We start from the raw sequence: 128,333 nt of genomic DNA on the forward strand, positions 1-128,333 counted from the left end.
ATAGTTAACTTTATACGCATTTTAGTGCGCACATATCTGATACAGAAACTTAAAGAATACTAAATAAAGAAAATAATATAAAATAAATATAAAAAAAAAACTAAAAAGAGGTTCATATATATTTTAGTTATACGAATTCATACAAATTATTTTATGTTTAAATAAGAAATTAAGTATCTCAGTGTAACCTTCTACAAAGAGTCAAGAAACACATGGGCAGAAAAATTTCATGCCAATCTATTCATCTGTTCGTGAGTTATTATGCTAAGAGTGACAATAAATCGATGGTTTGCTGACTTCAAACATAGTTGCAGAGACACCGGTGATCCACAACGCAGTGGACGTCCACATCAGAGATCCACAAAATCGTTTTGAATGATTGAAAAGTGAAGTTGACATCGTAAAGATATCAAAAGAATGTGTTGGCTTTATATTGCATGAGCATTTAACTATGAGAAAGCTCTGTTCAAAGTGGGTGCCGCGTTTGCTCATTATTTTGTTTCACCAAGACAAGGCACCGTGCCCCAAGTCAATCAAAAACAATGGCAAAACTATTTGGATTGAACTGCAAATTGCTCCCACATCCACCGCATTCGCCGTACAGATTTGACTCCCAGCGACTACTGGCTGTTCGCAGACCTAAAAAAAATGCTTATTGGTAAGAAATTTCACTCGAATGAAGAGATTATTGCTGAAACTCAGGCCTATTTTGAGGCAAAAATGGTTTTGAATTGTTAGAGCGGCACTGCATTGATGCGTTGTTATTGATCGAAATTACGTTGATGAATAAAACTAATTTTCAACAAAAACAATTGTGTTTTCTTTGTTAGGTCCTTTGTGTGTGCAGGTAACATTTCTCTGATGTGGGTTCCAGGACATGAGACATAGAGGGACTTGAAATTTCGGATGAGCTTGCCAGGAAGGGGACTGAATTAGCCTCAGAGACCTTCTACCTGGTCATCGGTATCCCCCTGACAGTTGTTAAAGGGGAACTGCACAAATTATTTGTCAGGAAAGCGCAGAAAAGATGGAGCTCCTTTTCTTCATGCGCTATTTCGAAAACCCTTTGGCCCCAGTACAATATAAGAGGAACTCAGAAAGTCCTTTGGACTCCTTGCCATTCAATTTCCAAACTCGGAGTTGTATGTACCGGTCAATGGACGATCGGCACACACGCGGAAAAGCTAGGATTACCATTTAACCCCCATTGCAGAAGCTGTGGGGACCTTTCAGAGAAAGAGATTGTAGCGCATTTTCTCTGTGAATGTCCGGGTTTGGCAGCTAGACGTCTAAGGTCACTCGGCGCTCCTTTCTTCGACAGCCTGGAGCATTGCCCCAACCTAAGCCCCATCAATCTTCTCCATTATATCAACAGCTCTGGCTGGCTGTAGATATCTGCCTGTTGGAGGTCTCATCATGGTACCGAAAACGGCGCTTTAGTGCTACTTGAGGAGTGCCAGACCGGCACTTCAGCTATTTCACCTACCTACCCACCTAGGTCAGGGACTTTTCAGGCTATGTGTAATAGCTTTTTATGTTAAAAAGAAAACGAAAGCCGAAGTTTTCAAATTTTCAGATTTGCTAACAAGTTAAAGTCAATGTTTCTTTTGCTATAAAAGAATTTTTCTTTAGCCATTTCATAAACCTCGTAAGAAATTACAAATCGCGTGAATCCCGAGATTTTAGGCAAGTAATCACTTAAAAAATACCGAAACCTCGTGATCTCGGGATTGACATCCCTAGTTGGAATATATCATTTTATGCCGAGTATCTTTTACGCCGATTAACTTCCATATTGTGCTGGAATGCACAGAAGGCAAATGTAATGATGTCAATGACTGCAGATGGAATAAAAGCAATATTAGGTGAAGAAAAGGGTTCACAACTTGTTTGTGATTTATTTTCATATTACATTAAAATTAACATAGAACCCGCAAAAAAACTCAAAGATTACTATCTCGAAGAAATTACTACTCTAAGAAACTACTTTCCTTTGTTTTTTGGTTTACATTTTGATAAGTTTCTTCGTAAAAATTAAAGTTTCAAGCTTTGAACAAGATTTAAAATTTTTTAATAAGAATTAAAAACAAATTGAGTAAGCAGTTTTGTATCCCGCAAAATTTCAGAATAAGAGAGTGAATATACCATACTTGTATGAAGTGGCTCAAATTCTCTTTGATTTTTTGATAACTTTTCTCCTTGAAAGTGTGGGATATTTTCTTCATATAATGAATTCACGACGTAGCACTTTCGTTGCTATTCTCAGTAATTGAATTTTGTTCTGCAAATATTGTAGTAGTAGACGTACACTATCGGGTGATTATTATGAAGGCATCACAGTTGAAGATATTCCATAAAACTAATGGACGAAATTTCTTTTATGTGAAACTCCGTTCCAGGAAAAAATTATCAAAAATCAAGACAAGCTCCGTTAAAAAATTAATGAGGTAAATAGTCACAATATGTCCAAATGTGCTGCCTTTTTATATTTGTAATATCTGTGGGTGTCCTGACAGTAAAGTAGGAATAAGCAACTAGTGAAAATTAATGTAATATAATAAACCTTTTTGTATTCTAAAAATATATAAATCACAAAAAAACCAAATATAATTATTACATTATTATTTTTTGATCTTAGCATTTGATATCATTACAAAGAATGGCAACCAACAATGAGGAAAAAATAAAAAAGCAACAATTAACAAAATTTAAGACAGATATCATTAAATTTTCTATTTTCCTTGCACTAAACTCGTTTATTCTCATTTTCCTTCTTCCTTTAGCGCTCAGTAGGCCAAGAGTGCATTTAGCAAATGCATTTAAAGGGTCATCAAAAGTTGGTAGACGCTGAGAGTGGGACAAAAGCGGTACCTCGTACATACCTATTTATATAAATGGAATGGAATAGAAAAGAAATAGAAAAGGAAACTATGTAGTGCAACTAAAGTACATAGTTTAAGAACAAAGAGGTAAAGTAGAGCAAATAAGAAGAAAAAATATAATAATGTTAAAAGTTAGCAATGAAATGAATTCGAGTTATTTTATCTGTGTGTTGAGGTCAACGTAGCGTATGATTAATTAAAAAGCAATGTTTGGAAAAATATTTCAATGCTGGAAGAGAAGACTAGATGGCATTGGAGAAATTAGGAAGAATGTGGAAGAATTTTATTTCAAATATTTTAGTTTAAACAGTTGGCCATTAAAGTATTTTAACAAAACGGAAATGGTTTTTATTATTTATTCAATTTGTCCAAAAAGTATTTTTACAAGGAGGAAATCGGTTTTTTATTATTTGCACAGTTGTCATGAAAATATTTGTAATAAGAAAAAAAAAAAAAAAACTAATGCTTACAAGCAGAAAATCGGTTTTTATCATTTCTACAGTTTGTCATGAAAATATTTTCACAAGGAAAATATCAGTTTTTATTATTTATACAGTTTGTTCAAAAAGTATGCTTACAAGAAGAAGATCCGTTTTTATTATTTATACAGTTTGTCCAAAAAGTATGCTTACAAGCAGAAAATCGGTTTTTATCATTTCTGCAGTTTGTCATGAAAATATTTTCACAAGGAAAATATCAGTTTTTATTATTTATACTGTTTGTTCAAAAAGTATGCTTACAAGAAGGCAATCGGTTTTTAATATTTATACAGTTTATCCAAAAAGTATGCTCACAAGGAGGAAAACGGTCATTATTATTTATACAGTTTGTCCAAAAATTATGCTTACAAAGAGGAAATCGGTTTTTATTATTTATACAGTTTGTCCAAGGAATATGTTTATAAAAAGGAAATCGGTTTTTATTATTTATACAGTTTGTTCAAAACGTATGCTTACTAGGAGGTAATCGGTTTTTATTATTCATACAGTTTGTTCAAAAAGTATGCTTACAAGAGGGTAATCGGTTTTAATTATTCATACAGTTTGTTCAAAAAGTATGCTTACAAGAGTTTAATCGGTTTTTATTATTTATACAGTTTGTCCAAAAATTATGCTCATAAGGAGAGAAACGGTCATTATTGTTTATACAGTTTATCCAAAAATGATGCTCACAAGGAGAAAAACGGTCATTATTATTTATACAGTTTGTCCAAAAATCATGCTTACAAGAAGAAAAGCGATCTTTATTATCTATACAGTTTGTCCAAAAATTATGCTTACAAGGAGAAAAACGGTCTTTATTATTTATGTATCATAGTTTATCATCAAAGTATTTGTACAGGGGCATAATCGTTTTTATGTTTTCTTTTGTATACTTAAATTGTAACTCATTTTTAAAATTATCTATGGTGAGCAAGATTTCATTTTTACCAAAAAGGAGACCAGATATAATAAATAGAGCTATTTGAAGTACTCGTTGTCAAAATTAAAAAAAAAAATCTTAAATTAAAAAAAATTGTCTTCTCTCTACTTTTTCAAAGTAATATTTTAAGCCCAAACCGAGTTTTGGCTGAAATCGAACTAATTATTTTCACGGGTCCACGTAATAAACCTGCAATGACTGTTTTAGGTAGGTCAAGCTTTAAGTAGGTCAAGACACTCAACACAAATTTGCGGAATTAGTGCAAAAAAACTCGCCTTTTATCAAATTCACGTGGTTGTGTTACTAACTTTTAGCCTCAGTGAAAATTATTGCTATTGAATGCTATCTATGCAGTGCCATGCCGCATTCATTGCCGTTTTGTAGCAGATAATTTTTTGACCAATTTTACTAACTACATTTAAGCCTAAGTCAGAGCAGAAATGAAAGAAACAAAAATAATTTAACCCACTTAAACGCTCAATAGGTGGGCAGTTTGACAACCAACGTAATTACATAGGCTATAGAATTATTTATAATAATTTGTTTTATTCTTTCTATCCAATGCATCAATTGCCATCATAAAATAAAATTGTCTCACATCAGCGCTGGTCTATAAGATTTATGGCACTGCCATGGGAACAATAGTAACTATTAACCCAAAGCATAAATATTTACCCGTCTGGCATTTTTGGTGCAACAATTACTATTTTCTTTCTTTTTCACAATTCTTACATTTTTTTGTTTTGTTTTTTGCCCTTCCGGTATTGAGGCTTGTCGCTGGTGTACCAGGCGCATTGACCCGCCACTATGTATTGCATAGCTGGTAAGATTGCCCTAAAATACTAAAATTTATTGCCTACTTATGGGCGTTTTATTACATTTATTTCGAGATACGAGCTGCCAAGTGCTTTCGTTTCTGTGGCGTCACATGATTTTATGACAGATTTTTATTGCTGCGAGATAAGTAAGTGTTAGTTCATATATATGTACGTATGCATGTAATAAAATACATACAAAATATAAATATGTATGTGTGTGTGTGTGATTGTATGAAGTGTTAGAAGTCCTTAGGGCATATAGACATATGAATGTATGGCTTTGTGGATATGTATGTATATATTTTCTTGCATATATATTAGCAACTTATATGTATGTAGTAGAGTAAGAAACTTTGTCAAAAGAGGACTTGCTCAGTTGGCCCTCAATGAATATATTTTATTAGGTGTCAACGTCTTTATCGTTATACGCTAATCTGAAGCGAACACTTTGACCCATACGAAAGAATATTTAAATGGCTTTATATGTAATAGAGATGTCCATATTGGCGACAAATTTTGATCCCGGGATTTCGGGATATTTTTAAAGTTCTGTTCTAATTTATGGCGTTGAGATGCGAAATTGAAAATCAAGTTGTCTGAACCTAAAGTTAGTTAGCTGAAGAGGAGTCATCTCAGCTGGCAGATAATCAACTCAAAGTTAAGCTGAGTCTTACGGAATACATTCTGATGAGACAGTGCTCGGTTAGGACCCTCACATCAGATAAAGTTGCGATTGTGATAGTGTTAGAACTTGCCTCATCTCCCCTACTTCTCACTATAGCTAAACGATTTTTGCTACTTTGTATGTTGATTTTTATATCCTTGTGTCCTTGACCTGCGCTCCTTTAGCTAGCTCAAATTTCACCTATTCAAGAGCAGATCACAGGAAGCTAATGAGCAGATCTGTCTTTGCGAAAGCGCCATGTAAAGTGTGTCCTGCCTAACTAGTTCAACAGCCGTACAGTTTGCTGCAATGTGACGTGATCTGGTACCAATATAAGCCTGAGGGCAAGTGACTGAAAGTGAAGTCAGGCACTCCTCATCTAATTTGCAGGACACAATCAGTGAGCTGAGAGTGTTGATGTACGATAAAGTTAAGCTGATAGGAAAAAATATATATTTAAGAGCGTTTCTAAGATTCACGTAGAGTTTTTTCATAATTGGTCTGTGCGACAAATTGAAGGCCGAAGTGTGTGAGTGGAAAATTCCTTTGGAGAATGATGGCAACGAGTGAGTGATACTCACTCAAAGACCAAAAAGGGTTCGACCTATGAAATTCACAGATACTTACAATAAATTACACTTGTACTTGCTTATATATAAACTCAAGAAAAAAAAAATTTTAACATAGGCATTAATTTTTTTGTTTTTTAGGCATCTTTATTAAGGGGACAGATACCTGTAAGCGGCCATATTTTCCCTGATTTTCATTAAAATTATTTAAAATGAAGAAGTCAATATATTTTTTTTTAAAACGGCATACAGCTTATTTATACATTAAAAAATATAATTTTTTTTTTATTTTAATCATTGGCGGATGTACACTTAATTCTTCCAGGAAGGTCGCAGGGGGGCTTCTCAATCGGCGGGCATTGTAACATCGGCGTTAGTGACCTAAATAGAAAAAATCAAAAATATTTTTATTTATTAATGTCATAATTTCTATATAAATAAAAAAAAATCGCGGAATAAAATGCTTAAAAAATGAATTTTGGGACGAATTTTCCTACTATTTTTGCTTCGAAAAAATAATTTTTTTCGAAAAATTTTCCAAAAATTGTTAATTCACATATCATAAAAAAGATGTGTGCAAAATTTCAGGGAGATCAGTCAATAACTTTTCGAGTTATCGGGTACACCAATTCGCAAAATATAGTTCTGAGAAAAACGCGTCTTCCAGCGCTCGAACGCAAAGAATAGAGTCGTCACGGTTGACAAAATAATACAAGAAATTCTTAAATTTACGTTCTAAAAATTGTTTCACATATTCTTAAAGGATTATATTAACATTTTATGAAAAAACTATTTTTTTTCGAAATTTTACAGGTATCTGTCCGCTTAATCGTTTGTGTAAGAAAAGTTTGAGATAAGAAAAGAGAAGACCCTTAATTGTCCAAAGAACTACTTAACTAACTAACTAACTACTTATTCAAAAGGACATATGAGTTAATTGTCAAAAAGACCCACTTTGAGTGACAATAATGGGTTAAAATGTTAAGCGAAATGGTTTCTCTTGAAATAGGTATAATTTCACACATCCAAGCATTACATATAGTTTAGATGGATACTTTAAATACTATTTCTTACTTTTCGAAACAACCCTGGACATAAATATAAAAATTTAATTCGACTACAAAAAATGTTTACCTCCAAATCAAACCTTTTGGGAGTTTCAGAATTTTTTGAGATTTTTGATATACTCGCACAACGTCAACGTTCAGGATGGGAAAATATGGGGCGACATAAAACCTCATGCTTACCTCTCTATGGACTTTATATTAAAATTAAGAAGGTAGAAAAGATCTATAACTACAATGTTCCGATAGTTTCACAACATCATATTTCTTATCCCGACGATAATTGAAGCTACGTTGAATTAAAATTCAATAAAAAAATATAAATACATATACATACATATATTTTTCATTAGATCAGGCAACCTTCACAATTATTTGCCGTGAAGGCAACCAGAAAAATCCTGAAATAAAAATAAAAAAAATAAAAAAATAAAAAATAAAAAAAATAAAAATAAAAAAATGCCAAATTTCATAAAATCGTCTCTAAACATAAAAATATATGCACACAAAAACTATCAGATTCAAGGCAGCCACAAATTTATTTTTGGTGCTGCAACTAGAAACCAATTTTGTGCTTTGACGTTGGCTAAAAAGCGTTGAAAATGGGAGAAGTAGCCAAATTCAAAATAATTGGCTGCCTTAGGATGTGTTAGTCTACGAACTCGCAGAAGCATGCTTTATGCCCAAAATTTGTGTGAGTATGTGTATGTATGTGTGAAAATACTTACATGTTTACATGTGGGCGCATGTATGTAAATTCAGTTTCATGGCTATTTGCCCAGCTGCCTGAAGCAACTCCTACGCTTTGCGCTTTTTTCCACATCCCGTTTTCTGGATGCAAGTAAAACTAGGTTACTTTGATAAAATTATTTGTCTTCAACGCACAGAATTCATTTTTTATAACGCACTTGCCGACACACATACATATACGATGATATATGTTCAGCTGCTATACATATGCCCTGCAGGAAAAATCCACCACAGAACTGGTGCGCTTGTTGTCATTTTGGAAATATGGATATTTTGCATTTTTCACAAAAAATTTCTCTTGCTGCATGCCTTTTTTTTTAGTTCGAAAATAGTACTAAATTACTCAACTAGTACTAAATTAGTTATATGAGAACTAGACTGCTCTGCAGACCCTTTTCGACAGTTTAGAAGTAGTTCTAAATTAGTCAGTGAGAACTAGATTGCTGTGTAGTCCTTTTTCGACAGTTTAGAACTAGTACTAAATTAGTCACGTGAGAACTAGATGCTATGTAGTCCTTTTTCGAAAGTTTAGAACTAGTACTAAATTCGTCAGATGAGAACTAGATGGTATGTAGTCCTTTTTCGAAAGTTTAGAACTAGTACTAAAATAAACAGATGAGAACTAGACTGCTTTATAGTCCCTTTTCGACAGTTTAGAACTAGTAATAAATTAGTCAGTGAGAACTAGATTGCTCTGTAGTCCTTTTTCGACAGTTCCGAGCTAGTACTAAAATAAACAGATGAGTAGACTGCTTTATAGTCCCTTTTCGACAGTTTAGAACTAGTACTAAATTAGTCAAATGAGAACTAGATTGCTCTGACACCTCTTTTAGACAGTTCGCGACCAGTACTAAATTAGTCAGATGAGAACTGATTGCTCTGTAGTCCTTTTTCGACAGTTCCGAACTAGTACTAAAATAGTCAGATAAGAACTAGACTGCTTTATAGTCCCTTTTCGACAGTTTAGAATTAGTGCTAAATTAGTCAGATGAGAACTAGATTGCTTTGTGGTCCTTTCTCGACAGTTCAGAACTAGTACTAAAATAGTCAGATAAGAACTAGATGGTCTGTAGTCCGTTCTTGGTATGTAGTTCGGATCTAGTAGAATGGAAAAGGTATTCGGAGGCATTACTTAAATTTCGGCCACCACACAGTTTTTCTTTAGTTTTCAGGTTTTTCGATGCTAATTTTGTTGTTTGGTTAATAAAGCTGAAGTGAGAGTCTTTGGTCGGATTTAAATCTGGGTAGTATCGACTGTCAGTGGAATATCACATTTTTTTTTTAATTTTTTTAAAATTATTTCACTTCAATTAACAAATTTAGGTAAGAACATTTTATTAAACTTCAAATGCAACACAATAACTGGAATTTATTGAGCTCGAAAACAAGTCATATCATCTCCTAACCCGACTAAGCACCTTCCTCATCAGAAGCCAAACCAAAAGAGGATGCATTAAAAATGTAGGTTTCCGAATGATTTTTTAGGATATTTTCTGTAGCAAATGTCTTTAAGTTAACTTCAAGTGGGCCTAAAGAACGGCCACTCATAAACTCTCAGAAGCTTTGAGTTTTTTTCCCCTGGAACTGACTAGAATGCACGTACATACGTTGGATCCTAGAGCATTCTTCTTCAGCCACATACCTTTAAAATAAGAAGTGGAGAATTAACATGGAGTACAAAGAACAGTGAATCTATTCACAAGTGATTCGAAGGTGAATGAAAAAAGCTGTCGTGGAAGGTTGCTACAAAGTACTATCAAATTTGTGTAAAACTAGGATTTCGAATTACTGTGATGATTTCCAAGCGCAGTAAGAAGCTAACAAAGGTCCAGTCGTTTCGTTGCTCAGTACTAGTGTGCGTATGGTGAGATCGTTCCCTGCGCTGTTCTGAGGCAAAATAACACTTTCCCTTGCTCGCGGAAAGCCAAAAACTGATCGGAAAGCTACTCGATCGGAACTACTTTTGACCTGTTTGTTCACAAACCACATTCTTTCCAAAGGGTCTACAATTTTTTCTTGCTGGTTCGGAGTATTCTGCATCTAATTTGAACTCTTAAAGTACACAAGTCCTGATAATTTCATTAGATACACCAATGTGCAAGTTCAAATTTCTCTATGTTGGCCAATATGTCAAAGCATAAGTTTTTAGAAAATGATCTACGCATATACCTCCAGATGTGGAGAAAAGACGAAAAACGGCGGGGATTTTTTGTTCGTATTTATATTTTTTTTTAATACCTGACTTCCTTTTCGGATACATCTGAGTATTTCGTTAACAATCTAAATGAAGATCTTAGCCTTTCAAGAGCGGATATAACGAGGGTCGTACCTATAACCGGTCATTGTCTCTTTGACAGTCATTCCTTGAGACTAGGAGTTTTCTCCCATGAATGTTGTAGAAGTTGTAGTGATGAGGAAGAGGAAGAAATAGTTGAGCACTTCCTTTGCAATTGTCCAGCCGTGGCTAAAATCAAAACAGATTTTCTACTGAAGTACTTTTTCAATTCTCCTACGGAGCGGTCTCGTGTGGGGATGGGACCAATCCAGCGCTTCATAAAAATCAAAAAAAGGTTCCAGGAAGAAAAATAAATGCGATTCCCGTGTTGCGTTGTAGTATCGCTACGGAGCTGTAGGGTTTAAATGAGTTGGTCGTACAGACCGACTATCGCCATAGCATAACATAACCTAACAATCTAATATGGATATCACATATGGTAGCAGGAAGTTCACTAAAGATTCGATAAGATCGCTATTAGGGGCACTCTTGAAATGAACCTTCTAAGCAAAGAAAGGATGGTAATTTCGCTACCTGCGGTCTGTTTCACAAGTGGCTTAACTTTGTTGTCGGCAACATCGCTGACAAGCCAATATTGGTTACAGCCTATAAAGGCTTAAGGTTTCTCAGGAAAGCACAGGCTTGATGTGCTGATCAGACGGAGCACCTTTATAGTGCACTCTCACTACAAAGATATGACAGGAGTATTTCATATTTTGGAAGTACTCTTGAATATATGGACTTCGAGTCAACTCATTGAGCGCTGGATGAGAACATTGCCTTGCAAAGTGAAAAGACGATCCCACCACGGGTAGATCGGAAACTGTTGAGAGAGTTTTTGGGGTCAACAAAGCCGCATTTCTCGTTAGTTGTGAGACTTTTCATCGAAATTTCCATTGATGATCCATGCTCTGAGATTCAACTCATCTTCAACTAATTTCAACGTTAGCTTCTGATTGATGACAAGGTGGAATCATCTCACTATCTACCACTTTGCTCCCCCTATTCTGTGAGGCTAAGATTCAAACAATATTTATATTATTTTTTAATTCATATACAAATCGAAATTTTTTACCAGGACAAACTTTGGAAGTAATCTGAGCAGTTCTAGCAGGTATTATTCCTCTTTTAATTAATGGTATTTCCTTCTCTACGAATTCTTTACCCAATTGATGAATTTAGTCATACCCCAGTAACCTCAAAAGCCACTTTCCACACGCCTGAGATGGTTTCAAGCTAGTACATTTGTCGCCCGTATAACTTTGGAAGCAGCATACGGTTTTTTTGCCGTCCAAAATTCCCTATTCATTAGGCCCACCCCATCTTTTGTTTCTTGCTTGGGTGTGCCCTTTGGGAACAGTTGTAGTATCTGACCTAATCAGGTTTTTCCTACAGAGGGTGAGCCACATAAGATCACAAATAAATGTATATATTTACCAATGCGTATAAATACCCAGAGGTGCAAGGACATGTGACCGGATGTGTCTTTACGAATACATATCGGCGTGAAAATGTCCATATTTGCACATAACTCCGTATTGGTGTATTTTTTTACATATGAATAAACATTTATGTGCAAATACACATACAGTTATTTGCCAGTTACTCTTCGTAAACTCATCTTTTAGAGTTTAGTATAATTTGCTTGAATTATGTTCAGAAATTGGCACACAAACGGACATATGTATTTTCATCTTCAGATACTACATAAATACTTACGCATAGATATAATGGATGGTACAAGAGCTCTCTTGCTCTGCGTTCCTTTGACATTATCAGCTTTTCCTGGCTCAAAGCTTTTCTTCGCTCACTGAAAAGCCAGTATCACAAGTCCGTGAAAGAAAATGTGTCGTTTTTTTCAAGGTGAGCATTGCGTTGTCCAATTTCTATGTCTCTGTGATTTGTACGACGGATATTTTTATCTCTCACATGCTTACCGAGAAGTCATTGCATCTACAGAGATTGTAAAAATTATTGATTTGGACACTCAAAAAATGTATGCATTTTTCCAGTAATTTACCTTCCTGGTGTCGCCATGTTGCTGCTCTCTTCCGGCCAACTCCTGCAAGGAGGAGATCAAACGTCTCGTACGTGCAGGAACCATTTCTCTTATCTGGGTTCCAGGACATAGGAAAAAAGAGGGAAATAAAATTGCTGATAAACTTGCCAGGAAGAGGTCGACAAAACTGGTTTCAGTTGTCCCCATCTCAGACATCTGTGCCCCCTTCACCGTTGCTAAAGGGAAACTACACAATTTTTTGTTTTTAAAGCGCAAGACAGATGGAGTTTTAACTTATCGTGCGCCATTTTAAAAACACTTTGGCCTCAGTACGATAAAAGCAGGACGCTTAAAGTGCATAGGATCCCCCTCCACCCAAACTCATAGCGATGCTCACCGGTCACTGGGTGATCGGAACTCATGAGGAGAAGCTTGGACTTCCGTACAACCGCCATTGCAGAAGCTGAGAAAGAGACTGTTTAATACTTTCTTCGCAAATGTTCAGGTCTAGCGGCTAAACGCTTGAGATTCCTTAGTCTTCCTTTTGGGTATAGCCTGTGGCAGTTCGCCAGCCTATATCCCTTTTCTCTACTCCACTACATCAACAGCACTAGATGTCTGTAGATGATTTATCTTCCTTTAAGTAATTCATGGGGAAATTGTTTACACTCCTCCACAATTTTGCTTTGAAAATAATTTTTCCACAAGATTCTCAGAAAGAATTGAATGGAACCTTGACACAGTATCAATTAGCTTTTTTCACTTGGAAGTAGATAACATACCTAATCTACTACCTAATCACTACAGTGCCCTTTAAGCTGAGCTGATAAAATCTCTACAGCGCATAATACTTCGGACATAGTAGCAATTGAATGTAGAGCAGTTCTAAGTGAGCTAGCTGCGCAGTTTGCCAATAATATTCCCACGGGTCCTTGAACACAGACGCATTCTTGGAAATTGTCTCCAAGCTGGCGAGATTCTTAAATCAGTTAATTCTGCCCTATATATGGGCATACCTTAATCCTCAAGTAAACTCTGCATCAGTTCGGTTTACGTTGAGTAGGCCAACAGACAGGGTCAGCCTTGAATAGTTTTGGTGGATTAAGGCGGATATCGTTTGCGTAACTTGTAATATTATCTTTATTTTATTAAATTTAAAAAAGTATGTATACTTATAACATATTTACCTGATTTTGAAATGATAACGTTAAACCTTCAGGTGTCCATTAAACGCGAAGCTTAACTACAGTATTAAAGAGTATTGTGTATATTTCTAAAGGATCGTCAATTTAGAGGTATCGGATTTCAAATTGAAATAAAACAAGGAAAATTCAAATTGTGTGGGCAATTTTTATTATTTGGAATGATTCTACCACCATTTATGACATTTATTCATTTATTTTCTAACGATAATCCCTTTCAAATGTCAGCGCTACTGTACCGTAATTCGGCCATCTGTAAACATCAATTTTGAATGAGTCGCTGGAGAACTTCGGTCGGTGTCTCGTGACTAACTTTAGTGATGTTGACTTCCAATGCCTCAATCGAAGCTGGTTTATCGACAAAGTATTAAGACTTTGCATACTCCCACAAATAATAGTCCAAAGGTGTGATATCACACGGTTTTGGTGGCGAATTAATTCACTGGTCCGAAAGATTAATTGCTGACCGAAACGACGATGTAAATTCTTTCTTTCACCAGTTGTATGACAAATAACGCCGTCTTGTTGGAAGCAAACATTTTGGAGATCACGGGCTTCAATTTCCGGTTTCAAAAATTCGTTTATCATAGCGCGATAGCGTTTCCATTACCTGTTACATTGGCGACAGCTGCCAGACTCGTCTTTAAAGAAATATGAACCAATGATTCCTCCAGCCCATAGGTCGCACCAAGCGTTTGTTTCCAATGAATGGATACTTTATTGACGTAGCCATTAAGCCAAATATGGGCCTCACTTTTCACAGAGCGACGATTTTCGTAAGATAATGGACCGATATGTAAACGATGAAATGGCAATGAACACTGAACAAAAATTATGTTCTAGCTTAACCCTATTGGAAAAGAACCTCCAATCTGTTCACCCTTTATAAACAGATTACTAGCAAACGAAAATTAGCCATAAATACGATATCCTCGCAGTAGAGGGTTGAAAACGTTTAACATGGCCTAATATTTATTTAAAAATAATAAGGTCATTCTGTGAACGCTGACAACTCTTTGAACGAACCTTGTAAGGCCAGAAGAAAATTTTTGTTTTTTAGTAATAGATCAAGAAATAAAATACTGTAAACAATAATTAAAATTCTTTTCTCGATTTTAAAGAAAGACCAAAAAAACACCATTTCAAATGAAGCAAGGACCTTAAAGGATTACTGTACAGTATCGCGCGCTTGGGAAACCTTGAACGGCCAAAGTCTGTCAAAGTCCACCGCCTGTAATATCGCCTACGAAGAGTGTAAATAAATACAACTCAAACTCGTCTCTACCAAAGTATTGAAACCGTTTTAAGATTAATTTGCTTTTTGAAAAATAAACAGCAAATCAAAATTTCAAAAAATACGGTCATTAGGTACGGGTATTTGCCCTCCTAGACTTCCTCTGGGTGTTCCACATTTATTTCAACTGCAGCTGTATGTTTATTCACGCACAAATATTTATTTATGTATAGGAATATAAATTTCTGTATGAATAACTTATAAATTCTGTTTTATTTTACGTCAACCATCAATGCAATTTTACGAGCATCGTTATTCCATCTGTTTGTAGTAGTCGCATATTCATATACGCAATTGATGGTACATTGCTCAGCTATGTATAAACGAGTGCCTATGTATTTGTTAATATATTTGTATACATACATTTACTAGCAACTGCAAGCATGCAGTTTACCTATAAAATTTCTATAATAAAATTTTACGAGTTACGTTGGCGAGGGTTTTCTATATACTATTTTCCATATGTAAATTTTCAATCAGTCCACTTGTGACTATTGGCTGCCATCATCAGTGAGTTTGATTTTTAATACAATATTTCAGCTTCTCAGTTCATTAAAATACTTATATTAATTTTTTATGCTAAAATAAAATGAATAATTTACAAAGCTGGTGCAATAAATTAGAAGAGGCTGAATATCGATTAAGAAAAATTTAATAAATGAGAGTAGACCGTGGACTGGATTTTCCAGTATCTACAGATATAAGTTTTACTATCCAAAGATAATAATTTACTAAGAGGTGACCAGATAGCAAGGATGACTTTTCCAATTATTACAGGTTCCGGCACTTGAAGTGTAACCAATTAAAATGGCCGTCAATTTAGTTTGGGAAATTACTTATATTCAATTCAAAGTAAAAAATGTGTGAAAATAATATAAAATTAAGAATCTATTTACGTATGCACGATATAACCACCTTTTGCCTTGACTATGGCCTTGAGAGCCATTGTGTGGACGTTATGAAGTTCGGAACGTTGTTTTTCGGCCATTCTTGGTTTACTCGAGCTTTGTGAGATGGTACCGAATCCTGATGAAACGTCCATGGCCTGCCACCGAAATGTTTGTCTGTGCACGGCTTCAAAGCAACCTCCAGAATACTTTTCCGATAATAGTTCGCATTTACTTTGACGCCAGGCTCGATGAAAACGATTGGAGAGCGACCCAAACCATTACCTGTGGCGGTTGCTGCCTGCTGGTGGCCAATCGAATAGGGTCAAATAAACCCTATCATTTTGGGAGTTTATGATTTGCTCAATGTGAAAATTTTTCTCGATACTGCGTAGCGGACGAGCTGGCCAGACAAGGGATTTGTGAGGTGATTTCCTCGCCAAGTGAGAGCATTGAGATCCCCTTAACAACCTGCGCTCTAATCCTGGAACGATGGGCTTCGCGTCAACTCAGCAAGTACACAAACTTGTAAGGTCGCGCAATCATTCGGGCCCAGTGTGGATCGGAGGCATTCGAAGAATATTCTGAGAATGACCAAACCTCATCTCTCAAACTTCGTTGGTGTTCTCACGGGGCACTATCCGCGAGGTATGCATGCCGTGAGACTTAGTTTAACTTCGAGTCATTTTTGCGTTAGCTGTATGGAAGTGAAATTATCTTAGCACCTTCTCCTTAGCTACCCCGCTCTCGAAGAACTAAGATAATATAACCACAAATTAGTCACCGTTCCACAAATACTCAACGAAACAGAAGAAGGAGAGTTTCTAATAAATAAAAAATAATTTTCTCAAAACTGCCGTTATTAGAGCGTAGAAACTCCCCAAGTTTTCGATAAAGCATCAATGAAATGTCAATGAGTTCACAATGATGATAAACCCGCATCAGGGACCTAATTTCGTGCGAAATGATGAAGAAGATATGAATTAGCCGTCAATTGTGTCTCTTACAAACCGATGTTAACCGGCTTTCTGAGGCCTTGAAATTATCTTAGCACCTTCTCCTTAGCTACCCCGCTCTCGAAGAACTAAGATAATATAACCACAAATTAGTCACCGTTCCACAAATACTCAACGAAACAGAAGAAGGAGAGTTTCTAATAAATAAAAAATAATTTTCTCAAAACTGCCGTTATTAGAGCGTAGAAACTCCCCAAGTTTTCGATAAAGCATCAATGAAATGTCAATGAGTTCACAATGATGATAAACCCGCATCAGGGACCTAATTTCGTGCGAAATGATGAAGAAGATATGAATTAGCCGTCAATTGTGTCTCTTACAAACCGATGTTAACCGGCTTTCTGAGGCCTTCTCGTGCTGTGCTTCACTGTCCTCAATTTCTTAAGGGCAAAGAACATCGCCTTGCTGAACTGGGTGCTAAGTTGTGTCTTAGTGTCTTATGTCATGATGGGAATGATCTCGTAAAATGCCTAGCAAAATTAGGTGCGACATTCAGATTCCATGCACCAGAACTCTTTTGCGAGCTTACCAAAGCTCACATAAAGAAAATTGTCAACGACTGTTTGACAGATTTTCCAATAATTTCTTTCTAGAAGGTAGTGGGCTCTTAAAATTGGATGGAGAGACTATACGAACTCTCACTGGACATATTTGTTTTATTTTTTCCTTGTTCATTCTGCTCGGGAGCAAGGATGTGTGCTTAGGACACGGGTCTCAGTCCATTTTATTTTGCGATATACCCTCCTTTTAGGCTTATGCACTTCGTCCAACGCTCTCTTAGTTTGTTGTGCCCCACCGAATAAAAGAGTTTGTCCAAGTCTGAGACATAGAATAAAATGAAAAACATAAGAATAGAATTAAAATTGAATAAAATGAATGAATTTTTCACGCCAGCCACTTCTTCAAATTGGGAAACAAATATTACCGCTGGTGGACCGAGCTGGTGCGCTGTTGTGACGAAAAAGTGAAGTCGTGAAGGTCGATAATAAAATTTAACTCGTAACTTATTTGGTTTTGGGTTTTAAGGAATCAAATTAGCACACCTTACACATGGACTCAAAAGTCCCGGGTCTAACAAAGAAAACATGTTTTGTTTTTGTTCAAAATTCTTTATTCATCAACGTAATTTCCATCAAGAACAACGCAATCATTTCAGCGCCGCTCTAACAATTCAATACCACTTTTGTAGGAGGATTTTACTTTTGCCTCAACATAGGCCTGAGTTTCAGCGATAATCTCTTCTTTCGAGTGAAATTTCTTGCCACCAAGCATTTTTGTTTAGATCTGCGAACAGCCAGTAGTCGCTGGGAGGCAAATCTGGCAAATGGGTGGATGTGCGAGCAATTTGAGGTCCAATCCAAATAGTTTGGCCATTGTTTTGATTGAACTGTGACACGGTGCGTTGTCTTGATGAAGCAAAACTTTTTTCTTTGACATATGCGGACGTGTCTGTGTAATTTCGGCAATGTAATATTCACTGTTGATGGTACTTCCTTTGTCCATATAGACGATGTATATTACACCACGCTCATCCCAAGATACCGAGGCCATAACCTTTCCAGACGATTGTTGGGCTTTCGGGCGCTTTGAACGAGGCTCCCCAGTTGCTGTCCACTCAGATGACCGTCGTTTTGATTCCGGAGGGTAGTGATGGATCCATATTTCATCCGAAGATTCCGATTTCTTAAATTTAAACATGACTAAATACGGCTCAGAATCATCAACACCTTCTTGTTTTTGGTCACCTTGAGCAGAGCTTTCTCATAGTCAAATGCTTATGCAATATGAAGCCAACAGCCAACCCGTTCTTTTGACGTATTTACGATATCAGTAAACTCACGCAACTTAACTTTTCGATCATTCAAGACAATTTCGTGGATTTTTTTGTTGTCCTCTGGTGTTACCGCATCATTTGGACTGCCATTCCTCCTCTGCGTTGTGCATCATCGGTGTCCCTACGACCACGTTTGAAGTCAGCAAACCATCTATTTATTGTTGTTTCTGATGGAGCGCAGTCCCCATACCACTTTCCCAGCCATTGCTTCGCTTGAACGGCGTTTTCCCCATCAAGATGCAGTGCAACACGAAATTCGTTTTGAATATAACAAAAATAGCGTCACCCTTAGCACAATAACTCACGAACTAATGAATATAATATCATGAAATTTTAACAGCTGCCTTCTTAAGGTTAGTATTACATGAAAAAAAGGTGAATGCAATGAAACTAGTGCCATCAATGTGTTAGACCCGAGACTTTTCAGCTCATGTGTTATAAAGGGTTTTCCAAACAGAGGTGTTACTTTGATACTCAAAGAAAAATTCTATTTTTTAATATAAATGACCGGATGTTTATTTCATTATAAAGAGGAAGGTATGCCATTAATAGTGGAAAATAACATCAGGCAAATTACCACCACGACCACGCTCACAGGACAATCTCCTTTTCATGAAATTTTCCATAACCGAATTGCAAAGTGGCTGCCCTATGTCCTTGATAGCTTCACGAGTTCCATCTTAGAGGTCTTGAATCGATTCTGGGGTGTTGGGGTAGACCTTCACTTTCAGTCTATGTCGACGTAAAGCTCATACAGCTCATCGTTCCATCGTCTGCGATATTCACCGTTGCCAACGTGCAAAGGTCCAAAAACCTTGCGCAGAATCTTCGTCTCAAACACTCCAAGCGTCGCTTCATCGGATGTTGTCATCGTCCAAGCTTCTGCGCCGAGTCTTGTAGAGTGTTAGTTTTGTTCGTCGAGAGAGGACTTTACTGCTCAGTTGCCTACTTAGTCCAAAGTAGCACTTGTTGGCAAGAGAGATTCTACGTTGGATTTCAAGGCTGACATTGTTGAGGATACTAAATTCAGACATCGTGGCATGCAAGTGACTCCTTTCCGTACTGTCGAATGCAGTTTTGAAGTCGACGAAAATATGGTGTGTGTTGATTCCCCTTTCGTGGGTCTTTTCCAAGATTTGGCGTACTGTGAATATCTGGTCGATGGTGGACTTTCCAGGTCTGAAGCCACACTGATAAGGTCCAATCAGTTGGTTGACGGTGGGCTTCCGACTTTCACACAATACGCTCGCTAGAACCTTATAGGCGATATTTAGAAGACTAATACCGCGGTAATTGGCACAAATTGCAGGATTCCCTTTTTATGGATTGGACAGAGCACACTTAAATTCCATATTTTGCAAAGAAGCTGATGCATGCACCTTACCAGCTCCTCGCCGCCATGTTTGAATAGCCCGGCAGTCCGTCGGCGCCCGCGGCTTTATTGTTCTTTACCCACTTTATCGCTATTCTCACCTCGCCATGGTCGGGAAAGCCGTTGGAAAACCTTATACGTACCTTAATTTCGTTAGACTATTGAAAACAGGGTTTATGTGAGTAGATACTAGTGAGTGTAGTAGTATATAAAATTCGAGGCTACATTTCTTTCCGACTCTGAACAGCAAATGATATTCGTGAGAAGCTTTTTCAGGGACGAAATGGCATTCAATTTACTCCATTGCTTTTTTCAAGGCAAACGTTTTTTGAAACTTCAACATTTTCCTGTAATTTCATCTTTTATGGCCCATGAGTTGAAACCATATGCCCCACATTGCGACCAACCGCATATATATACACACACACACGCGCATGATTTCCTAAGCTGGACAATAAAGTTTTTTGTTTGTTTTTTGCTTTTGTTTAATTTATTGTATCTTTATACTTACTTATAAGTATCTATACACCATTTCCGCACGCTCACTATTTACTTTCCTTTTGAAACCAATTTTTCAATTTACGCCCCAAACATTTCTATCTCCTCCATTACTCACCTGAAAAATATATTCCCTTTCACTACTCTATAAATCACTTGCCATGCTCGTCACGTTATTACCTTCACTGATCCCACGAGTTTGCGAATAATAATGAAAAAATAAAACCATGTTTGCAATATAAATTTATAAAACAAACATATTACAAATATGTAAGCAGACACCTAGCGTCAGCACGCAAGTCATAGACATACGCACACACATACATGCATCCATGCATGCATATATTTTACAATGTACAAAAGTGTATTGGCGATACAATACAACCAATTCCGGGGCATAAGCATCTAACGGCTGAATGGATCAAGTTGGCAGTGTGTGTGTGCGAGCGAGTGTGTGATAGCTGGCAGACGTGCCGTGCTCCTTACAAGCTGCTTGGCATCAGCCAAAGCCACTTGATATCCTATCAATATTTATTCCCTTTCATGCAAAGCGAACGCACACACTGACATATGCTTGTCGTATATTCAACCATATGTGCGCCCTAACCATCTTCACTTATTCACACACGCTAAGTAGTTAGGGCGAACTTTTTTACTATTTTACCTCCACTATATAAATATATTGAAGAACATTGCATAGTTAGAGGCGCGCTCGCATTAGTTTGCATGCATAAAAAGCTCGTAATTTCATGCATTTGCGCTTGTTTTACCAGTTTGCATCCCAGCTACATCTTTGAAAAGTTATGCGCATATTTATTGTTGTGCATGCAGAGCAAAGGGTTATAAATGTGTTTTAACGGGCATATACCCATACATACATACATACATATTCGCGCTGTAAATAAATATTCTCACGCAATGTCTCAATTTATTGAAAATTCGTATGACATTTGCACCCCCTTTTGTAGGTAGCAACTCTAGCGTTCATTGACTGATGCTGCTGCAAGTAGGTCATGTGGCGTATATTTCTCTTTTCCATTTCCAATTTATATAAAAATATTGGTTTTTTTTTTTGAAGTGTGAATGCATAGTTACTCAATCCTTATTTGATACAAATACGATTTATTTGTAAAGTGTTCTATATTTCATAATATTTTGCGAAAATGCAAAACCAGAGGATGCAGATATTTTAATTATTTTATTTTATTTCATTTCTCAAAATAAAACAGAAAGCAATGTCCACTCATTTCATTGAATTGCAATGGAAAAAAAAAATCTGAGTATTCACGCCGCAGCTTAAATGATATAATTGAAATGAGCAAATATTAGGTTGGGGAATATTATTATTATTATTATTAGAAGGCCATTACGCACTGCGACCAGAGCTGATCTATTGAGAAAAGGCCTATTTTTGTAACCCTATAGTTTTAGGCTTTTTAAAAATTTTAGCACAATTTTGGGTTTGTTGCTCCAAAGATTGCATGGAGATACCACCAAGGTGATGAAGTCTCTCTCTGCCCAACGCAGGACATGCACAAAGCACATGTTCTGAGCTTTCTATGTCCATTTCGCAAAAGCGGCAGACATTGGTCTCAGATAGACCAATATTATTTAGATCATACCTCAGGATGCAGTGACCCGTAAGATATCCTGTTAAAAGACGCAGATCTACTCTGCTTAGTGAGAGTAGCTTGTCAGATATTCCTTTGTTGGGACTTAGGAATAGTTTGGTTTGACGCTGACCGGCAGGCACAGTTTAGCCAGTGTGCAGCAAATTTCTTTTCTTCCCATTTCCTAAGGAATACATTAATGTGGCCTTTTGTCAGTCCACAGAAAGGCTCAGGACCAGTAAGTTGCATATTTGCTCCTTGTTTTGCAAGGTCATCAGCCATTTCATTTCCCTCATGTCCTTCATGTCCCGGAATGCAGCCTAGTGTTACTATGTTGAGGTTTCCTAACGTGTTCAGAAGGTTTAGGCAATCATTTACTAATTTAGAGGTGATAGTTGTTGATAGAAGGGCTTTTAGTAGTCTGAAAGTATGTAGTTGTGAGTACCTCTCATTTTCCTGCTAAGGCATTCTCTCACACATATTTCAATGGCATGTATTTCTGTCTGGAATATTGTTGGGTAGAGTCCCATCGGAATCGCTTTTTTGAACTTAGGCCAATTGATTCCTGCCCCTGTTCTACCATTTTCCAGTTTGGACACAGCAGTAAACCATAGCTGAGAGCCAGGTTTGAAAGTGATAGAATTAGTTCTCCAGTCTGTGCGTTCATTAATTATAACTTGGAAGATCCTGAAGAGTATTGGTTTGGCTGTTAGTATATCATCCCTATTAAGAATGGGCCTGTGTAGGAAGTCTTCTAAGATCTTTAAATGGCCTTTCATATCCCCACTTTTAGGGGGATAGCTTTCGTCAAGTAAAGATAGCTTTTTTAAATTCTCAGAGGCTCGAAATTGTCTTTAGAGCCGTGTACTGGTGGAACTTTTCTTAAAATTGTATGTAGAATCGGAATCTGTTCGGAATCATGTCAAAAAAAAAAAAAAAATTGCTCCGCTTTAATGTGCATACGAGGTGTATTCAAAAAGTATCGCGAATTTTAAATTTTCGCAGGTTACGTATATTCGAATTTCGATTTCTTTGTGGCGATATGTTGGTACTCATGTCTCTTACTCATGCCGTCGAGTTCGGCCATTTTGAATGTTTAGTTAATTGTTGACAGCTGCTTTGCTTGCACGTGTTTCGGCTCGTCTTCGATTTTTACCTATTCAAAAAGATAGATTAAAGAACCTGTATCAAATTTTGTGTGAAAAACGAAATGAAGTGCGCGGATGCATTCCGAATGTTGACTGTGTCATACGGAAAAGCTACTTTGCTTTGGTCCAAGCCTTTATCGGTGGTACAAAATGTTCTGAGAAGGCCAAGAAGATGTGAACGACGAAAAGCGTGTCGAACGTCCGAGCACTTCAACAACAGACGAAAAAATTGATGAAGTGAAATTGAAAAGTGAAAAAATGGTATTGGCCAATCGTCGAATCACTGTTAGAGAAATTGCTGAGGACCTAGCCATATCGATTGGCTCGTGCCATTCGATTTTTTTCAATGATTTGGTTGGGCATGAGACGGGTCGCCGCAAAATTCGTACCAAAACTGCTCAATTTCGACCAAAAGCAGCATCGCATGAACATTGCTAATGCGATATTGGACTCTGTCGGTGACGACCCAAATTTGCTTCAGAGGGTTATAACTGGTGACGAATTGTGGGTTTATTATTATGACGTGGAAACTAGAGCTTAATCATCTTAATGGAACCTGCCCCACGAACCAAGACCGAAAAACGAAAAAAGCGCGCCAAGTTCGGTCTAATGTAAAAGTTTTGCTCCTGGTTTCTTCGATTGCAGGGGCGTGGTACATCATGAGTTCTTGCCACAGGGTAAAACTGTCTATAAGAAATATTACCTGCAAGTTATGTGCAGTTTGCGTGAAGCAATACGCCCGAGCGCCCGAGGCTGAAGCCCACCGTCAACCAACTAATTGGACCTTATCAGTGTGGCTTCAGACCTGGAAAGTCCACCATCGACCAGATATTCACAATATGCCAAATCTTGGAAAAGACCCATGAAAGGCGGATCAGCACACACCATCTTTTCGTCGACTTCAAAGCTGCATTCGACAGTATGCAAAGGAGTTACTTGTATGCCGCGATGTCTGAATTTGGTATCCCCACAATACTAATACGGCTGTGCAAGATGACGTTGCTCAACACCAACAGCGCCGTCAGAATTGGGAAGGACCTCTCCGAGCCGTTTGATTCCAAACGAGGTTTCAGACAGGGTGGCTCGCTGTCGTGTGACTTCTTTAACTTGATGTTGGAGAGGATCGTACGAACCGCAGAATTTAGTCGCTCAGGCACAATTTCGTATACTTAGGAACCAGCATTAACACCGATAACAATGTCAGCCTTGAAATCCAACGTAGAAAATCTCTTGCCAACAAGTACTACTTTGGACTAAGTAGACAATTGAGCAGTAAAGTCCTCTCTTGACAATCAAAACTAACACTCTACAAGACTCTCATCATGCCCGTCCTAACGTATGGCGCAGAAGCTTGGACGATGACAACATCCGATGAAGCGACGTTTGGAGTGTTTGAGAGAAAGATTCTTCGCATGATTTTCGTACCTTTGCACGTAAGAGCTTTACGACGACATAGACATGGCGCAGTGAATAAAGATCCAGCGGCTACGTTGGCTGGGTCATGTCGTCCGAATGGATACAAACGCTCCGGTTTTGAAAGTATTCGATGCGGTACCAGCTGGTGGTAGCAGAGGAAGAGGAAGGCCTCCTCTGCGTTGGAAAGATCAGATGGAGAAGGACTTAGCTTCACTTGGTGTGTCCAATTGGCGCCGGTTAGCACGAGAAAGAAACGTCTGGCGCGCTTTGTTAAACTCGGCCAGAACCGCGTAAGCGGTTATCGCGCCAATTAAGAAGAAGAAGAATCCGCCCGAAACGCCCGGATTTATGGAAGAACAAAAATTGTCTTTTGCATCACGATAACGCCCCTGCTCACACATCGCTGCTTGTGCGCGAGTTTTTGGCCAAAAACCACACTGTAATGATGCCACAGCCACCGTATTCCCCAGATCTGGCCCGCTGTGACTTTTTCTTATTCCCGAAACTGAAGAGGCCCATAAAAGGACGACGCTATGCTACGATTGACGAGATAAAGACGGCATCGAAGGAGGAGCTGAGCGAGATAAAAATAAAAATGGTTTTTTGAAGTGCTTCGATGATTGGAAAAAACGTTGGCAAATGTGCTTTGAAGGGGACAAAATAGATATTAATGAATAAATAAATCATTTATGTAAAAACACAAAATTCGCGATACTTTTTGAACAAACCTGGTATATATCAAAGGCTTGTATAATTTCGACTTATTTTCAATATTTTTTTCACCTGTGTGCGTATGTATGTATTTACCGGAAGTTTGATATCACACACTACGCATGTCATAGACATTTCAATTTTACAAATGTATTGAATTTTTTATGTCGCTGAAGAAGAGAAATGCAGAATTTCTAAATGTTGCTTAGCTGGCAATGATGAATAAAGTCAATGGAAATGTGTTCTCCACTAAAAAATGTTAAGCTTTGTAGCAAAGTGTTAATATAACTGCAAACGTAGAGCTGCACCCTCTAGTCGTTTTGCCTGCGCCGCCTCTTGCAACAAGGCTGTCAATCAACACTACTTCAATTCACCATTCGAGCATTTTGATTCATTCACCCTGTTAGTTATGAAAGAATTGTGCGTAGTTCATTGATACCCGAGCTTTGCGTTGGTGTTAGTAACTCAACCACTTTTTGGTTCTTTGAAATCTATAAGTAGATACTCCTGCCTCACATTGATTTCATTTCATTCAGTTGACATTATTATTGACTACGCATTTCCTGGGTTTCGTTTTGATGCCTTCTTCGGTGCTTTTGAAATTTTCCCTCATATTTTACGCCACAAAACTAGTTCCATTTTGGCCAACAATAGCTGTCAAGATTATCATTTCAAGCTTTGAGTCTGCTTTTTTTTTGTTGTTTTTTGCACGTTCAGCTGGTATATTTTCCTTCACTCACTTTGTGTTCAACGTTCATTTGCGGCAGCATTTTACTCATTTTTGCCACCTCAGCCTTAGATTCCTTTGTGCGCATTCTCTTCATTCGCTTCAACGCCACAAGAGCCCTAAATAGATATTTTGCATTGATGCCGTAAATCTAATGGCCCATCATTTGAACATCTCAACGGCAATGCGCTCTTTAACAATTTTTGCATGCTACTCGCCTCATAGCTAGTGATAACTTCAAACCCCATTGCTTCAACAAGCACAAACTCAAATTTCTCACACTTCAGTGGAGTTGAAGTGACAACTTTGCGGATGTGGCCATGCTGTGGGGGGTGGACATTTCCCCCGATTGGCGCATTGGGTGCTCCAAAGTATGCCAACAAGCGCATACTACTTTATTAGTTTGACACTTGGCTCACCCTTGGTTGCGTAGTTGGGTTGGTTGAGCGATGTGTGTCAATGTGGCGCCTGACTAACTGGCTGACAGATGGCCAAATACCAGCTTATGTGTGTGTGTGTCTGTATGTAGGCTCGATTGTCGGCGAATGTCATACGAATATACATACATACACACACACATACATATTTGAAATTTCAATGAAATGTCTCCCACGCAGCGCTGTTGAAGCAACAGGCTGCACGGCCTTAAAGTAGGCAATGCGGTTAGTGATTATTTTCGTTGCCTTGTCAGCTGGTGGTACGTTAGTATGGCGCAGCTGGTGACACACAACATCTTTTCATGATTTTGGAATATTCATACAAACAGTTAAACGGAAAGTCTATTTATGCATCTGTTTGTGTATGCGTATATTTGTTCCCATACTCTAAGGAAAACGGGTACCGATTTTAAAGAGGCACTTGCTCATATACATACATATGTGTGTGTTGAGGATGAAAACCCCAAAAAACACGGGAATCGGGATTTTCGGTATATTTAAATCCCGAAATTTTCCGGTTTTATAATTTCTTATGAATCATGTGAAATGAAGACAGCAGCTTTTTTATAGCACAATACTTTTTTTGCTATAAAAAAGCATTTTTTAAATTCCGATTGTAGAAAAATAGCCCCGATATTATCGGGATTTGTAATTACGTCAAATTATAGGAAATGAAGGCAGCAGCTTTTCTTTATAGCAAAAAACGTATTTTTCTAAACCCAATTGTGGGAATATATATATATATGTGGGAACGAGGAGTGCGAGAGAGAGTGAACATAACTGGCAGGCAGTTGATTTCTAGCCGTGGACGTGGACGCAACGAATTGTGTGGCTGAGCTGTTTGAAAAGGCGACTAAACGGAAAATTTATCTGTGCTGTACTCTATCCAGGGCTGCATAGTAACATTAATTTTAACAATAAACTAAATATCGTTATTGCTGAAATAATTGAAATTGTAAATGAATTATAATTAACTTTGAATTAAAAAATCAAATAAAAAACCAAAACAACAAAACCATATCGTGGGGGCTCAACCGGGATATATTCCTGTTAAAAAAAAAAAACAAAAAGCCCAGTTTTTGTTAGCGCGAAAGTAACGTAAATGAGCGGTCGCAGAAGAAGACAGTTGCAAAGCAGCAACCGCGAAGCTGACTTCGAAGTAACTATGCCGAATTCTACGCGTCTGGAAGAGGGAGCAGGAGGCAGTACAAGTACCGCAAAAATTAATTTTAACGATATCGAGGGAATAATTAAAAAATTCACCGGTGACGAAACTATGAGCGTGCAGGTATGGCTGCAAGATTTTGAGAGCTATGCCGAAACTTTCCGTTGGACAGATTTACAGCGTTACGTATTTTGTAAAAGATCGCTAAGCGGTACGGCAAAACTGTACATCGAATGTGAAGCCAAACCTCGCTCATATTCTCAGTTAAAAGCTTCGCTATATGCGGAGTTTAAGCCCAGAATTAGCGCAGCTGACGTACATAGTAAAATGGCAACAACAAGAAAGAGTCACGACGAAAGCTGCCGTGAATATTTGTACAAAATGATTGACATAGCATCACAAGCAGAAGTGGACGTTCCTTCTATTATAAGTTATGTCATACAGGGTATAAACGATTCGGCAAACGGTAAAGCGATTTTGTACGGTTCAAATTCTATACAGGAATTCAAAGAAAAACTAATAATATATGAGAAAATAAAAAAGAGTGAGAGTCAACCAAAAGAGAAAACGCAGGTTGCTTATGCGGACAAAAACAAAACAACGCAATCAAGAATTAAATCACGTTACTGTTTTAATTGCGGTTCGAGGGAACATGAGTTTCATATGTGTCCTCAAAAAGAGAAAGGTCCAAAGTGCTTCGGATGTAATGACTTCGGTCATAAGCGTAACGACTGTCCAAAAGCAACAAAGTCATCTCTGGTGAATGTCGTTTCGGTCAACAATATGTGTGTTCCAGTGAAGGTCAACAGGGTCATCATCGACAGTTTGCTGGACACTGGAAGCGACATTTGCGTGATCAAAGAGTCGGTGATGAAAATAATTAAACCGATGTCTTTTGACAGAACTAAATCAATATCCGTGGCTGGTTTGGGCTCTAAGGTGCACACTAAAGGTGTCTGCAAACTCAACATGGAAATAAATGGCGAGATCTACACTGACGTTGAAACTCACATCGTGAATGATAGGTGTATGAAATATAATCTTTTATTGGGTGCAAGCATAATTCGACAGGCGGTTGTAAAAATAGAGGCCGGTAAGTTAACGATGGTGAAAAAGGTTGGTGAATCTAAAGAATGCACTCCTGATGAAATAAGATCATGTCTATTAGCTGATATTGAACTTGAAGCGGTGGATAGCGAACTTGATTTTTCTATTGCGTGCGACAAATCTGCGGTAGACGAGATTCGCAAAATGGTTAAAGAATACTCACCAGAAGTACCTAAGCAATTACCTGTTCAAATGAAAATCATCCCATTAGACGAGGCACCGGTTTTCCAAAGACCACGGAGATTTCCACCCTACGAGCAAAATATCATTGATGAGCAAGTACGAGAATGGCTGCAGAAAGAAATCATAACGGAAAGTTCATCCGATTACGCCACTCCAGTGGTTCTCGTAAAAAAGAAGGACGGCTCGCATCGTTTATGTATAGATTTCCGCGAGCTAAATAAAAGAATCAGGCGTGACCACTATCCGCTTCCCATTATTGAAGACCAATTAGACAAGCTGCAGGGAGCATTTGTATTCAGTACGATCGATCTGGAGAATGGATTTTTTCACGTGGAGATAGAACCAGCGAGTAGAAAGTACACTGCCTTCGTTACGCAAAAGGGGCAGTACGAATTTCAGCGCGTGCCCTTTGGGTTATGTAATTCGCCCAGCGTATTCCAACGTTATATAAACTACGTTTTCAGGAAATTAATAAATGAAAATATCGTTATCGTTTACATCGACGATTTAATTATACCCGCTAAGACAAGAGATGAAGGTTTGCAGAGGTTGAAGATGGTTTTAAAATGCGCCGAGGAAAATGGTATGTCGATTAAATGGTCAAAGTGTCAGTTTTTAAAGGCTGAAGTCGAGTATTTGGGCCACCTTGTGAAGGCAGGTAAGATTTCTCCTTCACCATACAAAATCAAGGCCGTTATGAATTTCCCACAGCCGCGAACTACAAGGCAGGTGCAGAGTTTTCTGGGACTTACGGGGTATTTTCGTAAATTTATCCCAGATTACGCAGTTATAGCGAGACCATTAAGCCAACTTTTAAGAAACGGGATAAAATTTAATTTTGGGGAAAATGAAACCTACGCTTTTAATGAGCTTAAAATGAAATTAGTGAATCCTCCAATTTTGAAGATTTTTGAATACGGTCAGTACACCGAACTACACACAGATGCAAGTCAGCACGGATACGGCGCAGTGTTGATGCAGAAGAGCTGCGAGGACGAGGAGTTACATCCGGTATATTTTATGAGCAGAAAAACAAGCGACGTTGAAGCGAAGTATTCAAGCTACGAATTAGAGGTGTTAGCAGTGGTTCAAGCGGTTAAAAAATTTCGCACTTATCTACTAGGACACTTTTTCAAATTGGTAACTGACTGCAAAGCTTTTGCTCTTACATTAAAGAAAAAGGACTTGGTTACTCGCATTGCACGTTGGGCCCTTTTACTGGAAGATTATCAATACGAGGTTGAACATCGCTCCGGTACCAGAATGAGACATGCTGACGCTCTCAGCCGAAATCCAGTAGCCCTTTGCGCGCAAACAGACAGCATATCAATTCGGTTACGTCAAGCGCAATTAAAAGACGAAAAGATATGTGCTATAATTGAAGCATTGAAACATGGACCATATAAAGACTATGTAGTCCAACATGGAATTTTGTATAAAAATGTAAATAATTCTTTCTTATATGTCGTTCCAGAGCAGTTGAAAAATACCATTGTTAGGACAGCGCATGAAGATGGCCACTTTCACCACCAAAAGACCAAAGAAAAAATTGAGCGTGAGTATTTTATACCTAACGTAGCCAAAAGAATCGATTCGTGCATCGCTTCCTGTGTGAAATGCATCTTAGCAGGGAGAAAACATGGAAAAAAAGAGTCTTTTCTCAATCCCATACCGAAAGGGGAACAACCACTAGAAACTTTCCACATTGACCATTTAGGTCCTTTATCTACAACAGCGAAGGGGTATCGATATATTTTCGCAATGATAGATAGTTTTACAAAATTTTGTTGGCTTTTTCCAACCAAAACACTCAACGTCGAGGAAGTTGTCAAAAAGTTTGAAATAGTGGCAGATACGTTTGGTTACCCCAACCGAGTAATCGCAGATCGTGGCGGCGCTTTTATTTCAAACGTATTTAGATGTTACTGCGAGGATCACGGTGTAAAACTTGTGCACATTACTGCAGGAGTTCCCAGAGGTAACGGTCAGGTGGAGAGGCTGAACTCAACGATCATATCTGTACTAACGAAGCTCTGCGTAGACAAATTAGATAAATGGTTTCAACAAGTGCCTGTTCTACAAAGGGTATTAAATAACACGTTTCACCGAGCTATTCAATCAACGCCGTTCGAACTGTTGGTGGGAGTTAAGATGAGAACTAAAAACGAAGAGAAAATTATGCAATTGGTAGAGGAGGATTGGATTGATGGGTTCAACAAAGGTAGAGAAGAAGCACGTGAGAACGCAAAAAAGGCCATATGTAAAATTCAAGAAGAAAACCGAAAGCAATTCAATCGAAAACGTAAGGCGGCAACGGTTTACAAAATAAATGATCTTGTGGCGATCGAACGCACGCAGTTCGGAGTCGGCCTTAAAATCAAACCGAAGTTTTTGGGTCCGTACAGAGTAGTAGCATCGAAGGGGTTTGACCGTTATAAAGTTGAGAAGATGGGAGATGGAGAGGGACCCGTTTCAACAACAACAAGTGCGGATAAGATGAAAGCATGGGTGCAAGAAGGCGAACTATCCGACTTTAGTGAGAATGGGGAAACAGAAGACGGTAGCTCATCTGAGGCAGATGAGTAGTACAGAATGGCCGAATGTGGGAACGAGGAGTGCGAGAGAGAGTGAACATAACTGGCAGGCAGTTGATTTCTAGCCGTGGACGTGGACGCAACGAATTGTGTGGCTGAGCTGTTTGAAAAGGCGACTAAACGGAAAATTTATCTGTGCTGTACTCTATCCAGGGCTGCATAGTAACATTAATTTTAACAATAAACTAAACATCGTTATTGCTGAAATAATTGAAATTGTAAATGAATTATAATTAACTTTGAATTAAAAAATCAAATAAAAAACCAAAACAACAAAACCATATATATATATAATGGGCGGGTACACCCTTTTTGGGTGTTTGGCCGAGCTCCTCCTCCTATTTAAGGTCTGATGTTGTTCCAAAAATGGAGGGACCTCCAGTTTTACGCCGATTCCGAACGGCAGATATTTTTATGAGGAGCTTTTTCATGGCAGAAATACACTCAGAAGTTTGCCATTGCCTGCCGAGGGGCGACCGCTATTAAAAAAAATGTTTTTCTTAATTTTGGTGTTTCACCGAGATCAAATTAAGAAAAACATTTTTCTAATAGCAGTCGCCCTATATTAAATACATATATTAAATACATAGATAAAAATCGATTTTTTCGTGGATTTTTTTGGGAAGGAAAGAAATATTTTATTGAAATGAAACTTTCTGGTTTTATTGTTATGCTTATATTTTAACAGTCTTCTCAAATTTTTTCATTCAAATATTATGTCATATTATGCCTGGTACAAGCATTTTGCCGAGGCGCCTCGGGTGTGCTTGTGTCGTGCGGCGGGAAAGATGCAGGTCGCAGTTTTCATCTCAAACGAAAAATCCAAAAAAATTTGTATTTTAGTATAGTATAGCTTCTAGTTAAACCAAGAAAATTAAACAAAAAGTGAGAAATTCAACAATTTTTTGCTAATTAAAAAAAATTAATTTTTTTGGAAAAACAAATTCACTTTAGATTGTTTAAAAAGTGGGTTAATCATAACTTTCTTAAGGTTTTTTAGTTCAACTAGATGAATTCCGAATACAATCAATGTTATCACGTTTCAATAGGACGTTTAACTTTTTCCCTATCTTTTCCGCCAATTAGGAAAAATCGCAAAAATAAAAAACCGAGAAATCGCACTTCAAGCGATTCGGCCGTACGTATACCTGCTCGACGCTTTCTCACAATTTCTTCTGTAACTGCGAAAATATTTTGAATTTGCTTCTGAAATTTTGAGGACACATTCTTGGATAATTTAGGAAGACATTGATGCAAAAGAAAAAAAGAAAAAAAAAATTGTTGAAGCCTCTAAAGCAGGCTCCTCCCTTAAACTCATAATCCTCTATATAGCTATCGCGTTCCGATTCCCAATACTAACGAGAGTTGCAACATCCTTGGCATCATAAACTCTCTTGGTCACCTTAGATCCATTTCAGAACAGAAGTACTTTACAGTCTTGCATGCAGAGCTTGTTGGGCGATTCGAGAACCACTCCTTTACCAGCCATTCCATCCCACTTTGAACCGTCTTTGAACAGATATAGTGAATCATTATGCTCTCTCCATTTTCTTTCGAGTGGAGTCGCGTTGAGAACATTTCGCTTTGGTTCCACCAAAGGTGTCATTACTGCTTCTCGTGGCAATAGGAAAGAACCCGAAGTTTCTGAGAATTTTGGAGCGCCCGCAGTTTGAGCAATGGCCTCCTTACCAATTCGGTGTACGGGTAACACTGACTTCCTTTCACTTCACTAATGTGGTTGAACTCTTCTGATAGAATTTTTATGCCGGCAATTGTATATACTCGTATGTACACATTTTTTATTAAAAATATTGAAATTATCAAAATATGGAGGTATTTTATGGAATACGCCTACATTGAAACTAATCAATAAATTCTTTTTTTATTTTTCATCTTTATTAACATTTTTATTTATACGCTTACGATGTAAGTTACATTTTAAGAACAAAGAAAAGGTTAATTTGGGAATTACTATTTATTTTTTTATTTTATTTTTTGTTAAGCGCAACTATGTATTAGGTATTACTAATTATAATGAACCTTTTTTTATTTTTTTTTTTTTACATGACGTCTTATAAAAAAGTATAGATTTCTATTTCTGCTCGCCCTTGGGGATATTAGATCGAATAACTTGAATATAAATTTAGTTATCTTTATGAAGCTGTTTGTTTACAAAAGGCGAAACTGTAAATAATTGGCGCTACTTTCCATAGAGCGGAATACGATTTGGCTCTTTATATATATAACTTTTTGTTTATACTTTTATTTTTCAAGAGGTTAACAGGGTTTAGCTTAATAAGTTAAAAATCATATACTATTTCTAATTTTTTTACGTAACACTTTTCTTTTTTTTTTTTTGGAATTTTCATATTGCAGTGAAGTTTAATTGAATATACTCGTAAACTGGTTTAAATTCGATCCTAGTTACTTCTTTTGATTGAAATTTTCTTATACAAAGACGACGCAATAGCAATTAATAATAATAATAATAATAATAATATTAATACAAATCCTTACATACATATATGAAGATGTTTCTTAGAGATTTTATGAACAATTTTTGTATCATAGATAACATAAAAATTTATATTTTTAAACCTATAATTAAACTTTTTATGATTATTACTATGATAAAAATTTAGCTTATAACTTAATATCTTTATCTACCACTATTTTTTAGTGCTTTACTAAAATATGTACTTTTGAACTCAAAATGTATATAAGTGTGATACATCCGTTGGTGTTGGTGTTGATGCAAAGTTCAATTAGATGTTAACAAATTATATTCTTGTATTTGCTCGTCCCTCCTGCTTTCCGCCACGACCAAAGTTCTCTTGAATTCGCTTCTGAAAAGATTTACACACACTCTTAGTATGGAATAATCCAGTTTAAACACTTTGAATTTTTTTTTTAATATCATTTAATTTTTATTTATTTGCTTAAATTCTTGTTAACAAAATTTGTTTCTAGGATCAACAGTTTTTATATCTATTTTCTATTTTTCTATTTTTCGCCCCAAGAAGATTTTCCTGTCTATTTGGCGGGATATGGCCGGTATTGTTTATTATGAACTTCTGGAGTCAAACCAGGAGATTACTGCTGATTATTATTCCCATCAGCTATCAAACCTGAATGGGGCGCTTAAAAAAAATTGACCGTCTGTAGTGAATAGACGCAAAGTTTGGTTTCACCATGACAACGCAAGACCTCTTACGGCAAGGCAAACATTAGGCAAGCTGAACGAGCTCGGATGGGAGGTAATGCCGTATCCACCATACTCTCCGGATATTGCACCTTGAGATTATCACCTTTTCCGTGGACTTCAATCCCAAATGAGTAACAAGAACTACTCCTCAAAATATGTTATAAAAAGGGATATCGAAGCGTATTTTGGCTCCAACGATAAACAATTTTTTGAGTAGGAAATTAAAAATTTGCCTTAACGTTGGGAAGACATTGTAAATAATGAAGGAAAATATATTATAGATAAATAAATACTTTAAACATCTTTTTTATTAATTCTAAAACCACCTTTAAAAAACGCACGAACTTATGGATTGACCTGATACTTTACTTAAAAAAATACTTTTAATGATAATATAATCCAAGAATTAGGTTCATACGAATAAGAATTGAATAAAGAATACTCCGAAAAAATTTCACAACGATTGGTCTATAATTTTTTGAGCTACAGTGGCCACCAATGGAAAAAAGGTGTTTAGAGAAAAGCGTCGTTCTAACTACCGCGCGCCACGGTGCTGAACCGACGAGCGTTCACTTAAGTGCTCATAGAATAGGGAATAATGCGAATTTCGCTTAAAAAACGTGACCACATATTCTTGAGTAGTTATACTAACAATGGCCCCTATTATGAGTTACATTCGATCTTCGATATTCGCTGGTTGTCGAAGATCGAAAATCGAATGTCAATTTGGTATTATGAGCGGTGCAACCCTATCGAAATTTTCGTTGTTTACCGAATTTAGAGTCGAATGCAATTTTGCTTTCGATCGTGTAGCGTATTGTGGGAAAACTTGTTAAAGTGTAAGTTGTTTGCGATTATTTATGGTTTTATAGTAACCAAATAATAATAATAATAATTTTGTTAATTTTATGCAGGTCGAAAGTCGTGAGTACCAAACAACAATTAGAAAGGCGAATCCACAATTCGCAAAAGGGATTTGCACCAAAGTTCAAGCAGCAAAAAAATTGGAGGAATTTACAACGGAGCTGAATTGCTTGGGAGCACCAGTGAAAACGGCAACAAAATGGATTAAGCTTAATAATGGTTTTGTTTTTGTGATGTTTATAGAAATACATTTTTTCCCTTGGTAGGTATGGGCTGAAATACGTAGAGGAACTGAAATACATATTTTTTTCGAATGTCGAATAATTGAATAAAGAAAATTTATAACAAAAATAAAACAGAAACTGTGGCGTAAAGGTTTCTATTTAATACTTTTTAGATTTTTCTATTATATTCTCAAAATTTCATTTCTTATGTTTTCTACTTCTCCGTTATTTGGCTCCACTTCAATATCTTCAGCATCATCGTACACAGTGGGTTGAGCAAGTCCTAGCATACCTTCATTACCAATACTCAATTGGTACAATCCCTGAGCACAAAATCGCAGAACTGTGGCTAGCTTTAACATATTTGGAATGGATTTGGCTCGATTGCACTGCTGCAACTGGTTTTCTGTACTGGACAGTAGGTTCATAAACGCCTCTTTAGATAATCTAAAGTTCTTTTAAAATCTGTAAGGAAATTTCTGTAATATTAAGTACGTCAACACATTTTGAAAATTCTAAACTTACTCAGTGGAAGCCATTTCTAGGGAGTTGGATGCGCCCCTCAACTATTTTCTACTTCTAGCTAGTTCACTAATCTTTCATCGTCCGATGAATCGTCGAACAACAACTCCGTTGCACTCATTTTCACAAAAAATACTTTTTTTAACTTTTAAAAATGTTGTTAGCAAAGAATTTCAACACAATCGGTTTTTCTTTTATTTTGATTTGCTGTATCAGCTGAGAAAAACTATCTATTGTAAATGCGTCGAGCGATCGAAATTCACAATAGTCCTATTCTTCAACGAATGAGCACCATAATACCAAATGAAAATTCGTTCGATCAGCACTTTCGACTACAGTCGAAGATCGAATACTGCTCATAATAAGGGCCAATGTATGCAATAAAAAAGGTCGATTTTTTGATCAGTCTAAACTAGTTTCCCCATTTAAGTAACATATGACCTTAAGATAGTTGAATCAAGCTGCCAGATCAACTTAGCTATACAGCCGCATGCGAAATAAATAGAAGCACGCCATTTTTTCAAAATGTTTTAGATCTCAGTTTCATTGAGCTCGATAAAGACTTCTAACAAAACGTACTCTCCATCTCCTGTAACTCGTTGCTAACTCAAAAGCAAAAACAAATTTTTGTCTGCTGTGTGGCGAATATACCGAAAAACTTATGTAAAAACTAAAATGTTGATATATACAAATTCTACGTCAATGCTATGACCGTGAAAAAATTTAATTATGAATCACCTCACACTGGATTTGTGAATATAGGGTGGGCCATGTATAATTTGCTTTTTGAATCGGCCATAAATAAAAACTAATCAATATTTTTTCAAACTTTTTTTTTTATTTTGAAGATTGAATATTGTCATTAATGAATAAAAAATATTTAATATCGTTCAAATGACTGCCACGACTGGCTTTACAGTAGGCCATTCCATCCACCCAATTTTTAAGCACATTTTCGATTGTTTGGGCTTCAATACCATGACTGGCAACTTCGATTTCGTGTTTTAAAGCATCCATCGTCTCTGGTTTTTTTGGTCTAGGTTTTCAATATTTCCCAATTTTGTTCAAGCGTATAGCGTCCCATTTCGTAAATGTCAAACCTTTAAGTAAATTATGAACACATTTCCAAAAAAATAGGTGGTTCAAAAGCAAACGCTATATGGCCCATGTCTAGTCTTACATAACTAGTTTCAGTAAATACAAGGTGACGCAAAATTAGGCATCCAACTTTCTTTTTAAATACGAACAAATTTTTTTTAGTCATCGAAACCTTTTTTTTACTTTTTCGCGCTCCCTTTCTTCTCTATTTGTTAGCTGAAGCTGATCTATATGCTATCAGAATGTCAGGTATCATTAAATTAAAGAATTAGAAATAAAATATGACGTCGTATATTTACAAAAATTATAAATCTTCCGATAGGCTGATTAATTTTGCACCACCTTGTATGTAGCTAGTTACAAAGTCACTATTACCACTGCATATGCAATGACAATTTCAATAGCTTTCGCTACTACATTTCGCTTCTCAGCATTTTCTGGTAATCCTGCAAGCATTGGCATGCCAGTACTAGAATATTTTTCCTTTCATTAGACGATATGCAAAAAAACAAAGCAAAAACAACAAAAATTAAACTTGGTTCGTGACAGAGAAAAACTTTGAAGCCAATTAGCAATTTAATTTATTTAGAATCTAAAATCTACCAATTGATGTTTGCATGTGCCGCCGCATAAAGGGACCAACCATTGAAAATGAAGTAATTAGTTGGCATTAAATTGTAAACTAATCGACAGTGTTTACAATTTGACAACTAAGTGAGACGGTAAGAATGTCAATGGCAATGGTAGAGTCCCTTTAAGCGGCTTACATGTAAACAAATACCTGTGTCTAGCAAAATGTACCCCGCAGGGAAAAATTGTTATAGTGAAAATAATTTCTAGTTTGGAAAAAGTTAGCTTTCACTAGTTTTGAAATACCCAAAGTTAATAGTAATGGCTTCTCTCTTCAAAGATTGATAGTATTCACTCTTTGCGGTCGCATTAAATTTGGACATGGGCGTCGTACTGGTCGGAATTAATTTCCATTGAAAGGGCAGTGATATAAAGTGTGGTTAAGTTTTAAGGGCCGGTGTTGATTTTGAATAAAATACAATTTTTTTAAGTAATTAATATCACTTCTCTTCATTATGATCAAATTTGTATGACTCAATTACGTATGGAATAAAATATCGGTCAAATGGCCGCCAACTTTACTCCATTAAGGGAGTTCTGCATTGACCGAAACAAATGGTAGTCCGATGGTGCAAGGTCAGGCCTATATGGTGGATGCATCAAAACTTCCCAGCCAAGCTCCCCTAGTTTTTGCCGAGTCATCAAAGAAGTGTGGGGCCTAGCGTTGTCCTGACGGAAGACGACGCCCTTTATGCTGATCAGTTCTGGCCGTTTTTTTTTTCGATTGCTTGCTTAAATCTCATCAGTTGTTGACAGTAAAGTGTAGAATCAGTCGTTCGAGCAGGCTGGAGCAGCTCATAGTGGATGATTCCTTTCCAATACCACCAAACACACAGCATAACCTTTCGAGGCGTCAATCCTGGCTTTGCGACCATTTGTTGAGCTTCACCACCCTTGCACCATGATCTTTTTCGCAAATTATTGTCGTATTTGCTCCACTTTTCGTCTCCTGTTACCATTCCCTTCAGAAATGGTTCGATTTCATTTCGTTTCAGCAAAGAATCGCAGATGTTAATTCGGTCCATTAAATTTTTCACAGACAATTCATGTGGTACCCAAACATCGAGCTTCTTTTTGTAACCAGCCATTTTAAATGATTCAAAACTGTTTGATGATGAAGGTTTAGTACCTTGGCGATGTCATGGCAGCTTATGTGATGGTCCTGGTCAATCTTTTCCATAATTTCATCGACTCTTTCAACAATAGGTCGACCGGAGCGAGGTGCATCTTTCTCATCGAAATTTCCAGAACGGAAGCGAGCGAACCATTGTTGTCTTACACGAACTGATACAGCATCGTCTCCGTAAACTTCACAAATTTCATTGGTGGGTTGCGTGGCATTCTTCCCTTTTTTATACAAAAATTAAAAAAAAAAGCGAATTTCTTCATTATTTTCACTCATTTTTGAACAGCTATAACTTTTTTTCAAATTCTCCGAATTTAATTTTTTTTTGGGTAAAATGAAGCTTAAAATGTCACCTTTCTAACATCATATGCTATGACACAATTTGATTGGTAGCACTGGAGATAGATGACTGCAACGACATCTATTGACAAAATACGAAAAGACTTTTTCGACTACCCAATATTAGAAATGGAATCGAGGGAGAACAATTGACACTTCCTAAGCCATTGAAGTATAAAATTTAGCAGTTGTTTAAATGGAACACAAACTAGTCATCCTTCTCAATTCACTAAAAAACGCATCATTTCGGCGTCAGCGCATTTCCCTACAGGGCACTACTGTAATGCATATGTACGCATGTGGTGGTCTGGGAATTAGTTTTAAATTTCTAAGGCTTCATGGTCTCTTCACCTTCACTCACTTCTACGTTTCTTTTCAATTCAAGTAGCTTTGCTCCTTTAATGGTTAAGGATACTACAGAACATTTGGTAAAAGTGGAATATTGTTGGGTAAACTGAGTGTGGGCATAAATGAACAGCACAATACTTTTCGTAGGCTGCTATCTATAAGGCGGCGCAAAATTAATCACCCTATCGGAAGACTTCCGTAATCTTGTATAACAACTTCAAGCAAATCAGCGGAAAACTGAGGAAGTTATAGGAATTTTACTGAAAGAATTTAGTCATGGCAACTTGGTACTAGTGAGGCTTTAGGCTTATTTGACCGATTTTTGTGTTTTTCACATATTCAAAATTTTGACACAAAATTACAGAAGCGTTAACCCTTTTTAAGATATTTTAGCCGGGTTTAACAAAGCGCGACAATCGCACAAAAACAAAATCTAAACTGGCTTCGATTCGGAAAACTTCCTCAGTGAGAAAAAGTGTAATGATTTCGGAGAGTTGACATTTACCTGACATTAGGGTGGTATGAACTAAGCACTGGTGAGCAGGTACTAGAACGGGATACATGGAGCCAATAAAAATATCAGAAAAAAAAATTAATAAATAGTTCATTTAGTTAAGGTTTAGCGTGGTATAGAAAAACAGTAAAAAGTGGCAAAGTTTCATGATTCGGAAGATTTATACGTTTGGCATAACCAATATTTATTTTTAATTTAATTTAATTTGGCAAACATTTTCATTTTACATCAAAAGCTACTCCTTCACCAAGAAGAGCCATGATAACATTTGCCTACTTTTGAGGAAAATATATAAAAATCACCTAATTTTTTGAAGGTATCGAAGCTACCCAAAATAAATATTTTTCTTTTTATCATTTAAGAGAGGTAATTATTGATCTACTTAGTTTATAAGAAATAAATGTTGCTGGCATTAAATATTCTATTTAAGAAAATAAATGTATATCCCTCACTATTTTTTCACATATTTATTAAAAAAAAATAGTTCTCAAAAACCTTGCCTTCACCTCTTGGTTGGATGGTTGGTTTAAGGGTGACCCCGCATCGGAGTGCCACATAGACCGCAAGTTGGGTCCGTTGTGTTGCCCTAGAGCTCATTATTTTATATGATTTCCCCACCTAACCGAGATTTTTATTATAGATTTTGGTCCAAAATATTAATTCGTTTTGAGAATTTAATGAGAGATTCGATTTTCAGGTCCGAGATTGCTGAAAGATTGTCAATTGTTGGAGAGCCTAGAAGAGCGAGTCGACTTCTGGCTAGACCGGGACAACTGCACAGCAAATGTCTGCTCGATAGTTCCTCATATTCGTCATCGCAGTATCTGCACAGGTCGTTTTGAGGAACCCCGAGCCGACGTGCGTGAGTGCCCAAAAGGCAGTGGCCGGTGATAAGAGATATTATATGCCTTAGTTCGTGTTTCGATAGACTTATAGGGGTTTTGGTCCGTTTCAGATTGTAGGATGGCCAGATTTGTCTGGTCGTAACGCAAGTAGTTTCCACTCGCCACCTCCGATCAGCAATGCTGTGAAATTCTCGATCAATGAGCATTTTACATGTTGAGAGCGGAATGTGGATTGTGGGTAAGTTACTAACATTTGATTGCGCAGCTCCAGCTCTCGCGAGCTCATCAGCTTTGCAGTTACCTTCGAATCCACTGTGGCCCGGTATCCAGATAACTTGGACAGAATTCTGAACACTTATCTCGTTAAGAGATAAGAGACAGGATCGAACCACATCTGAGTGGGTATAAGACGAGCTGAGTGCTCGAACGGCCGCTTGACTGTCAGTGAAAAAGCGGATATCCTCTAGTGATATTCTCTTTTCTAAGATAGTTTTCGCAGCATACCAGATAGCGCATACTTCCGCTTGGAATACACTACAGTAGTCGGGTAATCTAGTAATAAAGTACGGACACTCGTAGATCAAAAGTTTGTATGAAAGAAGTATTCCTGATTTCAATCTACCTAAAAGTGTTTGTAGTGTTATTTTTCTCCAAGCCATTATTCTAAAAGCTTAACTGTTTAAACACATTTTTATACCGAAAGTACAGCGTCCGGCCATAAATTTAGTTTGGAAAATTACTTCTATTTAATTTAAAGTAAAAAATGTGAAAATAATACGAAATTAAAAATCAATTTACTGTTGCTCGATATGACCACTTTTTGCCTTGATTATGGCCTTGAGACGATCCAGAAACGAATCGCTTACTGCCCGAATTTGACTTGCAGGTATTTTAGCCCACTCGCGAACAATGGTTTTAGCCAGCGCCTCGAGACTGGTGAATTTTTTAGTTCGGACCTTCCTATCCAAAATGGCCCAAAATGAGTATTCCATCGGTTTTACATCTGGTGAATTTGAGAGCCATTGTATGGACGTTATGAAGTTCGAAACGTAATCATTTAGTCATTCTTGGTTCACTCGAGCTTTGTGAGACTGCGCCGGGTCCTATTGAATCGTCCATGGTCTGCCACCAAAATGTTTGTCTGCCCACGACTTCAAGGCAACCTCCAGAATACTTTCCCGATAATATTTCGTATTTACCTTGACGCCAGGCTCAACGAAATCGATTGGAGGGCGCCCATCTGCGGTTACAGCGGCCCAAACCATTACCTGTGGCGGCTGCTGCCTCCTGGTGGCCAATCGATGACTCAAATTCTCGTATGACCGGTCGATAAAATAAACCCAATCATTTTGGGGTTTTAGGAAATGCTCAAATTGACCGCTTTCGGCCAAGCCAAGCAACTCCTTCGATCTGACTGGTTTGGTGTGAGACCATGCGCCTTTTGGATCTTGTAAGGCTTGACTTTGAGATCATTCTTTAGTATGCGGCGGATGGCACTTCGTCGGGGATTTCGCTCAGGTGGCTTCTTCACTTTTTGAACCATTTCACGTGACCTTGCAGTCTTTCGATGACCAGATTCATTTAAACGAGTAATCGGGCGATAAACAAAAACTTGATTTAGTTTAAGGTGCCCGAGCTCAGGGACAATCGCTGGTTGTGATTTTCCAGCCAAATATAATACAATCGCACTTTTACGATTGAAATCCATTCCTGATTCTCTTTTTTCGCCTTTATTCTCGACAAAATGCTTCCGCGTCATTTAGCCACCTAATAGAAAGCTGATGCCCGTGCATCGAGCGGTCTGAAGTTGGTGACACTTCGAGTGCCGAACCCCTGTATATTTTAAGGCTCGAAGCAAATATTATATCGAATCGGAAGTCCTTCTGACATTTCATTGGCTCCAAAAAAAATTCTCCTTATTTCTAACTAATATCTTCTAATAGGTGATCAATTTAGAGGCATCGGATGCTAAATTGAAGTAAAACAACGAAAATTAAAATTGACTGGGCCAACTTTATTGTGATATTCATGACATTTATTTATTTATTTTTTAAAGATAATTTCTTTCAAATGTCATTCGACCATCCGTAAACAAAAATTTTAAATGACCTGCTGGAGGACTTCGGTCGGTATCTCGTGAATAACTTTAGTAATATTGGCTTCCAATATCTCAATCGGAGGTTGCTGATCCACAAAGCCTTTCGACTTTACATAGCCCCACAAATAAAAACCCAAAGGTATGACATCACACGATAGGCCACCAAATCCACTGGTCCGAGATGAAAGATAAGTTGCTCACCGAAACGGCGACGCAGTAAATCTATTGTTTCATAGGTTATATGGAAAGTAGCACCATCCAAATGTTGTGGACATCACGGGCTTCAATTTGCGGCATCAAAAAGTCGTTTATCACGGCGCGATAACGTTCCCATTCACTGTTAGATTGGCGCCGGCCTCGTCTTTGAAGAAATATGGGCCGATGATTCCTACAGCCCATAGGCCGCACCAAACAGTTTTTTTCAATGGATGTAATCGCTGTTCTTGAATGGCTCCGTGTTGCTCTTTAGCTCGAAAACGGCAACTTTGCTTATTGACGTAGCCATTAAGCCAAAAATGGGCCACATCGCTGAACACCATAAATTGGCCTGAGCCCGCGATGAGCACTTTTCACAGAGCGTAGATTTTCGTAAGACAATTGACCGATTTGTAAACGTTGCTAAGGCGCAAGTGTTTCCGTGGTGAAATGTCATTAAATACGTCTTAGCCTTTAGCTTGGCAGCAGTCTTATGTCTTTAGCTTGGCAGCAGTCACGCGTGATCTGTTGGAAAAAGTGCCTCCAATCTGATCACCCTTTACACACATTTTTTAGCAAAGTCCACACTGCACATTATGTAAAAGTAAATTTGATGCAACAACAACTCAACTATACCACAGAACTCATAAGTACCTACACACTTTATAATTTCTGTTTGCAAAACCGGAAATGTTGAGTACTCCCAGCTCGAAAGTTTGGCAGCTGGTTGGTTGGGAAGCAGTAATTTCAGCCCAAAACTATGTTAGGCTGCAAGCAATCAAACATAGAATGAAAATACTCAGTTCCTGAAATTACGCATACGAATATTTTCCCAAACTAAAGTTACTCACAAGTTATTTAATGAGTCCTTACAAGCTTCCTTTGTCACCCGCACCCTTTCACACTGAATTTTCCACTTTACTTATGCTTTATGCTTTGCACAAATCTGCACACACGCACTTGATATACATATGTATGTATGTTCACATGCATAAGGTTGTTTGTATTGATGCCACTGTGTGAGAGAGTAATAATTTTAATACCTCCAACTGGTGACAGCTTAGCCAAGCAGAAATGAGATGATAACTCGCATAGAAAAGCACCCATACACAATGGGCTGTACATACGTGCGTACATACATGAGCTCACACATACACTTACATATGCCGTTTTTGTATGTGTGCACAAAATTATGAGTACATGTGACGACTTCTTAGTTACACCATGGCCGCAAAGCATAAAGGACCCAGTTAAACTAAATCAACACAGCAATGAGATAACTCTGAATGCTCTGAAAATGCGTGCATGCATACAAGTACACCAAAAACAACACGAGACACTTGCACATACCCAGTAGGGAAATCCACTTGTACTGAATTGGGTTGCCTCAAGTGGATTCAGAATAGCCAAAAATGGGTCAAAACTCCGACAATGTCATTAATCAGTTTTGCTAAACGGCGAGAGAATGAAGCAAATGATGAGAGAATGACAAAATGATGCAAACAGTGTTGCCAACGTAACAGGAGCTGTTTTTTCTGCAGAGCTTTTTCATAGCAGAAATGCACTTGGAGGTTTGCCATTGCCTGCCGAAAAGTGAACGCTACTAAAAAACTTCTTTTCTTTTGCTTGGTATTTTATGCCTTCAGCGGGTTTTGAACCCGAGCCCTAGCTAATGGTAGTCAAGTGCTAACGCTTTGGCTACGGCGAAATTTTTTCGCAGAACTATTTAAATATTTCTTCTACTGCCTCCCAATCTCGATGGGTCAAAACTAGTACTGAATTTGGCAGATGGAAGCTAAATAGTTTGTCTTATCCTTTTTTCAATACTTTTTGAGCCAGCGTTGGAGTCAACAGCTTTCTTCTTCTTCTTGATTGGCGCGATAACCGCAAGGGAATGGCAATCAGGAATTTCCCTACTTGCGTGGACTTCTACACACGGAATCATCCTCCAGCCAACAGCTTTAGTTCGCTCCGTTTTCGCTGTGCCAATTGTCTATTGGTGTATTATTAGAATTTAATTTAAAAATTTGATGATATACAATTTTTTAAATTCAAGTGTGACACAATAACTTAAATATATAGTTTTTCTGAAAACTCATTCCAGTCTGAAGTCCGCCACGAACCAGCAACTTTTTCCATTAGAAGCCGTAAAAATCATACGGTGCCACTTTTCGGCCTTTGCTCGGTCGCATTCTAGGGAGACATACATGCTATTCGCTATTCATTCACTCTTCGCTATTCCTAACACGATGGTTAAAGGCTGAAGAAATGGTGCAACCTCTGAACCAGAAATCATTTGCACTTATTCAAGTTTTCCTACTGGATATTTATAACAGTTACGACGTCTTCATTTTTGGTAGTGTGTGTGTGTGCACGTATAGTGGAAGCAATTAAACTCAAATGCAAAGTTAATTGAAAAGGATTTATTGCCTAAAGGAAGCATTTTGACCAAGCCAAGGGCGCTGATTGCTAGTAACAACAAATAACGATAAAACATCTCAGCCACGCCAAATGTAGAAAGAACATTTTGTTGTAAAAAGCAGGTCTTGGTACTCGATTTTTTGGAGAACTAGAAAGAAAATTGTGAAAAAAAAGACTTTCTAACTAAACGCTGAACCTTTTTTGATAGCTTACTTGGGCCACTGAAACTGTCCGCCAGGTACACTAGTATACTAGACAAATTCTAAAGATTAGAAAAGTAGGGTCTCTGACAAAAGAAAATCTCTGCTTTTTTACACAATTGCATGGTTCATGATAGATCTCGTCATACCAAAAATATGTTTAATTTGTACTGAAGATTCGCCCGCCACTAACGACCTCTTCCCAAGTCCACTCAAATCAACTAATCTAACACCGCTCTCTTTCTCATTCGACGTCGGCAATCTGCATGTTTTCAGTATCTCCCGGTAAGCGGACTCAAAATTTATATTAAATTGGGGCCTCTGCAACAGTAATAACTCTCCATTTTGTCTCCTGAAAAAATAAAAATCAATAATTGGACATCTATTCAATGTTGAAAATTTTGGTGTACAACTTTTTAAAGTAAAAAACAAATGTTTAATGGTTTAGAAAAACACTAAAAACCAATTTTTAGAGAATTTTTTTGTCAGATGAGGTATCGCCCATTAATGGTTTAATATTATTTAAGGGGGTTTTGTGGTCTAGAAATTTGAAAAAATCGATTTTTTTACATATTTTCTAAGTTTAGACCTTCAAAAGTATGCCCTTCAACGGATTTTTTGAAACTCGAATTATTTTCGGAGATACAGCGGATTTTGTGACGTGGCGTCTAGGCCGGCCGAGTGGAGCGAATCGCACAATGAACGGCAGATGTTACCGGACGACTTGAGGACTTGTTCTTTTTCAGAAAATCTTTAGTATCCCACACAAGCTTTTTTTATTCTATACATATATATATTAGGGCGGGTCGATTTGTGGGGAGGCAAAAAAATCGCCCATTGTAAAATGTCACCATTTTTGGCCTTTGCCTGAAAAAATCAGCTAAATGGCTATGTTTTTTCTTTATTTTTATTTATTTATAATAATATTTATTATTTATTTATAGTAATATATATTTTTTCTCTAAAGAAATTTATTTAGTCAGAACATATGTAAATGAAAAAATTAATTTAACTGAGTTATAGAAAAGAAACTAAAAAGTTCGACCCAAATTGGGGGACATAAGAATTCGTTTTAGAGGTATGGTTCCTTCGGCAGAGTTTCTTATTTTGATCCCTAGAATACGATTTTCACAGAGCAATGAGCGATTTTTAAATCGACCCGCCCTAATACATATATATATACTTTACACTTCTATAATATATACCTGGAAATATATCGTCGATTAATCCAGAGTGAGTAGTAAATATTATGATCTAAGTTATTCTATGTATTGGAATTGTTGCTCAAACTTCAAACGCGATTTTCTCAAAACTACTTTTTTTGAGATGGTCGTCATGATATCTCAAGTTCTACTTTACAGATCGCTTTTTTATTATACATCTGTCTATCGCGCCTGCTTCGGATTCTGAAAAATTTAAGTTTGAAGTATTTTTAAAAAATGTGAAAAGGTAAAAAAAGAAGGTAAAAAAACTTTTTGTTTTTTTCTAGTTGACGCCATTTTGTGAATTTTTTTCTCTTCTTTAATTTGGCGTAATCCGATAGCGACATCCTAACTAAAGAAGATTTTTTTTAATTTGTTTGTTTTAGATCACTACAAGGGTTGGAATCATGTCAACCATGGAGCACCGTTTTTTATGTAGCCCCAATCCGCCACGATTTTAAAAAATTTTTTTTTTTTATTATTTTTTTTTATACTTTTCCAATATTAATAAAATCCATAAAAAATGGATAGTAAAAATGTTTTTCATTTATTTTTATCTTAGTTTTAAAAATACTTAAAATTGAGGCTTCTATACCAGAATACCCTCTTAAATGGTCAAACAAGCGAATCACTTACATATATTGCCTTTGCGACTTAGCCGCAGACTCGTCTGATTCTTGCTCGCTATCAATGAATTGCTTCTAAATTTTTAAAGACTTTAGTCCAGATGAAGTGCTGTGAGAAGTATAAAATTCAATATAGCTTAAGATGACAGTGCATACTATATACCTTTGCCAAAAGTTTGAAGTGACAGACAGAGAAAGAAGTGGTCATCCTCGCGTGGTTCGAACTATTGCAGCCACAAAGCTGTTCGAGAAAAAATTCGCAGAAATCCCCTTAGAAACCAGAAAATCATGTCCAGGGGAATAAATGTATGGACCAGATCCATGTCAAGACTAATTAGAGATGATTTGCACATGAAAGCCGACCGCCGCTCAACTGGTCATCTTTTCACAAAGCGCTTGAAAAAAATTGGACTCAACAGATGCAAGCAGCTTTTTCGGTGCCACGCAGTCAACGACCATGGAAATATTCTTCTCAAAGATGACAAAATTTTCACTGCTGAAGAAGTCTTTAATAAGCAAAACGAAAAAATCTATGTTAAAACTCCTAAAGACGCAAAAAATGCTGTTCCAAGGGCCAAATGTTGTTCAGCGTGGCCACCATCCAGCCTCTGTAATGATTTGATGCGGAGTGTCTTGTAAAGGCACTACATCTCTTCATTTGTGCGAAAAAAGGGTAAGACCGGAGCAAAAGTGTATCAGAGAGATGTCTTAGTAGGCGTGGTGAAGCAGTTCAGCAGTACTCTCTTCAGTGGAGGGCATTGGATCTTCCAAAAACCACCCAGCAGTGGCTACATTCCTGGGTTCATGGCCGCAGAAGATTGCCATCTGGAAGTCCAGATCTGAATCTATTGGACTACAGCTTGTGCTCAGAATTGGAGAACATGACCTGTCGAATACCTCACAGAAATTTGGAGAGTCTCAGACAGTCTTTGGTTTGAGAAGCAAAGTCAATATCCAGAGAAACCAATGACCTAATCATTTTAACGCTTGTGTAAAGGCAAATGGTTAGCAATTTGAAAGAAAATTCAATATATTTTCTTTGGCGTCGGGTGTGCAACTAATTAATTTCGTATTTGTTACTAACCTCATATCTATTTATGTAGTCAATATTTTGACAGTGACAGCTATTCTATGTTAAAGTACGGCAAAAAATCAAGTGAATTTGATATGTCACAGTGAATATTAGTAAACACACACATTTTTTTTATTACAGTCAAAATGTAAAATTACGTTCCAACAAGCACATCGTTTACTCTCAGAAGGTTATCCTGAATATCCTCCAGAGGTTACAAAAAGAAATCATATTTGCATCGTATTGTCATTGGCGATGAAAAGTGGATTCATTACGACAACCCAAAGCGTAAAAGATCGTATGTGAAACCAGGCCAACCAGCCAAATCGACACCAAAGATGAATATTCATGGTTTGAATGCTCTGTATTTGGTGGGATCAGAAGGGTGTGCTGTACTATGAGCTGTTAAAATTGGGTCAGACGATCACGGGAGATCTATACAGGCAACAAAATTGATACATTTGAAGCAAGCAATAGCCGAAAAACGTCCAGAATGGGCGACCAGGCACGAGAAATTGATTTTCCATCATGACAATGCTCGGCCACATGTTGCAGTACCGGTCAAAAATTATTTGGAAAATGCCGAATGGGGAATTCCACCTCACCCGCCTTATAGCCCAGACATAGCTTCTTTTGATTACCACTTGTTTCGGTTGATGCAGAATCACCTTTTTGGAATACGGTTCACCAATGTTGAACGTATGAAAAATGGCTTGATGACTTTCTCGGCACAAAAGATGAGAAGTTGTTTTGGGATGGAATCCATAAATTGCCTGAAAGATGGGGAAAAGTTGCCGCTTACGATGGACAATATTTTGAATAAAATATTTAAATAAAACTAACTTCATTAAAATAAAAGTATTATAATTTCATATCTGTAACGGACTTAACTTGTAACAGGAGGAACTTATGGCAGAAATAAGAAGATATAGTCAACGTCACTATCTGACACAAAATTTAGGCTCTTCTAAGAAAAGTTTTCTCTTGATGCAGCTGTACAATCTGCAAGATGTGATCCTCTTTTGGGTTATAAGGTCGAACTATATATTTCTTGTTACGTGTTTGGCCATGCTTTTTTCCTATCTCTTTTACTTTGTCTATTATTTGAATGTTTTTTATGTACAAAAGACATCAGAAGATGCCTCCGTAGTGTAATGAATTCAATCAACCGAAATGGATAAGGCAACAGCCTTTTCTTTCTAACTCTTCAGCAACTGGGTTGGCAATGGTTTGATTCAAAACTTTTGGTATGCTTCGGACACTAGTGAACAGTAATTTGTATTTATGTATCCAGCTTTCAATGTTCGCCGCTGTATATTCCAAGCCCATGATGGAAAAAATAATGAGATGGCACCTATCGTGGTCCCGTTACTTTTTTCTCAGCGAATTGGACAACGAGTTACGTGATTTTAGCTCCAGTATGGCCAGATTACCATTTTCGTAAGTTGATTTAGCATTTTTTTTTTGTTATTTAGTCTCGGAGTTTTAGTTCTTTCTTCATGACATTTTTCTAGGCTGTTCTAATTAAAATGTAATGTTTATAGTTTTGTAAAATATACATTTTGTAATAATTATTTAAATGATTCACTCAGTTTTATTTAGCTTTACTTTTTTTTAACATCTACTTTCGGCAGTCAAATTACTCTCTCGCTACTGCAGTGTTGCTTAGCTTTGGATATAAAAACGCACTAAAATGCCCATTTAAAGAAAATAAAACACCAAATTTTTATTAAATCACTTAAAGAACTTTGTATGCGTGACAAATTATCTTTAGATTGTGCGTTTTTTTTAAATAAATGTGTTATGCTAATGTACAATTTACTTTATGAGTTTTTTTTTTTTAAGCGAGACTATTTTGTTAAGGGAACGACTTATTTGCTATATTTGAGGTTATGTAACTAGATAAGGTAGTCTTTTTTTTAAAAACGTCGGTATGGTTTCTTTAGTATTTTCTGGTATTTTGTGGTTTATTTCTACAATGAATACACCTCTTGATGCCCTATGTCCCACTAAGGATTGGTGGCCGGGAGGAACGATTACACCTCTATGGTTTTAATCCACATTCAGTAAATTCAAACGCCTTTTAAAATGTGTAAAAATGTTTTAAATCTTAAGAAGAGTTGAGAGAGGGACATTTAATATTCTTGCATAATCTTAAAAGGAGCAAAAAATTAAATTCACACTTTCTAAATATCAAATTTTATAAGAACCAACTACTTTTCATTATCACTAAAATGTTCTCAGAGTGGCCTTTTTTAACCTTCTTTTGTATAATAATACAGTTTTCTTTTTAACTTAAAGTTTCGGTAGCTTTAAATTAAAAAAAGGAACAAACACGAAACTTGAAAATTTTCGCATTTTCGGTATAAAAAATCACTAAATTTATTGCGAAGAGCAAATAGTTGGCAATACTGCACAACTCGGAAAAACGTGACGTCATGTACTCTCTGATAGGCGCAATCTTCTTTCTATCATTCCTGTTTCAAACCTTCATCTCTCACTCGACATCTCCACTCCCTCCTTGCAAATAACTACGATATTCATGGAAGGTAATTTTTTTGAAACGAAGTCAAAAGGTGCTTTAAACAGGTCTCTAATAATTATTAGAATAATTAACTTAGCTTTTCTTATTAATGAGTGTAATTTTGTTGACTTTGACAAAAAGTGGTTCATATGTGGGTCATTTAATAGTAAATGAGAAAAATTGTTGCGTGTTAATATTCGCACTATTTACTTTCCCTTTCTTTCCATTGCTACATACTTAAAAGATTACCGCACAGCTACTGCAAGTACACACTTACATTCATAGCCCCCGGCCAATCGAATTCGAATGTTTCTCTCTTTTTCTTTAGTAGTGGAGGGCTACCTCATTAATGTCGGTGCCTTGCCCCTCTTGTATGCAGTAGGGTGAGAAACTTTCAGAGGCGGTGAAAAATGTTTGCCGATAAAATAGTTTGGCATGCGACCAAAAATATTTAGTAAAAACACGAAACTAAATAAAATTAGGCAGTTAATTTAATTGAAATGGGCTGCAATTTGTTTTGTTCACTATTTATTACAGAAAGGCAAAGGCACCTCCATTGATTAAGTTGTAGAGAAAAAGTTTTGAGGAAGAGTTTTGTGCAGGCTTGAAAAGTGTGCAATGCCGCTCAAAGAAAATACCTTTAAAGGCAGTGTTTAAAGTTTGCTGAAGTGCTTTGGCGATTTACAGCAGACTAGTGATGTCAATATTAGCAGTAATTACTAATCCCGAAATTTCGAGAGTCTTTATTGTCGTCCCGAAACTCGTCCCGAAATATAAATTTCAGTACAAATTCTTTAGCTCTAATGTTTTTATAAAAGAATTTATAAAATTTATAATTTAAATTTAAACATGACCGGTAAAGAATTTAAAGAAACTTCGCTGAAAATTAAAGATAAATTAGGTTTTGAATATTTGAAGAGATTTGAAGCAGACTAGTGATGTCAATATCAGCTTTAATTACTTAATTACCTAACCCGAAATTTCGAGACTCTTTAAAGAAATCCCGAAACTCGTCCCGAAATAAAAAATTTTTGAGTTCATTACAAATTCTATAACTCTAATATTAAAAAACAAAAAAACTAGAAGCATTTTAACATAACCTGCAATGAAATTACATAGACTTCACTAAACAATTAAAAAATTAAGCTTTGAATATTTTTTATTTAATACAAAACTACACCAGCCACAAGATTTTCACGCGAAATATGGCGATCGTTACTGAAAGGACTGAACGGATGAAAACAGCCCCCGAAATCCCCAAAAAATTAAAACAATTTGTTGTTCATGGGTGCGTATAAATTCAATATTTTTGATTTATTCATAAAGCGCTTTATACATATTTGATTAAATTATTATACAAGTCAGCTGAGAGTTGCAGATAGGTGAGTTAAATGAGTAGCTTCGATATTGTTTGTTTTCATGTTTCACTATTTTCTTCAAACCCTCTAATTAGATTGGGTTATATAGATTGGGCGAGAAATCAAGTTGGTCCCTTCTGATGCCATTGCAGTGGAAAAAGCGGAGGAAGAACTCGAAAGATATATGAATGAGGACAACGATTTGGGGTTATGAGGGCCGAACGAAGACAAAGCAGAGTTGTGTTAACCATTTCATGCTTCTGATGAAATTTGTCAGATGGTTAATGTCTAGATCAGCTATTACTGCAGGCATGGCAAAGAACTGAGGACCCATCTTAACCACGTGGGAGCAGAACAGATAAGAAAAAGGTGTTTAAATAATTCCACCGGATTCTCCAGACAGCATCACCATCAACATGTCATCACAGTTCGACATGAACCATTGCTTCTGTTAGCATTCGAGTCCACATCACTCCGTCATAAGCTTTTCGTTTGATATCAGATATACCCATAGCTCCAAAGTCACGTTCAGTGTCATCTCTCCATCGTTTTCTCTGCCGGCCTTCTTTTGTTGTCTTGTGGATTTGTTTCGATTCTTCGATCTTTTTTATAACTCTATCGTTGCTCGTTCGGAGAATTTGACCACACTGTCGAACCATCACAGCTGCTGCCGCAAAAAGGACTCGAAGTAATACCAAAACTCACAGCAAGCATACCTAGTGGGCAATGTTAGGTAAGGGCATCCGCCAAATTCAAAAGCTGAGGCTTTGTCAAGCAGCTGCCTCAAGCGCAGCCGATCTACACAAGGCCAGAATGATTTCGCGACCTTTCAAGTTAGTTTACTTGCCCAGAGCTTGCTGAGCTGACGCGAGCTTGGTTCATCTGTCTAGCAATTTTCCGCTATATCTTTGCAACCAAGTAGCCAATCGAGCCTAATACCGAAGTATTCGGATGCGTTCGAAAAGGAAGCCAAGCATTCCTCGATCAGTTTCCATCATTGAGTCTAGGGCCTAATTACAGCTTGGCAGTCGGAGTAGATGTTTACTTCCCAGACAAATCATACATAAGTAAGCATCCAATCAACTGCTTCTTTGATTACGGCTATCAAAGCTTGGAACACGCTGCTGAGGTCCTTTAGCCTGAACTTTAGTTTGATGGGGAGCTATGCGCAGAATATATCTCCCTCAACCCTTCCATTAAACTTCGAGTCATCCATGAACAAGCTCACTAAGGCCTGCTTCCAAATGCTGCACCCCTTCACCTCAGTGGATTCGTCAATAAACAGAATTGCCGCATTTGGGCGAATGTTAATCCAAGAGTAATAGCCGAAAAACCAATGCACCTACAGAGAGTGACTGTTTGGTGTGGTTTATGGACCGGCGGCACCATTGGGCCGTATTTTTCCAAAATGAGGCCGGTCAAGCAGTTACTGTGAATAGTGTTCGCTATCGTGAGATGACAACGAACTTTTTATGACCCGAATTGGAAGATATGGAAAAATTTGATGGCCGAATAATCTCACGTTGCGCCGATGTCAATTGGCCGCCAAGATCATATGATTTGGCACCGTTGGACTTCTTTCTTTGGGGTTATTTGAAAAAAAAGGTGTACGTCGCAACAATTCAAGAGCTATAGGATGAGATAATTCGAAACATAACGGCATTATGCCTCAGCGTCATCGAAAATTTGGACCATCGGATGAAGGTGTGTCGCCGAGGCCGCGGCGGCCATTTGGCCGATATTTTGTTTCATACGTAATTAAGCCATACCAATATTCTCATATAAAGAGAATTGACAATAATTTCTTAAAAAATTATATTTTATTCAAAATTAACACCGGCCCTTAAAACTTAACCACCCTTTATTTTCATAATTTTTTGAAAAATTTAATAAATATATCATTGTCTCTAGGTCCCTCTATTTGTGGAACAACGTGAAAACGAACACAATATGAGGAGAAGCTCGGCCAAACATCCACAGAAGTGTATGCGCCAATTATTTATTTATTTCTTAATTTTATACTTTTTTTAAATACGACAAAAATTAATTTCATTTCTTATCGGTTCCATGGGATGAGTTTTAATCAATCCATCAATTGTGGATCTTTAGAAATGTTCTGTCTTGTACCTTGTCTTGTCGCTCTTGAAGGCCTCTTACAACTCTTAACTCGTTTTTTCATGAACTACAGTACCACAGTAAGTATGTATTTAGGAAGAAGTGAAAATCTCCCACAAACGACGAGACTTCGGCAAAATGAACTGACTTCTTTGAGGAAGAATTAATTTATGAAGGAATATGAATGTGCAGATGAGCAGTACTCTCTTCAATGGAAAGCGTTGGATCTTCCCGCAAGATTCCGCTCCAGCGCATAGGGCAAAAACCACACAGCAATGGCTAAAAAAATTATTCCTGGGTTCATAGCCGCAAGTTTGGCCATCTGGAAGTCCACATTTGAATCCATGTTTGTATCAGAACATGGCCTGTCGAAGGCCTCTCAGAAATTTGGATAATCTCAAACAATCTTTGGTTCGAGCAGCGACGCCAATATCCATGGAAACCTTGCATGCTGCTATAGCTGAATGGCCTACTCGTTTGAAGACTTGCGCAAAAGTAAATGGCGACCATTTCGAATGAAAATTAATTTTTTTTTTATATTTACATGATTAAAGAAAACTAACTTCATTACAAAAAGTTAACTTGTATCAGAATTTATGGCAGGACTAAGTATTTAACTTCCCTTAACTCCGATTCGAGTTGTTTTAAGGAATTCCAGGTTCTATTTCACTTTGATAAGTCCGTATCCCCTATGCGTCACTAGCAGGCTTTTTGTTTTCCAGTCCACAATAGCGCAACTCTACATACTCTGCCGGCATCTTTGAGCAAAATGTTGCCTATCCAGCCAAATCGTCGGAGTTCGATGATGAACTCGATTGAGAGTTCGTTGGTCGAACTAAGCAACTACTGGTTTGAGATAACACAAAATTTTGCGCAAGCAGGCCTTAACGAGTGTTTGCAGCCTTCAGAAAAACGCGAATGTACTACTGTGGGCAAAAAGTAAGGTGAATTCATTTGTCAAACTTCGCGGGATTAAAATTTCACTCTAGTTATTTTTTTCATGAGTTGGCAGCACTATTAATAACATCTGGGCCAACTTTCATGTGAATGTCATTATCAGTAATATATTTACGCTTGTGTTTACCAAACGACCAAGAGTGCATTTTTCGATTTTTACAATGTCTGATTTGATTGAGCAGAGAAGTGCCATCAAATTTTGTTTGCGGAATGAAACTTCGGCTGCGGAAACGTTTAGCATGTTGCAGAAGGCATTTGGTGATTCGACCATGTCGCAGAAAAATGTTTATAAGTGGTATAAAGACTTCAAAGAGGGTCGACAACGTGTTGATGACTTGGAGCGCTCCGGACGACCATCGACGTCAACAGATGACCAACACGTCAATAAAGTGAAGGAGTTAGCGCTCAAAAATCGTCGGTTAACTATTAAAGACCTTACTGATATGATCGGAATATCAGAAGGATCTGTGAAAACCATTGTGAAAGACCATTTGGGCCTACGAAAAGTCAAATCTCGTTTGGTACCGAAAACTCTCAATTTCTTGGAAAAAAGTCGTCGCGTTAATGTGTGTGAAACAATGCTTTCAGACTATCAGGACAAGCTCAAATGCATCATTAAGGGAGATGAGACTTGGATTTATGCTTACGACCCTGAAACAATCGTCCAATCAAGCAAATATCGTACTAAAGGCGAGGCCAGACCGAAAAGAGCACGTCGTTCAAAAATAAAGGTCTTGATGACAGTTTTTTTCGATTTTCGTGGTGTGGTGCACTATGAATTCCTTCCACCTGGCCAATCTGTTAATAAGGAATATTATTTGAGCGTTATGCGTCGTTTACGTGAAGCAATTCGTCTAAAAAGACCAGAATTATGGGCCAACAACTCTTGGTTTTTGCATCACGATAATGCACCGTCTCACACTGCACTCGTTCTTCGTGACCATTTCGCCAAAAATTCCACGCATATCGTTTCGCACCCCCGTATTCGCCTGATTTGGCTCCGTGTGACTTCGGGTTATTCCCAAAACTCAAGAGACCACTCTGGGGAACGCGTTTCGAGTCGATTGAGGAGATAAAAGCTGAATCGAAGAAGGTGCTGATGGCTTGCGAGCTTTGGGGATACGGTGTGCGATACCTTCAACCGTTGGCATCTGCTGATGTTATTTTTCTGCCGAGGTTGCAAAATTCCGTCTTACGACTGATCTCTTTTCCACGCAGAGTGAACCGGGGACTTCGTTTTGCGTACAATTTGAAAAGAATTCTGTCCTGCTAACGTTTATTTTGAGGCCTACTTCGCTTGCGACGCCACTGAGCTGGTCCAAATTTGTTTGCAGATCTGACCTTTCGACGGACGGTTCGTTTTATTGCCTCAGAAAATTTCTGAATAATCGAATAAGTGATTTCAATTATCAAATATTGTATTTTAAATTAAATTGAGTTCAATATGAATTTAATATTTTCCCCTTTTATCGTTCAAATGAAATTTTCAAAATTTAACTTGAATCTATTCACTTAAATTTTCCTTCTCGCATTCCTATTCAAAAACATAAAAGCAGTTGGCATGCACTTAATACGTGCGCAGTAAGCTCTCCAAATAAATGCGAACATATATAATACCCATTTACAAGTAGCTTTACAAATATTTATTCGATCCAGAACACAATGGTTAACCAATCGAATAGCCAGCCACTGAATCAACTAACAGAATTACCAAACCGACTGACCAAATGACCAAACGATCAACCGGTCGAATAAATGTGTATATCCATTTATATATTTATTTATTAGATGCACATATGGGTGTATACAAATGTACATTAGTCTGCAGTTACATCCACCCAACTAACTAGTCAACCGACCAAGTAACAAACCAATTGACTATGCCAAGGAAACCGAGAATCCGCTGCACACAAAAATTTTCCCATACAAATGTGTACACATACATAGAGTATTATATATGCACAGGGTGTGCCAAATACAAGTGAATTTTTCAATAAATTTTTACTTTGAAGCTGATAGCCCTTTTCCGCTCAAAATCTGGTTGATCAGTCAGTAAGAGGATCACACCCGAGGACAGCTTAATATATTTTTTTTCTTTTTGAATAAACAATTTTTGAGAATTATGTATCCCAGAATAGAAGAAGTACCAGCCCACCTGAGTGTAGGACATCCATTGAAGCTTTCTGGTGTACCTACTAAAACTCTAAATCCGTTTAATCCACATCCGAGACCACGATAGCATCACTAAAAATGCGAAGGTGCGCTTAATGAGCTTCAGAGATGTTTTTGCTCTTAATTGAGACATTTCTTTAGCTATTTTTAATAGACACCCTCCGCTCTTTTGCGCCCAACTGCACACTTTCATCATACTTTTTTACAGCTTGCCAGTTTTCGAAGTTAGAGATAATTGCCCAGATGATATTGGAGCGCGGGAGGAAATATAACGCGGCTTCTAAAGTCCCAAAGATTACGTTGGATACGTTTTAAGAATGAGCAACGAAAGAACGACCAAAAACGTATTTGAAGCCAACCCTGAAGGAGCAAGAAGGAGAGGCCGGCCAAGGAGACGATGGTTGCAAGGCGTAGACGACGATATCCGAAAGATGAAAATCTTACAACATAGAACAAAAGCGTACTGTCGAGAAGAATGGAGGCGTATTGTAGAGGAGGCAATGATTCACCCCTGACTGTAATGCCAAGATGATACTAGGCGGGGAATGTGCCTTATTTTCTCATGCGCACTATTTTGCGGAGCCGCAAAGTATTCACATAAGTAGAATATAGGGCACGCATTCTCGTACGTAGTACAGCCAAAACAAAGATTACACTTTACGCATTCTATGGTGAGGTTGCTTTAGATAGCATCCTTGAGTGGCCTTAGGAAACAATGTACCAGTGGCAAAGTCCTTAGTTGGTTGGTTGGTTAAAGTGGTGATTCGTCCAGAATCCAACTAGCACTTCCGCACCTGGCACATCCTCGCTACTAACTTGTTTAATGGTTATTTACAGCATGACTACATATATCCAGTCTGGACAGTTTAAGAACCTTACTAGGTTGTTGACATCTATGCCAAACAGTTGTTCCAAATTATCGAACAGTGGTTTGCCAAGGGTTGACATTCTCTCCTTCCATAAGACAGGGCATTCACAGTGGAAATGGAAGATCCTTTCCTTTTTATCCGGTTGTTTACAGTGGTGGACAGTGTGTGTTGTGAAGGATGCCCATTTTGGCTACTTGTACCCAGAAGCCAGTTATTACCGCTGTGTGTCTGCAGACATCCCTTCGTTTCATGTTTATCAGTCTTGATGCTTGTCTGTTATAGGTGGGTCATAACATTCTGCTAATTTTGCATGTCGTCTGGTTTCCACATCTATATACAATCCGCGATTCGATTTCGAGAAAGTTGTATTATTGATTGCACCCAGTAGTGTGAATACCGATTCTGCAAGAATATTATTCATCGTAGCTCCCTGTCTTGCTAGTTCGTCCGCTTTTTCATTTTCTTCAACGTTCCGATGTCCCGGGACCCAGATAAAGGTAATTTATGGTTACACGCAAGGTGGTAAGGCCTTTTCTGCTTTGTTCAACCAGTTTAGAGGTTGTGCCTGGATTGCTGTTTAGCTATCCGAAAGAATAGCGATATTGCGATTAGTAGCCTACAAGCATCCCCTATCGCCAATACTTCCGCGGGGAAAACATTGCAAGTATTATATTAGGAAGCCGCACAGATTTTTCAATTCTGATTCTATGACAGTGGCGGATCCACGGGGGGGGGGGTTTCGGTGGACTTTTGGCAATTTGTGGTTAAATAGTCAAGAAATGCCGATTTTGGACATCTTTATGAATTTTTTTTGAGTAAGGTAATTTTTTTTTTTATTTTCCACAACGGAATCGCAAAGTAATACTCTGTAGCTTTAAAATCCATTTTTTAAAAGACTTCTAGGATGAATGAAAAAAAAGTTATACTATTTTGAATTTAAGACTTTTAGACATGCAAATTCATTTTCTTAACGCCCTCTTTAATGGCGCAACAGATGCTTAAAAAACTAATATATGTATGTTCGACATTGGTGTCGCTGATTACGAATCTGATGTTAGTTTTTTTAAATTAAAAATGGCTGATCCAATATGGCGGACGATCTTTCGAAAATTTAATGTAATTCGCTTGAAACTTGTTATTGGACTTGTCCTTTTTTATTTTTGGTTCTGATTCTGGATCAAGGCGCTCGAAATAAGAAAATAATGTTCTCTTCATGTTAGGAGGCGTATTAACAATCACATTAACTACTTGTCAACAAATGCTCGACACAATGTATTCTGCTCGTTGAAAGAAACAAAAGAATAGAAGCATGTTCATGCATGTTTAAAGATAGCCTAGTTATTCACCAAAAAAACTTAGGGAAAAATCACTCGGCGCCGTCATCGCGATTTCGTTGGCGCGCTATTTAAAATTTCGAGTTAACAGTACACAGGGTGTCGCCGTTACGATAAGGAAAAGCTGCAACGGCTCTTTCATGGTAACTTTCTTGCCGTTATATAGCAACAAATGTTGTTAGAGAAAAGCGCAATTAAATATATAATATTATATATAAACACGACCGTTTCGTTTGAAGAACTTTATTGGAGTGAATTGAGTCACAGTAAGCATTAATACAAGAAGAACAAGTAAAGAAGTTACAAACAGGGTTGATATTTTTTTCGTACTTAAACTATACATGGTTGAATTGCAAGTTGGCTCCAACACATGTTATAATATATTGTATCTTAAATAGGCGTAATTATTTATGAAGGTGTCCCACGATGTATAAAAACCGCCAATTATTCTTGTAATTTTGAATCAAAGTCCTTTACTATTTTTAGAATTTTTTTTACAAGATATCTAGAGCTATTAGTTTTTTCATCGGCTAGTCACGACATGCAGCGCAAATAATGCCATATTTTATTCACGAAATTGATTTTTAATAAAAACACCCTTCTAAAATACCCCGGACCCCCCCCTTTATGAAATCCTGGATCCGCCACTGTTCTATGAGAATATATATTTACTAGCTCCAAAGCCACAATCCAGTTTGGAGCCATCTGTGTAGACTGTAGTGTCAAAGTTGTGTAGTAAAAGTCCCTTACTCCGTTCCTCCCGAGACAGAAAGTGGGTGGCAGAATTCACCGCTGAATGTCACCGTTGGGATGATGTAATCAGTTCTCCTCGAGGTGAACCGAGTTTGCGCAATAATAGACTGGGATGGTCATAAGTGGTTTCCCCCCACCGGCCCTCTTCATTTAACCTACATGCACTCAAGGTAGCCATCTTCTTGATATGGCGATCAACCGGAATTACAAGTGTCAGTGCATTAAGAGCCTCCCTAGGACATCATCTAGATACACCGACCGTAATTGCACAGGCTGATCTTTGTATTCTGCTAAGTAGCTTGATATTGTAGTCTCTCCCAAGAGCTTTCGACCAAACTACCGATCCGTATGATAAAATTGGTCGTATAACCGCCTTATACAGCCATAAAGTATATTTAAGTTGAAGACCCTATCTTCTTCCAAACTACCGATCCGAATTTTCGTATAACCGTCTTATCCAACCATAAAGTACGAGTATATTTAGGTTGATTACCCTATCTTCTTCTAAGGATACAAAGCAATTTCTACTTTCCCTACCGTTCAGTTTCCAGCTAAGTTTGGAGTCCAAGACTATTCCGATTTACTTTGCGCAGGATGGAGAGTTTGTCCATTAATTAGTTGTAGAGTAAAAGTGGGTACCTTGTATCTAGAGGTAAAAAGCTTGACTTCTGTTTTACATGGGTTCAAATTTAAACAGATTGTAGCCCAAGAATTGAGCTCACCTAACGCCCCCTTGAATGATCCCACTGATTGTTTTAGGACCCAGTCTGATGCCATTGCACCACATCATCAGCATACGCCACGACTTTTACCCCACCTCTATTAAGATTAATCAATAGTTTGCACTTAACACACATAATCAGAGAAGTGGCGCTAATACCCTCCCAGTAGAGTTCCCCTATTACCCTCTTGGTTACGTTGCTATTTCCCATATTAGCTTTGATTATCCTGGCCGCCGTAGCAGAATAGGTTGGTGCGTGACTACCATTCGGAATTCAGAGAGAGAACGTAGTTTCGAATCTCGTTGAAACACCAAAATTAAGAAAAACATTTTTCTAATAGCAGTCGCTCCGCGGCGGGCAAGGGCAACATCCGAGCGTATTTCTGCCATGAAAAAGCTCCTCATAAAAATATCTGCCGTTCGGAGTCGGCTTGTTTGCTTTCTAGAGAGCCCTCTATTGTTCGAATTAGCTTGTGAAGGGCTGTCTCCGTATTGAATTTGGTCGATCTGCGGTTCCAGCAGGGTGTCACTGAACCCATCAAGCAATCGGCCATTCTTGCACTATGTTCGGAAGTCGGGTTATCAGGCATCTTAAGATTATATTAATTGGCCCCCACGGAGCTGCGATTTAGCCTCGCTAGACATTTACTAGACTGAAGTCTCTTCAGAAATCGATTTGCTGCGAATTATAATTCAGAAACAAATAAACTACAGCCTTAAGTGGAGCCATTCGGGAGATAGAGGTGGAAAGTGCTAAAAAGTAGGCAGCATGCGATCCTACGAAGTAAGCCAACGCACTCACATTAATAAAAACCTGGGAATGTTTGCTCTTTATAATAAAATAAATTATTATTTTTTTTAAATTTATTTCATTTCAAAAAGACCCTTTTATTTGGCCTACCCTGTATATGCGTATCCACTTATTAAAGCACATTCATATATGTTCTGTGCAATTGGCCATCTATATGTATATATGAATCGAATGCACACACATACATCCTCCATATAAGTATAACTAAATTAATATTTGCAATGTTCAAGACCACATTTGAGCCTCTGTTAAGTTCAGTTTCGGTGCCGATGTTAATGCTGACATTGACAAAGTAATTGATGCTGGCAATCATCTTACAAACTGTTATCTGTAAAAGTGATTAGTATCAGTTCTATTCAGAAGCAAATTTAATCATTACTAAGGTACGCAATTTGCAAATTATTTTACCCATTGAGGTGAGTTCAAAACCTATGGAGTGGTATACATTTACTTTGCATTTATTCATTGAGGCTCTTTTGCTCAAGCATAATTTTGAGCAGGTATAGCCGGGACACCACATGGGTAGCTTTTAGATCCTACTACATACATGGAAGTGGCTGTAAAACTTAACATTGATTATAAGTTCTTTGCCTGACATACTTTATGTTTCTGGAAGCAATTTTAATCAACTGGTTGGGCACTAAAAGCGAGCTATGGAATAAACTAAAAAACAAAAAAAAAAGAAACAATGTGTTTTCATGATGAAAATCGTGTATGAAACTCTCTACTGTTATATTACAATACTATTATACAAGTGAACTTTTTTAGGATGTATTTAATAGTTGTAGCCTTCTAATGAACTCATCATATAATCGGATGAGAAGTTGCTGTTGTTGTTGTTTTAGTGGTTGAGTATTCTTGCTGAAATATTCGTAATTACCGACTAGCGCCGTTTTACTACCACTGTTCTCGTGTGATGATGTGTTGCTTTTTTAAGTCAGATCTATTTCGTTCGATCTAGGTTAAACAGCAAACTTTTTATCTCTACGCCCGAGATTTCATTAATATGCTGTAAGAAGGGATTGCCGAACGAGCGTAGTCTTGCTCTAGCTAGACCTGGACATTCGCATAGATATGTAGTAGAAGAAACTTTCTTTCACCCCTTCCGCTTCACAGCTTCTACAGATGTAATTGAAAGGGAGGTTAAGTCTGGCTGCGTGATTTCCAGTGATCTGTAAGTGTTGCAGCAACCTAACAGAAAACTCGTCTTCTGGATGTTGGACGACAGCCATGTTTTTCTTGTAGAACTACACGTATTTATTTGCTTCCACCTTCTTTCGGCTAAAGCATAGTAGTGTGAAGTCTGTTAGGTTTTGTGCTGAACCTTTTCTTACTAGCTCATCTGCCATCTCATTACCCTCTATGTTTCCATGACCGGGAACCCATATCAGAGTAAGTTCCTAGTTCCTTTCTGCACTGTAAAACTAACTTGGATGAAATGGAATTGGAATCTAAGGCCTTAATAGCTGCTTGACCGTCTGAAAAGATAGCTACTAGCTTACATCAATTTCTTTGTAGTATTTTAGTGATTTTCATGCTTCTCTGATTGCTCGTAGTTCTGACTGGAACACGCTGGCATAGTCAGGAAGTCGGATTGATTTGGACATGTTCAGCGGCTCCGAACAGAGGCCAGCTCCAACACCACAGTTCATCTTAGAACCTTCTGTGTAGATTTCAATATCGCATGTACCAATCACTTTTCCTTTCCTCCATTCGTCGAAAGCGTACCGTAAAGTCTTTCTTGAAGTTAAGGTCGGGGACTGTGTGCGATTTGTTTTTTAGCATTGAGGGTCGCTGTAGGGATCTGACTGTATGATTAGTGGTCTTGTCCAGCTTCCTATATCTCTGAGTCTCACCGCGCTGCAAGTAGCAATTGTTTTTATGTGTAAGTCTAATGGTAATAGATGTGTTAGTATATTAAGCGGTTCAGTAGGACTGGTGCTAAGCGCTCCTGTGGTTAAGACAAAGCGTGCATCTTTGTATCTTGTTCAACTTGGTTTGGTTGCATTTCTTTTCTATTGCGGGCGACCAGATTAGTGCCGCATATGTTAGTATTGGCCTTACAATGGCTGTGTAGGAACAATTGGGTTGTATGCATGAATGCGATTGCCAGGTGAAGAAAGCTAAAAGGGCCAAAATTAAAACAAAACATGAAACTAACTCTCCTACATCTGATGTAAATGCGAATGCTATCTCACCTTCTCACGGAACTACTGGCTTAAATGACACTAATACTCATGCTGCTGCTGCTGTGTTAAGAGAGGCCAAGATAGCGGCAGAGCCATTAAGAGGATCATCAGCCACTGTTAGTGTATCGACGGCGACTTCTGCACCCACTGCTTCTGCACCCACTGCTTCGCTCAGTTATGCTGCTGCTGCCGCTGCTAATATCAACATTTCAACTCCGCCTACTCTCTCTGCTTCTTCAACTAATGCTGTTGCTGTTGCTGCTCACATCAACATGTCGATTGCGGGAGCCAATCAAAGCACACTTCCCGTACCTAGCGAACAAATGCGTACTCAAACTTCGTGGACAACTATTCAAGGGCAAAGGCGTAAAAATAATAAAAGCTCTCAGGATGTAGTTATTGGTCTTAACTTAAGTACTGAGCTTGATCTACCTAGTAGCTACCAATAAGTGGTTACATCTTGCGTCCTTTAAACCTTCTGTAACTGAGGATAATATAATTTCTTATGTTGCTAATAATGCAAATATTGATAAACATCAGATTCTATGTTTTAAGCTGATAAAAAGGATACTGATATCCAAAGTTAAAAAAAAAATTATTTTAAGCTAGGGGTTGCACCATCATTGTTTGACCAAGTTCTAAAACCGTCCGTTTGGCCTGCTGACGTCAAGGTCCGCTCTTTCAATTTTTTTCAAAAGGAAGATCGTCCAGGCAAAATAAATTAGCCAATTGCGATAGTACTTGTGCAACACTAAATCATTTAAACATTTATTTTCAGAATATGGGTGGCATTCGTACTAAGTCGAAGACAATTCGCACCCGTAGTTCTCATTTAGATTTTGACGTCATCATTTTTGTTGAAACGTGGCTCAATGCTAACGTTTTTGACGATAAATACTTCGACTCAAACTTATATAGTGTTTTTCGTAAAGACCGAAATGTAGAAAGTACAGGTCGCCCTTTAGGGGGTGGATTTCTCATTGCAGTTCCATGTAAGCTACAAGCATTCCATATCTCGCTTTTAAATGAGGATCCCATTCTTGATCAATTGTGTGTTTGTATAAAGGGATCATCTCGACATAGCTCTTTATACTTAATAGTACCTTAAAAATACCTAATAGTTCTAAGTAAGGTTGATGATAACCATATTAGTGTTTTAGGGGATTTTAATTTTCCGAATGTTTCTTGGTCTACTAACTTCTGTAAGCACAGTCTAATCCCAACTAATGTCACATCATCACTAGAATCATATGTAATTGTAGATTATTAAGCCTTGATTTAGTACAAATTAATTCTTTCGAAAATAAGCTTAATAGAATTTTTGATCTCATATTCGTTAGCGCTAATTTTAATAGTTCTATCTCTGAATGCTTCCATCCTTCTCACCTGCTGATAAACATCATGTCACTTTAATGCTAATGTTCTACGAGTTTGCCGACAATAGCTTGGAGACAATAGCTTTCATGACATCAATTGGGAAGATTTGCTTTCTGGATCAGATATTGTTGAGTGCTATTCTAGCTTTAAAGCGCAGTTGCTCAAAATTTTTATGAAATATGTACCACAATTTAAAAAACAACCTTTTAAACTTCCATGGTACACTTATCAACTTACAAAACTTAAAAATAAGCGGAATAAGCTTCACAAGCAATTTTTAGCTTCAAAGAATGAATCTATCTTTATAAATTACAAGCATTCATTAAAAAAATTCAACTGTTTAAATAAATTTTTATACAGTACTCGTTTTCTCCTTGTCATGATAATCCATCTTCGCCTTTGAATTTTGGCTATTTAAACCTGGTTTCTCACGGACATTGAGAATGGGGTTTTGGGTTTAAAACCTTCTTCGCAGACTGATAAGGATGGGCTGTCCGTAATTTTTCTTAAAAACTGCCCGGCTATTGTAATTCCTATCAAATTAATTTTTAATAAATCTCTATCTTCGGGAGTTTTTATCAACGATTGGAAAATCACAACTATTACCCCTACTTTCAAGAGTGGCAAAAAAAATGATGTGTGCAACTATAGGCCAATCTCGAAGCTTTCTATTATTTCCAAACTTTTCCAAGGAATTGTAAAAGAAAAAATGTTCTTTGCATCTAAGAGCTTAATCTCGCCCAATCAGCATGGATTTATCTCGGGTAGGTCTACAGTTTCCAACCTGGCTGCTTTTGGTGAATACTGCTTTGGAACTTTTGCTCAAGGTTTTCAAGTCGATTGTGCTTACACGGACTTTTCTAAAGCATTCGATAGAGTTTCTCATTCAATTATTTTACGTGAATTAGCCTCGCTTGGTTTCCATTCCGTTTTCTTTCAATGGTTGAAATCTTATTTATCCGATAGACGATGTGTGATAACGATTAAGGGTGAATGTTCGGAACTTTTCATTGCGTCTTCAGGGGTGCCACAAAGCAGTATTTTAAGGCCTCTTCTCTTCGTTCTATTTATTAATGATACCTATTTGTACCTGTTTTTCATTTGCCAACTTCCTTTTGTATGCTGGTGATTTGAAAATATTTTCTTTGACTCACATTTTTCTTTCAACAGTCACATTAACTTTATTGTGTCCACTTCTTACTCAGTCTTAGGTTTTATACGGCATAATAGCTCAATGTTCTCGGACCCTTACACTCACAAACTACTTTTCACTTTTATCTGGAGACATTGCAACCAATTTGCTATTGAAAGAATTGAATGTGTAGAAGGTGTTCCTTAAATATGCTCTCAGGTCGTTAAAATTCTCAAATCCTATCCCTTCCTATCATTCTCGTTTGATTTTAATTAACTTAAAGTCTCTAGAGAGTAGAAGGTCTATACTTTGTCTTTTTTTTAGTGTAATTAAAGGAGAAGTGGACTGTTCATTTCTATTACGTTGCATTTACTTCCATATTCCTACTAGATCGTTACGCAATACTTATCCATTTCATCTTCAATTTCTTAACACAAATTATGCGCGTAATGCTTCTATTGCCCGCGCTTTAAGAGAATTCAATGAGATCTCGAGTTCTGTTCCGCTTGACTTTTCGGTTTCAAAGAATGAATTTTATAAATTTCTAAACTCTTTTTTCTAATTTATTTAATTATTTTAGTAAAATAGTAGTAATTTAAGCTCATATTAGATCTAAGTGGTCTGTAAAAACAATAATTATGTTTTAGACTTATAATAAACGAAAACACGGATACCTGCAAAATAACTGAACAAATGTGGCCCAATTTCAACAAATCCTTAACTGGCAAGTTGTTAAGAAAGCTACGAGCCGACATATTCAGAATTACGCCAACAATAACCCGCCACTCGCCTTTGTAAGACTATGCCAGGAAGATGGAATGGCTGTATAACAATAGATGCAGAAGCTGCAATCAAGAAGAATTTAAAGAAAGTTCTACAACATAAAATGCTGGGGGAATTCTCGATGGCTAACTTAAAAGAAGTTGCAGAAAAGGAAATAGACCACAAAGGCAGATTCATAGTCAAATCAAGATGGTTCGACTAATAAAAATCAGTGGTTCTTTATATGTTTTGTGCTAATTGGGTCTGGGCTTTGCCACTCAGACAAAGCCTCCACCGCCACTACAGAGGGCGACCGCTATTAGAAATAGCTTTTTCCATAATTTGGTGTTTCATATCCGAGGTTTAGAAGCTGTGCACTAGCTATTCGGCTGCGTTGACCGTTATTTTTATTTATTTATTTCTAATAGGTAAACTAAACAAAATACTCTCACCTATTTAGACATGCATACATACACACATCTTACATATGTAGTTAGTTGTCCCTTTACTATTATTTTGTGCGCAATTGTAGCTCAACCGGCATTCATGCACTCTAAGGCCGGAGTCACACTATGCGTTTTCACCGGAGCGGTTGAAATGCATGCGTTTTCACCGCACCGGATCGACCGGTCACACTGTACGGTCAGTCAGCGTTAATCTGCGTCAGTCTGCTGCATTCTGTAAGCACAACAAGATGTCCCGGCTTTTCTTGAATGCAAGTTATAAATTTATCCGTATCGAACATGATTGCAAAACGCTGCGTTTGAACTGCACAGTGTGACGGTATTCGTAAGAATATTTGTGTCGTCGATGTCTTCCGGTCTTACGGTCAAGCCGGATCGCCGCAGCAAGTTGCGGCAACCGTCCGGTAGGTGCGGCGACAACGCATAGTGTGACAACTGTCATACAAACGCGTACGTCATTGCCATCCTTTCGCGCCGGAGCGTTTTCAACGCAGCGGTGCAAACGCATAGTGTGACTCCGGCCTAACTGCACTCTCATACATAGTACATATGCACATACTTATATATATGTATTTATATAAGAGCACATCATACATATGTACGTACACATGTCACTACTCCACCACTACATACAACACCATTGTTATTGTGCAGTTCAGATATTGCAATATTCCCAATGCTATGAAATGCTTTCCTTTGGAATGTGGGAAATAAAGGCAACAACGAAGTAAAAATGTAACGGTAGCAGAAGTGCAGAACAATAAGCATCAGAATGGAATTGAATTGCATTTGGTTTATTGCGATTCACTTGTGGTGAAATTACACTCGCATTAATATAAAGACTAGCACAAATGTGCTGCACACATCGACACTAAAGTACAGACACAATCAAATAAATTCGTTGCACTTGAATTGATGTTTTCAATGTGAAATGTTGAGTAATACAAAGCATTGGTGGTTTGTTTCTAAGTAGCCACGAATATGCGCTAAAAAGAAGTTAAACTTTGAAACTCTTAAGCGAATGCTTTCGAACGGAGTGCAGAATGGAGAAAGTACAATGGTTGTCAATGCTTTTGCGTATTGGAGTACACCTGCTTGAGGTAAATTGAAAAATTTCTCGGAATAAGATAATTAATTACTTCGATATATTTCCTATTTGTGATATTGGACTAAATAAACGAAGCAGTTCAAGTAAAAGTTTTTTTTTTGCCATTTGTGTTATTTGTGTTATTGTAAATAGAGTAAATTAACAAAAATGAAGTAAGCAGAAAATTAAGATTACAGCTAATCAATGAAACATACATAGCACATACTGCCACTGCTACAAGAAAATGCAGATAGCTCTAAACAAGATTAAGCATTGGTGCGAATTGTATGGCCTTTCGGTGAATCCTATAAAAAGTGCCTTAGTACTTTTCACTAGGAAGCGCGGAAGGCCTTTTACTACCCAATTTGAAAGGAGCAACACTGGAACTGTCTTTTGAGGTTAAATACTTAGGGGTAATCCTAAATATAGGGTGGGCCATGTAAAATTTGCTTTTTGAATCGGCTATAAAAAAAAAACTAATCAATATTTTTCCAAACTTTTTTTTTTATTTTGAAGATTGAACATTGTCATTTACATATGAATGAAAAATAATATCGCTCAAATGACTGCCACAACTGGCTTTACAGTAGGCCATTCGATCAACCCAATTTTTAAGCACATTTTCGATTGTTTGGGGTCCAATTTCATGAATGACAACTTCGATTTCGTGTTTTGAAGCATCAATCATCTCTGGATGGTTCGCATAGCATTTGTCCTTAACGGCTCCCCACAAAAAATAGTCCAGCGGGCTTAAATCACAGCTCCGAGGCGGCCAAATGATATCGGAATTCAGAAACGGTAGCCAAAAGTTCGAGTGTAACTTTGGCAGTGTGACAAGTTGTACCGTCCTGTTGAAACCAAATGTCGTCCATATCATCCTCTTAAATTTTTGGAAACAAAAACTCGTTGAGCATGTTAACGGTAACGCTCGCACATTTACTGTAACCGCGGCTCATCGCTCATTTTCGAAAAAAATGGCCCGATGATGCCGCCAGACCAAAAACCGCACCAAACAGTGACTCGTTTTAGATGCATTTGCTTCTCTACCGTGACGTGTGGATTTTCTGAGCCCCAAATCCGACAATTTTGCTTATTGACGTAGCCACCGATGTGAAAATCAGAAAAGAAGAAGAAGACTCACCACTTTAGAAATAGGTTTTCAATATTTCCCAATTTTGTTCAAGCGTAGCGTCCCATTTCGTAAATGTCAAACCTTTAAGTAAATTATGAACACATTTGACATGTCATTTGTGTTACCATTCTCAAAAAAATAGGTGGTTCAAAAAGCAAACGCTAAATGGCTTACCCTGTAGTAAGATGATCTAGAAGATGCACGCCGAGCAGAAGGTCTCTCGATCACTAAAAGTCTTTTGGCAGTCTAAGAGAAACTTTAGCAAGACCTGGTGTTGTAAGACCTGCGAAAGGACACTGGTTGTACATTACCCTGATTATTACATACGTCTCTGTAATTTGGTGGAAGGCTACTATGATTAATTCCAGAGTAAAACCCTTAACCAGACAACAGAGAAGTGTGTGCTTGGCGAACACAGGTGCTAAGAGTACAATATCTGGTGATGGCCTTAATGTCATCCTGAACTTGTTACCTCTAGATCTTCAAATTCGAAAGCCTGTGATGAAGGCGGCGTACATGCTCAAGCTAAACGGGGTTTGGGGAAACGAAGAAAATACTGGCTACTGTCAGATATGCCACTATTTGTCGGAGGGATGCACACCGTTCACGATGACACCGGACAATCGGGTGTCTTACGTTAACTTCGGTATGTAAGATGTTTTGATCCCAGATAGAGATCAATGATTAAGTCTCTCTTCGAAAGCACACTTTGTACATGGACGGATCCAAAACCAGTGATGCGACGAAGACACTAAGTACTCTTACGCTACAGAAAAAATGGATACGGTACTCTTAACGGAAGTCGGTGCCATCTTGAGTGCAGAATTCAGGCTAATTGAGAAAAAGTGGCGGGGTAGCAGTAAAAGCTTGTCTTATTTGAGTGCCTAGACATGGTTTTACGGGAACGAGGGAAGGAGTTGGCCGATAAACTGGCTAACAAAGGCTCTGCAAGCACACCACTAGGCGCTGACACCCTTTCTAGGATTCAATTCTGCATCGATTCAACTATGGATTGACGACTTTATGGAGTCTACCCATAGAAGAGGTTGGTCTGAGTTGGGCTCCTGTAGAGTAGCTAAGTGCTTTGTGAAAGAATCAAACAGGAAAAAAGCGACCTTTCTCCTAAAACTTAGAAGGAAGGACTGTGAGTGCTGATGGGTGTAATCGAAGGGTACAACGCCTGCCACCAGCATATGTCTGTCATGGAAATCATTGACGACCCAATATGCCTATCCTTCCGTAAGAATGAGGACACTGTAGAGCATTTTCTCTGTAGCTGTCCGACGTTTTCTACAATCAGGCTTAGACTATTGCGATGTACTGAGTATGGATAAAGTTCATACTCTTACTCTTCTGGACCTCTTAAGATTCATTAATGAGTCCAAAAGATTCACGAAATAGTGACTTCAAACCAATTTTTTAGTCTTATAAAATACTAGCGTACCTTCGCCCGCTTCGCTAGACGATAAATTCAATGATTTGCTGAAAGAGAATAAAATTAATACGAAACAGAGCAAATTCTTTGATACAATTTCATTCGAACTTTATTGTAACACTTTTTGGTAGACAACGTTTTTGGTTTTTTCATCTTTCGCGTGAATAATGACGATGGTTTGCCAACTCGTGAGCAAGCTACATACAATTGTCCATGAGAAAAAATTGGGTATTCTAAATTAATACCGCACATTTGTAGAGACTGTCCTTGCGCCTTATTAATTCTCATAGCGAAGGCAAGGCGAATAGGGAACTGCAAACGTTTGAAATCGAATGGTAAATCCGCCGGAATCAGTGGAATTCAGGGTATCAAAATGTCTTCTCTTTTGTCCTTCCCTTTCAAAATTGTTGCTTCGATAACGTTACCCATTAGCTTCTTCACAGCGAGTCTGGTACCGTTGCAAAGTCGGGGCACATTACTCTTGCGCAGCATAATAATCGGTGCTCCAATTTTTAATCGTAAATTATGAGGTGGTAAGCCTGGCAAATCGAGTGAGTTTAAGAATTCAGTTGGATAATTTACGACCTCATCTTGATCAGTAATAGTGTTCATTGACTTATACGCAACTATGTCACCAGGTATTTGATCTAAAATAGCTGAATTTATATCATTGACGTCCTTATTTTTCCCAGCTAAAATTGCTCTTTCGCTGAGTCAATCATGGTTTTTGTAATGTTGAACTATGTTTGGAAATACACTCTGTATCAATGCCTCTTTAGACTGTGCAAAAGTGCAAAAATTATTAGGCAATGTTATCATTCCTGTTGTTTTTGAAAAAAGGTTTATTTTTTTTGGTTAAAAAGTGTTCTTTGAAGTTTTGAAAAACACTTCGCTCTAACAAATTTCTTCTCAGTTAATTGCTGAAAATTAAATATTTTGAAAAAACTATTTTTTTTTAATTTAACGTTTTTGAGAAAATTTTGTTCTTGAAAAAATTTCATACCCTTGAAAAAGTTTTATTTTATTTTATTTGTTTAAAATTTTTGAAATTTTTTTTTTTTGTAATTTTAGGAAAATTTCTTTTTTTTATCTTTTTAAGGAAAATTTGGTTTTGAAAAAATTTCATGCTTTCGAAATTTTTTTATTTTACTTTATTTCTTCAAAATTTTTGAAAACAATTTTTTTTATAATTTTCGAAAAACACCCCTTTGAAAAAATGTTTTCTATGTGTCATAGTGGTATTCCATTAACTTTTAGGATTATAGTCAAATACTTACAAATATCTACGCTTTCACAAATAGCATATTGTTTCCTCAAAACCAAAAAATTTAATTTTTTTCTAAAAAAATTCTAAACAAACAACGTAATAAATTTAGAATTTTGTGTTCACGAAAAAACAGTATTGTTTTTATTGTATTAACTGAAAACCAAAATGTTGCAAAAAATCAAAACAAAACTAAATTATTTTTTTGTGTTCATTTGGTCCATAAGTTCCATAAAAAGTTGATATGGTAAATAATATGCAGGGTCTGATACACGCAAATTTCCATTGACCATTATAGTGACAAAATTATCGATCACCAATTCCAACAGGATTTCAAAATCAGAGTTAGAATGAGTTGTTGTGTGGTGTACTTCTGAAAAAAATGAGAAATAAACAAAATAAATCTAAAAATTCGAATTCTAACTTTATCTTGTGTATGTTCTTATTACCTTTGAATTTTTCCAATGAAGCACCATTCATTTTAAATTTTCCAAGAATTTTTTTTATCATTTCGCGTTTCTTTCCTTTTTCATTCGATTCCAACATTTGTTCATAGCCGAAAACATCGTTTGCAAACGCATTCATTTCCATATAGAATTGGTCAAAGAAAGCATTGCTCAATTGAATTGAAACATTGTTTTCATAAATACTTAGGACCTTAACTAATGCACCTTGGTACATACCTAACGCAGATATTCATCGCGACCTTGACATCGATACTATTGATGAAACAATACAAAGCGCTAGCAGAAGACACATAAATAGACTATTAACGCACACAAATCCTATGATGAGAAGACTACCAAATAAAGAAAAATCTACCCAAAGTCGGCTTAACCGTCAAATACCAACAGATCTTGCAAAATCCTTGTAATCAATTGTCAACTAATCGTATATGTCATTGTTTGTTAACCACTTGTTTTTAAATAATATGTATATATTTCTTCTAAATGAGCTTGGGGGCATTGGCCCTTCAATATCACTCTCATTCCATCTTTTTGTAAATCAAATTACTTATTGTCTAACGACAGGTGTAATATTTTATGGAAGAAATAAAAAAAAAAAAAAAAATTTTCATTCTAATCATTTGAAATTTCTGTATACAATAACGAAAAATTCAAAAAAAGTTGTATACATAAAGTACATAAATGAATGTCGAAACTTACTTTAATCTAAGAATCGAGCAAGTTTTGTTTTGTACAATATTTTGATTTTTTCTTTTTTTTTATATGAAGAAAATATTTAAAAGAAATTTTGTTTTGCTAAAAACCTTCCCCTAGTGGATCCCTATAATATGAAAAAAGAACGAATAAAATTGGCCTCGTATCGGCCCAAAAAAATGCATACAAACGAACATCATTTCATTTATATATATAGTATATAGATATAAGATATATATATATATATTATAAAACTGGCGCGTACACCGTTTTTGAGTGTTTGGCCGAGCTTCTCCTCCTATTTGTGGTGTGCGTCTTGATAATGTTCCCCAAATGGAGGGACCTACAGTTTCAAGCCGACTCCGAACGGCAGATATTTTTTATGAGGAGCTTTTTCATGGCAGAAATACACTCGGAGGTTTGCCATTGCCTGCCGAGGGGCGACCGCTATTAGAAAAATGTTTTTTTTAATTTTGGTGTTTCACCAAGATTCGAACCGACGTTCTCTCTGTGAATTGCGAATGGTAGTCACTCACCAACCCATTCGGCTATGGCCTTACCATCCATATAATATCCATTCTGTTCTCCATTCCTTCGACTGTAATCTATCCGAGTGTAGTACAATGGTCATCCTGGCTGAGTGCTAATCTAAACTAGATTCGCTAAGTAGCACTGCGGTAGAAAGTTTGCGAAAAAATCTAAGCCTTACTCTGATTTGAGTCTGATTTAGAATATTCATACTTACTTACATACTATATATAAATTATGTACATAAATAAGTTTTCTTATTTTTGTTGTATTTGCTGTTTTTTTTCTCGAGCTGTATATCTATCTATGTGTGTACATTGACTTATTCCAGCACGTCGCACCTGTAAGGGCAAATGGTACAGGTATAGCAGACACACATACATACATACACACAAACAATAGACTCACGAAGTTGAGTGAATGCCTGCGTGTGTGCATGTTTTTGTTTGTCGTAAAACTGCAATATTAAACCAGAAACAACTATGGCTGCATTTGGTGGTAAAATTATGTGTTGCGAATACTTTGTGGTGTAGCGGAAACGGAAGTTTACATTTCACGTGTAGTGGTTGCAGTATGCGAAGCTAGCGACCCAGCCGCACACTCGAATTCATAATCATATATTTATTTGTGTCCATACATATATAAAGAGGTTAATATATACATTAGGAGGGGTCGGCTTCTGAAATAAATGTTGGCGAAACCGCACAAAAAAAATAATTAAAAATCGACGATACTGAGCATGAAGAATTCAGCTCCTTTTGCTACTTGGGTAGTATTTTATCATCAAGCGGGGACTCAAAAGAAGTTATAGCAAGTACTTCGCATATTCTGGCCAAACACCATATCCAACCTAAGCCTATCGGTTAGCACAAACCAAACTCCAAAGCGAATGGAAATACTTAAAAGAAAGTTGAGCTGGCTTGGTCACATTGTAATGATAGAGCTGAACATCATCACCCGTAATTCAATCGATTGGAATTTGTAAGGAAGCCGATGCGGAGAACATCACTAACCTGGAGATGAGCCTTAGAAACGAAGATAGCAAGAACAAACAAAAGATATTTAACAAAGCACACCAGTCAATTCTTTCTCGTGCTAACCGGCGCCAGTTGGGCACACCAAAAGAAGCCAAGATCTTCTTCACCTGATCTTTCCAACGTAGAGGAGGCCTCCCTCTTCCTTTGCTACCACCAGCTGGTACCGAATACTTTTAGAGCCGGAGCGTTTGTAACCATTCGGACGATATGACCCAGCCAGCAAAGCCGCTGGATCTTTATTCGCTGCACTATTTCTATGTCGTCGTAAAGCTCATAAAGCTCATTATTCAATCGCCTGCGATATTCGTCGTTGCCAGCGTGCAAAGGTCCAAAAATCTTGCGCAGAATCTTTCTCTCAAACACTTCAAGCGTCGCTTTATCGGATGTTGTCATCGTCCACGCTTCTGCGCCATACGTTAGGACGAGCATGATGAGAGTCTTGTAGAGTGTTAGTTTTGTTTGTCAAGAGAGGACTTTACTGTTCAGTTGCCTACTTAGTCCAAAGTAGCACTTGTTGGCAAGGGAGATTCCACGTTGGATTTCAAGGCTGACATTGTTATCGGTGTTAATGTTGGTTCCTTAATATACGAAGTCCTTTACAACCTCGAAATCATAACTGCCAACAGTGACGAGGGTGTCGATACGCAAGTGCGCCAACTGTTTGTTTGAAGACAGGATGTACTCCGTTTCGTCCTCGTTCACCACCAGACCCATTCGCTTTGCTTCTTTATCCAGTTTGGAGAATGCAGAACTAACTGCCCGGTTGTTAAGGCCGATGATATCGATATCATCGGCATACGCCAACAACTGTACGCTCTTATAAAATATTGTGCTTGAGCGATTAAGTTTGGCGGCTCGTACGCTCCTCTCCAACATCAAGTTAAAGAAGTCACATGACAGCGAGCCACCCTGTCTGAAACCTCGTTTGGTATCAAACGGCTCGGAGAGGTCCTTCCCAATTCTGACGGCGCTGCTAGTGTTGAGCAACGTCATCTTGCATAGCCGAATTGTTTCAGACATCGCGGCATACAAGTAACTCCTTTCCGTACTGTCGAATGCAGCTTTAAAGTCGACGAAAAGATGGTGTGTGTCGATTCTCCTTTCATGGGTATTTTCCAAGATTTGGCTTATTGTAAATATTTGGTCGATGGTAGACTTTCCAGGTCTAAAGCCACACTGATAAGGTCCAATTAATTGGTTGGCGGTGGGCTTCAACCCTTCACACAATACGCTCGCTAGAACCTTATAGGCGATATTTAGAAGACTAATCCCGCGATAATTGGCACAAATTGCAGGGTCGCCCTTCTTATGGATTGGGCAGAGCACGGTTAAACTCCATAGGAGCTGATGCATGCACCTTACCAGCTCCTCGCCGCCATGTTTGAATAGCTCAGCCGGCAGTCCGTCGGCGCTCACGGCTTTATTGTTCTTTAGCCGCGTTATCGCTGTTCTCACCTCGTCATGGTCGGGTAGGTTAGGTTAGGTTGATATGGTTGCCCAGGGAATGGGCACACTTGGACGAAGAAGGATTCGTCCTTTGTGATGCCATTATGGAGGGGTGAGGCGGGAGAGAAAGGCCGATGGGATACAGGGAGAGGGCGGGGAGTGGTGGTGCTGGGATGGTTAGGAGCGGGCGGATTACGAACGATGACTATGTTTGCGATTTTTAATGTCAGCGCCAGCTATATCAGCAGGCGTGACAAAGAAGTAGGAGCCAAGATGCCTAGATCTTAGCCCCGCCAGATCAGGGCGAAGGTGCTGAGATGATTCCACCTCATCCTCCATACATCCAGCGCAAAAAGGACTCGAGGTGATTCCAAGTCTCACAGCATGCATTCCTTGCGCATTGTGTCCTGTGAGAAAACCCACGAGATTAGAGAGCTGATATTTTGTCAGCCTCAGAAGCTCGCCCGAGCGCATTGTCGAAAGCGCATACCGCAGATAATTTAGTCATTCAACTCTGACGTCGTCTGTTCCAACTCCGAAAGTATCCGGTGTGGCACCTGCTGGCGGCAGTAGAGGTGAGAAGTGGTGGATAGTGCAAATGAGGAAGCGCTTAGTGTTTATAATTAGCGGTGCGTTAAGAAACTGTGTTGTTGAACTCTGTTGAACTGGGTAGCCACCGAATTCCAGTCAAAAAAAATAACTAAAAACCAAAACTTGAAATCTTCACCACTGCATACACACACATACATAAATACATATTTCAATTGCAAACAAACAAAATTATAAGTAGAAGCAGAGCTCTGCATTCCGCAACCAAAATGCCAAAATATAAGAAAATTGAATAGTAATAAAGCTATCTGCTATGCCAGAGCCAAAATTAACATTGCGAACTTTCAACTTTTAGCCGCCCAAATGCCACAACGTTGGCCGCATCAATGCCTCGAGCTTTTGCTGCCACTACCGACAGCTGACCGCAGAGTGGGAAAACTAAGAGCTTCAAAGCAATGCGGCGGTGGCGTAGTGCGAAAATTCGTTTAACTATTGAAATTATACATACATTTCCTTTTTGCCCCATTAAATTCTGCTCCCGCTTCTGCTTGGGTATATTTTTATCTTTATTTTGCGTTTCTATGCTACTGGTCGCATGCCACTTAGTCCAATGAGCTTTTGCGCTTCGAGGCAAAATGAAATAGCAAACACAAAAAAAGGACTAAGACGGCTAATCCGATTCGAAAGGAAATTGGGCTTGTAAATTGATTATTTCATTGCAACAGCTGAAGTATGAGACATTTTTCTGTGTGGACCAGAAAAATTTGAAAAAATAAGAATAAGTGAAAACTGATGAAAATATATCGCAAGAATGAAGATTTTTTGCCTAAAAGTGAAAGTTTGTGGATTATGTTTAATATATCTTTTTAGCTTAAAAAGAGTTTGTGAATGCAGTTTGTACAAAGAAATGCTGAGCGTTAATTTGGGCTTACAGATTATTTGTTTCCAAGGGCGGCTCAATAAGTGCCCGTGTTTGATGACAAAGGGCGTTCCTGAGGGAAGTTGGTCTTATCATCGTGTGCTGCCATCTACCAAACGACGGCAAAACAGATTTCAGACTGATTGATGGGTTGGTTTGGATTTGGCAGCTCTTTGAGTAAGACGTGTTTCGTGATTTCCGCTAAGATGGAAAAAGGGCACCATCCTTCAGTAATTCCCTTTTTGTTTTTGGATGGAGAAAAATGCAATGAGATAAAAGCAAAGTAGGATGCTGTCTATGGGGATGCTTCGTCATCCATGACCACAGTTAGGTATTAGTTCCACGAATTTAAACGTGGGCGAACATCCGTTTTCGATGAGGAGCGACCAGGACGCCCGGCAGACGTGGTTACCGAGGAAATCATTCAAGAAGTCCACGACATGATTCTCGCGCATCGGCGAACGAAAGTGCGCGAAGTAACAGAGGTCATAGGTGTGTCGACCGGAATGGCAATTAATATTTTACATGATAAGTTGGCGATGAAACAATTTTCGGCCCTATAAGTGCCCCGATTGCTCACGGTTAACAACAAGCGCATGCGGCTATTAACTTTGAAGCAGTGTTTGGAGCAATTTAAGCGAGATCCGAAGGAATTTTTGTGTCGAATTGCCATCGAGTCGAGTCGAGTTGTCACACCAGAAACTAAGCAACAATCAAAACAATGGACTTCTTCAGGTAAATCCGCACCAAAGAAGGTGAAGATAGTCCCATCGGCCGGAAAGGTCATGGCGACGAGTTTTTGCGATGCGAACGGCTCATCTTCATGGATTTTTTAGAAAACGGAAGAATGATCACTGGACAATACTACAGTGAGTTATTGGACCACTTTCACAAAAAATTTAAGGAGACACGGCCGCATTTGACGAAAAATAGGATGCTGTTTCACCACGATAACGCACCAGCACTTTCATCCGGAGTTGTCGCCGCCAAACTACATGAATTGCGTTATGAAATGCTGCCGAGCACCCCGTATTCAACCGATCTGCCTCCCTGCGACTTTTTCTTCTTTGCTAACATGATGAAATGGCTTGTGGAAAAGTATATAGTTCAAACGAGGAAGTCATCGGCAAGACAGAGTCGTATTTTGGAGGGTTCGACAAATCCTATTTTTTGGGGAGGTTAAAAAAATGGGCGGAGCATTGGGAGAAGTGTACATTTCTAAAACAGAACTATTTTGAAAAACAAAAAAAAAAATGTGAAAAAAATGGTGCCTTCATTTCGAACACAGGTTCTTATTGAACCCCCCTTGTATACTCGAAGACATGCCACATAAATTTTAGTCAAGATTGGACTCGGTTAAGGTGCGGCGTGCAACAGTCAAAGTTCAGATTACCCCGCAAAACTCAAAAAATGGAAATAATAAATTTTGTTTCTTCATGGCATAATCTGAATTTAGACTCATCTGGGACAGGGCTTAACTTCACAATTTAAGTGTAATATCTTTCGATAGCGTATAACATCCATACGCCCATGTGAGAGGAACCTGGGAACATGTCACACATACCACTGGTATGACGGCACGAGTCTATAGCTGGCTCCGTATATGGTGGACCCAAACGTGTGTGAATAGTATTGGTCCATTTAATGGACACCGTTATGGGCCTTCCCGAAGTAATGCAAAGTAGTTCCGGGAAGGAAGTCTCCCCAGAAAAACCGGAGGGATTGTTTTAGTGGCTACACCACTCGCCACAGTTGACGACGGTCGCTGTAAAAGCGAAGGCATTTGGAACCCCACCTCACCCATTAAAACAAAAAAAAATGATTTTATATTTTACATATGTATAAAGGGTGGTTAAATTTCAAGGGCCGATGTTGAATGTAAACCACACCTAAACCTCAAGCTTGTTTCTGCATTTTATTTGACATTTTTCAATTTCAGATTAATTCAATTCGAACCATGGAAAGATACACAATCCAGCAATGCGTTAAAGTTATTCAGGCTTATTATGAAAACGGGCGTTCAAATCAAAATGCATATCGCGCACTTCATGATTTTGACGTGATAACGTCTTATAATTCGATTTAGCCGGCTGCACGCACGAAAAAATGTGTCGTTACCTTGCTCATTAGTGTTACATTGCTCATTAGTGTTACCTTGCTCATTTGTCGTTACCTTGCTCATTTGTCGTTACCTTGCTTATTTGCCGTTACCTTGCTCATTTGTCGTTACCTTGCTTATTTGCCGTTACCTTGCTCATTGTCGTTGCCTTGAATGAACTGCACGCTCGTCGTTGTGCATAAAGACGGTGTTCGCTATCGTGAGATGATAACGAACTTTTTATGGCCCGAATTGGAAGATATGAATGTGGTTTCAACAGGACGGTGTCATTTGTCACACAGCTAACGAAACAATGGCTCTTTTGCGCGAAAAAATTGATGGCCGAATAATCTCACGTCGCGGCGATGTCAATTTGCCGTCAAGATCCTGTGATTTGACACCGTTGGACTTCTTTATTTGGGGTTATTTGAAAGAAAAAGTGTACGTCGGTAGGTCAGCAACAATTCAAGAGCTAAAGGATGAGATAATTCGGCACATTAACGGTATAGAACCTCAATTATGCCTCAGCGTCATCGAAAATTTGGACCATCGGATGGAGGTGTGCCGCCGAGGCCGTGGCAGCTATTTGGCCGATATTTTGTTTCATACGTAATTGAGCCATACCAGTATTATCACAATAAAGAGAAATGACAATAATTTCCTAAAAAAATTGTATTTTATTCAAAACCAACACCGGCCCTTGAAACTTAACCACCCTTTATATATACACTAGCAAACCCGGCCCCCTTCGCTGGGCACACTAAAATAGAATAGATATGGTTTAGAACAGAAAATATATGATTTTCATATTATTTATTTCTTTATTCTTTATTCAAGCGCTTTGGCATAAACAATATTTTTTGTTTTTCTATTTGTTTTTGAGTAAATATAAAATATAAATTGAAAATCAGGAAAAAAGAAGATTGTTTTTAAATGTCAAATCAACGCATATGAATAAACAATCGTCTTTTTTCCTGATCCATTGGAGCTTTTTTAACCATTATCCATTTATATTTTTCAAAAAAAAAAAACGAAAAAAATTTTTTTTTCACGAACACATAATTTCATTCGGATTTCACATTAAATTCTCAAATTTCGTAAGAAATTATTCACTGTTCCAAAATCCACTCCAAAAAAATTCACAAACAATTTTTACATGTTGCACTTACGTTTTTTCCTTATGGCATCCAAATCAGAAAGAAATATAGACCCATTGTAACTCACACTGTCAATTTGACAGTTCAGTTCCGCCCCAAGCGTTAAAAAAGTAAGCGACATTATGGATGGTTCAAAAGAACGCTGTACCCGTTGCCAGTGCTCCGAATTACAACCAAACTTTACGAAACCCATTTTCAATACTTACTTAACAATGTGCGTAAGTTTGGTTTAATTCGGTGCAAAGACACGGCGGGTCCACGTTTTGGCATATATTTCGAGACCCTAGTCATCAATAGGTATGAAAATTACCCCGTATTAAAGCACTTATCAACAGCTTTCATTTGATACCCATATTGTACATACACAACCAAAGGTTACCCGGGTCCACGTTTTGACCTATATCTCGAGACCCCAGTCACGGAGCGGCATGAAAAATACTCTGTACTAAAGCATTCCCCAACAGCTTCAATTTGATATCCATATTGTACAAACACATTCTAGGCTCCACGTTTTGGTCTCTATCTCGAGACCCTAGTCACGGAGTGGCATGAAAAATACTCTGAACTAAAGCATTCACCAACAGCTTCCATTTGATACCCATATTGTACATACACATCCGAAGGTTACCCGGGTCCACGTTTTGACCTATATCTCGAGACCCTATCTACCAATAGGTATTCAAACTATACTGAAATCATCTTCAATATCTACTTAACAATGTGTGTAAGTTTGGTTTAATTCGGTTCAAAGACACGGCGGGTCCACGTTTTGGCATATATTTCGAGACCCTAGTCATCAATAGGTATGAAAATTACCCCGTATTAAAGCACTTATCAACAGCTTTCATTTGATATCCATATTGTACAAACACATTCTAGGGTCCACGTTTTGGTCTCTATCTCGAGACCCTAGTCACGGAGCGGATGGAAATACTCTGAACTAAAGCATTCACCAACAGCTTCCATTTGATACCCATATTGTACATACACATCCGAAGGTTACCCGGGTCCACGTTTTGACCTATATCTCGAAACCCTATCTACCAATAGGTATCCAAACTATACGGAAACCATCTTCAATACCTCCTTAACAATGTGTGTAAGTTTGGTTTAATTCGGTGCAAAGACACGGCGGGTCCACGTTTTGGCATATATTTCCAGACCTTAGTCATCAAATTACCCCGTATTAAAGCACTTACCAACAGCTTTCATTTGATACCCATATTGTACATACACATCCGAAGGTTACCCGGGTCCACGTTTTGACCTATATCTCGAAACCCTATCTACCAATAGGTATCCAAACTATACGGAAACCATCTTCAATACCTCCTTAACAATGTGTGTAAGTTTGGTTTAATTCGGTGCAAAGACACGGCGGGTCCACGTTTTGGCATATATTTCCAGACCTTAGTCATCAAATTACCCCGTATTAAAGCACTTATCAACAGCTTTCATTTGATACCCATATTGTACATACACAACCAAAGGTTACCCGGGTCCACGTTTTGACCTATATCTCGAGACCCCAGTCACGGAGCGGCATGAAAAATACTCTGTACTAAAGCATTCCCCAACAGCTTCAATTTGATATCCATATTGTACAAACACATTCTAGGCTCCACGTTTTGGTCTCTATCTCGAGACCCTAGTCACGGAGCGGATGGAAATACTCTGAACTAAAGCATTCACCAACAGCTTCCATTTGATACCCATATTGTACATACACATCCGAAGGTTACCCGGGTCCACGTTTGGACCTATATCTCGAGACCCTATCTACCAATAGGTATCCAAACTATACGGAAACCATCTTCAATACCTCCTTAACAATGTGTGTAAGTTTGGTTTAATTCGGTGCAAAGAGACGGCGGGTCCACGTTTTGGCATATATTTCCAGACCCTAGTCATCAATAGGTATGAAAATTACCCCATATTAAAGCACTTATCAACAGCTTTCATTTGATACCCATATTGTACATACACAACCAAAGGTTACCCGGGTCCACCTTTTGACCTATATCTCGAGACCCCAGTCACGGAGCGGCATGAAAAATACTCTGTACTAAAGCATTCACCAACAGCTTCAATTTGATACCCATATTGTACATACACATCCGAAGGTTGCCCGGGTCCACGTTTTGACCTATATCTCGAGACCCCAGTCACGGAGCGGCATGAAAAATACTCTGTACTAAAGCATTCACCAACAGCTTTCATTTGATACCCATATTGTACATACACGTCCGAAGGTTACCCGGGTCCACGTTTTGACCTATATCTCGAGCCCTATTTCCAAAATAAAATATAATCCATGTTACTCGTGGATAATGTAGCTTTCGAATGGTGAAAGAATTTTTAAAATCGGTCCAGTAGTTTTTGAGCCTATTCGTAACAAACAAACAAACAAAGTTTTCCTCTTTATAATATTAGTATAGATAGAGGCATTCCCTTAACTGTTCCCAAACAAACTAGTTTCGAAGCCAACATAAATAGGGAAAATAATAAATCCGTTTCAGTATGGCAGAAATTAATAGCTTCAAACTCTTCTAAGCAAATCACAGCTTTAAAAGCGAATTGTAGGATTTATAAGAGTTAAGTGAAAAGAAAAACGCTATTAATTTTTTGTAAACCCACTGCTAGAATGCAAGTCGAAAAGGAATCGTGGCAAAAGCAATAAAAATACTTTTAAAATATGCAAATTCTAAAAGTGCTGAATATGCTAAATGACTACGTGCAGCGATAAAAGCAGAAGACTCTAGCAGCAAAGAATTTCCCATCCATAGACTGCACAGTGCACTAACTAACCAAGCAAAAGGGTGAATGGTTCAGCGCGCGGCTGGCTGCCTTTTGTTTTTCACAGTTGACATCCTACGCTTTAACGCCTTCGTGAGTGTGAAAAATGGCAGATCTCATAAATTAGACCGAAGTTATGAGACAAACATTTTTTCAAATCTATTTTAGAAAGTTGATTTATTTACGACTTTTTGTTTTGTTATGTGTTTTGTTCACACAAATTTCGTCACGACAAATTTATTTTCAATGCAGAAAATTTTGTGAAAAATTATGACGAAAAAAATGTGATGAATTTTAAATAAATTTTGGTTAAGATATTATATTTAGACGGGCCATATCACATACGGTGAATACGGTGCTTGCACGATGGTATTTACATGGTGTTTGGTCAAATAATGCAGCACAATTTGGGCTCGGTGCAATGGCGAGTTACCATCATGCAAAATCCAGGAATTGTTTGCCCACATTTCCGGCCGTTTGCGACGTACAGCATCTCTCAAACGCTTCAAAACGGATAAATAATATTCTTTATTGACTGTCTGGCCCGATGGAAGGTACTCATGGTGCGCTTGGCAATCGAAGAAAACAGTCAAAATCACCTTTCCGGTGCTTTTTGTTCATATGATATATCCAAAGGTCATCTGCAAAACGATTGTCACGAAAGTCCAAGCGAGCTCCAAAACTTAGCGACGCTTCAACAGTTTTATATGAACCAGTAGGCCATAAAGTATGCCACATACTATAGACTGTACCAATTCCGAGTATACATATTTTTGTATCTAACTGTACTTCATTTAAAACTTTAATCTAAAGAGCCTATAAAGAAATGCAACAAAAAGTTTTACCACCCAAAAAACAAATTACAACTGATTACAAATAGATTCAGTGGTAAATTTTTAAACTGAGTTTAAGCCTTCACAATTCAATGATACATTTATCAGGATTGCTCTTTACCTATGGTGAAAAAGAAAATTGTGAGATGAACTTTGGCTGCCACGTCACTTGGGGATTCGGCAATCAAATTCTGCACGATCATTTCACATGTATTCACATACTCGTCCAATCAGTCGTTTCTCAGATAGCTCCGAAGCTACATGAACGATACTATGTTGATGTTTTTCGTATATCACTAACACAATCGTATATCATTTGACACACATTCACACCTTCGCCCAATCAGTTCTTGTTCAGACGGCAACGAAGTGTCATTGGTTGATTTTTGTTTCGTATATCGCCAACACAATCTTAATTTTTTGGTAAAAATACCCCAAGTAACATCAGACCATCAGCTGATTCTATCAAATTTGCTCAGAGTCGAATAACGGTATATTAAAGAGTACACCTCTAAAGATCTTTTCACCATGGCAAAATTGAGCATTTCCGTAGCGCAGCCAGGTCTGACCAGACGTTTTTTGAATTTGGACGTGAATTTAACATATTTCTATTATAGCTAATGACTTGAGTTTCCAAGTAGCTTTCTAAAATTTAATTTTCTATCAACTTATGAATATAATCTTTTAAAAAGGATCCTCGATCAGGACGAAAAAAAAAAAAGGATTTAAAAAGTTACAGCTGCGGTTGAGCACCTCGGGTCTGGCTGTATGTATATTACATGCATTTGTATGGGAATATGTGGCAAATGCGCCACTCTTATGATTCATTTTTAAGTATTCCAGATATAAATTTTCAATTTCTTACCTTTTTTATTGGTTTTGGCTTGAATTGAACTACCTTCAGAAGCAAAAATAATCCATGAAAATATATTGGTTTGTGAAAAAAAGGATTTTTTTGTTTTGTTACTCATTTCGATGAAGGTTGAAGAAAAAAAAAGGTGATTAGAATGAAATTCATGGTAAAATATTAAATGATATTTATTTAGGAATTCGGTGGAAGGCAAACAAAACATGTATAAGAGATTTTTGAATGATGTTGACACACTGGATTCTTGCAATACAATAAAAACGAGTTCTTCGACAAAGCTTTTTACCTTCTACAACAGGCGCCTCCTACTTTCGCCTCTTCTTAGACAAGGACGACTAAAGCTCTCTTCGCTGTCAGAGTATCGACTCCGATTGATTGATTGTCTACAATATTCCCAGGGAGTGTAATTGGTTTGTTGAAAAATGATTCCATAGCCCAACGAGTAGTGAATTGAGAAATAGAAATCATAAGATTTTCGATGCTTGCAAGGGTCAATGTGTTCGATAAAGCCGTCAAAACATTTCGTCTCGCATCACTTTTTCTGAGCTCATCAACTTCCGTGGAAATACAAAATGTTGCTTATTCCAAAGCATCCAAAATGTTGCAAAAGAAAGCAAATGTTCATCGACTTGTTTGCTGTTTTGATATGAAATGTTTTTGATTATAAGGGTTAAGGATTAATCTTACACTCTGCGACAAAACGATAGCACATCATGATTTTGACGTATTTTGAATATTTTTATTTTCTCTCTTTGTTCTCATTATCAATAACCAAGGTGCATCCAATAAACGTGATGACACTAGACGAACAACAACGTTTGGAATGTCACGACAAAAGAAAATGGAAGAGGATGAACTACGTTGCAAAGACGATATGGATTTAGAGCTAGAAGCATACGACGATAGTGTATGGAGAACTGTTTTTTATCTTTTAATTTTGTATCGGCATACGAATGTACGCAGCGAAAGAAGGAAAACAAATCAGCTCGTCTACTCATATCGCCTTTATTAGATTCTCAGATTATTGCGTTTAAAATTAAAAAAAAAGTTCCTAATTCCATGATTTTTATTGCATTTTGCATTTGCTAAATGGAGAAAATGCGCAACACCGCCAGAGAAATTAATTATAAAAAATCGGTGGTGTTTTCAGCAGCTTAAACTTGAACTTTGTTATACTAAAATTTAATCAGCTGGAAAACTGCGTACTAAATATTTTTCTAAAAGTTCTAATTAAAAATTCGGACGAGAATTGCCATGAAAATTTTCTGGAATTTTTCCAATTTATGTATAAAGTTTGAAACTTGTATTTATATACTATACTTTTATAAAAAAAAAAATAATAAGCATTAAATAAATAAAAAAACGAAAAGTAGACAAAATTGGTCAATATGTTGATGAACTATCGTTTATCGCGGGCTGTAGTTTAATTGGAAAGTATTGGAAAGGAATTTTTAGTACTGATGGCCTTTAGTTTTTGTGAGTTTTGCACAACAGATAAGGTGCAACTTAGGTGCTACAATTACTGTGATCTACAATTATTGGGCGCATGGCCATCCACTTTTCTTGCATAGGTGGGACCGCTGGAACCCCAAAAAAAAAAACTTCGAGCCAGTTGTTTCGCGGTTACTTATTGGATTTTTGCAATCTCGAAACATGCAACTCATATTACTAAATAGGAATAAAAATATACGATAACAGTAAATGCAAAAAAGTCCCTCATAAAAAACCAATACCCTTCGGAGTTGGCTTAAAACTATTTTTCCCCCTTATTTATTTCTCTCGGGAGCATAGGGTCTCGACAAGACTCAGTTTTGCGTTGGTTTCGTTAATCTATTTTGATTTCTGACAAGGTAGATGATTAGTCTGCCGCTACCAGTCCTAAGTAGTGGGAATGCCCACCTGTCGTTGTTTAGGAATAACACCTTCTTACTGCTTGGGGCGCCATCCGTGTTTCACATTTTTCTGGCAGAAGGATTGCACAGATGGTTGAGGACTTTGCTAAATTTCGTGTGACTGCGCCATTACCGCGATCGCCCGCTTCCTCTTGCTGGCGTCACTGATTCAGTGTCACTGATTTTGCTTGTTTTAGCAGTCAGAAGGCAAATAATGCGCTTATGTGCGGGAGTAAGGATGGAAAGGATCAGGTTTTCGTTTTTTTATTTTTTATTTTTTAGAAACAGAGAAAGTAGGTAAATTTATTAAAGTGCGAGGATCGTGCTTTACGCGGGATTCGAGCCCACAACCTCTGGGATGGCAGGCTAGTGCACTTGCGCTAGACTACCGAGGCCGGCTTAAAACTATAGGCCCCTCCATTTGTGGAACAACGTCAAGACGCACGTCACAAATAGGAGGAAGAGCTCGGCCGAGTATACGCGCCAAAATTTTATTTTGTATATATTTTAAATCCAAAATGAGCTCGTTGATGCTAAAAAATTGTATTTTATATTTTTTTAAATCATTTTTTTTTTGTTCTTTTCAAATAACCAGTCAAACGCTATAATTCACGCTTGCTTTGGAAGATATATGGGTGAGGAGGACGGAAAACTACTCAACGTGAGTCATATTTTCTTCTTTAAGGAAATTTAAAATTAAACCAAAAATTTAAATTAAAAAGTATTACCGTCCAATTTACGTTACCTTCGCGTGAAAGCATCAGACCTCAAATTATTCATAGTAAAATTACTTCCAGTGAGTGTCTCAATTATCATCATCATAGAGGAGCTGATGAGTTAATATTGAGTGCCTCGGGCAGCGAATTTCTTCGGCTCACCTTCGCATACTCCAAAATCGACTGCTATCTACTCTCTACTGAATGACAATTTTGCTTACTACCAGCCTTTCCTTTAATACACACATCCGTAGATAGTTGAGCTCGACTGGCGTCAGTGTGCAATACATAAATGCCATTCCAGTGCCATTGATTGCTTCGGCAATTATCCAGGAATTTGACCTTAGCTCGCGGGCAAAAAGCCGCTGGCAAATGCCAGTATTACGCCAAAGCATCTTAGGTCACACCAGGGAAATACACAGCATTCAAGATTTGTGTGCGCGTGAATTAGATGGAGTAATGCCAGGTATTTTGAGCACTGCTACACTTTATTAGAATAGATGCAGGCGTAGGTGAATTTTATTTCCTTTGAAATCGTATAATATTACAGTGAGTTGACACATTATTAGTGACAGTCACATTTTTTATGGTTTTTCTAGTTCAGACGCAATTTTATGTAGTTCTAAATGCTTATGTTCCCCTTATTTCTACAGGTATAGCGAAAATTTTAAGTGAATTAGCAGCAGAATCTGTGTGAGCTGCAGCGTACGGAACACCCAAATGGTGGAAAACTAAATTTAATATTTGAACAAAGTTATTTCCATACAATATTTGGAGTCCGAGGAGTCGGCTACACCCTCCGTTGAACAACTTTTTTTAAGCCTTTTAACTTTCGATTGAGCACCTGGGTCTAGCCTTTTTTCGTCCTGTTCGAAGATCCTTTTTAAAAGGTTTCATTCATAAATCGATAGAAAATTAAATTTTAGAAAGCTACCTTGAAACTGATGACGTTAGCTATAATATAAATATCTTAAATTCACGTCTGAAGTCGAAAAAGTCTGACCAGACACGAGTGCCTTACAACATCAAGCCGCACACCACAAATAGGAGGAGGAACTCAGCCAAACAATATACAAAGTGTATAAGCGCCAATTATATATATTATTATTATTATTTATATTCCCTTCCATTATGAATTGAAGGTGCGATTTGCTTCCCAGCAAAAGATTTGTTTCTCCAGCAGTAATCTGAATATCAGTTTGACCAAAACCAGGTCTTTCGCTTTAATGAGGTGCCGATTTTTTAAGAAAATCCATAACAATACGTACAGACAAAAAAATTCTTCCTATCAGCCTATAAAACCACAAAAAAGTTAAATCAGTTAAACGAGTTTCTCACATCCAGTTTTTTACAGCAGACGTTTGCAGAGGAAGGCTTGGCATGTCATTGCCTAGTGAATAAATATCGGTTGTCTGCTGGATGAAGAAAACTTTTTGCTTGGTTTGTGGATACCTCAAGATGACGGTTGAATTGATATCCCAGTCGGATATCCTCAAATTACTCGTCAACTCAACTAGTACTTTACTCCAATTTGAACAATATCGTTCCAAAGTATGAAATACACTTTCTCCGCATTTCGTTTCCAGTTGAATCAACGTAAATAGTTTTAAGCCACAGAGATATCTTCGACAGGCAACCTCCAAATAAGAAATTTCATTCCGAATGTATCGCGGAGTTGTCAAAATACTCCTTGTGGTCAGTTCTAAAAGCTCATGTGGTTGGTGGAATCCACATATATTGTCTAGAGAACTTTGAGACAAGTCCCATCTTAGTCAGTTCCAGGTCACCGGAAAATCCGAATGTAAATCAGGCCGAGCATTGGTACTTCGGCCATTCATAGAAAATGTATCGCGTATGAGCTGGCTAGGAGGGGACCTAACCTTAAATCAGTCAATTCTGTCCATTACCCTTAAGCAAGTTCTGGATCAGATTCATCTACATCGAGCAAGACAGCAGTAGAAAGTTTACGGGGCCCAGTTGTCCTTCCAGTGCAGGACCCGAGTTGAAAGTCTAAAGTAAAAGGTCACGCTGTGTACGAGCAAATTTACTGAATGCTACAAGGCATATGCCCGCTTGGAAGACTATGGCTACTTCCATGCAACGGTCAAACGTTCTGAAAATTTTGTGAACGATAGCACTAGAACCCACTCACAAATTAAATGAAGTTTCAGAATAACGATGAAAGAATTCGGAAGTATTTATGGTGATTCAGTCCAAAATTAGGGGATTATATACTAAATATTCAATCAGGTTAAAGGAATTTAATCTCTGGAAGCAATATCCCAAGGGACATGGTAGGATTTTTGGACGTATTTCTCTGAACTACGAACAGAACTCTCTGGAGTTTGAGGATCGTGCTCGGGCAATCTTTCCAAGAAGTAAGTCACTGGAACGAGGGGAGAATCTTTACCAAAGCTGGTATCTCTGTCTTAACTGACGGCGTCAAGTTGGAATTGAGAGTCGCAGCAAAGATTTTCTCTAAATCAGTTTTCTAGTCTTTGCGATCCTACAGGCTTGCAAAATGCTTAGGGAATGTGGGAACGAAGGAAATATTAACATTTTCTCCGATAGTCAACCCGCGATCAAGGCTCTGACGATGCCCTGGTGCAGATTTAAACTGGTCAACTCTTGTAAGGAGGAGATCAAACCTCTTCGGTGTGCAGGTAACTTCTCTCTGATCTGCGTGCCAGGATATAGGAACATAGGAGAAAATGAGATAGGTGATGAGTTGACCAGGAAGGCGGCTGAATTGATCTCAGAGACCACCTACCTGATGATAGGCGGCACCCCCTGGCTATTGTTAAAGGAGACTTGCAAAACTTATTTTGAAGGAAAGCGCAGAAAAGATGGAGCTCTATTTTTCCATGTGCTATTTCGAAAACCCTTTGGCCGCAGTACAATAGAAGGAGAACTCAGAAAGACCTAGGGAGCCCACGCCATTCAATTTCCAAACTCGTAGCCGTGTTTACCGGTCATTGGGCGAGAAAAGCTAAGTTTACCATTTACATAACTCCCATTGCAGAAGCTGTGGGAACCTTTCAGAAAAGGAGCCTGTTGAGTATCTGTCTTTCTTTGTAAATTTCCTGGTTTGGCAGCTAGACGTTTAAGGCCACTGGGTGCTCCTTTCATCGGCAGCCTGGAACAGTGCGTCAACCTAAATCCCATCAATCTTCTCAATTACATAAAAAGCTATGGCTGGCTGTAGAAATCTGTCTGTTGAAGGTCTCATAATGGTATCAAAATGGCGCTTTAGTGCTACTTGCAGAGTGCCAAAGTGGTACTTCAACCATTTCACCTACCAGCCTACTAAATATTACCCCAATTAATTGCCTAAAAGAATATTTATTTCATTCCGCTCTAATCGATAATTTTGCAACTAGTGCCAATGAAGTCACTCTCGAACTAGTATAACTTCTTCATGAATTTGAATATTTGTTGGGCATTTGAAGCTGCCTTAAGGCAATCCCATAAAAAGAATGCACTAACGTTGCGCGCCACTAAAAAAAATATGTGCATACAGTCACTCACATCTTATTTGATACAGATACGAATATTTTGCGAAGTTATTTAACACACATTTCAGACAAATACGAGGTGCAAGCAAAGAAAACGAAAATTATTTTGTACATTTTGGCATATCTCAACATAGGGTGTTTTTATTAAATTTTTACAGTTGGGTATGTGTGTGTGTGTGTGAATATGTATATGTGTATACATGAATGTGTGTATTTATGTGCATATGCAAAATAAGAAAATTGCCAAACTCCGTCATAGCTTCCTCCTCCCCCATTCCACCATCGCCTTCAGTCTCCTTCTGTTGTGCGTATCCGCTGAGCTTCTTCTGGAACATAGTTCGCTAATTGCTTAAATCGAGTCGATTTGCGAAGTCAAATACTTGGATTTCCATAGTGATATCCTACCATTCGAAATTTTCGAGAAACTAGCATCTTTCAGTAACAGCATTTTTTATTTAAGCCTCCAACGTCTCTTTGATGGTATTTCGTAGTTTCCCTTATAACGAAATTATTAATATTTATCTCAATCAAAACTTTAAGAAGGAAGAATCTATGATACTTTTGTTGCCGGTGAAAAATTCTGCATACCGCGTTTACTTGAATGTCGTTAATTTGTCAGCTGGCAGACGTCGCTTATCTATTCACCTGGTTGATAGTGGTTGATATCGCAAGGCGAATGGCTGAATGCTTGAGAGTAAATGAGATGCCTAGAATTCATGCGTGGTATTAGGCGAAATACGGTGGCTCCCAAATGTTTGCGATATAAAAAGATATACACAGTTTTGGAGAAAGTGTGGACACAAATCAACGACCAAATACACTAATTTATGGGCATACACCCGGCACAAAAATACTATGTACATACAAGAATGATAGAAAGAAGATTGCGCCCATCAGAGCGTACGTGACGTCACGTTTGCTGAGTTGTGTAGTATTGCCAACCATTTGCTCTTCGCAATAAATTTAGTGTTTTTTTATACCCAAAATGCAAAAATTGTTAAGTTTCTTGTTTGTTTCTTTTTTTTAATTTAAAGCTACCGAAACTTTAGGTTAAAAAACAAACTATATTATTAAACAAAAAAAGGTTAAAAAAGGTCACTCTGAGAAGATTTTAGTGCTAATGAAAATTAGTTGGTTTTTATAAAATTTGATATTTTGAAAGTGTGAATTTAATTTTTGGCTCCATTTAAGGTTATGCAAAAATATGAAATGCCCCTCTCTCAACTCTTCTTAAGATTGAAAACCTTTTTACACATTTTAAAAAGCCTTTGAATTTATTGAATGCGAATTAAAACCATAGAGGTGTAATCGTTTCTTCCGGTCATCAATCCTTAGTGAGACATAGGACATTAAGAGTTATATTCATTGTAAAAATAAACAACAAAATACCAGAAAATACTAAAGAAACCATACTGACATTTTTACAAAAAGAGTACCTTATCTAGTTACATAACTTCAAATATAGCAAAAAAGTCGTTCCCTTAACAAAAGAGTCTCGCTTAAAAAACAAACTCATAAATTAAATTATACATAAGCATAACACATTTATTTAAGAAAACGCACATTTTAAAGACAATTTGTCACGCATACAAAGTTCTTTAAGTGATTCAATAAAAATTTGTTGGGTTATTTTCTTTGAATGGGCATTTTAGTGCGTTTTTATATCCAAAGCTAGGCAACACTGCAATAGCGAGAGAGAGATTTGACTGCCGAAAGCAGAAGAACACCAACAACACCTGCAATCGCAGGCAATGCCACCAGATGTTAAAAAAAAAATAAAGCTAAATAAAACTGAGTGAATTATTTAAATAATTATTAAAAAATGTATATTTTACAAAATTATAAACATGACATTTTAATTAGAACAGCTAGAAAAATGGCATGAAGAAAGAACTAAAACTCCGAGACAAAAAATAATAAAAATAACAAAAAAAAATGCTAAATCAAGTTACGAAAATGGTAATCTGGCCATACTGGAGCTAAAATCACGTAACTAGTTGTCAAATTCGCTGAGCGCAAAGTAACGGGACCACGATAGGCGCCACCTCATTATTCTTTCCATCATGATGTACATATATACATAAAAATTCATGTGTAGAAATACAGGGTGATCAATCTTGTGGTGCCAGATTTTAAATTGAAATAAAACAACGAAAATTCAAATTTCAAAAAAATGATTGGACAATCTTCATTATTTTTGTGCTATGAATTATTCATGACATTTTTTTTCTAGATTGCCGTAATAATTAAAGTAGACCCTAAATAAATTACAAATATGTTTTTTTTGCTTTGAAATTTTATTAGTTCAATGCTCCGCAATTCTGTTTCCCACTTGCACACCGAGTATGTACGATTAAGGGTTAGGTTAGGTTAGGTTATGGTAGTAGTCGGTCTGTACGACCAACTCACTTAGACCTTACAGGTCCGTTGTGATATCACTGTGCTGTACGGGAACCCGATTTACTTTCCTTCGTAGAACCATTTTTTGGCTCTTAAGAAGCGTAGAATTGATCCCATCCTACGCCAGACAGCTCTGTAAGAGAATTGAAAAATTATTTACCTATACAATCTGCTCTGATTTTAGGTAGGGTTGGACAATTGCAAAGAAAGTGCTCAACTGTTTCTTCCTCTTCCTCATCACTACAACTTCTGCAATATTCATGAGAGAAAACTCCTAGTCTCGATTAATGCCTGCCAAATAGCCAATGACCGGTTATACAAGCCACGACGTTCGAGATATCATCTCTTGAGAGGCTAAGCAATTCCTTTGTCCTTTTCTTGTTTATTTGCGCCCATAGCTGTTACACATGTATCTTCACCTCTCCATGACCTACTGGCCTCTTGGATAATGTGGTTTTTGATCATTAGTTTACTCATGGCCAAAGGTATTCCAATGGTACTTTTATCACTGAGCAGTTGAAGAGCAGTACCTTTTCTGGCTAGCTCATCGGCTTTACAATTTGAGTTGTTTACGATTAAGGGGTGGCATACGTCCAGAATTAAAAAAAAATCGATTTTTTTTACAGATTATTATTCTTTATAGTTTTAGGCGTATTTCTCTGGAAGTCGATTGTAAAAATTCCCCGTAGGTGCAGAGTTATGGTAGAAAATGTAACTGCCCGACGAGAGTTTGGTGCGCTTCCTATTCGTTTTTCTCAATACTACTTTTTCCGGTTTTTTTAGTTTTTTGTTGCGTTTTTTTTAATATTCAAAAGTGTTTTCTCTATAGCCTGTAGGATTTTTGTTATTTTTATTAAAAAATTTAATAAATATAATTAAAGTATGACATTTTTTAACAAAATCTATAGTCCTAATTGCCCGAATGATGCATACCGAATAAAATGAAACTACGAGTTGTACGCCGACATCGACTTAGTGAAGCGCATTAAAATTCTCTGCTGTGTTCTTTTCAAAATGCACTGTTGGAACTCGTAAAACAGGACGTCCTCATCTACAGGGTCCGGCACTCGAAGTTCATACGAGAATTTAAATCTTCGATTGGCCACCAGGAGGCAGCACCTGCCACAGGTAATGGTTTGGTCCGCTTTTCATCGAGCCTGGCGTCAAGGTAAATGCGAAATATTAACGGGAAAGTATTTTGGAGGTTGCTTTGCAGCCGTGGGCAGACAAACTTTTCGGTGGCAGACCATGGACGTTTCAACAGGGTTCTGCACCGTCTCACAAAGCTCGACTGAACCAAGAATGGCTGAAAAAACAACGTTTCGAACTTCATAAGGTCCACACAATGGCTCTGAAATTCACCAGACGCCAACCATTTGGGAGAGCAAAGTCCGAACTAAACGATTCACCAGTCTCGGGGCGCTGAAAAAAGCCATTGTCCGCGAGTGGGCCAAAATACCTGTAAGTCACTTTCGAGCAGCTTGCCATTCATTTCTGGACCGTCTCAAGACAAAAGGTTGTCCTGTCGAGGAAAATTAAGACCCCGAAGAACTGGCGTAAACTTTGAGGAATCCAATTACCGCTCTTTCGATTTTGTAAGCCTTACCTTCGAACTCTCTAATCTTGTCGCTAGGTATCAGGTAGCAGCCTCCATGGCTTGGAGTTTGTTGGTAGCAAAAGAGTTGAAAATTAAGGGGGGGAGGCGGGCACCGATTACGCACCGATTGGCACCGCAGAGCACCTCTCGAAAAACATATCTCAAAAAAAAACTCTGTCATGGGCTTATTTGTCAATATTTTATTATTAATATTTTTTAAAAACTTATTGAAAAGATGTACAATAACATGTAACTGATTTTATTAAAGTATCTTAAGCCATATTTCTGTAAAAAATTAAAAAAAAAAGTGTTTTTTTTTAGCGCTAAACCCTACCCCCCCCTTAAAGCCCGGTAAGGCAATCAACTAAAAATATCTCAGCATATAAGCTTTGCCATGAAAGATAATTCAGACATGAAATACATTGTGTAAAATAAGTACCCGGAATTAAAAAAAAACACATTTTTTCATATTATTCATCATTATTTGTTGGATCGCCTTCAAAATAGGCTCCTTTTGAGCCGATACAAATGTTCCAACGAACAACCCAGTCATCCATGGCCCGCTGGTAGGCCGGCGCCGGGATGGCCTTCAGCTCCTTTAGCGAATTTTTTTTAATGTCTTCAATCGACTCAAAACGCCTTCCCCGAAGTGGCAATTTTAGTTTTGGGAAGAGAAAAAAGTCACAGGGTGCGAGATCTGGCGAATACGGTGGCTGTTCGATAGTATTTATTAAGTTTTTGGTCTTGTATTCGCGTACAATCAAGGCTCGGTGCGATGGCGCGTTGTCGTCGTGCAGAATCCACGAATTGTCCTTCCACAATTCAGGCCGTTTACGGCGAATGGCTTCACGTAAACGCCTTAAAACGGATAAATAATATTCCTTATTAACCGTTTGGCCCTCTGGAAGGAACTCAGAGTGCACCACGCCTTGGTAATCAAAGAAAACCGTGAGCATAACCTTCACTTTTGACCGGCTTTGGCGTAGTTTTTTTGGATACGGCTCGTTCTCGAAGCGCCATTCAGACGATTGCTGACTGGTTTGCATATCGTACTCGTAGACCCATGTCTCATCACCAGTTATTATGCGTTTCATGAACGTAGGGTCCGTATTAGCTCGGGAAACCATGTCTTCAGAGACCTCCTTCCGATGCTCGTAAAATTCGCCAAGTAAACAAAAGATCAACTCACTTTGACTGCAGAATAAAACACACTAAGTAATAGATCCCGTTCTAATAAGGCTTGTGCATTCAAGGACATGTGTACCAACATGAAAAAACCAAATTTGAAGTTTCAGGTATTCCCGGGAGAGTTTAAATTATAAATTCCGGGTACTTATTTTACACAATGTATAACTTCTGGGAGATAAAGAAAGTAAGAGTAGGTGCCATTTTTTTGATTAAAATTCGCAATCTATTGATGAAGGAAAGTCTTCAAAGAAGTTCGTCCAGCTACCTGAATTTCGCCTTGGTAAAAAATGTTGTAAGTGCGCTTTAAATGCTTAGGGCAACTTAGGCATTTCACTCTCAACCTGCTGTTGCTGATGCATTGGCAAGTAGAAGTACTTTGATCCTGACTAGCGTAACTATTCGTACATACATACATACAGGCGTAAACGACACACACACATACATAAATACATACATAAATTTTATGTGTCAACACAAGAATTCTTACCAACATTTGCACGTTTTGCAATTTGTGTCACAGCTGATGCCAGCAGCTTTAATCCCGTTTATTCCTTAGCACAGTCACATTACTCGGTAATTTCTTTTTAAGATTTTTTCCTTTCCTCCTTTTGGTGTGGTGAACTGCAACATCTTGCATTTCTGGCTGTCACGAGCAATGCAGTCTTCATTCACCTACACCGACACCGACACTCTAAAAACATAAAAACAATAGCCAAACATATAACGCTGTGTAAAAAAGCAGCAGCAACAACAACAAATTTATATTATATAAAAATGCAAACATTTGGCTTAGAATTTATAGTATTACACGCAGCCAACGACCATAGCATTAGCGTTGATGCCAGCAGCACCAGCAACAGCAACAGGCAACAATAACAATGTGAGCAAGAAAAGTAAGAGCAACAATTGCATGGCACTTGCTGCAGAAAAATGCAAACAACGGGTCGCCACGCTGTGCCACCGACTACGACATACTTTCGCTGCTGGAAGCCCGGAAAGCGCGAAGAAATATTCCGCTTTATTTATTGTAAGAGCGTGATTAGCAACGTAACAATTTAAATTGCCTACTTTCAGGCAGCTAATGAAAGCAAAACAGTAACTCTTCTGTTGTTGTGCGCGACAATTTTAAATATGAAAATTTCATAGGAATGAGAAATGGTTTTCGCACGAAGAAGGAAGGGGAAATTTACAGAAACAAAAAATAAGGAAAACTGAAGTAATGATTAGTTAAGTTAAGTTGAATTAATTTAGGATGAGTTAAGTTAAGTTCAGGTAAGTTAAGTTAATATACTTTAATTTAAATCGAATTAAGTCAAGTCAAGTTAAATTCAATTGAGTTTATTCCAGTTTACCATAGTTAATTTAAGTTAAGCTATAATAATTTAAATTAAGTTAAGTCAATTTAAGATCAATTCAGTTAAGTTAGTTTAGTTTAAGTTAAGTTATGTTAATTGCAATTGAATTAAGTCAAGTTAAGTCAAATTTAGTTCAGTTAATTAAATGTAGTTAATTTAAGTTAAGCTATGAGAATTAAAATTAAGTTAAGTTAAGTTAACTTAAAATTAATTAAGTTAAGTTAAGTTAAATTGAGTGCACTTAATTCAAATTTAGTTAATTTCAATTAAGCTATGATAATTTAAATTAAGTTAGTTCAAGTTAAGTTATGTTAATGAAAATTGGATAAAGTGAAGTTAAGTTAAACTTGGCTCAATTTATTCCAGTTTGGTTAACTTAAGTTAAGCTATCATAATTTAAATAAAGTTAAGTTGAGTTATGTTACGTTAATTTAAAGTTAATTTAGTCAAGTTAAGATAAATTCAATTCAGTTTGTTCCAGTTAATTTAAGTTAAGCTGCAATAATTTAAATTAAGTTAAGTCAATTTAAGATCTGAACTGATAAGTTAGGTTAGTTTAAGTTAAGTTACGTTAGTTTAAAATTAATTAAGTCAAGTTAAGTAAAATTCAATTCAGTTAATTCAAATTTAGTTAACTTAAGCTAAGCTATGATAATTTAAATTAAATTAAGTTAAGTTAAGTTAAATTGAGTTCAGTTAATTCAAATTTAGTTAATTTAAGTTAAGCTATGATAATTTAAATTAAGTTAGTTTAAGTCAATTAAGCTCAGCTTAGAAAGTTATGTTAGTTTAAGTTAAGTTACGTTAGTTTAAAATTAATTAAGTCAAGTTAAGTCAAATTTAGTTCAGTTTATTCCAGTTTAGTTAACTTAAGTTAAGCTATGATAATTTAAATTAAGTTAAGTTATGTTACGTTAATTTAAATTTAGTTAAGTCAAGTTAAGTTAAATTCAGTTCAGTTAATTCAAATTTAGTTAATTTAAGTTAAGCTATCATAATTTAAATTAAGTTAAGTTAAGTCAATTAAGCTCAGTTTAGTAAGTTATGTTAGTTTAAGTTACGCTAAGTTAAGTTAAGTTATATGACATTAAGTGGGATTCCAGGAAAAAACACGCCACCACTAACGCAGCGGAACGGAGATGCCAAACCAGGCAGCTGTGGCAAAGTCGATAGGACACTGAATCGAGTGGCAGATGGACGGTGAAGCTGATTGCTACAATAGGCAAATGGGTTCAAAGGAACTTCGGAGAAATGGGTTATTTCATGACTCAGCTCCTCTCGAACCACATATACTTCATAAGGTATGGTAAGGTAAGCGACCCCAGGTGGATACTCTGTAAAACAACGGGCGATGACATGCTTTTTAGTTGCGACAGATCGCTCTTGGAAAGAGATGCTCTAAGGGAGCAGATTAACGACATCGCGCTGAAGAATGTAATCAGCAAAATGCTTGAATGCGAGGATAACTGGAAAGCGGTTAAAAGATACGTTGAAGACGTATTACGAAGAAAACATATAGACCTCGACGAAGAACAACACAGCCCAGCCTCACAGACAAAAGCATAAGAAGTCGCGTCTATAGTAGGTCCACTTCATGAACGTCATTCTGGGCCCTCCCGAAGTAATGCAGAAAGTAATGTAAAAAGTAGTAGATATCTGTTGGAGTAGCTACTACAATAGTACCCCAGAAAAAGCTGCTTGCAGAGCTTCCTCAACAGGGAGCATATACGCTGCACCGTGTAGCTGAAGTACGGAGGATATTAGAAGGTATCCCATTGCAGTCCCGAGTCTTCTACAAAATTGGGACAGCATATTGCGCAACTGGCCGGGACAATGCCTTATACGACGCCAACAATGTCTTTCTGCATTTGCGGTAAGTTCTATCGACGGGAGATTTGCGGACTTTGTTGAAGTTCTATATATAGTAGGGTGTCCGTTATTTACCAATTTGATTATTTTTTTTTGCGACGCCGCCTAAACTTTTAGTTTTCCATCTAAGAAAAATTATCAGAAATCAGCTCTTAATATTCAGAATAAACCTTGCCCCAAACATGATATATTTGATATAAATTACATGGGATTTGGCTACTTTTTGGAATAAACTTTTTTTTTCTCTAGTACAATAATAATTTTGCTGCAAAATATCTGAAATTTACACACAGTTCCACTTTAACTTCGACTAACTTTTAAAGGAGTCAATTTATCGAAAAACTTTAAGAGATCTTTTTTGTAGAGAGTTAAAATTGCCATTAGAATATGTGTTTTTCATAGCTGTAAATTAGCATACTAGAGAAAAAAAAGTTTATTCCAAAAAGTAGCAAAATCCCATGTAATTTATTTGGGAAATATATCGTGTTTGGGGCAAGGTTTATTCTGAATATTAAGAGCTGATTTTGATCTGATAATTTTTCTTAGACGAAAAACTAAAAGTTTAGGGGGCGTCGCAAAAAAAATAATCAAATTGGTAAATAACGGACACCCTAATATATAGTCCGGTCGTGATCTCGGTTGTGTGCGCGAAGAAGGACAGCAAATTAATACATTTTACTCGTTGTAATTTGAGGTACTCGCATCAGGAAAGCCTTTGTCAATAAGTTAATGTTAAGCTCAGCTTAACCAACTTCGCCTATTAGGCAAATAGAGTTGTCACGGATTTAAAAAGAGAGAGCGCAATCTTCCATGGAGTGAAGAATCAAGGATGCTTAGAGATGTATTCATTTCCTTTTAAACGCAAGCCATCATCTTTGCCTTTGCTGAATACCAAGATCGTACAGTTTCACGTATCGGCATGCTAGAATGATGAAAATCACTCTGGTTGTTTGCGAAGCCTTGCTTAGACGACTGATCTACAAAACTCTCTGATGATTGCCGATCTTATAAATCATCGTTTCAGTGCCTAGGGTAGAGAGAAATTTTCCATATCCTCTAGTTGTGTTATGTGGTTTAAAATGGCGAAAGTCTTCGATAAACGCTACTAGGTTAGGTTAGGTGAAGTAGCTATCCTTCGACGCACCTAGGCCAGTTAGAGACCCCTTATGAGACCAGCGCAACTATCCTACCTTTACCCCGTTTGGTCGTCTCTAAACCATTGTGCGGCCTTTAAAAAGCTGTCCAGTAAGTTGGCGAGTGGTAACATTCGCAATGTTGCTCAGAAAAACGAGAAATACACCCGCATAGAAAGTATTCGACTGTTTCTTCCTCTTCCATATCCTGGCTGGCTTCTACAATAGTCATTGGATAGCGCCATTATGTCTTCCTATTAGACAGTGCCCATATAGGATACCTACTATGATTCTAAGATCCTTCCTACTCAATTTAAGTAGACTCTGAGTGCGACTCATGTTCTATTCGGGCCACGTTTGTCTACTAATAGCGCAGGTGTTTAACTGTTTCCAGTTGAAATTTGCAACAGTAAAGGTGTACCTGTCTATATGGAAGTTTATATGTTGTCAAGGGCATGGATATGTCGACCTTGTCCTAACTAAACTGGAGCGAGGAGTCCAATCTGCCTTACAGTTACCTTTAATTTTACTAAGCCCGGTCGCCAAGAATAGATTGATAGAAAAATACGGTGCAAGTATTTTTTTGTAATTTGTAACACCCTTTTACTGTCTTAAACGAGTGTTTAGATGATAGGAGCGATTCCAGAACTGCCTGACTACCAGAGCATATGAAGATTTCTCTAACTGTGTCTACGTTTTTTTAACACTTAAAGGCTTTCTGAGACTGCCAAAATTTCGGCTTGGAATACTTTGCAAAGATCATTGGGCAAAATGGTTTCCCTTGGTTGGCAAGTTTCTTAACTTTCAGTAGTGGATCACTCTTTCTGTTCCTCAATTTGTAGGGAGTACAAGAGTGCTTTTTTGAAGTTGAAATGTTGAAGATCCTGATGAGGTATTCAATCAATCAATTCATTCATATCGGCTGAACTCAAATGTTCCTCCATTTGTGGAACAACATCAAGACGCGCACTCCACAAATAGGAGGAGGAGTTCGTGCAAACACCTAACAGAAGAGTACGCGTCAATTGTTAGGTTGAGGAATAAGTTCGTTGCGTTTTTACTGACCTCCCAACCAATTTGTTGATACGGATACGCCGAAATTCGTCTGGTCTGGTGTGAAAGAAGTTGTTTAGCCAGATATTAAGGATCTCTTTGTTATCGAAGGTAACGCCCTTCATATGGTTTGACAGAGAGCGGAAAAGATGGTAATTGGTCAGTGTAAGGCTCGGAGAATACGACCGATACTGAAGGACCTCCCGTTCGAGTTCTTGGAGTGCGACTTTGATGACTTGTGCAACATGGAGACTGGCGTTGTTGTGAAGGAGTGTGGTTTGACCATATCGATCAGGTCTTTTCAGTCGAATAGCCTCATTCACGCGGTGTGCACCATGCCATTCCAATCTCACCAAACACATATAATGATCTTCTTTGGATTTATATCCGGCTTGACTCTTGGCTTTAGCGTATCTCCTGGAGCCATCCACTCCTTTCTTTGTTTCATATTGATGTCTAAGCACCATTTCTCAGCTCCCGTGACGATTCGGTGCAAAAAGCAAACGATTTGTAGCCAATTTTCTTTGTTTTTTTTTAGTTGAGGTCGTGAGGCACCCAGGCTCCCAATTTCTCGGTAAATTCCATTGAATGAAGGTGATTTGGACTCGTTTTATGATCGCAGTTCATTTTTTCCGCCAATTTACGACCGGACACCTCTCGGCTTTATCGTATTTCCTGGAGCCATCCACTCCTTTCTTTGTTTCATATTGTTGTCTAAGCACCATTTCTCAGCTCCCGTGACGATTCGGTGCAAAAAGCAAACGATTTGTAGCCAATTTTCTTTGTTTTTTTTGAGTTGAGGTCGTGAGGCACCCAGGCTCCCAATTTCTCGGTAAATTCCATTGAATGAAGGTGATTTGGGCTCGTTTTATGATCGCAGCTCATTTTTTCCGCCAATTCACGACCGGACACCTCTCGGCTTTATCGTATTTCCTGGAGCCATCCACTCCTTTCTTTGCTTCATATTGATGTCTAAGCACCACTTCTCATCTCCTTTGACGATTAGTTAAAAAAAATCGCTTTTTATGACCCCGTGTTGCTCGATGGTGGGCGAGATGCTGAGAAACGATTTGTAGCCAACTTTCTTTGTTTTTTTTGCGTTGAGGTCGTGAGGCACCCAGGCTCCCAATTTCTCGGTAAATTCCATTGAATGAAGGTGATTTGGACTCGTTTTATGATCGCAGTTCATTTTTTTCGCCAATTCACGACTAATTGGTGACTGTTCTCTTTAAAAAGTGATTTGGGAAGTTCTTCAGCGAATTCAGAAGGCCTTGCGCTGCGGGACGTATCTTCGACGTCAAAGCCGCCATTTTTGAATTTTGCAAACCATTTCCGTGGTGTAGGCTCTCCTACGTCACCTTCTTCATACACGTCGCAAACGTCGCGTGCTGTTTCGGCATTTTTTTGGCCTCAATGAAAAGCAAAGAAGAGCAGGTGTCGAAAATGTGGATTTTTGCCACCTGAGTATTTCATTTCTAAGTCTAAAATCTAAAAAGATTTAAATAACTCAAAAATATAATACAATTAACATAGTTTTGTAGAGTAGGGAGCAAAGAGTTCTATCGACTTTGCCAAACAAAAATCGAATATTTACCCTTTGCCAAACAGCAAACAAATCGTTGCAAAATAAAAGAAAATATAAAAACGCTTTGAACTTATTCCCCAACCCAATATTTATTTGTTTTATTTATTTCAGTAAATGCCAAGGAGATGAATAGCTCTGAAGACATTCGGTTTCCCGAACACTACCTAAACTTCAGTGTTGCTGAAAGTAAGTGGCACAATCGTCAATTTAACTTCAGGTATTCAAAACAAATATTAGATGGAAGATAAAAAAATAATCAATTCTATTTATTCGAAGTTTTGTCGCCATTGATTTCACTTAAAACATTAGACCCTTAACTCACATTCCAATTATATCCTTTGCACTCCAGTAAAGCTTTGGGATGCGCAAAATCGATTGATATGATTCAAAAGAAGGTTCAAATTAAGCCATACTGTGGCATTCCTCAACCAACGGTTCCTTTTGAACAACCGCAAGGCATTAAATTCGACACCTCTTCGCCTGCTCGCTTTTCTCCTCTTTGAACAAAGAACGAAACAATTTCAATCTTATCGGACCAACGAAGAAATGTAAGCATTTTCCACTTTAAGTGACCCACAAAAAACAAAAAAATGTTGCAGATCAATTTTCACTGCACATTATTTAAACCTTCGGTGGTCAATACGCAACAAGAAAAACCCGTAACAGATTTGGATTACACGCCGGCGTTAGTGTTGTAAGCGTTCAATCGACAAAAGCAGCTAGGATATGTGTGTGTGTATGCGTGTATGTATGTATGTTTGGTGAGACTACATATATACGATGTATAAAGTCCAACACTCGTTGCTGCTTGAAGCCATTCGAGACGTGCTCATGCCACTTTGCCGCTTGGTAGGTCCTCAAGTTCACACTCAACACACCGTTGGAGAAGATGGTGATGATGAAGATGAAGATGATGATATGGATTAGAGCTGGGAAGGAAAATGTCGACATTGAAGTACACACAATTTGACGAATTGTGGCATAGAGGAGGGCATGGCAGAGGAGAAATCTCTCAAAACTGCGTTGCAGGTACGCAGTACAAATGGGGAAAGTGTGGAATTTTTAAGGCGAAATGAGTGAAACCAAAAAATGCTGAAGCCAATGTTGATGAAAATTAAGATGAAAAAACGAGAAGACGAACAGCAGCTGCTGCCGTTTGGAATCTTTTGCTATGTAAGCAACATTGTGGCAAACAAGCGCAATTTTGGTTTGTCATTTTCAATGAAAAAACAACCAGAAATAAAGTTTGGCGAGTAAACAAGTATTTCACATTTTTGTTTTTGTTTTCGTTTTAGTTTCCAGCTACTTACATGCTTGTGTCACGCGTTAGGGACAAACATCACGTGCCACACTTATAAAGCATGTGCGACACGACCAGAAGTAAAAGGCAAAATTTAAAAAACTTACAACTGAAGTTATATACTTTAGCAATCTTGCGGCACACTATCCTCCTACGTAAACGAGGCAGTACAGTACGCGACAAAAATATAGCACATTGAAGTTGATTAGATTAGGGAAGATGGAAGTTTATGTTCGAGGGGAGAGAGAGAGCGAGTGTGATAAGGCGAAAGCGAGGCAAAATGATATTTTTAGAGTTGTGTGTAAAGGACAAATACCTCTTTGGGATGCTATATTATTTCAGTATGCTTCTTCTTGCTCTTCTTCTTTTTTATTATAGAATTAAAGCCTGTTCATCAACTATTTTATACAATAAAAAATAAGTAAATAAATAGCAATTATTCGTTAGAGCTGGATGTCCAACACTCATTCCAGCGCTTGGGAGGGCGTCCGTATGGCCTCGTAGTCATCTGCCTTCCCGTCATAACAGATTTAGCCAACCTACTGTCGGGCATGCCTAGCATGTCTTCGGCTCCACCTGACCATGTCTTGTGTGTCACATATCCCTCAAATCCCTTCGTTTCGCATACGATCTCTGCGAGTATGTCTTGTGATTGATCGCAATGTTGCGATCTCAACCCTGTTCATTGCTTGTTGTGTTCATGTTGCATCTGCTCGGGTTTCAACGATATAGGTGAGTACAGGGTTGCCCATATTCGACGGTTCTATCTGGCAACCCTGTATCTTTTGACAGAGACGTTAGATCGCTTAATGACATACCGCGTTGGAAGCGTCAGTCCAAGCAGATTTTTACCATGGAACAGTACACGCCACGCGAGCGCTCCCAAATTGTTGAAATTTACATTCAACAAAAGAAGTCAATTGTGAAAACTCAACGGGCGTATAAAAAATTAAATAATGTGAAAAGTGCGTCTTCTAAGAACACCATTAAACGTTTGTTCGAAAGGTTTTCGACTGGTGATGCTCTTTCTAATCCAAAGAGGCCAAATCAAAACCGACCAAGGTGATCGGATGAGAATATTGCTCTTGTACGGGCTAGTGTTGAGACGTCGCCAAGGACATCCCAAAATCGCCGTTCTCAGCAGTTGGGCATTGCGCGGGCCACTTTACAACGAATTATCCGCATTGATTTCCAGCGGCGCTCCACCACACACAGCTTCGAACCACAATCGATTTTTTTAAGAAATTGTTCTCTCGTCGTTTGATGTCGAAAAATGACGATTTTTACCGCGTTCGCCCGATTGAACGCCACCTGATATATTGAAGGAGAGACATTTGGTGACGTGTGAGATGCTTCTTGTGTGAGATGCTTTCTGCATCGCATCATTCCTGGCGATGAAAATGGATCTATTAAGATAAACCTAAGCTTCGAAGAAGTTGGAGCCTGCCAGGTGAACCAGGTCCATCGACAGCGAAAAATAAATTCATGCGTCAAAAGTTGTGTTGTGTATCTGGTGGGATCAGAAGAGTGGCATCTATTATGAACTCAGTAAACCATCTGAAACATTCACTGACGATCATTACCGACTGCAGCCAATGCATTTGAATCGAGCTCTAAACGAAAAGCGACCAGAATGGGACGGTAGACATGACAACTGATTTTGCTGCATAATAAGCCAGGCCACAGGTTGCTAAATCGGCTCAGAAATGTTTACAGGAACTGAATTGGGAAATATTGCGGCACCCGCCATACTCCCCAGGCATTGCACCTTCCGATTACCATCTGTTCTGATCAATGCAGTTAACCCTTACTGGAGAGCGGTTCACTTCTTACGAGAGCATCGCAAACTGGCTCAATGAGTGGATGAAGTCAAAACCACTCGAATTTTTCGTCAGAGAAATCCGTATGCTGTCTGATAGATGGTGTAAAGTTGTAGCTTGGCATATATTTCACATAATATCTCGTATTATTTAATTGTTTCAATAATTCGTAACTTTGTAACTAAAAAAAAATCTCTGATATTAAAAAACTCCATTTCATTATCAAAATTTTCATTGAATAAATCTCAAAATATTACATTTTTTTTTATTTTTTTAGTTTACTTCTGATTATACTTAAGTCTACAAATAAACCAATTCTTATAAGAATTCACGTGAATGTGCAAAATGCTTGAATCAATTGGCATAGAAGTCAATAGAATCAGTCAGAAGTCAATATATCTGAAATTTCTTAACGAAATATTGAGAGAAATTCTCCGTCACATACCGTGAAACTAAAAATTCGTAATGTAGTTATAATGAAAGTTTTTTGCAGATGCTCAACTCTGCTTGTAAACTCTATGTGAAAAGGGTGGCAAAGATTGGCCGCATACTTAAGGCGCAACCTTACGAGAGTAAAAAATAGAGAATAGAATGAAACGGCAGAGCAATTACGATGAACAGATACTAACATTGAGTAGGAATAAAACAGAATGCGATCAATAAGGCTATTAACGCGAACTCCCAGATCTCGGACCTGAACTATTCATTTCTGGAATACACCATAACATAACTAAATAATTTTTTTCAAAAGCGATTGAATTCTGCCTATTGAATTGAAGTTTTAAAACTTATCGTCATTTGCCAAAAAAAAAAAGAAAAAATTATAACAAAATAATACACACTTTTTCCTATCCAATTATGCAAGTTTATTGAACTTCAGTTAAAGTTTAAATTTTTGTGAAAACAAATTCAAAATCTACTACGTACATACAAATTTTCTAATTTAAAAAATATCACAATTTTTCTCTCATTTATAAACCCACAAATATTGAAATATGCATGCAGTTACTCGTACTATATTAGTTTGTACGTGTGTTTGTGCATTCGCAACACGATACCAAATCCGCAATCCTTACCAACCTCAACTGCTCCAATTTAAAATTCAATTCACGCTCAATACAGTAATTACATTGGCACTTCAATCAATAAGCAATAACAACTATCAATTGACAATTGACAATGCAAAATTCCATTCACATGAACCATCAAAATGCAAAAAAACAAGTTGTTTACCAAGAATCCACACAAAATTTCTGGCCTCCCTGCATATTTACTTGCACTCGCACTTGTTGTTTTCAATATGTATGTAGTAGTTCAAAGCTACAAAATGTAATTGAAAACCATTTAGAGAATGACAATCATTTATTGTTATTTATTGTTTACAGTGTCTCCTGCATTTGACAGATTGCACTCTGCATATTGAATGCACGAAAATTGCACGAAAAGACTTAGTAAGTAAATGGCTGTGGGGATCTGTACCATTGGCCACATGATAATTGCTTCTATACTCGCTTTACTGTCGGTGTGTGTGTGTGAAAAGTTCATTACTGGAGCGTAGACGAGGGAAAGTAGGAGGGAATGAATGGTTGGACAATAGGCTTATTTATTTATTTTATTTGTGGAGTGATTAGAAACTAGAAGTTCACAACTCTGACACTAATTACATGGTAATAGATTGTAGTAGTTTGTAAACTACAGAAATTGATTTAAATGTCGCTGGCACTTACTTACATTCACTTACATTTGACCTGTTTGTAGCTTTGCTCCATACCCGAGGGTAGCCAGTAGAGGTCGTTATTATTGTATTTGTATTGGGTATCGGAATAAGTTTCCGTCCTTTCTTAGCCAAAGTTACGAATTATTGAAACAATTAAATAATACATGGAATTATGTGACGTATGTGCCACTGGAAGCTACAACTTATTCGTGTACTTTGGACTTGATCCATTCATTCAGCCATTTTGCGATGCTCTCGTATGAAGTGAACCGCTCTCCAATAAACCCTGACTGCATTGATCGGAACGGATGGTAATCAGAAGGTGGGCCAAGATTTTCCAATTTAGTCCCTATAAATATTTCTGAACCGATTTAGCAAGGTGTGGTCCGGCGTCGTCATGCATCAAAATCAGTTTGTCATGTCTACCTTCCCATTCCGGTCGCTTTTCTTTGAGAGCTTGTCGGGAACGATTATTTATTTTATTTTATTTTACTTTATTTTATTTTTTTTTTTTTTATTTTATCTCATTTTATTTTATTTCATTTCATTTCATTTTATTTTATTTTATTTTATTTTATTTTATTTTATTTTATTTTATTTTATTTTATTTTATTTTATTTTATTTAGCTTAATCCATCTCGGCTATTGCCGGAGATTACACATCCCGGATAAAATTTTCAAGGGATTGTGCTCTGGTGGAGCGTAGTCCAAGTTCTACGCCCATGCGATTGCTATTGCTTAAATATTTAAAAATCTACGAACTATTGCACATGTGTCCAGTATGGTCGACTTCTGCATGTCTTCTAAAAGGTGTTGGCAGTCATATTTCTTCAAGTTTTTTATTAAATGCTTAGGCACTAATCCAGTGGACGATATGATTATTGGAATTATATTCACTTCCCTCGCTTTGTACATCTGTTTCAGTTCTATGGCCAAAGCAGCATACTTCGATACTTTGGTGGAGTATGTGCTTTGGATGTTGCGATTAAGGGGCACCGCTATATCGATTACTTCGATCGTTTTATTTGTCTTGTCGAACAAGATAATGTCAGGTTTGTTGGCAGCTGCTGTTTGATCTGTGGATATAAATCTGTCCCAGTACAGTTTAAAATTTGCATTTTCGATTATTGCCTTTGGTTCATATTTAAAATACAAGACTTCTGCTTGTAAGAGACCGTGTTTTATCGCAAGTTGTTGGTGGAGGATCTTTGCTATATTATTATGTCTCATGACATATTCACGGGGGGCAAGTACGCTACATCCAGCAATTATATGGTCGATTGTTTCGCCGTAAATGCCGCACCTTCGGCATCTATCCTCTATTGCCTCGCCATGTATCGACCTTCGGAAATTCCTTGTTGGAATAACTCGGTCTTGGATAGCGATTGCGAAACCTTCTGTTTCAGAAAATAGTTTTCCTTTTTTCAACCATAAGTTGGATGATTGTGCGTCGATCCATTCCATTTCGAGATCATGGGGATGGGCACCGTGTATTGTTTTTGCCTTCCATGCTGCGATCATTTCTGCGGGGGCTTTAACCCCCTCAGGTACTGGGAAATCCTGCTCCATCAGACTTAGCGGGGTAAAGCCGTTATCTGCCATAGCTATAGCTTTAAATAGATGAGACTCGCTGCTTAGAAAATATGTACGTAGCTTTAAAGTTTGCGAGAAGTGTAGACGCGCTATATTAATGATTCCTCTCCCACCAATGTTTCGAGGAAGCGATATTCTTTCCACAGCGCTTTGAGGGTAATGGCTTTGGAACTTTGTGAAAGTGGTGCGTATCAGCGTTTCAATCCGAAGGATGTCTGTCTGGGACCATTTTATTACTCAAAACGAGTATGTCAAAAGGGGTATGGGCCAGGTACTGATTGCCTTGCATTTATTTCCACTGTTCAGACTAGTTTTTAATACAGCTTTCAGTCGTGCCTCAAATTTGTTAATGAGGTTCTGCTTGTGGTTGATTCCTTTAAGTTGCAGAAATCCGGTCCGCAGAAGGGACCGGCAAAACGGGTTCTGGGCCCGGTTAACCTCTACGCCAGGTCATTTTAGTTTAATCTTTAATTTAACTCTAATCTTATTTTTATTTGATTTGATTTAATTTGTTTTTTTTTTTTGTGAATTTTATTTATTTATATATAATGTTATTTTATTTTTAAATAATGTATTCAATTTAATATAATTCAGTTCAATTTATTTTTTTATTGTACATATTTACATATATATATAAATATATATATATTTGTAATATTTTTGAATTTATTTAAATTTTTTCAGTCTGTTTATTTTATTTCATTTTATTATATTTTTATACACTATCTACCCTTTATTTCTTGTAATATTCATTGAGTGCGACAGTGCAACAGTGCGTATGAGCAACACGTAGTTTTGAAATTTGTAGCGAAACTCAGTGCTGTTGCTAAATACTTACACACGTTTGCGATTGCATTTGTATTCATGAAGTGCACTTAATACTAATTTTGTGCATCACAAACTTTGTCGTTGATTTTTTACTAACAACTCGCGCGCAGAATACCAATGAGAGATTTCACATTCGCCAACGAACCGGGTAAATCTTAAATATCTTCAGTCACTAATTAGAGATTTATAAACTCACAAAGCTGGCGCGAAGCAAAAATGATGATAAAAACTATCACTTCCACATCACTGATATAAGAGTGCATAACTTCTAAAGCAAAAAAAGGCAAAAAAGAGCTCCCGCTACTAAAAACAATGAAAATTAACTAAACTTCATACGCATTAGAGTCTTTTGGTACATGAAAAAGAATGGTAGACAAAACAGTATAGACATTGCATAAAAACAGAATAAGTAAGTGCACTAAGTCAAGTGCAGTCGTCGAAGTTGCACCGAGTCATGGCAGCGTAAATTTCACGCGTTGAAACTTTCTCAAGATTTTGACTTTTGCTTCGGTGAATTGTTGACATTCATTGTCACATATTCAAAAGCAAATATTGCACGCTTAAATTTGTAAGAATTCATGTTCGTACTCATATAATAATACTACATACGTGTGCACGTGTTATATATATATGTGTGTGTGTATGTGCGCAAGTATGCATGCAGCCACCTTTTTTGCGCATTATCAAAAGTCATTCAAGTCATAACGCATTACTGCACACAGACTTCTAATGAGATGCACAAACAGACAGGCGAAAAAGCAGTCACGAAAGGCAATTTTCAAATTTTATGCACGCGCGTGCATATGTATAAGTATAATATATAAGTAAATATAAAGGGTGCATAATCAGCTGGTTTCATTTTTAAGATGCTGTAATAAAAAATATCATACAATGAGTTTTACTTCAATGAAAAGAGTAAAATTTGAGGGTCGATAGTGGAATTCAATTTCCCTGAAATGACTAACTCGGCTGCCAAGCCAACTATGCAACAAATTTCCCGTAATTTTCGACTTTAGCTTAGCAGTGGCCTGAATGTTTTTGTGATTTTATTCAGTCCAGTATAGGCTAATTGAGATCAGGTAAACAGCTGACTTTACAATTGTCGGACTTCATGAGTCCAAGATCGATTATGGAACATCTTATGTGGCACGTTAGGTCCTCTTGGTGACACTAACCGCCAAAAAGGCTGGTCGGCATATCTCTATAGTGCCTGCGTTGACTTTAATCTTGTTTGCGTACTCATATTTGAAGAAAAGTGGGACATTTCCCCTACAGGTCATGTACCAAACCGGATGATTACGCCTGTACTTTCTAAGCCTCAAATGTAGTAATATTCGATCCATTGTATTTGTAGCCAGCTTCATGCTATAGGCTCATCTTCTTGTGTCTCTATCTGTGAGGTTTTACTTTGTTGTACTGCGTGGAGGTCTATATTTTTTCTCTGTAATACGCCTTCAATGTATCTTTTAACGCATTCCAGCTGTCCTCGCGTTCAGAAATTTTGCTAAATACTTCCGCCAATCTACTTCCGTGCAGAGTACCTCTCAGAACACCTCTTTCCGAGAGCCTTGCCTATGTGGTATAGGTATCTCCGGAAGTATCCGTGGTCCGATAGGAACTGAGTTAAGAAGTAATTCACTTCCCCGAAGTTCTTTGGACCCATTTGTCTTTTGATGGATCAGTGTCTCATCGGCTTTGCCGGCATGGTTTGGCATCTCCGTTCCGTGATGACGTGTTTCTTCTTGGAGTCTCACACCTCCATTCGTTCCCGGGCCATGTGGTCGTCAAGTATCTCCCCGTTGATTACAAAGACTGCAGGCAACTCTGAGTGCCGCTGTTCGTTCCATAGCCTACAGTGATTTGCGCTTGGCTTTGCAGTTTATCACGACTCCCCATACTTCGCAGCCAGTACCAGAGAATTGAATTTATGGCCGTCTCTGTTGACTCAGTGTTGGTCCACCGAGGTTTGCCATTAATCTGCTTAGCATTCCCGTGATCTTTGTTGCATTGGTAGCCGCATGCCATATCTAGGCTCAGAAAGTAAGCCTGCAGTCAAGTTGAATACCTAAGTATTTCACTACTTTTTGGATCACTAATGGCGTATGCCTAATTGCCGAGTACCAGGCCATAGTCCTCAAGCCTTATTAGCATCCTTATCATAAATTGGTACAGCTTAGCGTACAGCTTACGATTTTTTTTCGTCGGTAGATGGCTCACCCTTTTCTCAAATGTACTCGTATATAGACGCTTTCATGATTTCCAATGTTTTTGTGATTTTATTCAGTCCAGTATAGGCTTCCATAGTCCTCAAGCCTTATTAGCATCCTTATCATAAATTGGTACAGCTTAGCGTACAGCTTACGATTTTTTTTCGTCGGTAGATGGCTCACCCTTTTCTCAAATGTACTCGTATATAGACGCTTTCATGATTTCCAAAACTAGACTCGTAAAAGTCAAGAATTATTTTTATTTTCCTTTTTTTTTTGCTCTTAGCGCTCTGCCATAAATGTTAAAGCTTCTTTAAATATTGCTTTTATTTAAATACTTTAAAAAGGTAAAAGTAAATTCAAAATTGCTGCTTGGTCGTAGAAAATGCCTGGATCTAAAGCTCTTGCAATCACCACTTGAAATCTATACTGCAGCAAATTTAATGATGAATGCCATCAAGGCCAGCTTCACCGCTTTAGGCAACAAGATAAAAACTTTTGAATAGAGTTGCCACCTGTCTGAAGTGAATTAAATATATAAGTAAAGTCAAATATTCGTTAACAAATGAAGAGAATTACAACGCACTTTCATGCAGAAAAAAAATTTTGCAGAGAGTTGCCACCTTACTAAAAATATAAATGAAATATTTATGAAATGTCAGTACATTTTTTTTAACTGAACCATATTTATTTATTGAGACCCCATTTTGAAGGCCAGCTTCACCGCTTCAGGGAAAGGGATATACATTTAAGAATAGAGTTGCCACATGTCTTAAGTTAAATAAATGTACATATAAGCAAAGTAAAATAATCGCCAACGAATGAAAGACATTTAAGCACACTTTGATCTGCAAGTAAAATTTCGAAGAGAGTTGCCACCTTACTAAAAATATAAGTTAAAAATGTATATAATTTCAATAAAATTTTCCTTTACTGGTTTCAAATAAGACCTTATGTAAGCTTAACTTCAGTCAATTTTTTTAAATGGGTTGCCGCTCAGCTAAAACTTTAAATGAATGTATGGATAAGCATTTTTTTTTTGTCATCGCATCATGACCCTAAAGCTGCATCAAATTAAATGACTGACACACCACTTTGAAGGTCAGCTTCACCGCCTTAGGGAGAACGATATACATTTTTAAATAGAGTTGCCACTTGATGTAAGTTAATTAAATATATAAGTACAGTAAAATATTCATTCATTCAGCGAGTGAAGTGAATTGCAACGCACTTTGATGGAGAAGTAAAAATTTGAAGAGGGTTGCCAGCTGCATGGAAATTTAAATTAAATATATATGAAATTTTGGCTAATTTTCTTTTGCAAGTAGCAGATGTAAAGTATTACTTTACTGATGCATAACCTACCACAAAACCACTTTGAGACACCAGAGACTAAAAAGTATAATTTGAATTTTTTCATTTCTCGTTTTGTTGCACTGTGTAATTGTAGTTCTAATCATCCGCGCCAACAACGGAAAATATTCGTTCATTTGCTCTGACCAGCACTCGCTGAGTGCCAAACACGGAGTCCAACTGGTAGTATATAATTTTTTTTATCAAAAATAAAAAAAAAAAATTTTTTACAGAATTTTTTGATTGATGCAATGATAGTAAGATATTAATACAAGGTGGCGCAAAATTAATCATCCATGTTTTTTTTTCTTTGAATAACTTTTTCTCTAAATAAAAAATGATTTTGAATAATGGAAATCTTTATTTCGACCTTTATGCGCCCCTTTGCTTATCTGTTTGTATACCCTATGATCAAAAGGTACCGGGAATGTTTAATTTAAACGAACCGCGCACGTGGGAACCGGCCCATATTTCTTTCTTATGTTGGCAGGACTGCAAGACACACATCTGTCACTTTTTAGCGTCATCGGATCATTAGTGTCTGCCTGGCTGGCTGGAGATGTGGGCAAACAATTCTTGGATTTTGCATGATGATAACGCGCCATCGCACCGAACCCAAGTTGTCCTGGATTATTTCACCAAACTCCAAGTAAATACCATCGTGCAAGCACCGTGCGACTTCATTTTGTTTCCCAAGTTGAAGTTACCACTTCGTGGAAGGAGATTTCAATCGATAGAGGAGATCCAAGAGAATGCAACGAAGAATCTGAAGGCCATCCCTTCGTCGGCCTACCAGGGGTGCATGGAGAACTGGGTTAAACTTTGGCATGCGCGTGTTGATTCAAACGGGTCATATTTTGAAGAAGATAAAATAAATTTGCCTGAAATTTAACCCTGTTCTGTTTTATTTAAACATTCCCGGTACTTTCTGATCATAGGGTATAAATATAATTGGCGCGTACACCATTTTTGGATGTTTGGCCGAGCTCTTCCTCCTGTTTGTGGTGTGCGCGTCTTGATGTTGTTCCACAAATGGAGGGACCTACAGTTTCAAGCCGACTCTGAACGGCAGATATTTTTTATGAGTAGCTTTTTCATGACAGAAATACACTCGGAGGTTTGTCATTGCTTGCCGAGGGGCGACCGCTATTAGAAAAATGTTTTTCTTAATTTTGGTGTTTTACACCGAGATTCGAACTTACGTTCTCTCTGTGAGTTCCGAATGGTAGTCACGCACCTACCCATTCGGCTACGGCATATAAGAGGAATAATAATAATAATAACGGGAGGATAGTGGCGTGGGAATAATAATAATAATATTAAATGTCTTACCCATCTCCTACTCCAACCACAAATGACCGGCACCAGTCAGCTCACCAATGCATGCTTCTGTGTAGCTGCCTGCATGCATCGGCTGGTATGAGTAACCTTTAATGCGATTAGACATTTGCATTTACTGTTTTTTCTTGTTTGCTTTTAACTTCATTTGGCTGCAGTTTTCGCTTATTGTGGCAGTTCATTGACATTCGCCATACGCCAACACAAACACAATAGTTGGCGACAAAAGTAATTCAATTACTATGTGGTAAGTTCAAAAAAGCGTAACCAGTAGTAGTACAGTGGCACATGTGGTATCATGCAAGTAGCAGTACAGTGGCTTCTCGATAAACGTGTCTACACTAATAGCGAAATACGACGAATAAGGCATGTTAAAGGATTTATTTTCAGCTTTTTATTGTAAAACTTTAATAATTTTTAAGAGCGTAAAAGGAAATGCCTGTAGGTATACGAGACAAAACTAATATTAAGCCTAAGAAAATAATAAATCTACAGAAATCAGACAAATTCAAGTCTAGCTTTTTGTGATGTGGAGTAAACTTCAATTAAGCGATTTTGATATTTTAAATTCGAGCTCTCACTAAAAATTTGCTGTATTCTTCTCTTCGTATTTTGGGAGAAAATTCACATCTACTTATAATTTGGTTAGGGCTGGTATTCTTATTGCCAGCAAACTGTCTTATCTCTCTCTAAAATTGTTCAAAAATATTTCAAAACTCAACAGTATTTCGTAGTCACTTAAAACTGACATTTTAATGTATTAAAACTTAATGGACTATCAGACTGCATACCCTGAAGAATTCTAAAAATTATCTTTGAAAAGCTGAAAGTTTTGATGAAATTTTGAAAAAAAAAACTAAAAGTTTTGTAAGTACGTAGGTGAAATGGTTGAAGTACCAGACTATCACTCCCCGAGTGGCATTAAAGCGCCGTTTTGATATCATTTTAACGGCTCATTTGATAGCTACAGTCAGCCAGAGCTTTCGATGCAATGGAGAAGGTTGATGGGACTTAGATTAACGCTTTGCCCTTTCAGAGAAGGGAACTCTTGAGTCTCTCTCTTTCCCTGTAAATGTACAGGTTTAGTTTAATCGTCTCATATAACGATTTACGAGCCGCTGCCAAACCTGTACATTTACAAAGAAAGAGAGAGACTCAACCGTCACCTTCTCTGAAAGTTCCCACCGCTTCTGTAATGGGAATTAAATTGTAAACCTAGCTTTTCTACGTGAGTGCCGATCGTTCAATGCCCGGTAAGTGCAACTAAAAGTTTGGAAATTAAATGGTTTGGTGTCTCCAGGTTTTTCTGAGACCTCCGTCTATTGTACCGAGGCCAAAGGGTTTTCGAAATAGTTCAAGAAGAAATGATTTTCCCTTCGTTCGTATTCTGCCTACTTGAAAAGATTGCCCTGGGAAGTCCCTCAAACTCCAGTGTGTGAATAGAGAGATTTGTACGTAGTTTAGAGAAATACGGTGTTAACTGCTTAAAACTGCTACCATCGCCCGTGAGAGCTTGCCTCCAGAGGCCAGTCTTCTTTAGCCTGATTGTAATTTGAGCCGCGATGGAAATATCTTAAAAATCGTTAGGAAGTAGTGCAAAACGACATTCAGGGCGGTGAGTTCTAAATCCTTCGATGATGCCAATACATGCAGCCCACTGCACCCTCCCCAGTTTAGTGATATTATTGCCCTTTCGAGGAGCTTCCCACCTAATCAGGCATCCAAGCTTTAAAATTAGCAGAACCACTACGTTGTACATCCAGAGCACGACCCGTGGCTTGAGTCCAATTTTTTTGTTTTTGAGCATAGATTTGCAGTAGTGGAAAGCAATACTGGCTTTCTTTATCCGATTATTTCAATGTGTAGCTTCCAATGGAGTTTGGAATGAAGTACAAGCTAATTTTGAAAAAAAATGTCCTTTAAAGTTTTTCATTTCTCAAAAGCAGTTTTTGAGGTTTTAGCTCATTATTACAGTAATGTCACACCATCCTTACGAAGTAATACAGGGTTTGATTGAAAAGTAATGAGCCTCAATTTTTTTAAGCAGTTTTATTAAGGGGGGAAGCTGGTCTAGAATCGAAATCGAAAAAATTTTTTTTGTCTTAAAAGGTGCTTTAGGGTCTTAGAAATAATATACCAAATGAGGGATGCCAGCAAAAATGTCTAAATGCCCAAATTTTTCATTCGACGGCAGTGCCTCGCAGGTATGCCCCGAACGCTACTTACAACTTTAAACGCGTTTTTCTCGAAATCACTTTTTTTAAACTGGCCGAAGACATAACTCGAACAAATCTTTACCGATTCTTACGAAATTTTGACAATACATTCGAAATACCTTTCTCCGGAGACGTACGTAGGATTTTTTATTTATATTACATAGTTTTTTTTTTTAATCAACAATTTTATGTCGTTCTTTATAGTGAAAATTGTAACGCGAAAAAACAAAATATCGAAAAAATCCTACGTACGTCTCTTTCTGTTGTTATATAGAAACTAAAAAAAATTTATTTTTTGATCCAGGACAAAAATTAAGGAGTTTACGTCTTCGGCAATGGACCCACTAGAAAAAAAGGCGCCTTAGGAGAACTGCTGGACAGCGGCCATTTTGAAATTAATTCAGACGAAAAATTTTGTATTTGTACCATGAAAGCTATATTATTAAACCTATTTCACAGATTTTCGATTGATTCCTTTGTTGAGTCAAAATAAATTCATAAAATATGCCCATTTTTTGCGCTCTACACCAGCTTCCCCCCTTAAACGTTTTGGCTTATACAACTAATATTCTTCAAAACAGGACCCTTGAGCGTCAATACACCGCTGGCAGCGGTCCTTCCACTGCAGAAAACATTTTTTAAACTCATCCGCCGGAATCGCGTTCAATTCGGCTGTCACAGTTTTTTGGATCGCCTCGATGGAGACGAAACGCCCCCCTTCAGCTTTATTTTCAGGCGCGGGAAAAAAGAAGAAGTCCGGAGGGGAGAGGTCTGGGCTGTAGGGAGGGTGGGGAAGCACCGGAATCCCTATCTTGGCCAATGCAGCGGTGCAGAGGAAGGCGGTTCACATCTTCGTCTGTTTCCGTCGTCGAAGGCCTTCCAGATCGCTGTTCGTCTTTGACGTCCTCCCGGCCTTCCTTAAACGACTTGTGCCACCGTTTTACCTGGGCACTGAACAGAGATTGTTTCCCGTAAGCCCCCTTGAGTAGCCCAATTGGTCCGGTACTCGTTTTGTTTAGCTTTACGCAAAATTTGATCCAGTAACGTTGCTCCAACGATCACTGCATTTTCGCCACTGCAAAATCCTAACACACTTTTAAAACAGCTTTCACGCGCGGAACGATGTTGACTGCACCGCTGTTGCCAGCGAACTGGGACCGGTTTCTAGTGGAAGGGGAAGGTCCAACGATCATTTTCCCCCAACAGCCGATTCGGTTGATCGCTTAGCAGACGCTCCGCGCGGGAAGGCTCATTACTTTTCAATCAAACCCTGTAAATTTACTTAATTTTTGAATATGAATACATTTTTTATTTACCTAAATTAATCCTTCTTCAAAGGCATTTCGCATTTTTGCTATCTTGAGCTGCAAAGCGTTAAGTTACATCAGCCGACTCCAAGTTTCTGTAGAAATTTTTAGTGATTTCCAAAAGCAAACTTCATCACATTAAAAATGTAGGCTTAGAGAGAGAAAGAGAGAGAGACCTTTTAAAACAGCCATTAAATATAAATATTCAATTTCCATGGTGAAAACTTATTTTTCATGTTCCATTTAAAGCTGCCGCCGTAAAATTTTCACAGTAATTGAAAGTCACTATTCTCGAGAAGACACTGTAACTGGCAATAAAATGTTTCTGTAATAAAATCACTGAGGTTACTTTATATTTGCAGTAGCTCATATTTTTTACTCATATTAAACTAGTAAATTTTTTATTGAACTAGAATTTTCTGCTTCGCGGCACTATTTTGCGTCTTTTCGAATATCAAAAAGAAAAAAGAAAAAATTGCGTTTACTTATTTATTTCATTAATGTAACGAGTGGGTGGACACCCCTTTGCCAACTAAATGTTGGCGCAAAAGCGATGTACGCGGAATGCTAAGTGTATGCAACTTTCAGGCCCAAAATAAGGGGAAATATCGAAACACAAAGGCACAAATGTCATTTACTCGTACATCTCAATCAGGCTTTGCGTGACTTTGCGCACAAACAAAAACAAATTACAAATGTATGAGAATGAGAAAATTCCCAGAGAGAGAGAGAGAGTGAGTTTCAGCAAACTCGAATGTGTAGCCGCCCATAGCAACATAACGCGCTTCAATACATACCACCACATACGTATATATGTACATATGTATATGTAACTGCTGCATATTGGTTTTGCTTTAAAACACACTTCTCCGTTACAGTCGGCAGTGGAAAGCAGCACTCCACTACGGTGCTACTGGCCGTTTGTAGTTAGTAGGTTAAGCAAGCGTTTGCTGTGGAAGCGTAAAGCCCATTTGTATGTTTTGCTGCTGCTCTGTGTTTGTGTGTGCGTGTGTAGATATAAAATTGGAAATAAAAAATGTTATGGAGAATATTGTCAATGTAGCAAGCCATGATATGTCGCGAAGTTAGAGCGTGAGAATGGAGGCGGAAAAGCAAGAGTCAATCTGTGCATATAACGATAACATTGAAGTACATTAACTGTAATTGTTTGTTTTTAGGTGAAAAAGAAAAATTTTATTGCGCTTGTATACCTGAATTTGTGAGCACACAAACAGGTGATCAATCTTACCAATAATAATATTTGTTTGTGTTAATAAAATTACTGGGAGTTTTCGAAATGGTTGCTTTTATGGGGTAGCAGATAAAATTTGACACACACAAAAATTGAGCGAAGTTGAGAAATTTTCCCTTACGTTTTTTTTTTTTAATGAACATTATTAAATCAGTGTTAAAACATTTTACCTTTTTTTTGTTAATGAACGCTGTGTGTCATTTTGTATGATACTATTTTGTCAATTATCGAATAGAGTCATTATTCCATTAATATTCATCATCGAATATTTCAATTTTCTGAGCGAAGACTTTTTTATGTCTGGTTCTCTTCGCAGGCCTCTATTGAATTTAATTTAAGTAGCCTCATGAAGGTCGAGACATTCGATGGTTCCAAAATCAGTTTTTTTATTCCATAAATTGTCAATATACCTACAAGGTGGCGCAAAATTAGTCATCCAATTTTGTTTTTGAACAACTGTTTTACTAAAAATTAATACAAGTTTTTTAGTCACGAAAATCCCCTATTTTGATCTTTACGCGCTTTTAAAAGTGTCAAATATGATTGAGGTATGCGGCCTCGGTAGTCTAGCGTAAGTGCACTAGCCTGCCATCACAGAGGTTGTGGGTTCGAATCCCACGTAAGGCACGGTCCTCGCCTTTTTCCGAACTTACCTACTTTCCTAGTTTCTACAAAAAAAAAAAAATAATAATTCCTCAACCCCAAAACCTTATCCTTCCAACCCTTACTCCCGCACAAAAGTCGCGCACTCCTTGCATTGTTGCTGCTAAAACAAGTAAAAATAAACAGTTTCACATTACATCAGTGGCGCCAGCAAGAGGAAGCGGACAGCCGCGGTAATAGTACAGACACACCAAATTTAGCGAAGTCCTCAACCATCTGTGCGATCCTTCTGCCAGAAAAATGTGACACACAGATGGCGCTTCAAGCAGTAAGAAGGCATTGTTCCTAAGCAACGAGAGGAGGGCATTCCTACTATTTAGGACTGATAGCGGCAGGTTAATCATCTACCCTGTCAGAAAGCAAATAGATTAACGAAACCAATGCAAGACTGAGTCTTGTCGAGGCCCTATGCTCCCGAGTGGAGTGAACAAGGAAAAAACATTTCATTTCATTTTGTATGTGTTGGATTACCAGGAAAGGCCTTCCAGACACTTGCTTACCTACATATGTGGCGTTACAAGCGTGAGTTGATTTTGCCCGCATCCAAAATAACGCGCCAGTTGTTTCTGACCTGCGCTCGCTGGTGTCAGTTGGAAATGCCGAGCGCTGACAGGTCCCCCCTTACGTAGATGTGGTCTTCCTCTTCCTCGCCTTTCTTTTTGGCGTACCGCGTCGAAGGTTCGCGTCCTCAACAATGCGAAGGGGACCAAAGATCTTACATACAAGTTTTCTATTGAAAGCTCCCAATACTTTTTCATCCTCCCAGCTTCTGCGTCATGTAGCAGGACGGTCATTTCCGATTTGTCGAGTGTCAATTTGGTCCGTCGAGGAAAAGCTTTACTTCTCAATTGCCAGCTGAGCCCAAAGTAACAGCTGTTGGCAAGAGTTATTCTCCGTTTAATTCCCAGACAGACGTTCTTTTTGCTTACGACCCACATTGCATGCCTCCCTCTTTATACTGGAGTATTCCGATTACACTGCCCGGTTGGTTTCACTCTTGCGTAAGATAGTACCAGAAGGTTTAGCTCGGCAGCGCGGATGACTTCTCCCTGTAAAAGATGGAAAATGTTAGAGTATAAAGAATCATCTTGTTTCAAACCTCGTTTGGCATCGAACGGCTCGGAAAGGTTACTTCCAACTTCTGACGGACGTGCGGTAGCGTGCAGCGTCATCTTACACAGTCGTATTAGTTTTGGTGTATGGTGAAGATCTAGTCTGCGGCAAGATCTAGACTTACCGCACTGATAGGAGCCAACCGATTTGCTGACCCTTCGATGCTGCCAATCGATTCTCTGTCACACAATACGCTCGACCGGATCTTATATGCGACGTTAAGCGGGCTTATTGCGTGCAAGTTTGCGCAGATTGCAGGATCACCCTTCTTATGTATCGAGCGAGGCACACCCAGGTTCCATTCGCTGGGCAAACACTAACTTTTTAGTACCTGACATAGTTTAGATAATCGGAAAAATATATGGAAACAATGTCTCAGAAATAACTAAAATAATAATGGCTTTAAGTATCTAGGACGACTTTCACGCTAACCCTGTATACACTAGTAGGACCGAGCAGATGTTGTCTTGCTATAGATCGCCTTCTATGTAGCTTGAATTTTTCGAAGATCAGCTTTTAGCTCGTCTCACTGTTGTCACGTTGTCCTACCGAAATACTTTTTTTTACGAGAAAGAAGCATCGAAAGCCTAACCCTCTCAGTGTGGGGCTTTAACCCGAATTAAACCTCCTAACATTAAAGTACCAATCCCCCGGTACAACCGTTAAGTATTTCGTCGGAAGGCGATTTGAGCACTAGACTTAACGTCTGTTACTGACTGATACAATTCGGCGAAAGGAGCATCTGCCTAAAAGAAAACAAGTCTAAATATTTCCTAAAGCCGATTTTGTACGCGAGATTTCAGGGATTTGTTCAATGAAAAGATATAAATGCGATTGCTTCATAATTTCATGGATGACCGTAAACGAATATTGGACACGGGATTTTCTTATATTATAAGATGACATACATGAAGCCCTACTTGAATGTCCAGAAAACCTGGACCACCTTTTTTAAGCTTATGAAGTCGTATTAAAGCAATAACTTTGCGAATCTTGAGCAAAGTGTCCTACATTTCCATTCATTTATCGGCATACTTCTAAGATTTCACGCACCCCATAAAAAACTTTGAGATCGCACGTTCGCAGCAGCCAATTCACATTCATGGTTGGTTGGTTGGTTGACATTTGATTACACGGTAACCACGAACCACCCGCATCGAGTCGAAATCTGGTGATTGCTCCTCCGGATTCGCCATGACACGGACGACAATTATGCAAAACAGCTGTTCCTCGACCTCCGACCATTTGTCGAGAACAGGTTAACCGCGTTCGAAAGTTTCGTCTACCAGTGCCATTTGAAGATGGTTACGTGCCACTTCACTGAATGTATTGATAGTTTTGGAGGCAACAGCACCCTGATCTGAGATCTTTTGCTTCTTTCTTACCTTCTTGCTTTCGTCGGGCGAGCGGTTTCGTTTTTAGGCTTCTGCCGGAATGTCAGGCATGCGTCCACAACCTTTTGACAACTTGTCTTATCAGCCTCATCTTTGCGATGAGCTTTACCTTCGGTCTCGTTTTTACAAAACCTGGCAAGGGTAGCAAGAGACCTCTGGTAGAGCTTAAACCTCGATGGGACTTTGTTTGCGCGCTTTTCTCCCATGGCTTTAGCGGACGTTGTCGGTTTATTTATATAGTTATTGGCGTGATGTGGTTCACAGTTTTGCCCTCAACTACTTCCCGGCTAGCGGTCAAGAGCTCATCCACTGAGGAAGACCCAACCATCCTCAGTTTGTCATGTATGCTCATTTGCTTTCCTATCGTTTTGTCTGCCTTGTGCTGTAAATGCGTCCGTCTGTTTTGCCGTCATTTTGTCAGTCTGTTTTTCGCCACTATCCGAATTTCGGTTTTTATTAATGTTTCATACGTTAACCTGCCTGGTCAAAGGAGCTGCGCGAATCGCTATGCGCGTTAACCAAGGAGGATTAAGGGGACACAAACTGTCGACCATAGCAGCGCACCATTCCTTGGCAAGGCCACCATTACAATCTGAGGTGGCCTGATATCAGGAGGGTTCCGTTAGAAGACAGCCTTATTTATTCCCCCGGCTGCCAAGCTCACCCAATTGGCGCATAGGTGGCATTAAACCTTGGGTGGAGGTAGTTTTTTTTAACGAAGTTTACGTATTCGACCTGTGTAGTTCGCGAGAGGTATTTTACTTCTTTCCTACAATCCACAACTGGGAGCTGTTCCCCTATCTACCACCTGGCGACGCGCACGCTAGGGATGACAGGCTTCCCTGAGGGAGTTCAGAGGAAAATCGGGAGAGTGCAAATTTTCATTTACATTACAAATTAGTGTAAATCGATTAAGATGGCAAAATGAGCTGAAACGAAATCAGCTATTAACTTGAAAATCCAGGTCAAAAATCCTGTTTAAAAATCTTACTAAACAATCCGCATCAATCGTGGGTGTATTGCCCTCTCTAACAACTCAATCAAATATTTATTCTTGTAATATAAATCTTCAGTTTCCCTTAAGGCTTCTTTAAAGATCGCAAAGAACCCATCCAAATTTAATTTTATTGTACGCTCGTAAAAACTTGGAATTTTTCTGCTGCAATCTTCAAACCATTTCCCTTTTGTTTGCCTACGAATGCCAACAGTTTGTCGCTTTGCAATTGCAATATAAATATTTACCAGCATTTGCGAAAATAAAACACAAACAAAAAACAATAAATGGAAAATTCAAGCCAAGCTAATCCACGTTAGCCTACAACAGCCAATAAAACCCAACTATCCATGCCAATTTGTAATCAAAGTGCGTAGCCAGAAGAATTGGTTCAAATCAACGAACAAGGCGAGGCGCGCGAATGAAAATCCATGACAAAACTTTTTATAAATCCCAGCATTTAAATGTTTAATTTTCTCTCTGCAGCTGAAGTGGAGCAACTAAGCGTCTGCCTTGCCTTCAATTTTGTTTGGGTATTTGAATGTTTTGAATAACCAATAATGGCCAATGTGTACGTAACAGCGAAAAAAAAGGAAAGAAGCACACAAAATATACCAAAAAAAAAAAAAGGATTTGATAGCAGCAACAACAATTACCACACCGTTATTGGTGTGCAACAAGGCTACGATAGATTTCGTGATTTTTGGTGTAGGCTCAAGTAATTGAGGGAAAAAATTGCCAATTGGCTGACAGTTTGTGATGGCGCAAAAAAACAGGCAAGTAATATTCAAATATGCGAATGCAACAACAAAAAATTGTGAATATAGGAATAGCCGAGTCATGGACATAGGCTTTCGAAACATTGTCAATTTGCATATTCAATTAAATTTAAAATTTGTGGCGGCGTTGCAGGCGGCTGAGGTTGTAGTGACAAAAAAAGCCTTCGAAAAATCTGTTTCTAAAGAAATGCGCAAGAGAAATATTTACCGCATTTTTATTGGTTTATATGTATGAAAAGTTTTATGCGCTCAAAATCTACAAATGAGAGGGGGAAAACAGGTCAATTCGTATGACAAAATGAGCCACTATAAATCATAAACCCTAAATTATAAATCATAATCACCCACTATGCAACGAAAGCTAGACGTCGCTAAGCTGCTATCACAACGGACTGCCGAAACTTATTCCGCTCACCACGATTCTCTACCTGCAGACGCAGGCGGACTTTGGGCACATATATCCCGCTCTATGCGAGCTGTCGCTGAAACAACCATTGGGTTCCAACGCCCACCTAAACGAAACCAATGGTATGACGAAGAGTGACGTGAAGCTATTGCAGCGAAGAAGGCAGCTTACAAAAGAACTCTGCAGTCAGCTGCAACGCGGGCCGTGCGAGATAACTACAGGGAAGAGAGATCGGAAGAGAAGCGCCTCTTCAGACGCAAGAAACGAGAACAGGAGAAGCGTGAGCGTGAGCTGCTAGAGGAGTACAGGGGCAGGAATCATGCTCGAAAATTCTATCAAGAAGTCAAGCGTCTGACACAAGGTTTCAAGACCGGATCATCAGCCTGCAGAAATAAAAACGGAAATCTGGTTATGGATACACAGTCCACACTGGGCACATGGAGGGAACACTTCTGCAATTTACTTGCTGGCGATGACGCACACAATTCCGCCCCAGTAGAAGATGACTCGATACCACCAATCGATGATAATTTGGACGTTCCACTACCTCGTCATGACAAAGTCAGAGTTGCCATTCAGCGGCTCATGAATAACAAAGCGGCTGGCGCTGACGGCTTGCCCGCTGAATTGTTCAAGACTGGCGGCGATGTGCTGATAGGGAGCATGTATCAGCTCATCTACAAAATATGGCTAGCAGACGATTGGAATCTCAGTGTTCTTTGTCTTGTAC

The 128,333-nt window shown here is 38.0% G+C and overlaps 1 long non-coding RNA gene across 1 annotated transcript; it reads right to left on the reverse strand.

Moving 5' to 3' along the window:
* Window positions 1–33,611: 33,611 nt before the first annotated feature.
* LOC129248845 (uncharacterized) lies at window positions 33,612–121,520 on the reverse strand. Its single transcript, XR_008582635.1, has 3 exons — window positions 121,012–121,520; window positions 98,816–99,019; window positions 33,612–34,490 (listed from the first exon to the last, which is right to left on the reverse strand). It is a non-coding gene; the product is annotated as an uncharacterized LOC129248845 (long non-coding RNA).
* Window positions 121,521–128,333: the final 6,813 nt, after the last annotated feature.

The sequence above is a fragment of the Anastrepha obliqua genome, chromosome 5 (genome assembly GCF_027943255.1).
Source record: "Anastrepha obliqua isolate idAnaObli1 chromosome 5, idAnaObli1_1.0, whole genome shotgun sequence".
Classification (NCBI taxonomy): domain Eukaryota; kingdom Metazoa; phylum Arthropoda; class Insecta; order Diptera; family Tephritidae; genus Anastrepha; species Anastrepha obliqua.